This window comes from Zingiber officinale, chromosome 9B (genome assembly GCF_018446385.1).
Source record: "Zingiber officinale cultivar Zhangliang chromosome 9B, Zo_v1.1, whole genome shotgun sequence".
Lineage (NCBI taxonomy): Eukaryota > Viridiplantae > Streptophyta > Magnoliopsida > Zingiberales > Zingiberaceae > Zingiber > Zingiber officinale.
Genome location: NC_056003.1, coordinates 28,990,937 through 29,135,115, shown reverse-complemented (window position 1 = coordinate 29,135,115; position 144,179 = coordinate 28,990,937). Strand labels below are relative to the sequence as shown.

General features: G+C 37.0%; 2 protein-coding genes and 2 pseudogenes across 2 annotated transcripts; 2 read left to right on the top strand and 2 right to left on the bottom strand.

Annotated features, from left to right (window-relative positions):
- Positions 1-1,410, bottom strand: part of LOC122024808 — an 11,841-nt pseudogene extending 10,431 nt beyond the window's left edge.
- A 44,262-nt stretch (positions 1,411-45,672) lies between these two features.
- LOC122023801 lies at positions 45,673-98,716 on the top strand (annotated as a pseudogene).
- Positions 98,717-124,508: 25,792 nt separating this feature from the next.
- LOC122024194 (histone H2A-like) lies at positions 124,509-125,205 on the top strand. The gene has a single exon (XM_042582756.1). The coding sequence runs from the start codon at positions 124,582-124,584 to the stop codon at positions 125,038-125,040; it is 459 nt and encodes a 152-aa protein (XP_042438690.1). The 5' UTR covers positions 124,509-124,581; the 3' UTR covers positions 125,041-125,205.
- Positions 125,206-126,651: 1,446 nt separating this feature from the next.
- LOC122025511 (histone H1-like) lies at positions 126,652-127,643 on the bottom strand. Its single transcript, XM_042584323.1, has 2 exons — positions 127,502-127,643; positions 126,652-127,415 (listed from the first exon to the last, which is right to left on the bottom strand). Exons 1-2 carry the CDS (start codon positions 127,556-127,558, stop codon positions 126,771-126,773), a joined length of 702 nt encoding a protein of 233 aa, XP_042440257.1. The 5' UTR covers positions 127,559-127,643; the 3' UTR covers positions 126,652-126,770.
- Between the last annotated feature and the right edge of the window lie 16,536 nt (positions 127,644-144,179).

Genomic DNA, 144,179 nt, shown 5'->3' with positions numbered 1-144,179 from the left:
CATACCTGCATATAGGACAAATTTAAGCAAAAGGACTAATGCCGATTAGAATTTGGAAAACAAAAAGAAAACAAAAAACAAGCTCAACAACAGAGGTCAGCTTGCACCTCTCCTCTCAAAGCCATTGGCACTCCCCCATGAACCAAGCTTTCCAATTCTTCTATCCAGGGGAAATGAGATACTTCCTTCAAATCTAAATCAGCAATGTGTGGTGCTTCTTGCATTTTGAGCCTCTCGACATTATCAAACTCTTTGGTGGACCATTCTTCAGATGCCCCTCCTACTTGCCCGCAGACATCCCTGTTGTCATCCAGTTTGTGACAGCATCCACTTGTACAAGCAGCTTTTCTATTGCTAGTTGGTACACTCCACTTCTTCACCCGATGACTCATCAACTGCTCAATGGGAGTCAATGTTGACCTTAATGGACTCCATCTTTGGATTTTGTGAGTTGCCCCTTCTCTCTTGGTCTCTGTGGCAATTTCTGGTGAGGCACCCTCGTGATAACTATCATTTCTTCCTTCGACGTTTGACACTGAAGAAGAACACTCAACCTCTACCAAAGAATCATTAGATGACACTGCAATGACCTCAAGTTTGTCCAAGAAGTCCTTCCATCTCTTGATTCTCTCTTCCTCCTCCTCCTGCATGAACATCCAAATTCAAGTAATTGTTACTAAAACAATTAAATACCAGTACGTAATCCAATAAGGAGGATGAATCCATGCCTTGTATTTCTTGGCATAGTCACGGTGTATTTGCAAGTATTGAGGCCTCACTGGAAACCCGTACAAATCCCTGGCCGCACATCAGCACCATTTCAATCAATTTAAGAAAGGAACAAATCATCTTGCTGAAGATTCAACAAACAAGAAATTTAACAATTTTATATTCAAAAGTGGGAAAGTCATAGATGTTTTTACCTAGAATCTGCATCCATGAAGATAGACCATCAGAACATAAGGATAAACAATGAGGGTCTATATAAGAGCCGACGCAGGGACCAAAACCCTGGCAATCCAATGATCCAACCAACCACAGCGACAGAAAAGGCTAGATCGCAATGCCATTGACAGCCGAAGGAGACTTACGCGCCAGCATCTGCGAAATGACAGAGTGGAAAGGTTTCCACCGATGAAAACTACATCGGACGAATCAACGAACTTCTATTTTGAGCAAAACCATATGTTTGCGGGGAGGAAGGGGATGCCAGAATGAGGCATGGTGAGATGGAATCGATGACGACGACTGACCTCTTCGAGTCTACGGCGAGGACCCGGACGGCCGCTTCTTCTCCTTCGTGCCCCGCTTGGTCTGCCTCCCTCCCTCGTCCGGCGGGGGCACCTCGTAGCCACGCCAGGACGTGCGGCTCAGTTAACAAGCATGTAACTATGTATTAGTTGCGTTTGGGTTTGTCTCATCTGATTTCTCAAATTTTTGTTTGTTATTCTTAAATATTACAATAAATAATTAAATTTTCAAAAATGAAGAAAATTATTTTAATTTTAAATTTTTAATGTTTGTGTTAAGTGTTATCACGTTAATTATCACTTTACTATGATACTATCATCGTGTTTGAACGTTGATATATATTACGTATTCATTATATTAATATTTTTATTAATACACGTCTATATCTATTTTAATATTAATACTCATTATTTATATATTTCACTATCCACTCATTTTATCTTTATTCATTATATCAAAATTTATTTTCTTAATTATTTGGATTATTTTGGATTATTTTAAAAAGTGGGTGTTAATTATAATATAATTTGAGTGTTACAATACCTATGTATTCTAATTTAATAAAAAAAAACAAATATTACATCTCGATTGTAATAATATGGTATCTTAAATTGTAAGTCAATATTTATAATTTTAAATCATTTTTTTAACGCTCTTATAGCTACCCGGGTAAATCAAAAAGTATATATGAGTGTTAGCGAACGATTAACGTCACAAGTATAGGTCCCGATAGGCCGACTAGATGCGGTGAATAGCCCTATAATAAAAGTTAGAAGAATATCTTATTTTCCAACTTAGCAAGGATACAATATTAATTAAACACGATTAAGAAACAATAATATAAACAAATAAGTAAAAGAACAACAGATTCTACTTGGTTACAACTTAGATGGTTGTTAATCCAAGACAATTAAAAGTTCCACTAAAATTCTCCTTTATGAAGTAAAGTAGCCCCTTACAGTCTTCGAAAGCTCAGAAATAACTAGAAAGATAAATATAATCATTGATATTTAATTTCTAGCTCCGGAGACTTTTTATAGCCTCATAAAAAAAAGTTATCGTTGTTTGGGGACGCCTCCAAAAAGGATCCAAGGTACCTCTAAGTGGATAAACTTTTATTTGTTTGCAACGGTCGGCCAACGGCTCTGCCACATTGGAAGTGTCTCCATGGGCTTCGGAGGCACTTTCTTGTCTTGACCTAAGGTGCCTTAGAGCCTATGCTTAAGGTGCCTTCACGCCTATACTCGAGGCGCTTTCACGCCTGTACTCAAGGAGCCTTCGTGCCTGTACTTGAGGCGCCTTCACACTTGTGCTCGAGACACCTGTGCTCGAGGCGCTTTCGCACCTGTGCTTAAGGCACCTTCACACCTGTGTTCGAGGCACCTTCACGCCTGTGCTCGAGGTGCCTCCACACAGCTGAGGTACCTCAAGTCTTGCTAACTCCAATCACTTGGGTGATGCTCCATCCGTCTAGAGTTGAGCTCACTCACATCCAACTCCGATCTTCTTCTCGAACAGACTTCCTCCCGACTTCTCGTCCCTCAAATGTGTTGGATTAAAAGTGCTAGATAGGGGGGTGGATAGCGCTCATGACTTTTTCATAATTTCATAAAATAGACAGAGTAAACATAGAAGAAATAAAGATAATAGCAAAAGAAAACAAATGATAACACTTTTCTTTTACTTGGTTCGGAGCATTTGACGACTCCTACTCCAAGGCCCTCAATCGACAATCGCTTTCATTGGGCAATTCACTAATGGTTCGAAGAAATACAAATAAATATAATTGAAAGTACAAATGTAAATGAAAAACTATTATACCAACGACTTAGAAATTTAAGGCTTGCTCGTTGTCGTCAGGGTAACATTTCGGCGTTCTAGAGTGGATTCTGGAGCAGCATGGCGAGCATTTGAGCATAGAAGTTGTTATTTCTAATGTTTTTGAGATGTTGGTCAAACCCTCCTTTTATAGTCATGTTCGAGTGCTTGGACTGGTCCCCGAGCTCCCCCGTTAAGCTAACGTGGTTGCACCTCGTCGAAAGTTTATCTCTGAAACTTTATCCAACCCTGGGCGTTTGGATCCATCCGAGCGTCTGGACTGTGACATAGGCTAGCCAATTTACGTGTGCCACCTCAACGCTTGCTAGTCGCCCGCTCGACTCCTTCCCGGGTGCCTGGACCCAATCGGGTGCTTAGACGTCCGGGCACTTGGACCATATTTTTTTAGCCAGCTTTCAACTTCAGTATTCTGCATCACAGAGTTAGAAAATAACAGACAATATAATTTGGACAATCTTGGGACTGTCTGGTTCTAATTTTGGATTTCCTAGAAACCTTAAGTCGAACCGACGCCTACTGTTTCCTCTACGGGAAACTCGTTCTCACCTACTCCTCTTAAAAGTGTACCTGATGCCAAACCGATACTCTATACCGTTTAGACTTTTTCTCAGCATCCGAGACTTCAAGACTTTCCACTGGATGTCTGATCCTCAACCCGTCCAGTCTTCCGCCTGGTGTCTGCGACCTCCAGGACTTTCACCTAGTGTCCTTGACCCGTAGGATTTTCCGCCTGAAGTCCTCAACCTGCTAAAACTTTCCGCCCAGTCCCTCCAACCGGGACTTCCTTGATTAGCCGCAACTAGAACTTTCCACCTGCCTAGTATTCACTAGGACTTTTATCTTGCCTAAACTCATTTAGGACTTTCCTGCATACTTTGTCAAGCTTATTAGAACCACAATAAGACTTAACTTTGAACCATGTCATTATCAAAAATTGAGTTCGATCATCTAGTGATTCCTGCACCAACAGAATGTTCCGCTCACGTCCACCGATGCACTCTTCCATAACTTGACTTTCCCTGGATGCACCAAGCATGTCAACTCGTTTCTCATGCCACCCTTCTTGCTCGCCACATATTTTGCTCGACTTCTCGTATTCCTAAGTTTCTGCACACTTAGATATAAGACATCAAAATAACACAGGACCTAAATTTAACTCAATTGATCACATCAAAATCAACCTAGGGTACTTACAATCTCCCCCTTTTGATGTATATCAACCCAAGTTAAGGTTAGGGTTAAATAGACAAGTAAAAAAATAATTATAACTTAAATATAGCAATAAAATAGAACTATTTAAATTGCACCTAAATAAATATGATAATAAAACATCCCCTAAACTTAACATCTAGTTATTCTCTCCCTTTAATCACATAAAAAATTAAGGAAAAAAAACAGCAGCAAAATATGAGAAAAAAATTGAGGGTTTGGTTGTAAAATATCTAAACTTCTATATTTTTACCAAAATATTTTTGTCACATAAAATAATTTTTAAGAGATATCTTTTATTTTTACAAAAAAATTTAAAACTTATTTTTAAGTCATGAAAAATCCCAAAAATAATTGTCAATGTTAAATAGAGTCATTCGGACTAGAATAAATTTTTTTACAAAAAATATATTTTTAAGTCGATTAAAATAAATATTTTTAGTAAAAAGAATCATGAGATTAAAGGCTCAAAAATAATTTTATCATCTAAAATTGTTGTTAATTTTTTAAGTATATAAAATATAAAATTTATTTATAGAAAAATTAAATTTTTTATAAATAAATTTTAAAGAACTTTTAATTATAAAAATATGATTTTTGGTAAAAAAAAGTCAGAATAATTAATATAACAGTCGAAAATTTTTAAAATATTTTCTATCAATAGAAAATATAATAATTATCATAGAAAAATTAAGATTTTTAAAAAAAAAAATTTTGAAACATTTTTAATTTTAAAATTCATTTTTCAGAAAAAAAAAATTATAAAAAAATTTCAACAAATTTTCTATTAGCAAATATAATATCTTGAGTTTTCATAAAAAATCACCAAAAAATATAAAGAGAAGGTTTATGAAATAATTAATTTTACAAAAAAAAATTAAAACAATTTAAATTTTTAACTAACTATTTAACAATCTATCTACCATGTTAAGATAGATTTTGGAACCCAAAATAAATTTCTACTTCTAGATTTATCAAGTATTTCTAGGAATGGAATTTCTAAAAATGTTTGTAATTTAGCCCCTATGATTTTTTAAATACTTTTATAATTTCTAAAATTTCAAGTATAAGTAAAGTTTGAATTTCTGCATGCATAATTCTTTTCTCAACATTCTATTTTTTCTTTTAATTTTGTATTTTCAGTTTGAATTCTGTCAAAATGTTCTAATGGGCACGCATTAGCTAAGTTTACTTTTAATTCAATGTTATCCTTTTTAAATTAATATATTTGGTTCATAATTTACATAAAAATCTAGATAATATTTGTATTGTATCATACATTTGATTAGAAGATAAGAGTCGTACCTCACTTACCGTGTCAGACTCGTAGTTCAATGCTCCCCTTTCATCGATGCTCTTGATGCTCATATCGGATGAGTTTTCTTTGTCTTCATCTTCTTGATGGCTTGCCATAAGCGCAAGTTCGGCGTATAGGCCTCAATATCGAACTCTGACGACGACTCATCCCGCGTAGCTTTTAGATTCTTGTACTTCGTCCATCTTGGCCCTTTGTCTTTTTCTTTCTTCCTTTTCTTCTACTTCGGGCAGTTGTCCTTGATGTGTCCTTCTTCTTGGCAGTTGTAACACCAAATTTTTCTTTTACTCGGATTAGCTTCGTTGTTGTTTCTTATTAAATTTGTTAGTTTTTAAAAATTTACTAAACTTCCTTACCATGTAGGCTTCTTCGTTTTCATCAAGCGATGATTCTGAGTCTGGATCGATCTCCTTAGCTTTGAATCCTAGATTCTGGCTTGGCTCTTTTTTCTTTCTTAGACTAGCACATCAAGTTTTATGTAATTCTAAGGTTGGAGACAAATTTTCTAAGGTACTTATGTCAATATCCTTAGAAATATAATAAGAATTTATTATCAATGTCCAATCTGGGATCCTCGGGAATGCATTAGTGCATATCTTAATTAATGAGTCTTGATTTATTATCTTTTCTCTGAAGTTGTTGATTCTGATGATCAGGTCTTTGAGTTTGACATATATCTGAGCAATTGTTTCCCCTTTTTCAAGTCAGAGGTTACTGAGTTGGTTTCAGAGAATATCTCTCTTAGTTAGTTTTACTTTCAATGTTCTTTCGTGTAGCTATAGGATTTTTTTCTATAGTTCTTTAGCTAAGTTGTAGGCACCGATTCGATTGACTTCTTAAGGTGGTAGCATGCTTATAAGGTGGAATTTTACTTTTCCATTTGCTACAAAGTCAGTCTGCTCCTTTTTGCTCCAGAGATATTCTTCTTTTTCGTCGTTGTGCTAATCTCTAGGTACTACAAAATCATATTTGAAAGTTAATAAGATATCAAAATATATTTTAAAAAATACCTTCATTTTGTGCTTCCAAATCACGAATTCCCCCTCGAACTTTGATAAGTAAATGCTTAATCCGACCATTGTCTTCTTACTTTAGCAGACAGTTAGTCCTTCTAAAGATGTATGACTCTGATACCACTTGTAGGTCTTGGTAGGCATGCTAGAGGGGGTGAATACCCTGCAATAAAAGTTATAAGAATATCTTGCTTTCTAACTTAGCAAGGATATAATATTAATTAGACACAATTAAGAAACAATAACATAAACAAATAAGTAAGAGGACAAAAGATTTTACTTGGTTACAATTGGTTGTTAATACAAGGCAATTGAAAGCTCCACTAAAATTCTCCTTTGTGAAGGCGGAGTAGCCTCTTACATCCTTTGAAAGCTGAGAAATAGCTAGGAAGATGAATACAATGATTGATACTTAATTCCTAGCTCTATAGGGTTTTTTATAGCGACCTCCTCGAAAAAGTTATCATTACTTGGAAATGCCTAAAAGGATCTAGGGTGTCTCCAAGCGAATAAACTTTTATCCGCTTGGCATATCAAAATTAATTTAGGATACTTACAACAAGTTTTTCAATAGATAAGATTTAAACTCTCATTGCCTATCAGGAGTCCATCTCATCTCTTACCATCATACCATAATCTTGGGAATTGAAATTTATATATATATAGATGGTCATTTCCTTTTGAATATTTAGAATTACGTAAACTATATGTTGTGCATCGCCTCGTGCATGATGCGCAACACGATTGAGGGGGGATGCATAGTGGGGGTTACCTTTACTGCCACATCGATCGCCCCCTCAATCATGCAGTGTGTGTTAAATATGATAATTAAAAAATAATTAAACTATAGGTGTTAATTAAGAAATTACCTTGAAAAATTTTCTAGAAATTTTTTAGGATTTAAACTGAATTCAAATGATAGGTTTAGGGGGATAAATCTATTAGGCTTGGAGGAAGCATCTTTGGAATGTCTATTAGGCTTGGGGATTCCATTAAACCTAACCTAATTTCATTTTTCCTAATTCTTTTTCTTTTCTCCTCCCGATCTCACTGTTGACGCCTTCTCCCTTGCACCGTTGCCCACACCGACACCACTGCCCTCCAAGCGCCGCCCTTCCTTGGTGCAATTCTACAACCACCGTTGTCAGTCCACAACCGCGGCCGACATCATGGCTACTGAGTCGACCAGTCACCTGTTGCACACTTCCTCTCACCCTCAAAGTTGTGTCCACCCAACCACCAGCGCCATCCGGTTGTCGGCATAATCCCTCCAGCTTCGCGAGAAACCAACGCACCTGGAGAGCTTCTTGTGGGCTGGAGCATCACTTGATTCTGCCATGAACAACCTTAGCACCGTTGCACTCTAGTGGCACCATTGAGGGAATGGAACAAGTCGTTCTCCTCTGCCTCAGCCCTCTCATCAACAAGGAACAACTCCAGTCAATCATCGCTAGAGCATTAGCATCTAGCCATTGTTCATTTAGTGGTATATTTTTCCCTTTAATGTGTCACTCGTTGATTCCATCTTATGAGAGTTATCTTGTTTAAGTGTTCTTTTGGATTGTCGTTATGTACCATTGTGGTAGTCTATTACTTGATCAGAGTTGGATGTTGTTTCCAATATGACTTAGTTAATTTGGATTGGATACCCTAAGCTAGGATCAAGAAGCGAAGAAGTTGAAGCTAAGTTAGGTGAGACCAAATTTGGAAACCTTATTAATGTAAAGATTCTCCATGATTCTACTATGTTTAGAGTGTATATAATATCTTCAAGGATGTGATATTAGCATACCTAATCAGTTTTAAGATTAGTTTTGTGTGATCCAATATATTGTAGATCTAGGTTTGATTGTATTACTTGTTGTAGGTTTTTTATTCGAGACAAGAGCTCAAGTTGGAGGACATTCAGTACAAGCTACAATAAGGTGGGTATTTCTTCTGTTGCTCTCATTAGTATGTTGACCTTAGTGCATGACTTATTACTTTGGTTGGTAATTATATTTTCCTTGACTCTATTCATATTATTTCATGAGTTTGATACTTGTTTGCTTAAACATTAAGTTGATCAATTCATATCCATGCAATCTTGCTTTCTTTTCATATCTTGTAGTTGTACACACATGTGTGGTATGGACAATAGGAAGATTATCGTCTTTGTTATTCATCTCATGTAGTGTACACACGTATATGGTATGTACAATAAGATGATGCTTATGTTTAGTTATGTTTATATATCATGTAGTGTTCGCATGTATAGTGTGCACAATAGGATGATGCTTATGTAGTGTACGTACGTGTGTGGTATGTACAATAGGATGTTTGTCATTATAACTATGCATATCCTATTAGCGTAGGATCAATGTACGTGAGAGAGGGTGAATCACGTGTGTTTTAAAAACCTTTCTTTTTTAGTTCTATAAAAGTACGCAACGGAAAAGATAAATAAAAAGAAAGAAGAAAACATGTGAACACAAGCGGTTACTTGGTTCGGAGCCTTCGTCGACTCTTTCTCCAAGACCCATGATCCCTCGGATCATATCGATAGACAATCCACTAAAAATCTTTTTCGGAACCACTGGAAAAGGGAATCAAGTACAATGAATAAAAAAAGTATAACAATCCTACACTTTTTTGTTGCAAGTTTAAATAAAAGTTAGTAAAATAAATTGTTATTAACACTTAGAAGACGTGAACTTGATCGAACTCGTGTGTTGGTGTCGTTCTGCCGGCAGTGATAAGATGTCACGGAGGAGTAGCACAGTAGCAGTATAGCAGATTGTGCGTGGTTAGAGCAGTAGAAGAATCTTTGAAGCTTGAGAATGAATTGATGCATACTGCTGGTCGAATAGGACATTTATAAGTCATTGAGGGTGCCTCCAACCTCCACGGAGGTACCTCCAACCTCAAAACTTATCTCGTGGAAATCAAGCATCTTCTTCCACGAGTAGCAGGTAGAGGATTTATGGAATCATCTGGGGATCCTATCCGTCAGCCCCATGCATATCGAGCATCTTCTTCCATTATTACTTTCACTCACTTTATTAGTTTTGGACTTGCACATGTAATATGTATCTTCTGTGTGGATTTTTGGACTTGTAGCATCCTTTTGTTTTGGTTATGTAGTTGTTGTGTTTAAGCTGTGCAGACACATAGTTTGACATTTTGAATTGTGTGGCTTTTCTTTGTCTTTCGATGTGTTCTTGTTATAGCCGTGTGGACTATTTATTATTTTATTTTCTATTCCAGCTGTGTAGGCTGTGCATACAACTGCGTGGTTGTTGATCTAGCTGTGTGGGTTACATATTAAATTGTGTGGTTGTATTTTATTTTTAGTCGTGTGTGCTTTAGGTTAATATACTTGTATAGTTATATGACTATATATATATGTTTTATTTGTCACTGTTACAGGGGAGATATTGTTCATCTTCTGGGCGTGATAGTGTTAGACTCGTAATTTCGAAGCTCCCCCTTGATCTATGCTCTCGATGTTCATTTTGGATGAGCTTGCTTCGTCATTGAGTTCTTGATGATTTACCATAAGTGAAAGTCCGACGTAAGCCTCGATCTCAAACTCTGATGAAAACTCGTCCCACGTGGCTTTTAAATTTTTGTGTTTCATCCATCTTGGCCCTTTTCTTTTTTTTTTCTCCCTTTTCTTCAGCTTCGGGCAGTCGTCTTTTATGTGTCCTTCTTCTTGATAGTTATAACAATGAACCTTCCTTCTGCTTCAGATTAGCTTCGTTGCCTGTTTCTTACCAAAGTTATTAGACTTTTTTTTTTAATTTTCTTATCATAAAAGTTGTTTCATCTTCGTCGAGTGATGTGCTAGAATTCAGTTCGTCTTTCTGGTTAGCTTTCAATACTAGGTTTTGAGTTGACTTTTTCTTCTTTATTTCTTAAACTTGTACATCTTGACTTGTGAAGTTCAAAAGTTGAAAATAGATTCTCTAAGTACTTACCTCGAGGTCCAATCCTTAAAGATATAGAAAGAGTCTACTATAGACGTCCACTTGGGTATTCTTGGAAAGCATTTAGCGCATACCTTAGCGAGTCTCAATTTATTATATTTCTCTGAGATTTGTGAGTTCAATGATCAACTCCTTGATTTTTACATGTAGATGAGCTATCGATTCTTCCTTTTCTATTGGGAGGTTACTCAGTTGGTTTCAGAGTAGGTCACGTCTTGCGAGTTTGGCCTCTGAGGTTCTTTCGAGCAATTCTAGGAACTTCTCCCAGAGTTCTTTGACTGATCTGTAGGTGTCGATTTGTTGACTTCTTGAGGCGGTAACATACTTAGTAGGTGGAATTCCGCTTTGTCATTATCTGTGAAGTCATTTTACTCCTTCTTGGTCAAAAGATATTCTTCTTTTTCTTTTTCCTTGTTGATCTTTGTGTAGTACAAAATCATATTTAATTATTAAAAAAAATAAAATTGATTTTAAAAAATACCTCTATCAAGCATTTTCAGAGTGCGAACTTCCTCTCGAACTTTGACAGGTAGATGCTTGATTCACCCATCGTCTCCTTGCTTTAGCAGGTGGTTAATTCTTCTAGAGTGGTCTGACTCTGATACCAATTGTTGATCCCTAGTAGGCCGACAAGAGAGGATGAATTACCTTGAAAGAAAGTTAGCACTTCTCTCGTTTCTAGAACTTAGTAAGGAACACATGTTAGTTTAACAACAATTTAAAACATACAAACAATGTAAGAGACAAAAGAATTTACTTGGTTTACAACCGAGGGGTTGCTAATCTAAGGTAGTTGAAGTTCAACTAGAAGATCTCCTTCGGTGAAGGCAAAGTAGCCTCTTACAAACGTTAACGCTCGAACAGAAACAAAAAATGAATTCAGAAATGAAAGTACAGTGTGTTGTCTGAATGAAGAGGATTAAGGCTCTATTTATATCTCACTGGTCGAAATATACCCATTGATGATGTGGCAATTCCGAGTGCCTGGACCAGGTCCGGGTACCTCCACCGTGGCACCTTATTTGCTTCACAACATCTCTCAATGGCTTTGTGATAGTATTTTCTTGGTACCCGGGCGCCTGGATGCAGTCTGGGCCCCTGGAGTTTTACTAACGTGAACTCCGAATGTTATCCTTGTAGGAACGTCTCGACGAGGTGCCTGTTCTGGCCCAAGGTGGTCTGGGAGCCTGGACCTTGTTTGGACGCTTAGAGTCCGGGCACCTAGACAAGGATTTGTGCTAGACAAGTCATCTGTCTTGGCTCTTTGTTTCTTTCTTTCTCCCTTTTCTTCAGTTTCAGGTAGTTATCCTTGATGTGCCATTCTTCTTGACAGTTATAGTAACAAACCTTCATTTTGTTTTATAGTAACTTTGTTGCATATTTCTTATCAAAATTATTAGTTTTAAAAAACTTACTAAATTTTTTTACCATGTAAGCTTCTTGATTTTCGTCAAGCGATGATTCTGACTCTAGCTCAATCTTCTTGGCTTTAAGTGACAAGTTATGAGTTAACTTTTCTTCTTTATTTCTTAAACATTTACATCTCGACTCGTGTAATTCAAAAGTATAAAATAAATTTTCTAAAGTACTTACCTCAAAGTCCTTGGATATGTAAAATGAGTCTATTATAAATGTTCATTCGAGAGTTCTTAGAAAATCATTTAACGCATACCTTAGCGAATCTCGATTTGTTACCATTTCTTTGAGGTTCGTAGGCCTAATGGTCATCTCCTTGATTCTTGCGTGTAGATGAGCTATTGTCTCTTCCCTTTCCATCAGGAGGTTGTTGAGTTGGTTCCGGATCAAGCCTCGTCTTGCAAGTTTAGCCTCCGAGGTCGCTTCGTGCAGCTCTAGGAACTTCTCCCAAAATTCTTTAGTCAAGTCACAACTGTCAATCCGATTGACTTCTTAGAGCGGAAGAATGCTGAGTAGATGAAACTTTGTTTTTCCATTCACCACGAAGTCATTCTGCTCCTTTTTACTCTAAATATGTTTTTTTTCTCTCTATACTGATATTTGGGTGCTATAAAATCATATTTTATAGTAAAAAGGATTTCAAAGTTAGTTTTGAAGAATATCTTCATACAGTGCTTCCAAAGCACAAACTCCCCCCCCTTGAACTTTGGCGGGTGAATGCTTGATCCGTCCATCGTCTTTTTGCTTTAGTCAATAGTTAGTCCTTTTTGAGCAGTTTTGCTCTGATACTACTTGTAGGTTTAGGTAGGTCGGCTAGAGGGGGGTGAATAACTCTAAAAAGAAGTTAGAACCAATCTCTTACTTTTGCACTTAGCAATGACAACATATTAATTAAACATAAACAACTAAGTAAGAGGGTAAAAGATTTATTTGGTTACAACCTAAATGACTGTTAATCCAATACGGTTGAAAGCTCTACTAAAAAGACTCCTTCTTGAAGGTAGATCAACCTCTTACAGACTCTGAAAGCACAGAAATAGCTATGAACATAAATACAATGATTGATATTTAATTCCTAACTCCAGAAAGCTAATAGTCTCCTAGGAAAAGTTATCATTGAGTTGACGTGACTTGGAGGCGCCTCCAAAGGGATCCAGGGCGCCTCCAAGTAGATAACATTTTATCCATGTAGTAACGGTCAACCAACGATTTTGCTTTGTTAGAGCGCCACCAATGTGATTGGAGGTGTCTCGACACTATTCATCCGAGGGGCCTTCTCTCCATCAGAGATGTCTTCGCTCCATCAGAGGTGCCTCCAATCTGACGGTTGGCAGAAACAATTATGCTCATCCGAGGCACCTCCACATAGCCGAGGCGCCTCAAGTCTTGAAGACACCAAAAGTCAACTTTAGAGTTGACTTTTTTTGACTTTCTTCACTTGGGTGATGCTCCATCCATCCAGAGTTGAGCTCACCCGAATCTAACTCTAATCTTAACCTTGAGCAGACTTCTTCTTAGCTTCTCGCCCCTCGAACGCTCTATGCGCATCCTTCTCATTCATCGATGTACTCTTTTGTAGTTTTTCGTCCCTCGGATGCACCGAGCTTGTCGACTCGTTTCCCATGTCATTCTTTTCGCTCGCTGCATCTTCTACTTGACTTTTTGTGTTTCTAAGTTCCTGCACACTTAGACACAAGATATTAAAAGATACATGACCTAACTTAACTTGGTTGATCACATCAAAATCAACCTAAGGTACTTACAACTTATGTAGTAGATGCATACTTATGTCATCTTCAGATTGTGAGTATTTACCTTTGAGATGGTGTACTTTTACTCTCCTTATGCTTAGATCATGCACTATCTTATTTATTACCAGCGGATTCATCTAGACTCACTATCCTATTGTACTTTCTTTTTTCGGGTAGCAGGTAGATAATATATATAGAGTCGTTTGGAGGATCTTGTTTGTCAGTCCCACATCACATTTGCGATCGTGTTTCCACGCTATTTCCCATTGCTTTACTTGCACTTTGATTTTCGGACTTGATTGTGTAAAAATTATCTTAGTTATGGATTTTGATCTTATGGTGTACTTTTTATCCGATTTGGTATTTGTTATGTGTTAAGACATGTTGATATGCAGTAATCTTATGTTTTCATGTTTTGGGGTGAATTGAGTAAATCTCTTTATTGTGTAATTGATTGTCTTATATCTTCTACTATATATTTATTTCTTATTTGTGGACTTATATCATGTTATATTAAACATTGTCATAATGAGGTACTGTCCATTTAGTTGGATAAATATATCTCTGAAGCGTAATAACATATCACGGCGGTGTGCAAGATAACAACCTACTTTAGAATTAAAGTAATTGTGCTGGTCACATATTGTATTTTTTAGATAATTTATCTATATATATATATATCTTTAAAAAAAATTATCCCATTTAAAATTTGAATAGTATGAGTATTTTTTATTATATGTTTGGATGAGGTGTTATACTTGATTTGGACAAACTTAATTAAATTTTGAGCGTCATATTGATATACATTCAAACAATCCTATAAATAATATCTGTTGTGTTCTTAGTAAAAGACTTAATTTGGAGAATAATAAGACCGTCAATATTTGAATTAATGGATATTTTAAAAATCAACTTTCAAATATTATAAATTGTATTTTGAATTTATTTAATAGACGATTTAGGAGAGAAAATAATTTATTTTCAAAATCAATCGGACGAAGTCTGATTAATATATAAATAATTTCTCTTATTGTCTATATTAAAACATAATTTGACACTATAATAAATATAAAAAATACTTATAACACAACGAAAAATTATGGCTAACAACTATATATTTATATATTTAGGGGTGTATTAAATTAAGAGATTCAATTATTTTCATTGATTTTTTTTAATGATAAATTTTTATGAAATTGATAAATTTTTATTGATTTTTATAAAATCTCATATAGCTGTGAAAAAAGTTTCATGTAGTTCAATAGACTTTTACCGATTTTTATAAATTTCATAGAAAATTGTAGATTTATGGGAGAACCCTGCATTGTGTAGTTTTTTGGAGAGAAAAGAACGTCCTGTTTTGTAAGGCTGTAAATGAACCAAGCGTTCGTGAACAAGCTTGCACTACAAGAAAAACTCTCATAGACATCGGTGGAACAACAACGGTTTTAAGCAAAAACCGATGTCTTTGAGTATTTTACACCGATTTTTCCAAAAGCCGGTGTCTATGAGCGCAGATTTTCGCTCATAGACATTGGTTTTTTTAGCCGATGTCTATGAGCACCTTTTTTTCATTAATAGACATCAATTTTAACCGCGGTTTTTAAAACCCGGTGTTTATGAACCAAAATTCTGGCGGACTTTCTTAGCGCGCTTTCTTTTAGGCTTCTCCTCGCCCACCATAAATCGAAACTCTAATCCTCCGCATCCTCCTTTTAGGAGTTACCATTTGAAAGACGAGCAATGAATCTCTCGACGGCGATGTGGACGGCGGCAGTCGTCGGCGCTGTCGCGGTCTACTAGTTCATGTGGGTGATGGGCTCGGCGGAAGTGAAAGGCAAGCGGGCAGTGAACCTTAAGATGGGATCGATCATGCGGGATAAGGTGCAGGACAAGTACAAGCAGTACTGGTCCTTCTTTCTCCGCTCCAAGGTGTTGGGTCTTTCGGGTCACAAAAACAGCTTTTTGTGTTGTCGAAACCGCGAAATCTCATGCCACCGGATCCGTGCGAATATTAAAATTTTCATGTACGTGTTTTCTAATCCTAGATCTACTTTAGATCTACATGTTTAGGAGTTTATACCTTTGATGCGAAGCCCTTCGCTTATCCCGCTCGTCCAAGAAGATGCCGGATCTCAAGGGTGTCAAGTGAACACCCCTCTATGTGTATCCACACGAACAATTAGGTGGAGAGGAAACCTTAGAGTGTGCTAGCACTCTTTGAGGGTTTCGGCCAAGGAGGAGGAGAGGGAGAGAAGAAGAAGTAAGGAGGAATAATAATGATCGATTATGAAAATAAGAGTAAAAAATGGCTTAAGTATTTTCATCTAATGAAAATACTTAATGCTCATTAACACCATTAATGAGCCTCATTAATAAGCCTTAATGAATATTTAATGAATATTCATTCTTCATTAAATGGTCATTTTAAAACTCATTCAAAATTTGAATCTAAAATTCAAATTGAATTCCATTTATCATTGAATTCAAAATTCAATGAATATCATCATTAAGCCTCACTTGAGTCTAACTCAAGTCTAGCCTCACTTGAGTCTAACTCAAGTCTAGCCTCACTTGAGTCTAACTCAAGTCTAACTCAATCAAGTCTTACTCAATTAATCTAATTTGGATTACTCTTAATCCAATTTGGTTCATCACATGAATCTAATCCTCTTGGTTCATTATATGAACCGAATCTCCATCTAATTATCCTTTGTGTGTGACCCTATAGGTTCTTGTAACGTTGCCAATGCTCTTAAACTCATTTAGAAGCATAAGTAATGAGCGGTATCTAGCAACATATCATTACTACCCAAGTTACAAGAATGTTGAGATCCAACATCACCTTATGACTACTAATTGTGACTCTTCACAATATATGACAATGTCCTTCTATCATTGACATCTAGATTGATCAATGTGAGGTATAGACCGTGTCATCCTCTAATCAATCTAAATCTTGAACTCCAAGTAGACTCACTTTAATCAAATGAGCTCAATATCTCATATTGACTCATTTGGGCATGGTCATGCACTTAGTGGTCTCACTCTATCAAGAATAATGATGTCACTCCCGTCATATAGGAGGGATAGATCTCATCTATATCACTCACATCCCTCTGCATAATTCGTTACATACCCAGTAATCGCCTTTATAGTCCACCCAGTTACGGGTGACGTTTGACGAAGCCAAAGTATGAAACTCCTTATGTAGGGAACCATGGTGACTTCAGGTCCAATGACTAGTAGTTATACTAATAGTCACATGAGAAAGTATATGACACTCATATAACGATCTGTTAGTTAGAGCCCTAGAGCCAATCTTTTGATGATTGTATTATGGACTTGTTGTATCATATTCTTATATAAATAAAGACATTTTTTTTGTTATTATACTTACTTGTATTGGTGCCAAATAAACTAAGTATAATAGCGTCCTTGAGTAGAAGGTTCTCACCTATATCAATCGGTTAGTTGAACCGATAGTGAGATGATATAGGGAACACTACTCTTAATCATTCCTAGTCGAGTATTAACATTCAGGGACAATGTTAATGCAATAAGACTAGCATGTAGGTCAACTCGATGACTTGATCTCACAAGTCATGGATATAGAGATATCAAGTTGACACATGAGTATGCATTGGAGAATGTATACTGAATGACCCGCCATGAGAAAGTATCATGGATCGTTATATGAGTGTCATATACTTTATCATGTGGTTATTAGTATGACTACTAGTCCTTGGACCTGAAGTCACCATGGATCCCTACATAAGGAGTTATGTACTTTGGTTTCATCAAACGTCACCCGTAACTAGGTGGACTATAAAGGCGATTACTGGGTATGTAACGAATTATGCAGAGGTATGTGAGTGATGTAGATGGGATCTATCCCTCCTATATGACGGGAGCGACATCGATATTCTTGATAGAGTGAGATCACGAAGTGCATGGTCATGCCCAAATGAGTCAATATGAGATATTGAGCTCATTTGATTTAGTGAGTCTACTTGGAGATCAAGATTTAGATTGGTCAGAGGATGACACGGTCTATGCCTCACATTGATCAATCTAGATGTCTAGGATAGAAGGACGCTTGTCATATATTGTGAGGAGTCACAATTAGTAGTCACAAGGTGATGTTGGATCTCAATATTCTTGTAACTTGGGTAGTAATGATGTGTTGTTAGATACCGCTCATTACTTATGCTCTTAAATGGATTTAGGGGCATTGCCAACGTTACAAGAACCTATAGGGTCACACACTAAGGACAATTAGATGGAGATTAGGTTCATATGATGAACCAAGAGGATTAGATTCATGTGATGAATCAAATTGGATTAAGAGTAATCCTAATTGGGCTAATTGAGTTGGACTCAAGTTGATTCATGTGTTCAATGAGTCTAATTTAGATTATGACTCATTGAATCAATTTAATTAAATGAATTAGATTCATTATATTAAATTGGCTTAAATTAAATAGTTGGATTAGATCAACCATGAGAGAGATTAGGTTAAGTTTGACTTGACTTGAGAGGAAGAGGAAGAGTCAAGTTTGACTTGACTTTATGCCACATCATTTATGAATTGGCATTAAGTGGACAATGATGATGTGCCACATCATCATGGTTAGCACATGGGTATGTCACCTCATGGAGGTTACAAATCTCTTTAATGGTCACATTAAATGAGAATGGGGGTTACACTTCCCATGGTGGTCGGCTACTTTTCATTGTGAATGGAATTGATTTTTCCATTCAAGTGAATTCAACTCATCTTCTTCCTCAAGCTCTCCTTCTCCTCTCCCTCTTCTCCTTGGTCGAACCACCTAGGTGCTAGCACACCTATTGTTTGGTCTTCTCCACCTAATTAGTTCATGTGGATACGCATAGAGAGTTGTCTACCTTGACAACTTGAGATCCGACATCTCCTTAGACAAGCGGGACTCGCGAAGGGCATGCATCAAGGGTAAAAGGTTTTCTCCTTGTAAATCTAGTTTAGAACTAGCATAAAACTCGTACTCGTAATGTTTTTGAAAGTTGTATTCTTCACACGGATCCGGTAGCGGGGTTTCGGGGTTTCCGTGACGCGAAAAAGTGATTTTCACGGCCCGAAAAACCCAACACGATCCATGATACTTTCTCATGGCAGGTCATTCAGTATGCATTCTTCAATGCATACCCATGTGTCAACTTGATATCTCTATATCCATGACTTGTGAGATCAAGTCATCGAGTTGATCTACATGCTAGTCTCATCGCATTAACATTGTCCCTGAATGTTAATACTTGACTAGGAATGATTAAGAATAGCGTTTCCTATATCATCTCACTATCGATTCAACCAATCGATTGATATAGGTAAGAACCTTCTACTCAAGGACGCTATTATACTTAGTCATTTGACACCAATACAAGTAAGTATAATAACCAAAACAAAAGTCTTTATATATATAGGAATATGATACAATGAGTCCATACAATAATCATCATATGATTGGCTCTAGGGCTCTAACTAACAATCTCCCACTAGCACTAGTGTCAATCAGTGTAGGCTCTAAGGCCCAATGACCTAGTGTGACCATCATGCTTCCTCTGTGCCAAAGTCTTGGTCAAGGGATCTGCGATGTTAGCCTCTGTAGGTACTCTGCAAATCTTCACATCTCCTCTATCGATGATCTCTCAAATGAGATGGAAGCGCCGTAGTATGTGTTTGGTCCGCTGGTGTGAGCGAGGTTCCATAGCCTGTGCAATTGCTCCATTGTTGTCACAATAGAGATCTATCGGATCGGCTATGCTAGGAACCACCCCAAGCTCAGTAATGAACTTGCGGATCCAAACTGCCTCCTTTGCTGCTTCTGATGCAGCAATATACTCGACCTCTGTTGTAGAATCAGCGACTGTGTCCTGCTTCGAACTCTTCTATCTTACAATACCACTATTTATGCAAAACATGAACCCATACTGCGATCAATAATCATCCTGGTCAGTTTGGAAGCTAGCATCACTGTAACCCTTTACAGTTAGCTCGTCATCGTCTCCATATATCAAGAAATATTCTTTAGTCCTTCTCAAGTACTTAAGAATATTCTTGACCGCTATCCAGTGACTTTCACCTAGATCTTACTGGTATCTGCTCGTCATGCTCAAAGCATACGAGACATCAGGACGAGTACATAGCATGACGTACATAATAGATCTTATGGCAGAAGCATAAGGGATCTGATCCATGCGGTCTCTCTCCTCTCTAGAAGAGGGACCTTGAGTCTTCGAAAGACTCACACCATGTGACATCGGCAGAAATCCCTTCTTGGAGTTCTGTATGACAAACCGTAGTAATACCTTGTCAATATATATACTCTGACTTAGGCCAAACAATCTCCTAGATCTATCTCTATAGATCTTTATGCCTAGAATGCGGGATGCTTCACCTAAGTCCTTCATTGAGAAACAAGTCCCTAGCCAAGTCTTTACAGACTATTGCAAAGGGATGTCGTTCCCAATGAGTAGTATGTCATCTACATACAATACAAGGAAGACAACTGCGCTCCCTACAACATTCTTGTAGACACAAGGTTCATCTTCATTCTTGATGAAACCAAATTGTTTGATTGCATCATCAAATCGAAGATTCCAGCTCCGAGAAGCTTGCTTTAGTCCATAAATGGACCTGTGCAGCTTGCATACTCTGCCAATATGCTGTGGATCTACAAAACCCTCAGGTTGTATCATGTACACATCCTCGAACAGGTTTCCATTCAGAAACGTGATTTTGACATCCATCTGCCGGATCTCATAATCGTGGTACGCTGCAATAGCAAGTATGATCCGAATGGACTTAAACATTGCTACTGGAGAAAAGGTTTCATCATAGTCAATACCATGAATTTGCGTGAAACCTTTAGCTACCAGACGACTCTTATATATAAGTCCATCCATGTCAGTCTTTCTCTTAAAGACCCACTTACACCCAATAGGTTTCACCCCTTCAGGTGGATCAACCAAAGTCCATACTTGGTTGGTGTACATGGATTCCATTTCGGATCTCATGGCTTTTAGCCATGACTCAGAATCTGGTCTCATCATAGCTTCCTGATAAGAGGTAGTCTCATCCTCAATGAGCACAACATCATCATGGTTAGACAAGAGAAATGAATATCTCTCAGGCTGACGACGTACCCTATCAGACCTGCGAAGAGGTAGGTCTACTTGAACTGGTTGCTATTCCTCAACTCCTTGTGGGACAACATCATCCACAACACTTTGTGGTTCCAGTTCAACTTCCATCGAGGCTTCAGTGCTATGGTCAATATCTTGAACTTCTTCAAGATCTAACGTACTCCCACTAGTTTTTCTAGAAACAAAATCTCTTTCTAGAAATACCCCAGTTTTAGCCACAACTACTTTATGTTGACTGGGAATGTAGAAGTAATATCCCTTAGTTTCCTTGGGATATCCAATAAAATAGCACTTATCGGATTTGAGTCCCAGTTTGTCTGAGACTTGACGTCGAGCGTAAGCCTCAAAACCCTAAATCCTCATAAAAGACACCTGAGCATCTCTCCTAGTCCATATCATATATGGTGTCTTTATCACAGCCTTGGATGGAACTCGGTTGAGTATGAAGGTTGCTGTGTCTAGAGCATAGCCCCAAAGAGACATAAGAAGATCTGTGTGACTCATCATAGATCGCACCATATCTAATAGGATACGATTCCTCCTTTCGGATACACCATTCCACTGTGGTGTTCCAGGAGGAGTGAGTTGAGATAGAATCCCACACTCAGCTAGATAGTCACGAAACTCATGGTTACGGTTTTCACCACCTCGATCTGATATAAGTATCTTAATACTCTTGCCAAGCTGGTTTTGCACTTCATTCTTGAATTCTTTGAACTTTTCAAAGGATTCAGACTTATGTGTCATCTGATACACATAATCATATCTACTGAAGTCATCAGTAAATGTAATGAAGTACCTATAACCACCTCTAGCAGCGACATTGAAAGGTCCACATACATTACTATGTATAAGTCCTAACAAGTCAGTCGCTCTCTCTCTGTGTCCACTAAAGGGAGTCTTGTTCATCTTGCCCAGTAGGCATGACTCACATGCCTCATATGATTCAAAATCAAATGAGTCCAGCAAACCATTTTTATGGAGCTGGGATAAGCGTTTGTCATTTATATGACCTAAGCGACAGTGCTAGAGATAGGTTTGGTTCATTTCATTTGATTTGAACCTTTTGGTATTTATGTTATAGATGGGGTTCTCTAAGTCTAGAATATAGAGTCCATTAATCAAATGTGCACTACAATAGAACATATCATTTAAATAAATTGAACAACATTTGTTTTTTATTATAAATTAAAAGCCCTTCTTGTCCAAACAAGAAACTGATATAATGTTCTTAGTAAGAGCAGACACATAACAACAATCATCTAATTCTAGTACAAGCCTAGAGGGCAGAGATAGAGAATAAGTCCCTACAGCAACAACAGCAACCCGTGCTTCATTGCCTACGCGTAGGTCCACCTCGCCCTTCGTCAATGCTCTGCTATTTCTCAGCGCCTGCACATTAGTACAAATGTGAGAAGCACATCCGATATCTAATACCCCTGATGAAGAAATAGATAGATTGACTTCTATAACATATATACCTGAAGTGGAAGTCTCACTTCTCTACACTTTGCAGTTCCTCTTCCAGTACCCGGTCTGACCGCAGTGGAAGCAAGTAGCATCCTTGGCAACCCCTCCTTTGGGTTTCAATGCCTTTCCTTTGCCCTTGGCTTGGGACTTTCCCTTGCCTTTAGGCTTGCCCTTGTCTTTGTGCCTTTGTACCATCAGAATGGAGTTAGGCTTAACCTTCTTAAGGTTGAGCTCAGCAGTTCTCAACATGCTAAGCAGCTCGGGCAGTGGCTTATCAATTTCGTTCATGTTGTAATTCACGACAAATTGACTGTAGCTCTCTGGCAAGGACTGTAAGATCAAGTCAGTGGCCAGCTCTTGGCCAAGGGGAAATCTCAACCTTTGTAGGTTTTATATGTACCCAATCATCTTGAGTACATATGTACCTACGGGAGTCCCGTCTTGCATCTCGCACTGAAACAGTGCCTTAGAGATCTCGAATCTCTCGTGCCTTGCTTGTCCTTGATATAGTTGACGAAGATGTTCAACCATATCATAAGAACCCATCAACTCGTGTTGCTTCTGAAGCTCAGAGTTCATGGTCACGAACATGAGACAGGACACATCTAATGCGTCATCTTGATGCTTTTTGTAAGCATCTCGGTCAGCTCGCGTGGCAGTGACAGGAGGTGCCTCAGGAATGGGTTGCTCCAGGAAGTACAGTTTTCGTTCCCGTGTGAGAACTATTCTCAGATTCCTGTACCAGTTCAGGAAGTTAGCTCCATTGAGCTTGTCCTTATCGAGGACAGAACGCAGGGAGAAGGAGTTCGTGTTTTACGACATGACAATCTACAACAGAAAAATGCATAAAATAAATATCATATTCCAATTATCATTTAATTAGGCCTTTAATTAAACGATGCTCCCAATGAATTATAGAACTTTTGTAGAATCAAGTCAGAGATGTGGTCAAACCACACTTACTAGATTCTAACCAACTAGCTATAATTTTGTGGGACAAGATCCACATCATACTACGCATTGAGTTAGCTTTGGCTAAATCGCCCAAGACTTAGTATGATTGGTAGGTAACTAATTACCAATTACATCTCTATGCAACTCTTGTTTATAGGATCAAGATCCGCATGTATATTAAAATTTGAGTTAGCTTTGGCTAAATCGTCCAAGATTTAATATAAATGTGTTTTTGTCTTATCTTCCAACTATTGGATAATGCCTACAGTTAAATCTGATTTAACTAGTTATACTCAATCTAATTGAGTTTGTCGTCACCCATGCGTTGATAGGCGGGATCAAGATTGTCCCTCTGCACCCTACCAAGATAATATGTGTTGCTCTGCTTTGGCAGATTCAACAACAATATGTGATCGAGGTAGTGATGGGTATCACAACATGGTAGACATTTTGAGTTGACATGATTTAGATATAATCTAATCGTTAATGTGTATCATATACGCGATTTAGATCTAATCTAATCGTGGTGTATCATATACGCGATTTAGATCTAATCTAATCGTTAAGGCACTAATTAATTACTCTACTCTAGCATGCATCACATACACACACATAAGCAATTAATTAAATTGTGATTATTCATGGCCCTACTACGATCTTCTCAAGCCAATGAGAAGATCGGATGGTCAACCTAGGGTCAACAACTTCTCCAAGCTCCTCCCTTTGACCACAATGTGTTGCTCGCACCCTCCTCGTAACTCCTCCTCGAGTGGACCTTCCACCGCTTCAATTTTTGTACATTGTAAATTTGAAACTCGAGTTACATTCGAGTCTAAACTATTTACAACAGGAATATAAAATAAAGGAAGGCACGACGCGCAGGTCGCGATCATATACAACACGCACAAACACACAAAATGGCACGCAGACCATATTATGAATTACAACATATTTTGTCCAATCTTATTGGGTATTTGGGTCATGACCATCACAAAAATTATACATAATTTTAAATTATGTAATTTCCATAATTTCTGTAATTTTACTACTGATTTTTTAAGATTTGACGAGTGGCAACTTTCCGGCAGTCCCGTATAACGATTTTCGGGCGCGATCGCTGGACAATGCCCCTTGCGGGGTTAGGGGCAGCGCCCCTTCTCGCGATATGAGTTTCACGAGTGTCCTATGATGATCTTACAGCACCTTGACCCGCTGTCCCAAAATATTTTGGGCGAGACCTTGCCGTTTCGGAAGGTGTTTCTCGGTAGTCGAAGCCTACAAGTGTTCAAACACTTGTTGCTTCGCTTCTACGAGAAAAATACCCATAAAATACATAAAAATCATAAATTTACAAAAACTTACAGATATGTAATTTTTAATAAAAATTAAAATAAAAACAAGTACATGTTCGTACGTAGCTCTGATACCACTGTTTGGTCTTTCGGGCCGCAAAAATCACTTTTTACGTTGCGGAAACCCCAAAATCCCATGCCACCGGATCCATGCGAATATTAAAATTTTCATGTACGTGTTTTCTAATCCTAGATCTACTTTAGATCTATATTTTAGGAGTTTATACCTTTGATGCGAAGCCCTTCGTTTATCCCGCTTGTCCAAGAAGATGCCGGATCTCAAGGGTGTCAAGTGAACACCCCTCTATGTGTATCCACACGAACAATTAGGTGGAGAGGAAACCTTAGAGTGTGCTAGCACTCTTTGAGGGTTTCGGCCAAGGAGGAGGAGAGGGAGAGAAGAAGAAGCAAGGAGGAATAATAATGATCAATTATGAAAATAAGAGTAAAAAATGGCTTAAGTATTTTCATCTAATGAAAATACTTAATGCTCATTAACACCATTAATGAGCCTCATTAATAAGCCTTAATGAATATTTAATGAATATTCATTCTTCATTAAATGACCATTTTGAAACTCATTCGAAATTTGAATCTAAAATTCAAATTGAATTCCATTTATCATTGAATTCAAAATTCAATGAATATCATCATTAAGCCTCACTTGAGTTTAACTCAAGTCTAGCCTCACTTGAGTCTAACTCAAGTCTAACTCAATCAAGTCTTACTCAATTAATCTAATTTGGATTGCTCTTAATCCAATTCGGTTCATCACATGAACCTAATCTTCTTGGTTCATTATATGAACCGAATCTCCATCTAATTGTCCTTTGTGTGTGACCCTATAGGTTCTTGTAACGTTGGCAATGCTCTTAAACTCATTTAGAAGCATAAGTAATGAGCGGTATCTAGCAACACATCATTACTACCCAAGTTACAAGAATGTTGAGATCCAACATCACCTTGTGACTACTAATTGTGACTCTTCACAATATATGACAATGTCCTTCTATCCTTGACATCTTGATTAATCAATGTGAGACATAGACCGTGTCATCCTCTAATCAATCTAAATCTTAAACTCCAAGTAGACTCACTTTAATCAAATGAGCTCAATATCTCATATTGACTCATTTGGGCATCGTCATGCACTTAGTGGTCTCACTCTATCAAGAATAATGATGTCACTCCCGTCATATAGGAGGGATGTGTTGGTGCGGGTAGCACTAACGGTCTAACCCAGGTTTTGATGAATGACAAATAGGTTAAGTTAGTTGTGTTGTTGTCTGACACTTTGATCAAGTGTGCAGGAAAAGTCCAGCTAGGTCGACGGGCTGACCGGATAGCTGGCGAGAAGTCCAAGCGGGTCGACGGGCTGACCGGACGCTTGGCGAGAAGTCCAGCTAGGTCGACGGGCTGACCGGATAGCTGGCGAGAAGTCCAAGCGGGTCGACGGGCTGACCGGACGCTTGGCGAGAAGTCCAGCTAGGTCGACGGGCTGACCGGATAGCTGGGTAAGTCACTGGAGGGGAGTGACTGTGAGGACGCGTTCCCGGGAAGGGGACATTAGGCGTCGATCCGGCTTAGATCCATTTCGGATGTCTAAGTCGAGATCGTGACTAGATTCCGGTCTCGGAAAGACGGAATCTAAGTCATACTCTCTTTATCTATCTGTTGAACTTTAACTGTGCTAACCATTTGTTTTACAGGATATATATTTGCCTCGGACTAACCTTGTTTTGCAGGAAAAAGGAGTCTTTCTGGAACAAGGTGGTCCGGGCGCCCGGAGGGGATCCGGGCGCCCGGAGGTCCAGACACCCTCGTCGCTACGTGGAGCATCTTGATTTGAGCAGTTACGTCACACTCCAGGCGCCCGGAAGGGATCCAGGCGCCCGGAAGGGATCCAGGCGCCCGGAACAGCATATAAAAGAAGCCCCAGACAGGAGCTTCAGAATCAACTTTGACTGAGAACTCTTCTGCTGATCTTGCTGCTCGACGTTCAAGTGCGACGCCAACAACGCTCCGACAAAAGTGCTCTTCCGGTTTTTGTTTAATTTTCTTTTTGTCGGTATTGCTTTATTATTACTAGCATCTCCTGTACTTTTTCTGTAATCATATTTCGACTTGCTAGTGATTGCCCAACGAAAGTGGTCAAGGACCACGGGCCTTCGAGTAGGAGTCGTCACAGGCTCCGAACGAAGTAAAAATATTTGTGTCTACTTTATCTTTTTCCGCTGCGCTTAAACTCTTGTTTTGCGAATCGATATTCACCCCCCCTCTATCGAATCTAACGGTCCTACAGGATGGATCTCATCTACATCACTCACATCCCTCTGCATAATTCGTTACATACCCAGTAATCGCTTTTATAGTCCACCTAGTTACGGGTGACGTTTGACGAAACCAAAGTACATAACTCCTTATGTAGGGATCCATGGTGACTTCAGGTCCAAGGACTAGTAGTCATACTAATAACCACATGAGAAAGTATATGACACTCATATAACGATCCATGATACTTTCTCATGGCGGGTCATTCAGTATACATTCTCCAATGCATACTCATGTGTCAACTTGATATCTCTATATCCATGACTTGTGAGATCAAGTCATCGAGTTGACCTACATGCTAGTCTTATTGCATTAACATTGTCCCTGAATGTTAATACTCGACTAGGAATGATTAAGAGTAGTGTTCCCTATATCATCTCACTATCGATTCAACCAATCGATTGATATAGGTAAGAACCTTCTACTCAAGGACGCTATTATACTTAGTCATTTGGCACCAATACAAGTATGTATAATAACCAAAACAAAAGTCTTTATATATATAGGAATATGATTCAATGAGTCCATACAATAATTATCATATGATTGGCTCTAGGGATCTAACTAACACAAGGAGGGCCTAGCACCATTACTATATTAGTGAAGTGAGAGGTAGATCCCCTCGTTTCCCCATTCCGATCGCCATCCGAACTCCTAGGGTTCGACGTTCGGCGACCCCTTCTTGTTTCGGCGGCCTCTCCGGCCCTTCCTCTCCCCCTGCGTATCTTCCATTCTTGATGCAGGACAAGGCGACCGCAGAGGACGGCAAGAAGGAGACTTTTTCGAAGAAGCCGCGCCACTGCGAAGCCGAGATGGCCGAGATGCCCCTTACTGATTCCGAGGAAGACTCTTTCCTCTTTCCCGTGGAGGAGATCGTCCAGTACCCTCTTCTGAGATACGTCGCTCCCTCTTCCATCATCTTCAGCCCCGATGGGCGCTTGATCTCCTATCTCTTCAGCCCCGACGGTACCCTCCACCGTAAAGTCTTCTCCTTTGACGTTGCCTCACGGTCGCAGGAGCTTGTGTTTTACCCGCCTGATGGAGGCGGCCTCGATGAGAGTAATCTCTCAGCTGAAGAGAAGTTGAGGTGAGAGAGATCAAGGGAGAGGGGATTGGGAGTCAGGAGGTACGAGTGGAAATCGAGGTCGATGTCCTCTTCTTGCTCCGCTCCAAGGAAGCCCACTATCATGGTGCCATTGCCAAATGGGGTCTGTGCTCTGCTCTATTTCCTGATTTAATGAGCAAGTGTTGACATTCAGCTAATAGGTCAATTGAATTTGAAGCAATTTCTGTTTTGAATTGTTGGTTGCTACTCGGAAAACCTAGAGGTTCCACTGTACAAAAATTTTGTACAAAGGTCTGAACCTTTTCCTAGCTACCATGTGTTCTATTAAATTAAATTTTGGATCGCCTGCGGAACTTAACACGTTTGATCCAAAACTTAATCTATTTGTTCTTTTAGGTTTTGACTTGGATCTCCTGCGGAACTTAACACGTTCGACCCAAGTCACCTTAAGTTATTAATTCCATTAAATATTAATTTCCATAATTGGTTCCCAGTACTGACGTGGCGAGGCACATGACCTTCTTGGATATGGGAGCAACCACCACCGACTAGACAAAACCTTTTATGGAAAGCTAATATTTAATTTCCTAAAATAACTTTAGGTTAACCGAAAAGAACAATCAAATCACAAGGAAAAGAAAAACAAAAAAACACTATATCGAAAACAAATTCGAAACTCTAGAATCGTATGCCTCTTGTATTTAGTATTATTTCCAAAAAATAACTAGTATGATGCGGAAAGAAAAAATACTAGTTCTACCTTTTAGAAAAACCTCTTGATCTTCTACCGTATTCCTCTTCTAACCTCGGACGTTGTGTGGACAACGATCTTCCGAGATGAGAAACCACCAAAGCACCTTCTCCTTTCTTCAAATTTCGGCCAAGCACAAAGCTTCCAAAAGATGAAGATCTTTTCCACCAACCAAGCTCCAAGGGATGTAGGCTTTCTCTCCTTCTTCCTCAAGCTAGATCCGGCCACCAATTAAATCTCCATAAGCATGAAGAGGTTCGGCCACAAAGAGAAGAAGAAGAGAAGAAGGAAGGGCCGGCCACACCACCAAGGAAAAGAGGGAGAAAAATAGAATTGATTCGTTCGCCTTGAAGCCTCCTCTACCCCCTCTTTTATAATCCTTGATCTTGGCAAATAAGGAAATTATAATAAAAACTTCCTTAATTCTTTTTCCATTGAAAAGGAAAATTTATTTAATTAAAAATAATTTTCTTTCTCAATTTTATTTGGCTGGTCATATAAAAGCTACAAACAAGGATAGTTTTAATTAATTAAAACTTCCTAATTTGTCTCCAGAAATTTATAAAAATTTCTCCAATAATTTTAATCCCTTTATGATTGGTTTATAAAAAGGAAATTTAATAAATTTAAATCTTTCTTTTAAACATGTGGATAAAAAGAAAGTTATCTCTAAAAATTAAAATCTCTTTTAATCTACAAATAAGGAAAGATATCAAGTCTTTTCTTAATCTTTTGTAGAAACTAATAAAAGAGAATTATTAATTTTTAAACTTTCTTTTAAATCATGAACATGGTTAAAAAGGAAAGTTTTCTTAAAATTTAAAATCCTCCTTTAATCAACAAATAAGGAAAGATTTCAAATTTTAAACTCTCTTTTAAACATGTAGATGATTTACAAATAAGGAAAGTTTTTACCAAAAATTAAAACCATCCTTTTAAACTACAAATAAGGAAAGAGATTAATCTCTTCTCTTAATCTTTTGTAGAAAGCTATAAAAGGAAATTTTTAATTTTTAAACTCTCTTTTAAAATCATGATATCCACATAAGAAATAATTTTAATAAAAATCTTTTTTAATATTCTAGTGGTCGGCCACCTAAGCTTGGGACCCAAGCTTTGGTCGGCCACCTACATGACTCATCCACTTGATTTTGGCCGGCCCTAGCTTGGGTTCCAAGCTAGCTTGGCCGGCCCCATTGGATGGGTAAGAAGGTGGGTATAAATCTCTATATACTAGAGGCTACGATAGGGACCGAGAGGAGGAATTGGTTTTGGTCTCCCGATGAAATTAAGCATCCCGTGTTCGCCCTGAACACACAACTTAATTTCATCAATAATAATTCATTCCACTAAAGAACTATTATTGAACTACTGCACCAATCCCAAATTACATTTTGGGCTCCTTCTTATTATGAGTGTGTTAATCTCCCTGTGTTTAAGATAACAAATATCCACTAATTAAGTAAGTTACTAACAACTCACTTAATTAATATCTAGCTCCAAGAGTAGTACCACTCAACTTCATCATCATGTCGGACTAAGTCCACCTGCAGGGTTTAATATGACAATCCTTATGAGCTCCTCTTGGGGACATTCTCAACCTAGATTACTAGGACACAGTTTCCTTCTATAATCAACAACACACACTATAAGTTATATCATTTCCCAACTTATCGGGCTTATTGATTCATCGAACTAAATCTCACCCATTGATAAATTAAAGAAATAAATATCAAATATATGTGCTTGTTATTATATTAGGATTAAGAGCACACACTTCCATAATAACTGAGGTCTTTGTTCCTTCATAAAGTCAGTTTAAAAGGAACGACCTCAAATGGTCCTACTCAATACACTCTAAGTGTACTAGTGTAATTATATAGTTAAGATAAACTAATACCTAATTACACTACGACCTTCCAATGGTTTGTTCCTTTCCATCTTGGTCGTGAGCTACTGTTTATAATTTATAAGGAACCAATAACATGATCTTCTGTGTGTGACACCACACACCATGTTATCTACAATATAAATTAATTGAGCAACTACATTTATCATAAATGTAGACATTTGACCAATGTGATTCTTATTTCTAGATAAATATTTATACCCAAAGCTAGGCTTTTAGTATACACTCTATCATGAATATTAAAATGCTTCATCACAAATAGCTATTCTGCGTGCCTTTCTACATGTTGATCTTAAACTTTCTTCTTTGATTATGATATATTAAGTGATCGCTATCTGTTTCATCAGGTATATTTCCAGGAAATATCAGGCTTAGAGCCAGAGCTCAAACTTACATGTTGTACTGGCTCGCCAATTATTGACCCGCATCTGTCACCAGATGGAAGCATGCTTGCATATGTCAGGGATGATGAACTCCATATTTTAAACCCGTCTGGTGGGGAGCCTAAACAATTAACTTTTGAAGCAATTGCAAATAGAAAGGTGGGATTCGTTTCTTGTTTAATGTGTTGCAGATTGATTATAGTTTTTGTAACTTGGAAATTCTTTGTCATGTGCTAGTGGTATGTATCCTTTACTATCGTCTTTTTTGTTCTGATAACTTCCAATACTTGGAATTGTCTTCTAACTTGACATAATTGTTGGGACGAGTTACCGTCTCGTAAGCTAAATAATCAGTGGTAAAGGTTACTTGGAGAATATTATAATTTTATGTTGAGTCTTCAAGTTCTCTCCTGTTTATTATGTAGCTTGGTTGTCTCATCATAAAATGTAGTAGGTCACTGGAACCTGTTGGTATACTCAGGTATACCACAGCGCCGCCCCAGGCTGTTTGGGGAGTATCAGAGCAGCAACACAATAAGAAGGTTGAGGCGACCATAGAGGAGGTATGTGAACACATTGCACTCAGATGTGCTGGCTAGCTGTTGGCAATGAAATCTAAGCTATTTAAATCTATGTTTTAGATTGTTTTTCATACTAGCATGTTGTATCACTCTTTGCTTATTCCTTTGGTGTAGTATCAACTTGAAATATGAGAATAATATTTAAGCTCAATCACAATTCAAGATTTAGCAGCATTTTGAAGAAGATGGTGTTTCAACATTGCTCTAAAAGGTGATATTAGTAATTCTTAATTTAATATTCTCCTCTATTGTAATATTATTTTAATGGTGATTGTCTGAGCCTTTGGCTAGGTGTTGGGTTGTGGGTCAACCGCCTGCTATCTGGAACCATCTTTTAGTACCTTATATTTCGGCATATTGTTTCTATCAGGCATAATGTTCGTACCAAATAAATATTTAGGTTATGCTTGTTTATACAAGACGTGCATGCGAGTTTAGCTTGCTTTATGCTTTAAGCTTGAAAGCTTATCAGAAAAACTTTTTCTATTATGATGTTACTTATAAGCAATTCATTTTTACAAAGATTTCATGATGAAGATTACTTAAATGATTATTTGTATTATATGCAGTACTGGATAAACTTGAATTGGTTTGGACCTTTTGATGTGATTAACAATTCAATTTTAATTATTGTTCCTATTTTCCTGTGTTTGTAAGAATTCTATTGTAATGCTTATTCCTATTTTTCTGCATTTGGATCATCTGTATGAGTCTGTTTTCCTTCGTAAATCAGTAGTATTAACTCTTATCAGTTCACTTCTATTAATCTTTTGTTAATTCTTTGGTACTCTTTCATATTATCCCATTTTCTGAGAAGACAATAACAGTTTTGTTTTGTAAAAGAATATGACACATTGTTGGCAGATTGTTCTAATACAAGTTGCATAACACCTAGTTTTCTGTAAGTCTGATGCATGTCGCGTCTTAACCTCTTTGATAACAAGAAATTACTAATAGAATTTTTGTAAGTTTTAGATAGATTGTAGAGAGAACTTGAAATACTATACTTGATTACCTTACAAATTTCACTGATATTTTCTCTATATTTTGGTCATTCTCCCAGTATTCCTAATCTAAATCAGGTTGTATTTATACACTTTGCTATTACACTTTGCTATTTGTCATCAAAATCATCATTCTTCGATTTAATTAACGTCACAGGTAGGTTTGTCAACACTGAGAGCACTGCTCTCTGTGGCTCGACCATCCACTTGCAGGCTCGGAAACATAGCAGGAACTGAAATGTACTGTGACGGGCAGCAATACCCAAACTCAATCTCTTACCCTGACATTTTGATATTGAAATTGGGTTCCCCAATCTATTTTGCCAACTTTGGCTACCTTAGAGAAAGGTACATATAACCGCAGTGATTAGCAAAGTCTCACTATTGTCTATTGCTGATGGAGTATTAAACCACATCGCTTTACTATAAAATTAACCGACAGAATCATGAGGTGGATAGAGGAGGAAGAAACACTGCAATATCTGATTCTGGAGATGGGCGGTAAGCCTTCTTTCTTGTTGAAAATAATTATTATCAGGTTTAGATGATATCAAATTAAGGAAAATAGTAAAATAAAAATAACCAGTTTCTGCACTTTTGAGCACAGGAGTGACTTCCATTGACAGTGATGGGATTGGCATGCTAGTAGAACTCCGCAAACATGTGGAAAGAAGAGGCATCAAGGTATAGTAAGGAATCAAATTAAAGAATATAGAATCATGTTGTTTGTTCCCTTTCCTACGTGCGGAAACTTTTAGTATATATACATGCACTTTGACATGAATCAGGTTTAAGAATGAAGGAAGAATCTTTCATTTTGTTCTTTTGAAAATTTATTATGTTAATATAAGTAGAATCTTTTTGAAGATAGTGTGAATAAATTATTTTATATATTCCAAGAAAAATCATAATAATCTACTATACACCATGTATCACTATATTTAGCTTCTTTCAAATCAGTTGGCTTATAACAGATTATTTCAAATGTGCAGATCAAAGAAGCTGAGCAAACAAGTAAAAATTACCAGCAAAAGGTTACTTATCTCATTTTCAATCTCTATTTGAGTAAAATTTACAGCATCTTTAATTTCCCTTATGTAAGCAACAAACTGCTTTATATCCATATTGACTATTTTATTCTATTCAGTAAGAGAACTGGAGAATCAATTAAATGGTGAGAGGACAACCAAGAAGGATGTTGCAAAGTTCCCAAAGCCTCTAGTGACTCCTTTAAAATGGAGGCCTCCTTTAAAACTACTGGGATAAAGATAAAGAGAATTGTCACCAATCAGTTGTCACCTTCAGGACATCAAACAAGCAGAGGTGCCCATCCAGTAATAGATAAAGAGAATTGTCTATTAACAAATAAAACTACTGGGGAAGATTTAGGTAAATCTCTGCACAGAGCAAGAAGGATAACGTTGGCACTAGTAAGAAGAATATTTGTGTACTATCTATTATCTTTTGATGTTGTAAGAAGAATAGTTATATGTAATTTGTGGATACTGACTTGATGTGCACAATATCTATTATCTTTTTATGTTGTAAGAAGAATATTTATGTGTTGGTTATATAGATATTGACTTGGTGTGTTTAGATACATCAGTGCATTTTATTTGTGATTTTCTTAGGCTGCGTTTGGTAGGGTGTAATCTGCCTTGTAATGTAATCCAAATTACATTACAAGGCTGATTATTTTGTTTGATTTCATTTTTAACTTGTAATGTAATGTAATCTGGATTACAAAATGTAATGAAGTTTTGTAATCTGGATTACAAAACAAACACATTGTAATCCGATTACATTACAAGGTCATCTTTTAACAAAAATTTGAATGTCAAATATACTCCTAGCCTGTCGCCGCCTATCTTCACTCGCCGCCACTGCCACCACCCACCACCACCCCCGGCGGCTGACGATCGGTGGTCGACGGTCGGCGACCGCCGGCGGCCAGCGACCGGCGACGACCGGCGAACGTCGGCGACGGTCGCCGACCGGCGGCCGACGACCGTCGGCGACGGGCGGCAGCGGCCACCGCAACCTCCGACAAAGATGTAGCGCCCGCCAGTAGAAGTCGTAGGATATTTTTGTCATTTTATAATAATACGAATTACATTCTTTATAAAAATAATGGACACCAAACAAAAGAATGTAATCACCTTTGTAATCAAAGATTACATACATTTCATTACCAAACGTAGTAATGTAATCAAAATTACATTACATTACATTACAAATTTGATTACATTACAAGCTCAATTACATTACGCCCAACCAAACGTAGCTTTAGTGAATTAATAATATTAACTTAATTTTATGATTTGCTTGGTGATAATATTGGTTTTCACTATTTTGGAAATCAAATTTGTGTCGTTAAACAATATTGATATTACATCGGTTTTCCATCGCTGTAAAATCGGTGTCATTAACTAATATTACATCGGTCGTATATTGCTGCCAAAACTGGTGTTATTAACATATAATATTACATCGATTTTACACCCGATGTCGTTAAGTGATACTACATCGGTTATAACCCAATGTCTAAAATGGCAGACCTTTTACATCGCCTTCATAGACATCGGTCGAAAATGTAATAGACAGCGTTGGAAAATCGATGTCTATGAGGGTGTTTCTTATAGTGTTGGTGTTCGACTTGGTAAGAGCTTGTTTATGTTCATTCAATATACATAAAATTAATTAAATAAACAAGCTTGAACAGCTCGTTAAGCTAAACAAACAAGCTTGAACACATATGTGTTTAGCTCGTTAACGTTCGTGAACAACGTTCATGAACAATGTTCATGAACAACGTTCGTGAACAACGTTTATGAACAATGTTCATGAACCATATTTATTAATAAAACTTTTTTCAATATGCTAAATAAATAATAAATATCAATCTTAAGAACCAATCAAATAATTAAAAGTTTTAAACAATCAAACAAGCTTGAATTAAGAGCTTGATAACATCTAAACGAACCAAGCTCAAGTCAAGCTTCAAACAAGCTCAAACTCATAAAAAATAAACCAAGCCAAGCTTGAACACTTATTTTAAAAGCTTGGTTCATTTTAAGCTCGGCTCGGCTCGGCTCGGCTCGGCTCGGTTATCTTATCAAATAAGCTTGAACACCTCAAAACTCTGCTCGGCTCGGCTCATTTATAACCCTATCGTTTTGTGAGAGAAACAAAGAGAGAAACGTGTAGAGTTAAGAGGGTGTATTTAATCTTGGAAAAGCGTAGATGATCATGGTCTCGCGTGATATATATCTTCAAACAAAACCTAAAATACCTAATTAAATTATTTTTTTATTAAAATAATAAATAGCATACTTGTTCATAAAAACATTTTTTCAACATTTTATACTTTTATCTTGTTTCGGCTAAAAAGTAAGAGAGGATAACGTCTTACGTTGTAATTAAAAAAAAAACTTTAATAATATAATTTTAAATCTAATAATATTATAATAATTTTAAATATTTTTATTTATAAATTTGATTCAAATTATCATGAGATGTTGGTCAACCCTTTAATTTGGTCAAACTTTTAATAAAGTGTTAGAATTGATAAATTTGATTAGTAATAAAATTAATAATAATACTATTAATTTGATTAGTAATAGTATTATTAAAATAAATAAATATAAATATATAAAATTTATTTAGGACTTTTTAAAATTTAAATAAATTTTATAGACTATTTTTAGGGTCTAATTTCATTGGACTTTATTAAATTATCTGTTAATTAAGTTGAAGATTAATTTGATTTATTAATATATTTTATATTAAAATCTAATGTCTTAAGTTTCTCTTCCCTGTATGCACAATGCTGCCGTCCAAATCGACTTCGACCTGCTCGTGAGTAGCCGATGGAAGCATCACCGGCCGTCTCAAAAATCACAAGCTTCACCTGATGACACTCCTCATTCTTTCCCATCATGAGCAACCAAAGAAATATCTCTACTGGTAGCTTGCTGCCGTGAGTTGCGGCAGGAGAAAAGGCTGCAAGTGGCTACCGTTCCGTTCTGACCGTTCCGGTCGGTTGTTTTGCCGTTATAACGTCGGAAAATGGTGTTTCAAAGCAAGCCACGTTATTTATCGGAACTTAGAACGACGTGAGATGTTCTTGTGCCGAAATGGCCGTTCCGACTATTCCACTTCCGTTCCAACAAACCATGGCGAGAGCACTCGACAAAATGCTTCAGACTACTCTCATCTTTGCATGAAACGCATGCTGAGAGGTTGGTACAGGCGGTCAAGAGGTTAAACAAGGACAAAGTCTTTATTAAAGAAATAATCAAAATAAAGGAGCGAAAAAAGAAAGACTTATTTGTAAAAAATCAAGGCGATTTGAAATCTATAGAAATCTAAGGATGATGAGAAGACTTTTTATTTTATTTGTAGAAGTTGTATTAAGTGCTTATTGATTAAAATTTGTATCCAAAGAATTCTAAAAGAATACATGAAATTCTATTGAAACTTTGGATAACAGAAGATTTTTATAGAATTTTAAAAAGTCAAATTTGAATACCACATGACTTTTTAAAACTCTATAAAAATTTAATTTGGATACCACTATATTTCTATAAAATTTATAAAAATCTAGATTAAATACACTAAACTTTTGAAATTCAAAAAAATCATTTAAAACAATTAAAAGTTCAACAACATTGAATACACCCCCTATCATTAAAATAATAGCTATACAAATAATATTAAGGATATTATAATAATATTTCTTTTAAAAAATCAAGAATATTTTATAAGTAATTTCATATTCACAACTATACTTTTATTTATCTCATGAAATATTTTTATTTGATCTCCAATTTTAAAAATATTAAAACAATGTTTCATACCTTTGTTTTCAACATACTTTTATTTTTAATTTTTAGTTAACACTAAATATGTAAAATTTTACCCGATTAATCAGTGACTGATTAGGCTTGAAATTTTCCACATATATATATATATGCAAATTGCTTCCCCCGTCAATGCACACCCCCTCCACCTCCCCTCTCTCTCCCGCCAAAAAGACGCATGTAATATTCTTTTTGTTTTTTTGTTTTTTTTTAATTTTTTTTAACTCATACTTATATATTTTTAATTTTTAATTTTTAATTAATTTTAATTTTTTATTTTTAATTAATTTTATTTTTAATTTTTTTTATTCATACTTATATATTTTAAAATTTTTATTTAGTTTTATTTTTAAAATTAATTTTATTTTTAATTTTTTTTATTCATATTTATATATTTTAAAATTTTTATTTAGTTTTATTTTTAAAATTAATTTTATTTTTAATTTTTTTCAATCATACTTATATATTTTAAAATTTTTATTTAGTTTATATATTTTAAAATTTTTATTTAGTTTAAATTTTTAATCAATTTTATTTATTATTTTTCATTAATACTTATATATATTTTTAATTTTATTTAATTTTATTTAGTTTTATTTTTTAATTAATTTTGTTTATTATTTTTTCATTAATACTTATATTTTTTTAATTTTATTTAATTTTTATTTAGTTTTATTTTTAATTAATTTTTTTTAATTTTTAAATATTTATTTAGTTTTATTTCTTTAATCAATTTTGTTTATTATTTTTTTATCAAATTTTTTAATTTTTTTATTTTATATAATTTTTAAATTACTCCCTTCCTTTAAATTACATTCCTAATTTGACACTTAAATTACCCGCATCCAACTATTAACACATATCATAATCTTCTCTCCCTTTAAATCATCCCTCCCTCCAACCATTGACATATAACACATGTCAGAATCTCTCACCCTCTTTAAATTACCCATCATCCAACCATAGACACCTGTCAAAACACTCCCTCCATTTAAATTCGTCATTCTTCAACCATTGACACCTGTCAAAACACCCCCTCCCTTTAAATTACCCCTCTTCAATGCTTGACATATGTCAGAACCTCCCATCCCTTTAAATTACCCCACTTCTAACCCTTGACACATGTCAAAATCTTTTATCCCTTTAAATGACCCCCCTTCCAACCCTTGACACATGTCAAAATCTATCATCACTTTAAATGGTTCCCCTTTCAACACTTGACATATGTTAAAATCTCTCATCCCTTTAAATTACCCCCACTTCCAACTCTTGACACATGTCAGAACTTCTCACTTTCTTTAAATTATCCATCATTCAATCCTTGACACATGTCAGAACCTCCCCTCCCTTTAAATTACCCACCCTTCAACTCTTGACACATGTCAGAACCTCTCCTCCCCTTAAATTACCCACCCTTAAACTCTTGACACATGTCAGAACCTCTCATCCCCTTAAATTACCCACCCTTCAACTTTTGACACGTGTCAAAACATCTCCCTTTAAATCCTCCTCTCACACTTCATTTTTAGTCACTCTTCATTCACACCTCCCTTCACTGATATCTCCCTCTCAGCTTCTCCTTCTCTCTTCCTGAAAATATGGATGACTATTTGGGCTTATTTTCAGATAGCTGGTCAATTGAGAATGATGTTCCTAGTCAAGATATCTCCAACAACAATCGCGATTATACAATCGAATTTACCACAGATCAGGTTAGTTATTATCATTGTTTTATGTATATTCATTATTTATTTTATAAGTAGAGAAATTATATTAAGATTGATAATGTCATACTTATGCATCTTTGTTATATTTTTTTATATAGATATTTAAAAGTATAGAAGATATGATAAATTGGGTAAAGACAGTTGGTTTGAAGAATGATATTGTAGTGGTTATTAAAAATTCTGCTAATTTAAAAGGTGGCAAGCTACCAAAGTGTCATCTTATGTGTGAAAGAGGTGGAAAGTATAAACCGCCACGATATCTAGTTGATGGGCAATCCTTAAAAAGAAATACTGGGACTAAAAAATATGAATGCCCATTTGAGCTGCGAGGTATACCAATACCTCCAGATGGTGTGATGTGGGGTTTAAGGGTTGTTTGTGGTTTTTATAATCATCAATTAGCAGAATATATTGATGGACATGAGTACCCGAGTAGGTTAAAACCAAAAGAAAAAGAATTTGTGCTTTACATGGCCAACAGCACCACACCTCGTGAAATTCTTAGTATTTTGAAGGAAAGAGACCCATCAAACACTACGGGGATCAAAAGCATTTATAATGCTATTTTCACAAATAAATCCGCTAAACGGGGTGGTCTAAATTCTATTCAGTATGTCTTGGACCAATTAATCAAGAAAGAATACCTCCATAAATACCGTACAAATCCATACACCAACGAAATCACAGATATTATTTGGGTTCATCCAAAAAGTCTAGAGTTGTCTGTCAACTTTTCATCTATGTTGATCATTGATGCCACATACAAGACCAATGAGTATCAGATACCACTATTGGAGGTTGTGGGTATCACATCCACAATGCGAACTTACTCACTTATGTTTGCATATCTTAGTAATGAGAAGACAGAGCAACTGACATGGGCATTAGGTACATTAAAGAAGTGGATGGTTGAAAAGAAGGCATTGTTGTCATTGATATTTGTTTCAGATCGGGATTTATCGCTTATTAATGCAATTGAAACATGTTTTCCCAATGCACGTCACATCCTTTGTATTTGGCACATAAACCAGTGCGTAATGAAGAAATGCGCCCCTATGCTTGGTTTGGAGTGGCAACATTTTTATGCATCATGGCACTCACTCATTAATTCATCGACACAATGGTCTTATCAGCATAAGTGGGATGTCATGCGCAAAGAGTATCAACGATTCGAGGGTGCTCTAAATTATCTTTGGGATACATGGTTACACCCTTACAAAGAGCGGTTTATTTCAGCATGGGTTGATACATGTATGCACCTCGGGAACAATTCAAATCAAAGGTATAGTCATTTTATAGTTTTATTATTTAAATTTTGTTCATTATTGTAGTATTTCAATTATTTTCAGTATTTAAACACAATGTATTTTTTTTATTACAGGGCAGAATCTGCACATGCGAGATTGAAGTTATATTTGGGAGATACCATGTCATCCCTACAGACATCTTTTGAAAAAATACATAAGATGTTGAGAATTCAGTTCAGGGATAATAAGAAGTCGTTCGAAAAATCTCTAAACATTCCACGCCATCAACATTTACATGATGATATTTTCAGTCAAATAAGGTGTCGAATTTCATTAGAGGCAATGGAGTTGATTTCTGGTCAGCTAAAATGTATTGAGGAAACATCTCACCAGCTATCCGGCAGATGCAACTGTTCTATCAAAATTGTATACGGATTGCCATGCGAGCATGATCTTGCACATTACCAGTACTTTTCCATTCCAATTCCGCTTCAGAGTATCAACGCTCATTGGAGGAGATTGTCGATGCACGCACATCAATTTAATGATGAGAGAGCAGAACCTAATAGGACATCCCACGTTGTTGAGATATTAGATGGGATGGATCCATATATGCGAGAGCATATGATAAACAAGTTTCTTGATATGATTGATCCATCTCAAAGTACATTGCGAGCTCCTTCATACAACACAGAACATAGAGGTCGACCTACGGGTAGAGATGAGCAAAGTTGACGCCGCATATCTTCTTTCGGAGAAGCATCCACTTCAGGATCTAGGGTCTCTCAACCGATTGCAACATCTCAAGGGAGAGGAAGACGTGGAAGAGGGTCGAAGGTTCGCAATACTCAAACGACCCATGATCACTCTCCAGTTCCACCCATCCGTGATACTTATATTGAGAAATTACCCGTGCCTCTGCAGCATTATATTTCTCACACTGTTGATGTTCAACCTGATGGTCATTGTGGATTCAGGGCAATAGCTACACTAATTGGGTATGGTGAAAAAGGTTGGGTTCAAGTATGATTTGAGCTTATAGAAGAGATTCAACAAAATAAGGATCTATATGATCAACTTTATCCAGATCCAAATTTGGTAACCAATCTATTATTCTCATTGAATTATTTCGAGCAGTGGGCACCAGAAATATATTGGATGGACGCTATGCCTTTGGGAATTGTCATCGCATCAAGGTACAATCTTGTACTTCATACATTTGGTGAGAATATTGGGAGTTGTTTTACTCACTTGCCATTAAGAACTCCTCCAGTTCCAAACCAAGAGCGTCGAGAAATAACTATTGCTCATATTGGCAATCACTTCGTACAAGTTTTTTTATATCCTCATTATCCTGTACCACCCATTCCAACTTGGTGGTGGCAACATTCATCGTATGAAGCTAAAGGATGAGTCACTCGTTACAGGACACGCGCTCATTTGTGGTACGAAGTAATAGGTGCACCACCACCAAATGCATCGGGAGCAGAATTTGGAGGTAATATTGATTAAGATTTCTATTTTTATATGTTTTTATGTTTTTTTTTGTATTATTACATGTACTCTTCATTTAGAAAAAAAATATGTTTGTTCCTAAGTTATGAATGTGTTCATTATTAATTGGTAGTATTTTTTTTAGTTTTAAATATAAACTAAAAATAAATAAAAGATTATAAATATATAAAAAAATTATTGAAAAAAATAAAACTGATAAAAAATTAATAAAGAAATTGATTAAAAAAATAAAATTTAAAAAAATCAATTGAAAAATATAAGTATTATGAAAAAAATAATAAATTAAATTAATTAAAAAATAAAAATTAAATAAAATTTATATAAAATTGAAAAATAAAGCATTGATAAAAAATAATAAATTAAATTAATTTAAAAATAAAATTAAATAAAATTAAAAATATAATTGTATGTGAGTTATTTTTAAATAAAATGAATTAAAAAAATTAAAACTAAATGAGAATTAAATGAAATTAAAAAAATAACAAGGACATTAAACGTATAATGGATCTTTCAAATCCATATTAATTTTGAAATTAAACGTATAATGGTTTAATTGGCACATAAACCAGGACATTTTTGGTAGGGTGTAATCTGCCTTGTAATGTAATCCTGATTACATTACAAGGTAGATTATTTTGTTTGTTTCACTTTTAAACTTGTAATGTAATGTAATATGGATTACAAAATATAGTGAAGTTTTGTAATCTGGATTACAAAGTAAATGTTATGTAATCCGATTACATTACGAGGTCATCGTCCCACCAAAATTTAAATACCGAATATACCTTTAGTCCACCGTCGGCCCCTGCCCCCCACCGCCGACCGCCGCCGCCGCCGCCGACCGCCGCCGCCGCCGCCGACCGCCGCCGCCGCTGCCGACCGCCGTATTTGTGCATTGGTAAACAAGGTACAAAGATGCTCCAACGACAAGAGCGTTCTGGTGACCACCTACGAGGGCATCCACAAACACCCTCTCCCTCCAGCGGCCACCGTAATGGCGAACACCACCACCGCCGCCGCCGCCATGCTCCTCTCTGGCTCCACCACCGGCAACACCCACCACTCGTCCAGTTCTCTTATGGCATCTGCCTCCGGCAGAAGTGCGGCGACCGTCAGTAGAGGTCGTAGGACATTTTTATCATTTTGTAATAATATAAATTACATTTCTGATAAAAAATAATAGATACCAAACAAAAGAATGTAATCATCCTTGTAATCAAATATTACATACATTACATTTCCAAACGTAGTAATGTAATCAAGATTACATTACATTACATTACAAATTTGATTACATTACAAGCTAGATTATATTACACCCAACCAAACGTAGCCTAAATGTATTTGGCACATCTTTGTATTTTGAAATTTCAAATCCACATTAAATGAAATAAAAAAAATAAAATAACCAAAGAAGGCTACATACGTCTTTTGACAGGGAGAGAGAAGGGAGTTGGAGGGGTATGCGTTGACCGGGAGGGAAAAAGCAGATATATATATATATATATATATAGAAATAATATGCTGCGGACAAAATCGAACGACCGCTACAGACATGCCTCCAGACCGATCAGAAAACCTATCATTTCTATACAGTCCATCCCGTCCGGTAAAAAACAAAAGCTTTTATTTAGTATTATAGTACTAGACTCTGCCAATATTATTAGAGTAATAATTGTTTGATACGATGCCGGTTTAAACTTTTAATTAATATTGAACCGAAATAGAAATAATTGTTTTACTAATTCAAGAACAGAGATGCCTTCTTCGTAAAAGCAGTCGCATATGCAGCAGCTCGCATCGGGGGACGGAGGAGGGAGACAGACAGCGGCAGTGATGTCGTGCGGGAAAGGAGAATGATACGCGAAGAGAGACATGTCACGTCGCCTGCGTGCCCTGCTTCGACCTTCCACTCCTCTCCTCTCCTCTCCCCTGGCCAAACCATGCACCAAACGTCCAACCGAAGCTACCCAGTTGACTTCTCTCGTCGTTGCCAGCGAGCGAGCTCAGTTAACGAGAGATTTGAAAGCTGGCAGGCGAACGTTTGTATGTACGTGCAGTTATCGCTGCCCAACAAGCGTTTGATCTATCAGCTCGATCGATCCCTGACACCATGCATGGCAGCCGGCCCGGTGAATGGCCGGCCGGCGACGAGCCGACTCAAACCATCTCGTCCACGGTGATACGCCGGCCGCTCGGTGCGCGCTAGCTCTTCCAACTAATTCGAGTGAATCTTGCGATTAAGTTCTGGCTGTGATGCGTGACTTCTCATGCGTACAGACATAAAGCTTGCTCTGTTCTGATGCCTCTGATCGAGCATTTATGTATCTCGTACTGCACAGTCGATGAAGGAATATTAAAAATCTCGGCTGATAATCAATTAAACGGCATGCCTTAATTAGTTTATATATAGTTAGACATTCTTTCGATCGATTGATCGACTGACGTTATGTGTACAATTCCTTCTCTCACCCACTTCTCATGCACGAAGGTGAATTGCTGCTACGTCCGTTTCAAGCAACTGCCTCGTTCCTTTTTCCTCCCTCTGTTTTTTTCCCTATAAATAGCTTGTAGCCCAGAATATCCGAACCTGTGGGAGCCGGAAAGGGACAAACCAGTCATGTCTCAGACTTGGTCGCGTTCTTCGTCTGCAAGGTGGTGCCCGACGCCAGAGCAGCTGATGATATTGGAGGAGATGTACAGGAACGGGGCGAGGACGCCGAACGCGGGGCAGATCCAGCAGATGACAGCCCACCTCTCCCGCTTCGGCCGGATCGAGGGCAAGAACGTCTTCTACTGGTTCCAAAACCACAAGGCCAGGGAGCGGCAGAGACTCCGCCGGCGACTCATCGGCCGCCACTACCAGCTCCTCTACTCTGCTCCTCCTCCTCCGCCGCCTCAGGTCAAATATTTCACATTTCATCCTTTACTCGAATAAGTCGCAAAATTAGCTTCATCATCCGACGCTAGTTCATCACAGGAAGCGGAATGGATGGCCATGTCAGAGGCAGACGACGAGAGTTCACCGCCGGCGTGTCATGGGTCTCTCAGGACTCTCGAGCTCTTCCCTACGACGAGCACCGGCGGCGGGCTGAAGGATGAAAGCACCCCCTCGTCCTCCTGCTCTGCAAACTAGTTAATTAAGTAAAATTTTGATGTTAAATCTCAGTGTATGTTATTGAGATCTAGTTAATGACTCGTATTATCTGATAATGTTAGATAATGATCCAAATTAGTATTAGATAAGAACTCATACATTCAATTAAACGACATTAATATAACAACAGTGAGCACAACTATTTGAGTATAAAATAAAGATTATGATAAAAGTAATTCTCCCTAATTACATACATTAATACAATATGTAAATTTAATTTTATGTTAATGTCGCACTAACTAATAGAAGTGGCTGGTAAACTGTCGGGTAATCGCGGAGTAGTGACGAGTTACGGGGAGTCACTGGGCTCCGTTGACAGTTGTAATCCTTAATTGAGTGTCGTCTTCTTGCCAAAGAAAAAATGGATTATTCTTATCTGCACCTGAAATGATTAACCCACAACGAGACCCGGACACTCGACGCCGTCGCTGATCTCTGTTCGCCCATTAAAACTAGGAATCGAGAGAGCTCCTGTTCTTTCCTCGCACGCTCTCCCGATCCCTCGAACTCTGGACCTTGATCTCCTCCGTCCTCTACATTCCCACCTTGCGGAGGCGTCCAATGTGGAGAAAGAGGCGGAAGTGTTGGGTGGAGATGGTGGTATGGCGAAGGCGAGGCGGATAGGGAGTGATCTCTTCGTGGGTTGAAGTGTTTGGGGAGAAGGGGAGGGACATAGAGAGCGGAAGATGCCAGCGGAGGAGTCGATGCCGGGGTCGTCGAAGCGGGTGCTGAGCTATAGCCCTTCTCAGACGCCCGCCATGACGAGGATCTACAGGGTGACCTCTCAGAGGTCGCATAGGTCGCAGGTGCCGGCCAAGAAGCTACCCGAGCCGTTGTCTAGGGCCGTCGCGGATTGTCTCTCGCCCGCCGCGACCCAGCATGGGAACTCCTCGGTACAGACTTCCGAGGCCGCGAGGATCCTCCGGGTCAGTCGCCTTCAGTTGGAGATCTCTTTGGCATTTTAGGGGATAATTTTCGTTTTGTTCGAAAATTGATATTTTGTTTTAATTTTGCCTTTTTGTATTCATTCTCTCGATTACAATTAGGGCTTGAACTCGTTTCGTTTCGACTTGGCATTTTGTCGCAACGGTATTAATACTCCGGTTCGTTGAGGATGATTTGTACTTTGCTGCCAAAGAAGTGGGGCATTTTGAATCAAAATATTGCCTTTAGTTGTAGCTTAGTGTACTTGTGCGTTTCTTCCCACAGTGAAATTAGCAAAAAAATTATATCTAGGACGACTGTCCTATCCAACAATATGTTAATAAATTCCCATTAATCTGTGAACTTTCTGAACTGATGAACGCAATTTCTGGAGCATAATCTCTCTTGTTTATCTTTTCTTAAAATACATTTTGTTGACGTTCAAGTCCAAGATCTTATACACAAAGCACCAGGGCTATTGCTAGAAGTTATTACACTGACGGTATAATAGTATACCTTTTGAATGAATGTTTGATTCAATTGATCAATATCGCACTACTAATTTTATGTATTGTTTCCAACTGTTTAGATACCTGTAATTTTGTTTTGTTTTTTATTGTTTCTGACTTTCAGATTATTGCATGCTGACAGGACTTCATGGCCAACTCATCAACCACTGACATGGCTTATATCATGCTTCTAGAGCATGCACTAGCAGAAAGAGATCGGAGGTATTACTAGTGTATGTTCTGATATTAATTTTTTAAAATAATCATAGATCTACATGCCCTAGAACTAGTTGTTTTATGTTTAAATTCTACTTGACAAATATATTTCATTAGCTGGAAAGCTCATTTGGAAAAGAAAAAGTGATTGGTTTTGCTTCAATTTTAAAATATGCCAAATCTTACTACTAGTTGTTTGCCTGATAATACTCTGCAAAAGGTGACCCTGACGGCCCCCATGACTACCCCACACCATTTGGAGGGAGTAAATCAGGAAATCGAAGCTAGCTATCACATGGGAGGGTAATTCCTCAGTCTTTGTCGGATTTGACTCTTGCTCAATTCTGCAAACCTGCCATGTGACAACCAACTTAGCTATACCCTGGGGCGTTGTTTGTCTGATAATAGAAGTATGGTTTTGTTGGCCATGAGTTCATTCATTATTGTACTTCACATATATTCCTTTTTTCTTTGTTCATTCTCCATGAAATGGTTATGATTTTGGTAATCTAACGTATGCAATAAGAGAATATTACCTCGTGATGCATGGCATAAACATGTATGATGTATAGATACTTAGAATTTATCATCTAATTAAAGTCTTTTAAGACCTTGAATTTGTTGAATGTTGACTGATAAATAAGATGTCAAGCCAAGCATGTTTTTACCGGATACTGATTTACTTCGAATTTAGTCTTTTGTTTTTCATATTACAAAATTGATGTGCACTTGAGAGGCATTTTCACAATTATTTGATCTACTGAGGTTGCACTTGCAAGACCATTTTGTAAACTGTGATTGATGGTGTCATATTAAATTGACCCAAAAAAAGAAAACTTACATTGCCTAGTATGGTGCATGATAATTAGAAACATCAGTACATACTTATTCCTAAACACTGCATACTTCATTTGTTGAGTTGGATATTTATTTACTTCGAATTAGCCTTTTTTATACATTAAACTTGAACAGCACTTGGGAGGTACTTTTACAATTTTTTGAGCTATAGAGGTTGCATTAGCAGGCCATTTTATAAACGGTTACTGATTGTATCATATTAATTGACCCAAATAAAGATAACTTTAATCACCAAATACGGGTGCATCATAATTACAAACACCTATACATACTTGTTCCTAAATATTGTACCGCTAGGGCATAGCTGAGTTGGTTATCACATGGTAGGTTTGCAGAATTAAGCAAGGGCCAGAATCCCGGCAAAGACCGAAGAATTACCCTCCCATGTGATGACTAGCTTCGGTTTCCTGATTTACTCCCTCCCAATGGTGTGGGACATTCGTGTGTGCGTTTTGGGGGGTGGGGGTGACGGATTTCACCTGTTGCAGAATTATTTCTAAATAGTGCATGTTTTCTTGTTAGCTTTTTTTAGAGGCTTGCATTATTGTTATTTTAAACTGTGGACTATTGAAAATTCTCTTTTGCATCTGTTGAGTTTTGTGCACATTTCTAAATATTCTTTGGGAAGCTCAATAAATTGTTTATCACAGTTTCCATCTTGCATGGCAATTTTTTCCTTAACAGGATGATTTTTTTTAATTTTATTTTGTGAAATTACATCCGTGCCTTCTGTGAATTTGTATGAAGTTAATCATTATCCTATAGAAGTATCTTCTACTTTGCATAACATAGGCGCTAACTGTTCCCAATTGTTGAAGTGATAAATAAAACAATGCTAAAGTGCTGTTCCATGCGAGACACAACTCACAACACACTAATTGACATGGATGATTTCTGTATGATTTGGATAGTCATTAGTAATTATTATTATTATTTTTGGGAATTTGACTATTTCCTTCATAAAATAGGATGAAGAGATATTTTTTAGAAAATTAAACTTAAAGTCCATTATAATTGTGAATATCAAAATAAACTATGAACTATTCTATGAAATATGAACTTAGAACATGATTGTGAGCGTCACCCATGGCTCTACAAAAGATTACGTGTCTCTAATCTAAATATTTGGTGCTGATGTTCAAATTTCAGTTGATTTGTTATAAATATACGAGTTGAGGCAGAGTTAAATGCATATGGGTAGAGGGAGATAAGTGATACTTGAAAATTAAAAAAGAGATATTGGTTTAATGTTGCAGATATGGCCTTATACAAATCTCACTTGTGATAAAAATAATGCTCGACCACGAACAATTGGAACATACACTTCCATCTTCTTGATCTTATACAAAGAGATATTTTCGAATTAGGTTAAATTGATTTAAGTCATTAGGACTACAGATTGTTTTGTATTGATATCAATGGTGAAAATTTTCTACTATCTTTCTAGTTATGGTTGTCACTAACCAGTCCAACAAAGTATCATTATAGATTGTATGTATTATGCCAAACCCGCCAAAACTAGTCCCAAGCCCGGTCGAAAAAGGGCGAGGGTTGCACGTTAGGCTAAGTAAATGTTCAATGAATAAATTCATCAAACTATTGTGCTAATGTTAGGATGTTGCATGGAAGGAACATGTTGCAGCGACTGTAACGTTTCGGCAATGACTCTACATGTCCATGAGAACTCGGGCGAAGCGTTAAATATGTAAGAGTTTACGTTGCAGGATTCGATTGTAGTGTATTGGCAAAGACCGCTACATCTCCATGAAAACTTGGGTGTAGTGTTAAATATGTAAGAGTTCTCACACCATAGGTTAGATAAGAACAAATATTATAGGAACATTAATAGTCTAAGGTTTGGAACATAGGAACACTCACTGTTAAAGCAATTGAGCTAGTTGATACGATGGTTATCAGAAAAATTAATATTTAGTATGTACAAGAGACAAAATGGGTAGGAGAGACGACAAAGATGATAGAGAATTCGGATTTTAAGTTATGATACATAAGGAGTAAAATAAGAAATGGAGTAGGTATTGTTATCGATAATTTGCTAAAGGACGAAGTACTATGAGTAGTTAGAAAGGGAGATAGGATTATGACTCTCAAGATAATAGTGGTGAAAGAAACTATTAATATAATTAGCATATATGCACTTCAAGTAGGATTTGATGAAAACACAAAATGTAGATTTTGGGATGATCTAGATGAGGTATTCCAAAATGTTCTGCAAATGATTTTAATAGGAGGAGATTTACATAAGCATGTAGAGTGAAAAATGAGGAATATGATAGGGTACATAGGGTTATGGGTTTAAAACAAGAAATGAAGAAGGGAAAACTATATTGGATTTTGCGATAGTATATGACCTTATACTAGTTAATACATTTTTTAAGAAAAGAGAAGAACATTTGGTCACCTTCAAAAGTGGGAATAATAAATTGCAAATTGACTTTCTTATAGTTAGGAAGAAAGATAGAAAAATTTGTAAAGATTGCAAGTCATTCTCGTAGAAAATTTAACTATCCAATATAGGTTAGTAGTATTTGATATACACCTTAAGTATAATATTAATAGAAAGAAAATATGCACGACTTTTAGAATTAGATGGTGGAAAATGAAGGACGAAAAGCAAAAACATATTTAAGGACAGGGTAGGAATATAAATATTAGAATAAATAAACGACAACTCGAATACGATATGAGATAAGATGGTATCAAAGTTGAAAATAGTAGCCAAGATGTACTCGGTGAGTCAAAGGGATATGCACTATCTTGGTGGTGGAATGAGAAAGCCTATAAGTAATTATATACTTATAAGAACGAGAAAAACTTAAAAAAATATACAATAACCAAGAAAGTAATGAATGAAGCTAAAAATGAAACTTTTTAACACTTATATCGAAAATTAGATACAAAAGAAGAGAAAAGAGACATTTATAGAATAGCTAAAGTGAGAGAGAGAAAGATAAGATATGTATTAAAGATGAATGTAATAAGGTTCTAGTAAATGATGAGGAAATATAGGAGCGATGATAGAGGTATTTTCATTAACTTTTTAATGAAGATTTAGATGATTAACTTAATTTATGTTTTTAAGTAGGTCTAATGAGTATAGAAATTTAAATTTTTATTGTGGAATTCAAACTTCACATGTAGAGCAAACTTTAAATGAGATACAAAATAGAAAAGTGGTTGAATCAGATGATATTCTGATAAAGGTATGAAAGTGTCTTGGGAAATTAAATAGATATTTAATGACTCAAAGTTATTTAACCTGATATTGAAAATTGATCAATGGAGGGTAAGTACTCTAGTTCCCTTTATAAGAATAAAGGAAAGATACAAAATTGTACAAACTATAGGGGTATTAAACTAATGAGTCATACTATAAAACTTTGGGAAAGAGTAATAGAAAAAAGACAAAGGAAGGAGATTACGGTGACTAAAAATCAATTTGGATTTATACCTGGAAGGTCGACAATAGAAGTTATACATCTTCTCAGGCAACTAATTGAAAAGTGTTATAACATAAACAAGACTTACATATGATATTCGTCGACCTAGAAAAATCTTATAATTGAGTCTATATAGACTCTGGAAAAGAGATATGTTTGCATACCGTATAGTGAACTAATTAAGAATATGTATGAGGATGAAATAATAAAAGTGAAAACTTCAAGCGGATTAACCGAAACATTTCCTATAAAGATAGGGTTGCATCAAGGATCAGCTCTAAGTCTATTTTTTTACACTAATCATGGACAGTGTTTTCAATAACGACGAATAGCGCGCTACGATCAGCGAACGCTTTGCAGCGTTTGCTGATTAGCAATTGTCCCAAATAACCCACGCTATTCGAGACAATAGCGTCGATAGTGCACATAGCGTGCGCTATCGTGACCTAGCGGCCCATAGCGGGCACTATTGTTGATTACAAAACATGAGGTGAGTAGGCAGAGTGAGCGGAATCACCTTCGAGAAGGTAGGGCAGAGGCGATTGGCGATTGCCAGCGACGAGCGGCGGCGAGGGATGGTTATTGGAGGTCAGGTTTTCTCCTTCCTTTTCGATTTTCTTCGTTTGCTTTTTCTTTTTCGTTTTTTGTTTCTCAAAAAAGAGAAAAAGCAATCGCGATTTTGTTTTTCGTTTTTGAAGTCGGGCATTTGGATCGATCTAGTGATCAATCTAGATGCCCTGGATCAATCCACTGAATCGATCTAGATGCCCTAGATTGATTCTGATTTTTTTTAATAATTAATTAATTATTTGTTCTAATTTTTTTTCTTTTGTTTTTCTAGGATTTTGATTGTATATTTGGAATTTGCAATGTCTATGAATTTGTAAAAAAAAAGATAAAAAAAATATTAGTTGGAAGTATTATTATCAAATGGCGGGGGAAAATCTGTTTGGTGCAAATTTTCTCATCATATATCAAATGTAGGGATTATTCGCTTAAAGGAACATTTAGCTTAAACTCATAAAGGAGTTACACCTTGTGTTAGTGTTCAGGATGAAATTAAGTAAAAAATTAGAGAATCACTTGACAAAATTAGAGCATCTAAAAGCAAACAAATCGAATTGTTACGAGAGATTGGTGAGGGTCCCAGAGTATGAGTACGCAATCATCAAAAGTTGGAAGTGTAGGGGAAATTCAATTGGATGTTCTTCTGGTAGTGGTGAATCAAAAGATAAAGGTACTCTTCATGGGTTTGTTAGTTTGGAACCTAGACAAACAACCCTAAATTCAACATAAAAAAAAGATTTGCTGCTTGATGTGAAGTGTAGAGTTGGTCGTTTTATTTACTTTGCCGCACTTCCGTTTAATGTTGTGAATGATCCTTATTAGTTGCCTATGATTGAGGGTATTGCGGAATATGGAAGAGGGTCAAACCTCCTTTAATGCATGAGTTAAGAACTTGGATACTTAAGGTTGAGATTGATGACATCAACCTAATATATGAGGAGCATAAAAAGACATGGAAAAAATATGGATGCACTATTATGTTCGATGGTTAGACGGATGAGAAGAATAGAAGTTTGATCAATTTTTTGATGAATAGTCTCGCCGACACTTTCTTTTTGAAATCTATTGATGCATCAACTTCTATTAAAAATGGGCAATTGATCTTTAAATATCTTGATGATGTTGTTGATGAGGTGAGAGAGGAAAATGTTGGTGCAATCATGTCCTGGAAGTTTCAATGTGTTGACAATTATTTAAGTTTAGGTTAATACATTGAATCTAACATGTATTGTGAGTTTGCAGAGCAGGTCGGAAGGTCGGAAGGTCGGAAGACCGAATGTAAGGCAAGAGAAGTCCAAGAAAGTCGAGGGTCAGATTCTTGGCAAAAGAAGTCCTTGCAGGTCAGAAGATCGGATGTAATGCAAGAGAAGTCCAAGAAGGTCGAGGACCGGATTCTTGGCAAGAAAAGCCCTTGCAGGTCAGAAGGTTGGATGCAAGGCGAGAAAGTCTAGGGGAACAGGCGTTCATCTGGCACGAGGTATTTACTAAAATTATGTATAAATTCACTTGCTATTAATCGGAAACCAGCAATCGATTGAGGCGCACGACTATGAAATAGAACGCTCCTGGATCGATCAGCCGATCGATTGGAGTAAACCAATCGATCGGCCGATCGATTGGTGAAGCTTCTGCACGAAGCACAGAACGCTCCTGAATCGATCAGTCGATCGATTGGAGTAAACCAATCGATCGGCCGATCAATTGGTGAAGCTTCTGCGCGAAGCACAGAACGCTATTGGATCGATCAGCCGATCGATTCACAGAGGTTCTGTGTTTCTGCGCTCGAGCATAGCGCGTCTGAATCGATTCATTGATCGATTGATAAATTCAATCGATTGAGAATAATGTCGCAATCGATTGAGATTCGAATAAAATGATCTACACCGTTGATCTTGATATGATGACGCTCAACGGATACTTTTGAATCGATTGGAAGACAAACCCAATGGATTCACGGCGACGATCATGTGAGAAACGGTTATATTTGAAGACATTTAACAAGCTGGAAGAAGGACAACGAAAGTCTTACCAAAAAATATACTGTTCCATTGCTCTCAAGTGCTCAAGTTCAAGCTCCCTTCTCCACATTTTCAAGTTGTACTAAGGAAAGAAGAAGGTATTCTAAGTTTGTGATCATTCTCTTCTTCTTCCTTGTAGTGGTTGTGATTTTTTTCTTTTGGAGAGAGAGTTGTAAGTCTTGTAAGGTTTCTCCACCTTCGGTGTAATTCCGAGAAGGAGAAGTTCTATAGTGGAAGAGTGACGGTGGTGTGGATCCTTGGACTAGTCACCTTCTTGAGGAGGTGGATACCAAGTAAATACAAGAGTTAGCATTATTGCTTCTAAGTTTCCGCTGTGCACAATCAAGTCAACAAAGAAAACGAAGTGAGCCATTCACCCCCCCTCTAGCTCAACCGGTCCTAACAAGTGGTATCAGAGCGCCGATTTGCTTTTGAGGATTCACCACCAAGAAAGCACAAGTTAAGAGCTACAAGATGTCATTGAAAGAGGGACACAGTACTTTACGACCATCGTTCTATGAAGGCAGCAACTTTGCTTACTGGAAGAGCCGCATGGAGCATTATCTCATGACCGAAATTGATATGTGGTTCTCAATCACGGAGGGATTCACGACGCTAACTGAGAATGGAAAAATGCTTGAATCATCAAGGTGGACCATTGAACAAAAGATGAAGGCTCAAGCAAATGCTAAGGCAATTGTGACTCTTCAATGTGGGTTGAGCTCGGAGCAACTCAACAAGGTTGGACCTTTCAAGAGTGCCAAGGATTTATGGGATAAGCTCATTGAGCTAAATGAAGACACCAATGATTTAAGAATTGCAAAGAGAGATCTCTTAATAAACCAACTTCAGAATTTCACAATGAACGATGGAGAAACGGTAAGTTCACTACATGGGAGATTCAAGGAACTCTTAAATGGTCTCCATTCAGTTGGAGAGAGTGTGGAGAACCGGGTTCTCATAAGGTATGCTCTAAAATCCTTCCCAAAAATTTATTATGGTCATCTATGATGGATGCCTATAAGGTTTCAAGGGATTTGTCAATAGTAAAATTAGATGAATTATTTTGTAAACTTGAATTGCATGAGCAAGCTAACACAAGCCACAAAGAGAAAGGTATAGCGTTGGTTGCAGGTGAAAAGGGTAAAAAGAAGCACAAGGAAAAGAAGAAGGAGAAGGAGTCATCTTTAGAATCTGAGCAAGACAGTGATAGTGATAGTGCTGAAGAGCTATCATCAAGTGAAATGGTAAACTTTGTTCGAAGAATGATGAGATGTTCAAGGAAGTTTGACAAGAAGGATGTCAAGAAGATCTTCAATGACGACAAGAGAAAAGGTAAATCTCTTGTGAATTGAAAGACTAAGACTGATATAATTTGCTATGAATGCAAGAAAAAGGGGCACTACAAAATGGAGTGTCCGAAATTGAAGAAGCAAGAAGAAAAGATTAAAAAAAAGAAGAAGGCCTTGAACGCCACATGGGATGACTTATCCTCAAGCTCATCGGAAGAAGATGAGAGGAAGAGCTCAAGGCACATGACACTCATGGCCTTAAGCCATGTAGAAGATAGTGAAGATGAAGATAGTCATGGGGAGGATGTGGAATCTTCAAGTGAGTCATCATCTAGTGAAGATGAGGTAATTTCTCCCAAGCTTGATAAGATGTATGCCACCATTGCATGCTTAACTAATGCACTAACTAAATCAAAAGGTAAGGTTAAAAGGTTGCAAAATGAATTGAAATCACTTAAGAATGAAATTGTGTCATGTGAAACTTGCATGCCTCATGAAAATGACATGGATGAATTTGATGATCTTAAAAAGGAAAATGCATCTTTGAAGTTACAAGTTGATGATTTTAGAGGTGTTTTAGAAAAGTTTACTTCAAGCTCTAAATATTTGGACATGATTCTAGGAGCTCAAAGGGGTGTGTACAACAAAGCAAGATTAGGGTTTAAATCACAACATAAGGAAATCAAATTCATGTCTCTAATTAGTAGAAATCAAGCTTCAAGGGTTAAGGTTGTTCAAGCTTGGGTACCCAAGCAATTTGTTGTTAATGCTATCGGACCCAAGGTTTGGGTACTAAAACATTTGGTTTATCGTGTTTAAACAGGCATGCGCTGAGGGGGAGCATCCAACCACATGGTTCGTAGATAGTGGATGCTCTAGGCACATGACGGGATATTCTTCAAAATTCTCATCATTAAGACACAAAAGTAAAGGTACCGTTTCCTTTGGTAATAGTGGTAAATTAAAAGTTATGGGAATAGGAGATATTAGAATTTCTGAAAATTTTGTGTATAAAAAATATGTTATTAGTGAAAGACATGGTCTTTAATCTTTTAAGTGTTAGTCAACTATGTGATTCGGGGTATGGAGTTGAGTTTAACTCATCTCAATGCCTAATCAAACATAGTGAACTAAATACCATTATCTTCATAGGCCATAGAAGAGAAAACATTTATCAAGTTGAGTTATTTGGTGCTACTAATGTATTTGCTAAGTGCCTCATGTCTAAAGAAGAGGAGACTTTATTTGGCACTGGAGACTTGCTCACACCAACATGAGGAATATTAAAAGACTTTCGAAGAAAGAGTTGGTGCACGGATTGCCAAAGTTGAAGTTTCAAAAAGACAAAATGTGTGATGCATGTCAAATGGGTAAGCAAACCAAAGCTACCTATAAAGGTAAAAACGTTGTAAGTACCTCAAATGCTTTGGAGCTCATTCACATGGCTTTGTTTGATAGTAGTAGATATATTTCTTTAAATGGTAGTAGGTATTGCTTTGTGATTGTGGATGATTACACAAGATATACATGAGTGTTCTTCTTGAAACATAAGGATCAAACTCTAGATATTTTGATTGTTTTTTGTAAAAGGGTAGAAAATGAAAAGAATCATAAGATAAACAAAATAAGAAGTGATCATGGAGGTGAATTTGAAAATGATAGATTCACAAGTTTTTGTATGGAAAAAGGCAATGTTCTAAATTTCGCCCTAGGCGGTCGCCTAGGCGTTGTGTGGCGGCAGGCCGCGCCGGAAACCAGCCAGGCGGAAGACCTAGGCGGCCCTTGGCGGTCCTCGGCGGGCTTCGGCGGCCAACGCGGGCTTCGGCGGGCTTAGGTATTTTAGGTACGTTTTTAATCACTAAATCATATTTGCGGAGAGGCTGGCGCTTCGTTTTCTTTCTTTCATCGCCGACTTGTGTCTTCTCTCATCGCGGCCTGCAACTTCCGGTGAGTTTTTATTGTTTTCTTGTTCTGTTTATTGTTTTTTTTTTGTTTCTTCGTCGTCGCGGCAACTCTCTGGCAACACCGGATGCGCCAAAAGCTTTCCGCGACGCTATCGGCGCCGCTGGAAGCAACGCCGGACTTCGCCGGACCACCGGACTCGTCCGGCGACGCTTCCGGCGGCGCCGGAGGCCTCCCGCGAGGCGCCGGTGGCGTTCGACGTCGCGGCATCGCGGCGTTTTTTTCTTCGATATTTTGTATTTATTTTATTTAATAATTAATAAATTAAAACAATTCCTAACGGGGATAATTTCAATAATAGGGTAGGATTTAGGGTTCGGTTCATAAAGCCTAATAGGAATATAGGATTCAATAATAATACAGTTAATACTAATAGATTTAATTTTTTTAATAAATATTATTAAATATTAATTTATATAACAGATTTAAAAAAAATAAAAATCATTATAAATATTTTCAATTATCATTTATCAGATTTAAAAATATAAAAATAAATAAAATTAAAAAAATCATAATACATATTATTAATTTATATAAATCGTATTTATAAATTTTATATATTATTAATTTATATTAATCAGATTTATTAATATTAAAATTTTAAAAATTCTAATAAATATTATTAATTTATATAAATCAGTTTTAAAAATATGAAAATTAAATTAAACTTTTAAAAATTCCAATAAATATTGTTAATTTATATATAAAAGTATAAAACAGATTTAAAAATATAATTTTTTTTTTAAAAAAATCATAATACATATTAATATATTATTAATTTATATAAATCGTATTTATAAATTTTATATATTATTAATTTATATTAATCAGATTTATAAATATTAAAATTATATTAAAATTTTAAAAATTCTAATAAATATTATTAATTTATATAAATCAGTTTTAAAAATATGAAAATTAAATTAAATTTTTAAAAATTCCAATAAATATTATTAATTTATATATAAAAGTATAAAACAGATTTAAAAATATAAAAAATATATTTTAAATTTAATTTTTTTAAACAACTATCTATTATCTAATAAATTTTATTAGTTAGATACTTAGATTAAGATATAATGATATATAAAAAATATTCTTAAACTTGTTAATGTTATATTTCATTATTTTGTATCGTTTGGTATGGTAAAAATGTATAATTAAATTTTATTATCATGTTATGTTGTTAACTTGTTAAGTTGTTATATATAATTTTTTCAGGTTATCTGTTAACATAATGGCAAGCAATCCATCTTCGACAGCATCTGTCATTCAACCCGAATCTGGAATGCTTAGAAGAAAGTCAAACGATATCGGATGGGAGTTTGGGATATTGATTGATCCTAAAAATCTCGACAAAATTAAATGCAAGCTATGTGGAAAAACCATGTCAGGAGGAGTGTATAGGATAAAGGAGCACATTGGAAATATACCTGGAAATATATCTGGTTGTCGAAAAGCATCTCAAGAAGATAAAAATAAGTGCAAACAGGCTATTTTAGAAGGGAGGAACAGAAAGAAGAACAAAATAATGGAAGAACAAAGTTGTAGAGCAGAGGTGACTATTTCTCTAGATGAAGAAGAAGGTCTTGAAATTGAAGGGATGGATGGAATTAAGAAACCTCTTCCACTTGGCCCCATGGATAGATATGCATCGGCAATTGCTACAGAAAATGCAGGCTCCAGTGGAAGTAAAGTGCTTCGCCAAAAAAATATAAATGAGGCACTTTTCAAAGAGAGAACTCAACAAGTTCAACAATATGTTGGGAGATGGGTTTATGAAAATGGAATCTCATTCAATGCTGTTGATAATGATAGCTTCAAGCAACTAATGGAGGCAGTGGGTCAATTTGGACCAAGATTCAAGCCTCCAACTCAATATCAACTTAGGGAGCCACTATTGAAAGCCGAAGTTGAAAGAACAAAACAATTGCTGAAGAAACATGAAGAAGAATGGGCAAAGAATGGATGCTCGATCATGACAGATGCATGGAGTGATAGAAAAAGAAGAAGTATCTTAAATTTGTGTGTTAATTGCAAGGAGGGTACTACATTTTGAGTCTAAGGAGTCTTCAAAGAGGCGCATACAACTGAACTTATTTTTGAGTATGTTGACAAGTGTGTTGAATAAGTAGGAGCTCATAATATTGTTCAGATTGTAACAGACAATGCCACCAACAATATGGCTGCAGCTAAATTGATGAGAGAAAAACGACCCGGGATCTTTTAGAGTTCATGTGCAACTCACACTATTAATCTCATGCTTGAAAGTATTGGCAAACTTCCACGATATAAAAAGGTGATTGAGCAATCCAAGGCTTTTACCATTTTCATCTATGCTCACCATAAGACTTTATCATTGATGAGAAGTTTCACGAAGAAGAGAGACATAGTTCGACCAGGAGTTACCAGGTTTGCATCAAATTTCCTCACATTGCAAAGTTTGATTGAAAAAATCTAGTTTAAGGGCCATGTTTACAAGTGATATTTGGTAGAAATGTTTATTGTCTAAAACAAACAAAGGAAAATTGGCTTACTCTACAGTGATGAGCATGAGTTTTTGGAATGGTGTGACACTTTGTTTGAAAATATTTACTCCTTTGGTAAGAGTTCTTCGATTGGTAGATGGAGATAGAAAGCCATCGATGGGGTTTCTATATGGGGAGCTTCTTCAAGCTAAAGAAGATATCAAGGTGGCTCTGAATAACGTGGAATCAAATTATCAGCCTATCATAGTCATTATTGAGTCAAAAATGAAGGATAGACTTGATACATCATTGCATACCACTGCATTTTTGTTGAATCCTTATTTTTACTACAAAGATAGTTCTATTGCTCTTTATGAGGAGGTCGCGATGGGGATTTTTGAATGCATAGAAACTTTGCATGCCAATGAGTTAGATCTACAAGATACAATTATTAACAAGGAATTTTCAAAATATAGAAATAAGACTGGGTTATTTAGAAAAACATTGGCAGCAAAAGCATGTGAAAAAAATGATGATACATTTGATCCATGTGCATGGTGGAGTACATACGGTGCTCACACACCTAACTTGCTAAGGGTGACATTGAGGATACTTTCATTAACTACAAGTTCATCTGGGTGTGAAAGAAATTGGAGTACATTTGAAGGAGTAAGTTTTAAACTTTCAGTCTACTCTTTAATTAAATTAGTTATAATTTTTAACGTCTATACTCTATATTCAGGTACTAATTGTAGTATTTACTTTCTCTGTTTTTTTTAGATTCATACAAAGAAAAGAAATAGGTTGGATGCCAACAGGTTGAACAATCTAGTATTTATCCAATTTAATGCTAGATTGTTGAACAAACAAAAAAGAGAAAAAGAAAGAAATGTTGATGTCCTTCTTGCAAAAGATGCACAAGGTTGGATTGTGGATGGTGGGGAAGATGATGAAGTTGAACTAGGTTCCGGGCTCACTTGGCAAATGGTTGATGAAGCAAGTGGAGCAGATGAAAATCTACAACCCCGAAGAAGCTCTAGAGTGAGAGAACTTCATGAAGATGATTTTGAATCCGAAGAAGAAGACGAGGATCACAATAATGATATTGAGTTTGTGTCCGATGAAGAACAAGTTATTGAAAATTATGGAGAAGAAGAAGCAGAATAAATACGAGTCTATTAGTTGTGTAATTTTGAACTCATTTTGTTAAGACATGATTTATGTTATTTAACAATTATATTTTGCTTAGTGGTTACTAGTTCACAATGCATTGTAATCTTGAATTGAACTATTGCTACTATTTTCCAATGTTCTACTGTTTACTATATGATTATGATAACTTACTGTCTATTGTTTAACTATTTCTTTTATAGTTTTTCATTTTTTGGTATTGGAAAGTATGAATTTATTTTAGCATACATAGTTAGATTTTCATTGCTATGAAATTGTTTAAGAAAACATTTAGATTTGCATATGACATTGTCCACAGTCCACATGAAACAAGGGATACCGAGGAATCCGCCTAACGGCGCCTAGTCCCCGCCTAGGCGCTAGGCGCTGGTCTGCCGCCCGACTAGCGCCTAACGAATTTTAGAACCTTGGAAAAAGGTTATAAACATGTATTTTCCATCCCTAGGACTCCTCAACAAAATGGAGTTGTTGAGAGGAAAGATAGGGTTTTGCAAGAGGCCGCTAGGAGCATGTTAAATGAATATTCACTTCATAGTTTCCTATGGGCCGAAGCAATTAATACGGCTTGTTATGTACAAAATCGAACTTTAATACATAGGTTTCTAGGAAAAACACCTCATGAGTTGTGGTTTGATAAACCACCTACAATTAAGCATCTTAGAATATTTGGATGAAAGGTTTATATTCTAAACACCAAAGATCATTTGGGAAAATTCTTTGCTAAGACGGATGAGGGCATTCTTGTAGGTTACTCAAGTCATAGCAAGACATATCGAATTTACAACAAAAGATCTAAAGTAGTTGAAGAATCATTAAATGTTGTATTTGAAGAAAATCCTTCTTTGAACTCTATAAGAACAAACGATGAAGAATTACAATTTGAGTTAGAGAAATTAACACTAAACGAAGGAAATGATCAAGGGGGAGAAATCCAAGAGAGTGATGGTGAGAAAATTGAAACTGTCACTTGAACTCGAAATTGTAACAAATCAAGAATCAAGACCTGCTAGGATTCATGTAAATCATTGCTTAGATCAAGTAGTAGGTGACATCACTCAAGGAGTGAGAACTCGATCTTACTTTAAAAATGAAGGAAGTCAAGTAGCCCTAATATCTCAAATAGAGCCAAAAATCATTGATGATGCCTTGTTTGATCCAGATTGGATTTTAGCAATGCAAGATGAACTATCTCAATTTGAGAGAAGTCAAGTTTGGGATTTAGTTCCTAGGCCTACCAACAAATCAATTATTGATACAAAATGGGTCTTTAGAAACAAATTTGATGATAAGGGGATGGTTGTGAGAAACAAAGCTAGATTAGTTGCTAGGGGTTTCAATCAAGTAGAAGGGTTAGATTATGATGAAACTTATGCACCCGTAGCAAGATTGAAATCTATCAGAATGATGTTAGCCTTTGTCGTTCACAAGGGGTTCAAATTGTACCAAATGGATGTAAAATCAGTATTTTTAAATGATGTTATAAAAGAAGAGGTGTATGTTGAGCAACCGCCGGGGTTTGAAAATTTAGAGTGTCCAAATCATGTATATAAACTTAAAAAGGCCTTATATGGGCTAAAATAAGCTCCCCAGACTTGGTATGAACGATTGTCAATATTTCTAGTATCAAAAGGGTTTCATAGAGGGAAAATTGATCCCACATTATTCTTGAAAAATAGTGGTAATGATATGTTTATGGCCCAAGTATATGTAGATGACATTATTTGTGGTTCCACAAATAAAGATTTTTTAAATGAGTTCATTAATCACATGGAGAGTGTGTTTGTAATGAGTTTGATTGACGAGTTGACATTTTTCCTAGGTTTACAAATTAAGCAAACCAAAGAGGGAATTTACATTCATCAATCTAAATATGCCAAAGAGCTATTTAAGAAATTTGGAATGGAAAATGCAAAAGCTATATTTACTCCCATGGCCACTAGTACTAAATTAGATAAAGATCTTGAGGGGAAAGAGGTTGACTCTAAGGTGTATCATAATGCTATAGGAAGTCTTCTTTATCTCACGGCTAGTAGACCTGATATACTTTTTGCCGTGGGTATATGTGCAAGGTATCAATCTTGTGCCAAGGAGTCCCATTTGAGTGTCATTAAGCGAATTCTCTGATATCTCAAGGGAACTCAAAATGTTGGCTTTTGGTATCCTCGAACCGAAACTTTTGACTTAGTGGAATATACCGATTCCGATTATGTCGGATGCAAATTGGATCGCAAAAGCACTAGTGGTGGTTGTCAATTTTTAGGATCCTCTCTAGTAAGTTGATCAAGTAGAAAACAACATTGTGTAGCTCTCTCCACAATCGAAGCAGAATATATTGCCATGGGAGAGTGTGTCTCACAATTATTGTGGATGACCCATACTCTAGAGGACTATAAACTTACCTACAACAATGTTCAAGTTCTTTGTGATAATGTGAGTGCAATCAACTTGACCAAAAATCTCGTCCATCATTCAAAAACAAAACACATAGAGGTTAAACATCATTTTATCCGTGATCATGTAACTCGAGGTGACATTGTTCTAAATTATATTGAGTCAAAATCAAACTTAGCCGATATCTTTACTAAACCTCTTCCCGAAGTTGAATTTAGTTTTCTTAGGAGGGAATTGTGAATGTGTTGTATTGATTAAATCACATCCTCCATGATCACTTCATAGGTAAAGTTTTGAAGTTCTCTGAACCTTAATTTTGCCTCTCACAAAAACATAGGATTGTTCTCTTGATAATGTTTAGATGGGGGTGAGAGGTTAGGGGCATTTCTCTTGGTCATAATGCTTGTTATGATGCATTATTTTGGTCAAGAAAGGTGGATTTCATATGAAACATTCATTTGTCCAATCATAAGGAAAGCAGGTGTACAAATCATGTGCATTTAGCCCAATGATTATGATCGAAAATTTCTATTTTGAAATACATATCAAACTCATTTTTGAAAAATCCTGTTGAAGGTTGTGTTTGGATAAGAGTTTCTATTGCGTCGTTAGATATGAACTTACGATCAATTATTAAAGTTTTAGATGATTTCCAATTACGTGTCAATCTTCGGACACAAAGCTCATTATCGTGAACACTTATTTTTCCCAGATCCTAGAAGACATATGTAGTGTCTACCCAACATTTTGTGATTTTTTTATTAGCATATAATTATTGGTGCATTTACGACACTCGGCTCTGAAAATAAATCAGAACTGCAGCATAATCAGAAATCCCAATCAATTGGTCGATCGATTGAGAAGCTCGCGCCTCACCCACAGAATGTCGCTGGATCGATCACTGGATCGATTCAGCAAGTCTCAATCTATCGGGCGATCGATTGGGAAATTTGAAATTCCACTTAAAGTGCTGTTGACCTAAATCTCCTCTCACTTCAACCCTTTCTCTCTCTCGACTCGCCCTGTGCCCTAATTTGGGACGATTTCTCCGGCGATACTTCCTCCCTCGTCGGCCGTCTTCTCCGATGGTCTTCTCTGGCACCGAGTGCCCTTTTTTTCTTCTCTCCCATTAACGCTCTCCTTTTCTCGGCGAACGGGGCTCGCGGACACTGTCTTCCTCGTCTCCTCGTCGCAAAACTCACAATGCTTCCCCAAACCCTAAGTAACTCCTATACCTTTTCCTTTACTTTCTCTCTAAACTTTGCTCCTATAATCTGAATGTTGCTAATCTTACTGTGTTTTTGGTGCATTTCATACATGGTGGCGCATTTCATACATGCATCATATGCACGACATTGCATTCTTTACATTGGTTTATGGCCTTGGACATTTCGTTTTCCTCATATTTTAGGAAGAAACAAAAGGTTGGTGAGTCGGGTGAGGGTTCGTCTCGGATGCAGTCCTGCCCTCAGCCTCCCATTGATCAGCATTTTCCGAATGCTGCCTTGCAACAAGCCTTTAACCGAAACACCTTCAAACTGATCACTCCTCGGTCCATCGATCGTAAATTTTATCATGATTCCTGCTTTGAAGTGTTTTCCCTAATCGAACATTATCAACTTTCCTCCATTGTCTACTGTGTAGTGTCAATCCTGGGCTTGTATCCGAGTTTTATAATAACTTGCATACATCGGATGGCGTTCTTTACCGTACTCGTGTCGCCAAGCGTAGCTTGGATTTTTCTTATCTGATTCTTCAACAATTTTTGGGGTGTCGACCGTCGACGAATGAGTTCGTGTTTTACCCTACCCTACCTGAACTCTTGCCTCCGCCATTCGAGCATATCACCATTGATTCCATGCATCAGAGTCTTTTTTGGCCGTCCCCGTCCAGATGGTTCAAATGTGCATATCACCACTTTCTCCTCCCTTAAATTATCTGCCAGGGACAACGCCTTATTCAAAATCGTCATTAACTGTCTTTTGTCTATCGTCTCCCGTGCCTTAGCCCTCCTCAGACCCTCTCAAATGTTTTTATTGTATGTCATGCGACACTGCCTTGATGTCAACATTCCTTTGAACATCTTTCATTGCATCATCCATTTCACTCAGCCTGTGCAGCAGACCGTTCATATGCCTTTTGGCAACATCATTACCGACTAGTTAGAATCCATGCATATAGATGTCTCCTGAGGGAAGCTAGAGCATATGACAGTTTCGTATTCCCGAATCTCTGCACGATAATTCACTAAGACTGGTATTGAGGCTGGGTCGGATGACGCACGATGGATTGACCGACGTGCCCTTGGTGAGGGACCGCAAGATCGACCTCAGGGAGTCGGACAGGCGCCAGCTCCGAAGGCTGCTAATCCTGAGGTGGATATTGAGGCACCTACTTCTCCAGATCCTGTTGTGGTTGCTCAGATTCAAGCACTTGAGGAGACTGTGGACACTCGCTTTGAGGAACTGTCCATGGCTATTGCTGAGATGCGCGCCGAGGTTGCCACTTTGCGGATGAGCGTTGAGTCTCTGACCGAGTTAGTGCGATCTTGGATATCCGGTCACTCTCCTCCGCCTCCCCCTCCAACAGGTGATGTGCCACCTGTTTTTGATGCTTCCAGGAGTTCTGCTGATGTTGCTGCTGCTGATGCTGCTGAGGACGACAGGATTGAGTTTACCTTTTAATTATGACTCATCGTTTCTCTTCTTGTATGGATAGTTGTTTTTTGTTTGACTTTTAGTCTATGGTGTGTCTCTTAGACACTCTTTCGTGTGTTGTATATGTGATATGACTTCTTATTGGACATATATTTTGTGGCACTAGTGTTTTTAGTCATGTTATCTTAGTGTTTGGTTTGCATAATACGTGGGGGGCATACCCTCTTGTCTTTTAGTCTAAGGGGAGTATCCCTGATGTTATATTGTGTTTGCTTAATGCACCCATTGAGGGGGAGTGTTTCTAGTTTCTTTTTGATATTTGGGGGGGAGATATAAGTTGAAGTTTATGCTTAATTATATATGTATTGTTATTACTGTTTATGCTTATGCTTAATTTCGATGAATTTCATGCGTAGTTCATGACAATATGTGGTTTGCTATTACTACTTACCATTTCATTATTATTATGGTGTGTTGGAAATTAGCCTAAACTTAAATAGATTGTCAAACATCAAAAAGGAGGAGATTGTTGGTGCAATCATGTCCTGGAAGTTTCAATGTATTGACAATTATTTAAGTTTAGGTTAATACGTTGAATCTAACATGTATTGTGAGTTTGCAGAAGAAGTCCTTGCAGGTCGGAAGGTCGGAAGACCGAATGTAAGGCAAGAGAAGTCCAAGAAGGTCGAAGGCTAGATTCTTGGCAAAAGAAGTCCTTGTAGGTCAGAAGATCGAATGTAAGGCAAGAGAAGTCCAAGAAGGTCGAGGACCGGATTCTTGACAAGAGAAGCCCTTGCAGGTCAGAAGGTTGGATGCAAGGCGAGAAAGTCCAGGGGAACAGGCGTTCATCTGACACGAGGTATTTATTAAAATTATGTATAAATTCACTTGCTATTAATCGGGAAACCAGCAATAGATTGAGGCGCACAGCTGTGAAACAGAATGCTCCTGGATCGATCAGCCGATTGATTGGAGTAAACTAATCGATCGGTCGATCGATTGGTGAAGCTTCTGCGCGAGGCACAGAACGCTCCTGAATCGATCAGCCGATCGATTGGAGTAACCAATCGATCGGCCGATCGATTGGTGAAGCTTCTGCGCGAAGCACAGAACGCTCCTGGATCGATCAGCCGATCGATTGAAGGCATCCAATCGATCGGCCAATCGATTCACAGAGGTTCTGTGTTTCTGCGCTCGAGCATAGCGCGTCTGAATCGATTCATTGATCGATTGATAAATTCAATCGATTGAGAAGAATGTCCCAATCGTTTGAGATTCAAATAAAATGATCTACACCGTTGATCTTGACGTGATGGCGCTCAACGGATACTTTTGAATCGATTGGAAGACAAACCCAATGGATTCATGACGACGATCATGTGAGAAACGGCTATATTTGAAGACATTTAAAAAGCTGGAAAAAGGACAATGAAAGTCTTATCGAAAAATATACTGTTCCATTGCTCTCAAGTGCTCAAGATCTCTCAAGTGCTCAAGTTCAAGCTCTCTTCTCCACATTTTCAAGTTGCACTAAGGAAAGAAGAAAGTATTCTAAGTTTGTGATCATTCTCTTCTTCTTCCTTGTAATGGTTGTGATCTTTTTCTTTTGGAGAGAGAGAGTTGTAAATCTTGTAAGGTTTCTCCACCTTCGGTGTAATTCCGAGAAGGAGAAGTTCTATAGTGGAAGAGTGACGGTGGTGTGGATCCTTGGACTAGTCACCTCATTGAGGAGGTGGATACCAAGTAAATATAAGAGTTATCATTGCTTCCAAGTTTCCGCTGTGCACAGTCAAGTCAACAAAGAAAACGAAGTGAGTCATTCACCCCCCTCTAGCTCAACCGGTCCTAACAGAAAATGTGATTCAAATTATCACGGATAATGCTTCTAATTGCATTAAGGCGGGGAAAAAAATTATGGAGACTAAACATGGAATTTGGTGGACACCTTGTGCGGCGCATTGTATTGATCTAATGTTGGAGGATATTGCAAAGTTGAAGATTATTTTTTGACACAATTGAGCATGTTAAGATGGTTGTGAAGTTCCTTTATGGTCATGTGACTATACTTTCTTTGATGAGAAAGTATACAAATGGTAAAGAAATTCTCCGTCCTGCTGTTACTCGCTTTGTTACTTCATTTCTCACTCTTCAGAGTATGTATAAGGTTAAAATACTACTTGAACAAATGTTTGCTTCCGAAGATTGGGTTAGTTCACCACTATCTCAAACAACTCAAGGTAAGGTCGTGAAAAGAATTGTTGTTAATGATCCCAACTTTTGGCCACATGTTGCATTTTGTGTTAAGAGTGTTGTTCCTCTTGTAAGTGTGTTAAGGGAAGTTGATTCGGAGGAGAGATTGGCCATGGATATATTTATGAACTTATGGATAAGGCAAAAGGGACAATACAATTTAATTGTGGGGGAGTTGATAGAAAATACAAGCCCAGTTAGAAAAAAATTGATTCGTGATGGACTCTACAACTTCATTATCCTCTACACGTGGCCAGGTACTATTTGAACCCGCAATTGCGTTATGAAGCAAGATTTTCTGATTGTAATGAAGTTAGAGATGGATTGTATGTTTGCATGGATAAGATGTTGTCTTCTGATGATCGTCTTAAAGCGGACATCCAATTGGATTTGTATAACAAAGCTGAAAGAGAATTTGGAACTCCGATAGCAAAACGAACAAGAATGTTGTGGACTCCGGGTAAAATTTACTTCTTGTAACCGTTCTTGTAAAATTATACAAGCATTCGTATTTTAAAATTATATATATATATATTCTTGTAATTTTTTTATGTTATTAGCCTCGTGGTGGGAATGTTTTGGGAGTAAGACACTTGAGCTTATTATGTTTGCAATTCGAGTGCTTGGTCTCACTTGTAGTGCTTCGGGATGAGAAAGAAATTGGAGCACTTTTGAATTAGTGAATATTCTAAGTTTATAACTCTACTTGAATTTTAATTGTTTTATAATTTTCATATCATTATTTAAATTTTTATATATGTTTTCTTCTTTGTAATATTAGATTCATAGAAAAAAGAGAAATAGATTTGAACATGCGAAGTTGAATGCATTGGTGTTTGTGAAATATAACTTCAAACTTAGGGAGAGAAGCATTAGGAGGAGAGACAAGATTGATCCTATTGTAGTTGATGAAATTGATTCAGATGACGAATGAATAATTGAGAAAGAAGGTCCTGTCCTTCCCGTAACTATTAAATGACTTGAAGATGATGAATTATTTGAAAGTGATCTACTGTGAGTGTACCGTCGACTATCTTTGAAAGTCTTTTCGACTTAGATAAGCGAGTCGAAGATGTTGAGGATATAGTTGGAGTTTCTCCTGCAAATTCAAAAAAAAAAAGAGTTATTGAAAATTCAAGTAAGCATATGCAAATTATTTACTTATATCTACTTCACCTATAATTGATTCTTAAATGTTGTATCTTTTATATAATAGGTGGAAGTAAAGATAAACATGCAAGGTTGAGTCTTCTGGAAGATAATCATCTTGATGCTGACAATTATGGTGGAGTAATTTCAACAACTTTTAATAGTGGAAAATTTCCAACCATAGACACTATTGATGATGACAGTGATATAGAGTTGGATGATACTGATTATTTTTAGGTTATGTTGTTTTAATTATAAGACTTTTTAAATTGTTGTTCTGGGATATTTTGACATGTAATGAATTATTATGATTAATTTTAGGTTATGTTATTTTTATTTTACTTATATAAGTATATTTTGTTTTTTTTTTTAATTTAAAAATTGATGTGCACGAAAAGCTTACGTTATGCGCTTCGCTATTTACGTTACGCGATGACAAGACAAAAACGCAACGCTACGCAATTTAAAACACTGATCATGGATGAACTCGCTAGACATATTCAAGATACAGTACCGCGGAGCATGTTGTTTGCAGATGATATTGTTTTAGTAGATGAGATACGTGAAGGAGTAACTGCTAAACTTTAATCTTGGCGGAAAACATTAGAAGTGAAAGATTTTAGGCTTAATAGAGTAAAGATAGCATATATAAAATTTAAATTTAGTAATATTAAACATAATGAGATAATTGTTAAGATAGTAGATGACGAATTGTCTGTAAATGAGAGTTTTAAGTATTTAAGATCATTTTCAAGAGACTGAAAGAGATGTTTTACATAGAATACAAGCAGGATGGTTGAAATAGAGGAGAACATAATGTGTTCTTTGTGATCATAAAGTATTTACTTAAAGGAAAGATTTACAAAACAATGGTTAGACTTGCTATGTCATATGGGAGCTGAATGTTGGGCTATGATGCTAGCATATGAGCAGAAGATGAGAGAGATGAGGATGTTAATATGGATATGCGGACATACACGGATGACAAGATAAGAAATGTAAATATTAGAGAGAGTCGGGTTGCATCTATTGAAGGAAAACTCCGGAGATACATTTAAGATGGTATGGACATGTACTTAGACAATCAATAAATGCTTTTAGGCAATGTGAAATGTGAAACTATGACACATGTCCATATCATACGAGGAAAATTAAAAAAAGACTCGGTTAATAATAATAAAATAAGATAATTTTTTTAAAATATAAATGATGATATAGTAAGGGATAAAGCCCAATGACATAGAAGGATTCGACCCCACCTAGTAAAATAAGACTTAATTATTGTTGTTGTATTCATGCTATGTCTCATACACTGCTCAATATAGTTGAAATGTCATTGATGCCAAGGAATAATAATTTTTGAAAAGAAAATTAATTTACATGTAAAAGTAAAGAAAGAAATGAGATATATGAGATGGATTTTAAAAGCAGGAGATCCAATTGTGTAATACTAGTCTTTGTTACTCTCAGACGTCATGTTATAGTAAATTTGTAATTAACTAGACTATCGAAAGCTTTTGTATTTGGACTTTTACCCAATTTGTTATAATTCAGGAAAGAGATGTTTTTTTAGTTGATTTGAAGCTATGGCATAGTAGCTTTACAAAATAAAGTTTAAACTGGGGATCCTCTTGAAATTTCTGGAGTATTCTATGTGCTCTCCAAATTCATAGAACTCATCATATTGTTGTGCTCTATAAAGAGGATGGCAATTAAGTTGATAAAATATGGTATTTCTTTAGAATTCATATTATAATTTGAACAAACAATTTCATTCACTCACGAATACAAAGAATTTTTTTATTTGTATTTTTTTTTCAATTTCACATTTAAGTTTTTCATATGGAATTAAAAAATGGACTAAAGGAGTGCTAAACTCAAGGAAATTGATGTGATTATCCTAAAATTAGATTTGATATTTTACCTAATTGCTTGTGGGAGAAGAGGATATTATTCAATTTGTTTTACTTGGTTTGTCATAATCGTAGGATGAGCATGCTTTAACTATTCTACATTACTATGGATTCCTTTTATCAAAATTTTGAGTTGGTAGCCTTGTGAAAATAGGGCAGCTGAAATTTGTCTACCTTTCTTTGATAAAAATATATGTTGTTTCTTTAGAATAATTATCGCTTTCCTTCACTGTAAAAGTAGTCAAGCATAAATGTAGAAACAAACCATTGATTCTTGTTTTCCGAGTTTTGTAGGGGAATAGGATTTAGTGGATCTAGTTTTACAGAGTGTAAGCGATACGCAATTGAGCCATTTCATAACTCATACGGGGCATACAGACATATATAGGTTCATACAGTCCTAATTGTTTTAAAAAACTTAATTAGTTATATTGACAATAATGTATAACATAAATTGCCAAAAATTTAAGAAAGTTTACTTCTACTGTATAATAACATCAATTTAGTCAACCTAAGCAATTATGGAAGTTTCATCTATTGCTTAATAATTAAATTAATCATTCTAGCTAATCCACAATTTTACATAAGTATTTCGTATATGAATATAACAAAACACAAAAACATCACATACAACAACAATTGTGAACCAACATCATAATTTATATATGGAATAATTTACCCAGTGAGCTAAGCCATACATATATTTTACTTGTTTGTTTGTTTGTCAAAATTGACATAATCTAATTAACACCAACTTGACTTGACTTGAACTTGAATAAGCTAGGGATTGAGTTTGCCTGCACAATCTTTTAGTGGCAATAAGCAGATTTCATGTGTTTCTTCATTCCAAGGTTTAAAATTTCGACCCGTGCCGAGGTTTCGGTCCTGGACCGGAACGATACGGTTTCGGTACCGTATCGTGCCGTGTTGATATAGTTTTGGTAATTTTTAAATATAAAATATATTAATTAAAAACTAAAATATTTAACATAAATATTTAAAAATTAAATAATATAAAAATAATCTTTAAAAAAAGGAAAAGATATGAAAATAGACAAATAAATAAATAAAAATTTTATTATAATTTTTAAATTAAAATAAATAAAATATAAAATTAATTAGATAATTTTATTAGGGTTTAATAAAGTCTCTTTAGATTATCTCCATCATAGTTAGGAGTTGATTAAAATAATTAACTTAAGTTTAATTAAAAAAAAAAAAATGAAATCCGACACCACTCGTGAGCCCGCACGACTTTGGCTCTGTGGCGGGGTTGCGCGACCAGCCATGGCCGCGAGGATTGCGTGACTCCTTCGGCACAACCGCGTTGGCTGTGCGACCCCTCTGCAGCGATCGCAGGGTCGCACAATGCCTCCGCGGCAGCAGCAGAAGGGTTATGCGACCCCTTCGCTGTTGTTGTAGGGTCGATCGACCCTCTGCTATGACCACAGGGTCGCGCAACACATCGCACCTATTGCGGGGCTAGTGCCGGGGTCGTGCCGGTGTCGGTCGCCGAACGGAACGAGATGTTTCGCCCGTTTCGACCGTCTCGGCATGACACTTTAAACCATACTTCATTCAATAACTTTTGCAGTTGTTAAACCAGCTTAGGTGGAGACCTTTTAATGGTTTAATAATAATCTTGCGAAAGCTACATTTAGAACCACACTGGTTCAATTCTTGATTTTAAACTTTAGATTGTTCAGGATGAGTTGCTCCTTTACTCTACATACCATTTCAATTATTGTCTATCAAATGCTACTTTTCTCTTGTAAATGATTTGATTCTTTATGCAGTGTTGATCTTTCATTGTGAATCTTAATTTGTGAACCATACTTTTAAGTTTGACAAGTATATTATTCTTCCTCTTTTTTGGACCAGTCCAGCAGTACTTCCAAGGTGTGTGGCCTACCTGAAATTTTATCTGCTCAGGTGATTTGTTGTGTGTTGTCATTTCGCTGATTGCCATCATTGTAAATGCTACAGCAGAGGGATTTTTTTTTTTGTCTTTTTATGGTGGTTTGTTGTCCTTGCAGATATATACCAAAGCTTTCAATCCTGCGGCAGATTGATCTTTTTTGTGTGAATTCAATTGCTGAATGTGAATCTGTAAATAATCGAAGAGAGCCAGAATTGTCCGAGGCATTGACACACCATACTAAAACAGCATCCAAGGTCTCAAATGTTTATGTTCCTTCACTAGCACCTTCCAACTTTGCTTCTTCTTCACTTATTAAGTCCTTGAACTATGTTCGTTCCCTTGTGGCACGACATATACCAAAATTGTCTTTCCAACCAATTGCACAATCTATGGTTTCAGCTGCTTCGAAACAAACACTTCCCAGTTTGTCATCTTTGCTGAGTAGATCTTTTAATTCTCATTTAAGTCCTGATGTTGTTAGCAGTAAAGATTCCATTGGGATCAAAGAAACTACTGCTTTGTCTCCTGGACTTTCAAATCTTCAAGAAGTTTATGGAGAAGGAAATAAGTATATATTTTCTGATATATTAAAATGGAGATGGTCTGGGGAAAGAGAATTCCAAATGTCATATTCAACAAAAGAAAGGTATTCTACCTATATCTTCAGCTGACATTTTCTATACAACATTTCCAACTAAAGAAGTATTCATAGTATACATGAATCTAACCAGATGTTCTTTACAATCCAGCAATGGTTTTGTGAAGCCTCAAGACATTCATACATATGGTTTCTTAGAAGTTGGTGCAGCAGGTCTTTTAATTGGAGACATAGAGACCCAAATCAAGGATCATACTTGGAAATATTTTGTTAATCACAACTTTACAGATGTTGACATGTCACGGCCTTCAACAGCTATAATACCTACCAACTTTGTTTCATCAAATAGCGATTTGAAAGTAATAACAGCCTTCAAACGCATGAAAGCAGGCCCTAATCAAGTTCGGCACGTCTTTTTCAGCAGCTTTTTTTTTGTGTTTTACCCTAATATTTCATCATGTTTCTAGATTTGCATCCTTTAGTTCAGTTTATATTACTTTCAACAACTTTATTGCTCTATGTATTTGGAGATTTATTTCCATTCTGTTTTTTTTTCTCTTTAGTTTTGATGAAGTTTTGTTATTAGTTTGCTTATATAGTATATTCAATTGTTTCTAAATCCGCCTCTTAGAAATTAAGGGTGTGTTTCACATAAAAAATATTCCATTTTTTTCCAGGGAAAAGAAAATCCCCTAAAACAAAAATACTCATGTCATAATTTTTTTTTTTAAGAAATTGATTCTGTTTCTTGGAATGGCTATCTATCATTCTCCAGAAACAATAAAGCATAACCTTATTTTTTTCATCATCAATTCATTGTAAAATTTCTATCAAACATGTTATTCAATATTTTTCTTTAAGAAAAAATTTGAAAAAACCGTCAACACTACCAAACATGGTCAAAATGTTTTTGTTATGTCCTTTTAATTGCTCTTGATTGTTGTATCTGTTGGTGCAAGTAACAAATTAGTTCTGAGGCTTAGGAAGAATTTTTCTAAACATTATCATTGATAGCCAGTTCTTTGGGAGATAGTCTTTTCACTTATGTATGGTATATCTCAAAATTGTAGATTTTTAAGATCTGCAGTAGGTTAAATGTTTAGTCATGTTAAAGTTGTGTGCATGCTTAATTGTTTCCTTTTTCAGGGATAATGTAACAGTGAGCTCATTTAATCCAAGAGTTCGGCCACTTTTTCAGTATAAACATTACAGGTTCAATTGAAGCTCTTATTTTCTGCATTGTTTCTTCATTTGTCTGGAGATAATATTAACATGTTATATTTGGGTATGATTTATGTTCTTGCTTGTGCATTTGATTTACTGTTCTGCTAAAAGAAAAAAGACAAAATAACAGAACTGAGATTCAATAGCAGGAAACAAAAGAACATGGGCAATGGTGGGGTACTAAAATCTGGGATTTTTTTTTTAATTGGGATAGGCTGATATGCAAGGATGAGTATGCCTAGACAATACATGATGTCAGGGAGGAGGCATCTTGGAAAGTACACCTGTTTCTGATGCCAACCAGAGCCACATCTTTCCTGGCAGATGGATCCTGTGCTGTTGGGGTAATAAGTATCTCATCTCCAAGCATTGATGGGATACGAACAAAATTATTGAACAAAAAAACATTTTGTTATCAAACGCCATCCATAGTCATCCTCAGTATTGCAAGTAACATGTACTTGGTTTTTTTCCTTGTGTTATTGGTCTTTGTTGGGAGTTTATACGAGGAAGGCAATGCCTTTAATGGTGTTTAATGCTCCAATGTTTCATGACACTGCCATTTAATCTTAGATTCATTTAGAGTCTGAAAAGGGCTTTGTATGCAAAATTACCATTATTTGTTAAGTGCCAGGTTATTCAGTGTCAGCAAACATGAGGATGAACGTAAGATCCTCCAAGTTTTTGCATTAGCTATAATTGTCCTGGAAGTAGTGGAGTATGCAATTCAGATTTCAGGTAACCAGAACTGATTGGTTATATTACTGATTGATCCTCTTGATTGTTTGCTAAATTCTACTGATCTGGATAAGCATGGGAATTATGCCACATAATGCCACTGGCCAGAACCTGAAACAAGTATCCTTCCTGTTTGATAACACCAAGCTAACCAAAAGCTACAAGCTTGACATAGTGAATCCTTTCCAAGACTGATGGGAGAAACTGCTGCATTCTATCCAACGATGCCTTCACTAATAGCTAGCTCTTACCACTACCGGTGTTCTTTGATAAAAAAAGCCAGCTCTAACCACTGTCATCCAATATTTGCTATCTGTGACTAAGTATGATCATCAGAACCAAGTCTTTTCAAATTGTTGGAGGGATTGATGAAACCAGATCAAGAGCAAGCTGTGAACCAATACAGACAGTTTTCAAACCATTAATTTTTTTTGCTCACAGCTGCAAAAGATGCATACTAATAAAAAAATTTGCACGTTCAGATCATATAGAGGAGAATTTAAATGTTGTGCCTTGATGTCGAACCAAAATGTGTCTTGATTCTTGTATTGGAAGTTTAGGGACTGACTTTAAGGATTATGAGTAGTTTTAAATTTTGAGATATTATGGATATTACACAAATCAACACTTGGATCAGACTTGTACTGGGCTATGTTGTAGATGGGTTACAATGAAAATTTCAAATTATTGGTAATGGAAACTCCTTTGACATTTAAGTCTGTCTTAAGATTTCCACTTGTTGCATTTGCAAGTGTAAATGATAATTTTGTCCCCATGGAATGGGCAAATGGTCATTGCATGGGGTGTTGCCATCAAGAGGTCTAGAGGTCAATTCCTTATAGCAAAATGCTTACCAGGTTCCTCCTGCCCTCCCCCATGCAATGATCACGGTTCAAAAAGGCAAAAAAAGAGCCACTCGTGATTTACCTCTCTACAAATGTATGTGAGACCGGTCGTGTGGGGGTGACTGGGGTGAGTGTATGACTTTTTGACACCAAGTATAAATGATAATTTTTCACTTGCATGAGTTTTATTTTGGGCAATGATGAAATGTTCTTAAATAGCAAGTTTTTGCTGTTTCATTGTTTAGCTGGTTTGTTAAAAGGAATTTCCAACCTATCTTTAGCATTTAACTGATCTGAGAACAAAGACAATTTCTAAGTCGATAGAAAACAACACGTCGAGATATTTCCTCTTTCTTGTAATCTAATTTAGGTTGGATGCAGTATAGCTTTGTCAAATGTTTATACATGTAATGTGTCTCTTACGGTCATACCAATTTTGATAGCTTTGTTTGGGAATGATGGCCGTGAATGTACTAAAATCTACTTTACATTAGCAACAATATTAAGATTGTTAAAGGTAACAAATATTTGCAAACAATAAATCTGAATGAGAGTGCCTTTTGGGAAATGTTGAACAATCCTTCTTGGTCCTTTTTAATGCTTTTGTTCATTGTGATGTGTTTCAATCTAGCATCCATGATCTGTCTGACTATCATCTTAACATGTGCTAGTGAACAGCAACCTTTAAGGTTAAGTTTTGCTGAGATTCATGAAGTCATAGCTGAAGTTTGCAGAGAGTCCAGTGCCCCAAACCCAAATACAAATAATGCAACATCACAATCTAACCATGCTGGACAACCTGCTACTGATGTTGCAATCAGTGTTCTCATCAAGCTTGTTATTGACATGTATGTTTTAATTTCTCCTATTGCTTTGTATTTGATATGAAAGCCATCTTGACTTGTTTATATGTATGACTCTTGTGTCATCATTATGCTATTACAACTGAAAATTCCAGGTGCTACCTATTCTCCTAAGTAGTATCCTGAGTGATACTCATGGCCAGCGGCATAGCAGGCTGGTGTTAGTATGAATGTCTCGTGCATTTATTTAGTGTAGATTCCACTATCGGACACTAGTTCACTTGTGTGTTGTATTAATACTTTTTTAAGTGAAGGGTATGGTTTTTATCTGAACATATGGTTGGGCTGTGCTTTCAGGATACTGAGAAGTATATGAGCTGTATTATCTAGTGTTGTTTATATATATTGGTAAATTCTGGCTGCATGGTTTGATTTCAGCCCCCTGTCTCACAAAATGGTGCTTACATTTCTGACCAGAACCCTTATCCTTGCTTGATCGTACTTCATATGAGTCCACAAGAGATTATTTACATTTTTTTTGGTGCCACATTCTTTTTGCCCTGAAATATTAGTGACCCAAGATATTCCTAATTCTCAACATCAATGTTGAAAGTTATTATAACTTTAATTAAGCTGTAAATTGGTGTTTCAAACAAGACATTTGGTGTCAATTGTCTTCTGTTTTCCTCTTAACCTTCTGCTGTGATTTTATACACTCCTTTCAAGTGAAATTGCATTTTACCTGAATGCATATGCATGAAATGTTGACCCTGTAAGTGGAGATAGGATTTAATTTATAACAACAGGCAGTTAAAATACTTGTCTGGGTTGTGATTGTGGCCTAATTTCTTTCTTGAATGAGGCTTGTTTTATTTATAAATATACACCTCATATGCCACTGATGATGAAGAGATTGCATTGCATCTAAATATGGTGCCTTAAGGATCACACAGGCTAAAACCGATCTCTAGTTTGTTAAAGTCATGTCCAGGATAATATTGATATGATTTGGTCAAAACAAGTAACATGCTCTTTGTATAATATAGGTCAGCTGGTAGATTTTTCTAACGATTGCTGTTGGTTGGTTAACATGGTTTCTCATATGTAATGCAGTTTTTTACTATATGTATTGCTTAAATTCACAAGTAAAATTTATATGTAGTTATGAATTCTTGGGATGATTAATTTAATCATTTGGTGATAGGTGAAAATTATGTCGATATCACTTTCATAGGTTGATCAATTTGATATATTAAATAGATGGTAAACCAAGTTTTGACACACCCTACTATACATTATTTAGCTCTTTTTTGTTTGGAAAATATGGGGTGCCTATGGACCCTTATAGGATATATGTATTGCACGACTCGGTTGCATGCTGTCCACAGATACCTTTAAAATTTTGATTGATCCAATATTGTGGCTTGACTAAAGTACCTCATAGTCGGAACTGCTCAATTCTGGAGTGATGTCTATGAGTGCCTTCTTGTTTTAGAATTTTTAGACATAAGTTTCCTATATCTTTTTCACATGGATGACAGTTGAGGTTGTTGCTGCCATTTTGATATTTGAACCAAATGCTGGTTTAATATGACTGGAAGCCAATCATATTCATGGAAGAGTCTGGATGATAAGAACCAAATCTATATATCTTGACCTCCTGGACCCCAAAACAGATATTCTCAATATCCACTCTGTCAATAGAAGCTTGACGATATGCTTTTTTGCTTTAGAAGACATGTTAAAGTAGTACAAATAATTATCAGTTAATCTATATATCCCAGAAGACTATGGAAGGGAAACCTGTTCTTTTATTTGTCACTTCTGTCTATATCGTTCTTTTTTTATTGAGCTATTTGAATATTATATTCTTTTAACATCTTTAAGTCAAATGTGCTAGAATAGGATCCTCAGTGTCCTCATCTTTGAATGATTTTTGTTTTTGGTAATTGTTTTATATATTTCTACTTATTGCTTTAATTTATTAAACTAATTTAATAATTGGAATTTTGAACCAAAGTTGATTCGGTGTTTAACAAAAAATTCATATTCCATTCTTCTGATTTCCTGTATGATCAAATTTGGTAGGTTCATGATGGATGCTGGAACTGCTACTCCTCTCACTCTTTATATGCTGGAGGTGCTGCAATTGCTCAGCAATCTAATAGACTAAGAATTCAGCGTTTCTCATTATTTTATTTTATTTTCATTTTGACGACTTTAGGGTATGCTTAGCTCTCCAAAAGTGGGATCCAGGGTTCGTGCATTTGATTTCATTTTAAACCTTGGAGTTCATGCACAATTGCTGGAGCCTATTCTTCTTGAAGATCCTACCTCATCTGAGGCAGTTAAGCCTTTGCAAGAACCTTGTTCAAATGATGAAGAACAACCTAGAACTCCAGGAAAGATGAATAATGAGTCTGACATGCAGATGAGAATTTTTACAGCTATTGATAACTTTGAGTCCTGGCTTTTGGTCATACTATTTGAAGTTCTCCGTCTTCTTGTACAGGTAATTTTGTATAGCAGTTACAATTGCCAGTTTGCATCATTTTAAATTACCCCTTTTGCCTGCATCTTTGTTATTGAGATAAAAAGTGCAACATTTGTCCTATTTATTTGAGGAGAGATTCAAGCATCATATATATAAAAAAAAAAGGTAGCTCGATGCACGAAGCTTTCGCCATGCGGAGTCCGGGGAAGGATCCATTGTATGCAGTCTTATCCTGCTTTTTGCAAGAGGTTGTTTCCAGGATTCGAACCCATGGCAACAACTTTACCGTTGCGGAATCTTAAAAACGTATCGAGTTAAAGCAACGGAAAGATAAAAGGAATAAGAACAAACACACAGAAGATAGAGGACACCAAGAATTTACTTGGTTCGGAGCCTAGGGCGACTCCTACTCCAAGGCCCGCGATCGTTGATCGCTTTCGGTGGGCAACAACTATAATATCGAAAAAGATGATTACAATTTGAATTACAGTTAAGTGCAATAAGAAAAACTATACCAACGAAATGAGAACAAATAACTTTGGAGCTTTAATTCGTTGGAGTAGCAGAGCCTTGTTGGAGCGTTAGTAGCAGCGCACGGAAGAGCACAGATTGTTCTGTTCGAAGTGTTTTTTCGGCTGCTTCCGAGGCTCCTTTTTATAGCTTCTGTGAAGCTGATCCAGATCCCCAAGCTTCGGGATCAGGCTTGACCCGAGGCGGATCGGTCGATCAATCCCTGCGTTCGGTCGACCGATCAGACGGTCTTCTCCCATCCGATCCGCTCGCTCCGCTTCGATCTGGTCAAGTCTTATCCTCGGTTCGGTCGACCAATCCCCTTGTTCGGTCGACCGATCAGCTTCTCTGACCCGATCAACCTAGCCTGATCCAGCTGACGCTGATCCTTGGTTCGGTCGACCGATCCTCTGATCGAGCCTGGTTCAATCTCTGGAAGTTTGATTTGCTAGCTTGGGGGTTCGGTCGACCGATCCTAATGTTCGGTCGACCGATCCCGGTCCGACCTAACTCTGCATAAAAGTATTAGTTTCCTGCAAAACAGAGTTAGTACACAAACGATAATATGTAGAAATAAATTTGACAGTCTCAAGACTGTCCGGGTCTGACTTCGGATTTCCGACCGGAAAATCTTAGGTCGACCCGACGCCTACTGTCCCTCTGCAGGGAACGCGTCCTCACCTACTCCTCTCAGGAGAGTTACCTGATGCCAGCTCGATCCTCTAGATCGACTGGACTTTCGCTCGGCACTCGATGCTTCCGGACTTTCTGTTGGACTTCCGCTTCCCGGCTCGCCCAGTCTTCCACCTGGTTCGCGACACCAGGACTTTTCACTTAGGGTTACCACCCCCTAAGACTTTTACCTGAAGCCCTCAACCCGCTAAGACTTTCCGCATAGGGTTATCGCCTCCTATGACCTAGGGTTATCACCCCCTAGGGTTTTCCACTTGCCTAACTGCAGCTAGGACTTTCCTGCAAGCTCCATGAACCTTGTTAGATAACAACATAACCTTAACTCTGAGTTCCTTTGCCATTATCAAAACAACGGTTTGATCGTCGGATGCTTTCCGCACCAACAATCTCCCCCTTTTTGATTATGGCAACTGAAATTCAGAGTCAAGTAAAATAGATAAGTATTTTTCAAAGTTTAAGTAAGTTAAAAAGGAATGCAAGCATAGTTGAGCTAAAACTAACTTAAACTTGGTAAGGCTTTGTAAGGCTCCCCCTTAATAAAGGCTCTTTGAATTTCCCTATTCTCCCCCTTTGCCATTTATAAAAAATGAGCAAGTTTGAATAATACCAACTTTTCAAACCGATTTTATAGTTAAAAAATAGAGATTTAAATAAACATTAGGCTTTAAAGAGGGATAACGATACTTTGATAACACTTAGCTTGTTGAAATTTATTGTAGAGCTCTTAGCTAAGTGAAATAAGGGTCTAAAGAGATATATTTCTTCAACTGAGTTTAAAAACTAATAATACGTTGATTTTGAAGGATGGATAATGTTAGCCAATTTTTGAAACTGAGTTGAGCTCTTTGAAAAATATGTTGTAAAATTCGAAAAACATACTGAAGCATACTTTAAGTAAGTTGAAATACTTGGAAAGTCGTAGCTAAATTTAGAAAATCTGTTAGAAAAATTACTTAGCTAAATTTTCAAAATAAATTTGAAAGGTTTTGTTTGGTTAATATTTGCTTAATTTTGAAAAAGCTTTTGTTTGGTAAATATTTTCTTAAATTTGAAAAGAGAGAGAATATTTAACCGAATAAAGTGTTCAAAGATACTTAAGGGCAAAGGAGGATAAGTTTAAAACCTTAATGTCCAAGCATGAGCTGAGTTATATATATATATATATATATATTTTTTTTTTTTTGATAAGGTATCAGAGCCCTAATGTCTAAGCATAAGAAAATTGAAAATCAAGCACTTAAGTTCTTGGCCACATGTCTAACCATCTAGCTACTTACCTAGAGGGCAACAACTTTCACTTGGTTAGTCAAGTTAAGTTAGTGATCCAGTTAGATTTGTCTAAGACAGGATTACTTAACTTGATTGATATAGTTTTGGTATTTAACGCCCAGACTTATGTCGATGCACTGACATAAGCATTCTTAAGTCTAGGCAGTACCCTATGCATCTCAGACCGTTCTAAGTATTTTCAAACACAAGCAAGGTAGTCCTAGTGTGTTTGTGAGATGCTCTGGCTGAAACTAGGGGTACAAGATTTCTAGGGGGGAAAATCCTATGCTAAACCATATTTTGAAAAACTAACAAAATTTGGAACTTTGAAAATCATTTTTCCTAAGATTTTAAAGCCAAAGTGATTTAAAGAAAAAAAATAAGTCCTATTCTACTAAGCACATCCCTATTTGCCTTCTAAGTGAGCTGAACTCAAGTTCAAGTAAGGGCTTTGTGAAGATGTCAGTTAGGTTTGATTTTGACTCAACATAGTTGAGTACAATATCACCCTTAGCTACGTGATCCCTTACAAAATGGTGCTTCACTTCTATATGTTTAGTCCTTGAGTGATGAATTGAGTTTTTTGTTAGATTTATTGAACTTATATTATCAATTGAGATTTTTATTTTCTGATATTCCAGTTGATAGTCTTTAAAGGTATGCATCATCCATAGCAACTGAGATGCGCATTCACCTAAGGCTATATATTCAGCTTCAGTGGTAGATAAAGCAACACAATATTGCTTTCTACTTGACCAACTTATTAGGCATTGTCCTAGAAATTGACAGCTACCGCTTGTGCTTTTTCTATCTAGCTTGCATCCGGCATAGTCTGAGTCAGAGTAGTCGGTTAGGTCAAGGGTGCCAGATCTAGGGTACCATAGTACTACATTTAGGGTTCCCTTAACATACCTAAGGATTCTTTTGACAAGGGTTAAGTGAGATTCTTTTGCACAAGATTGGTATCGTGCACACATACCTACTGCGAAAATAATGTCTGGTCGGCTCGTAGTTAGGTACAGTAGACTTCCTATCGCACTTCGATAGTATTTCAAGTCTACTGGTTTACCTTCTAAGTTTGAGTCAATTTTAGCATTAGTAGCCATTGATGTATTAATAATTTTTGAGTTCTCCATTCCAAATTTTCTAATTAATTCCTTAGCATATTTAGTTTGATAAATATAAATTCCATCTTTGGTTTGCTTAATTTGTAAACTTAAGAAGAAATTAAGTTCACCTACCAGACTCATTTCAAATTCATTTTCCATTAGTTTGGTGAATTATTTTAGAAATTTAGAGTTGGTTGATCCAAAAATAATATCGTCGACGTAAATTTGGGCTATAAAAATGTCGTTTTCTAAGGTTTTTACGAAAAGGGTTGGATCTATTTGACCTTGGTTGAAACCTTTTGATATTAGATAATTGGACAGACGTTCATTCCAAGCCCTAGGTGCTTGTTTTAGTCCGTATAGGGTCTTTTTTAGTCTAAAGACATAATTTGGTTGTTCGAAGTCCTCAAATCCTGGGGGTTGACCTACATATACTTCTTCTTTAATGAATCCATTTAAAAATGCGGATTTTACGTCCATTTGAAATAGCTTGAATCCTTTGTGTGCTGCATAGGCCAGCAACATCCTAATGGATTCAAGTCTTGCTATAGGGGCATAGGTCTCATCATAGTCTAACCCTTCTACTTGATTGAACCCTTTTGCCACTAACCTAGCTTTGTTTCTTACTATTTCACCTTGATCATTTAATTTGTTTCTAAAAACCCATTTAGTGTCAATTATGGTCTTGTTAACGGGTTTAGGCACTAATTCCAGACTTGATTTCTCTCAAATTGGGCCAGTTCTTCTTGCATTGCTAGGGTCCAATCTGGGTCTGGTAGGGCTTCTTCTATAGTTTTGGGTTCAATTTTTGAGATCAGGGCTATTTGGCTTTGATTCCTATAAGATGACCTAGTTCTGACTCCTAAAGTTGGATCACCCAAAATTTGGTCAGATGGGTGATTTGTGCTTATCCTTGTTGGTCGTATACCATTTGAGTTAGTGATTTGTTCTTCAGATTCAATAGATTCAGGTTGAATTTCGTCATCTTCTCTATTTATTGAGTTAGCATTTTCTGTATTTTCATTTTCATTTATTGTGTTGGGTAATTTATTTTCTTCATCAAATATTATATTTATTGTTTCTTCTACTTTTAGGGTATTTTTGTTATACACTCTATATGTCCTACTGGTTGTTGAATACCCTAAAAATATTCCTGGGGTTGTTTTTGATGTAAATTTCCCTAAGTAGTCTTTAGTGTTCAAAATGAAGACTTTATACCCAAATACATTTAAATAGTTTAAGTTGAGAATTTTATTATAATAAATTTCATAGGATGTTTTATTTTGAAATTTGTTAATTAAAATTCTATTTTGAATGCAACAGGCTGTATTAACTGCTTCAGCCCATAATTGATTAGATAGTTTATATTCGTTTAACATGGTCCTAGCAGTTTCTTGTAGGGTTCTGTTTTTACGTTCTACTAAACCATTTTGTTGAGGGGTCCTAGGGCAGGAGTATTCATGTTTGTACCCATTTATTTCACAAAATTCAGTGAAGTTGTGATTCTCAAATTCTCCCCCATGGTCGCTTCTGATTCTTTTTATTTGAGTGTCTTTTTCATTTTCTATTAATTTGCAAAAGATTTTAAATGTTTCAAAGGTTTCATCTTTAGTTTTTAAAAATTTTACCCAAGTATATCTTGAGTAGTCATCGATTATTACTAAGTAGTATTGGTTTTTGCTTTGTGACTTGGCTCCATGCGAATCAAACAAGTCTAGGTGAAGGAGCTCAAGTATTGAAGTTGTTCTATTTAAGTTGGTTAATTTATGAGTTGATTTGGTTTGTTTACCCTGTTGACAAGCATTGTAAATTGTATTTTCAACAAATTTTAATTTGGGCAGACCTTTAACTAGACCATTTTGACTTATTTTTGAAATAAGTCTGGTGTGAGTGTGACACAATCTTCTGTGCTACAGCTCAGTCTCCTCTTGTTGTGTCAGGAGACACTTTGTTGAGAATGTTGGTTGGTTAATTGTGTATACATTATTTCTTCTAATTCCTTTAAGTATAATTTCAGGGTTATAAGCACTTTTAATTGTACACCCAGATTTGGTAAAGTTAACTAAGTACCCACTATCACATAATTGGCTAATGCTGAGTAAATTAAAGTTAAAGTTTTCAACTAATAAGACTTTTCGAATAATAAAGTCTGAGTTGAGTTCGATGTTACCTCTTCCGATTACCTTAAGTTTACCGTCGTTGCTGAATGCAACTAAGCCTAGATTCTTTAACTTGAGCCTTGTGAACTTCAATCTGTCTCCAGTGTCTGGAGCATCCACTATCCAACATCCATTGATCCAATTCCTACACATAAAGTATCTGAATTGGAATCATTTTGATGAAAAGATAGTTCGATTGAAGTTAACTCCAGTTAAAGTGAGATGATTGGTTTAACCTAATTGGATTTAAGTAGGTGTTGGTTAGGTTAATTAAATTGGTTAAGGTAATGTTAAATAAGTTTTTAAAAGAATTTAAATAAGTTTTAAAAGAATTTTTAAATAAGTTTTTTTTAAAAAGAATTTAAGTAAGTTTTTAAAAGAATTTTTAAATTGGTTTTTTAAAAGAATTTTAAATAAGTTTTTTTTTATAAAGAATTTAAATGAGTTTTTAAAAGATTTTAAATAAGTTTTTAAAAGAATTTTAGATAAGTTTTTTTTTTAAAAAAAGAATTTTAAATAAGTTTTTAAAAGAATTTATATGAGTTTTTAAAAGAATTTAAATAAGTTTTTTTAAAAGAATTTTAAATGAGTTTTTAAAAAAATTTAAATATTTTTTTTTTAAAAGAATTTTAAATAAGTTTTATTCAATTAATTTAATTTTAATTTGATTAATTTGATTTTAATTTGATTAATTTAATTTAATTTTAATTTGATTTGAATTTGATTAATTTGAGTTTTGTCTTTAGTCATTTTACCCGATTTAGATTTTTCAATCAGGGATCCTACAATTTTGTGAGATAAATTAGGTTCAATTATAGGGTTTGATTTTAACTTGTGTTAGATTCAGGTTTAGTTTTGGGTTCAATAGATAGACATTCTCTGGATAAACTTCTGGGCTATGGTGAGGCACTTAGACATCATTAAAGTAACTATGTCTTCAAAGTTTTCCAAATAGTCCTATCCATTGAACTTAGTACAAAACCTTGGTCTAACTGGTTAGGATCCATAAAGGGTAGCTTCGGTCAGTTCCACTTAGCCAAATGCACCAGGTCGAAGCCATATCTTCCTAGACATGCATTCCAATACTTCACCAGTACCGTGGGTCATGTTAAACTTAGCCCTTCTTATTCTAGTCCTAATTACCCTGCCGGGTAGGTTACGCTCGATTACCCTGTCGGGTAAATTCCTTTTGGAGGTGTCAGCTATTCTGGAGCCTCCATTATTGATTTTTCCTTTAATTATGTTCCTCTAAGATACTTTTTATTAAAATAATTTTAATTTACTTAATTATTAAAATAATTTAATTTGATTGTTTGTTTATTAAGATAATTTAATTAATAAATTATTTGTTTGTTAAGATAATTTTTCTTTTTGCTCCCCTTGGATCATAGCCTCGATAAGGTCTATCAAGGTAATTGACTTGATCCTTGGGGACCCAATATTGACCAAGTCCAACTTGATTGACCATGTTGGACTTAGGTACCCATGCTTGGACTACCTTTTTATTTGATCTATTGACTAAGGTTAGATAGGATCGATATTTCTTTTTGGTCTTAAAACCTAATCCAGATTTGTTGTAAACGGCTCTTTGTGACCCAAGAATTAGGTCAAGATTCTTGGAGTCTAAAGAAAACCGTTCCAACATTTTCTTCAAATCCTTAACCTGAGTTTTCATACTGGAGTTTTCTTCCTCAAGCTTTTGGACTCGAGTTGAGTTTCCAGTCTGAACTGGGTCAGGCAAGGATTCGAAGTTGGTCACTTCTTTGAGGGTTGTTACCTCCTTTAGAAGTGACTTGATCCTAATGTTCGATTTTGCTAATTTTCGAATTAAATAATTTACTAGATTATGTAAATGCGGGATACTTACAGCGGAGTCAGGTCCTTCGGAAACGGATACGGATCCGTGACTTCTCTCGGATTCGGCTTCCAATTCGTCCTCGCTTCCGGATTCGTTGGTGTAGTCCCGGGCCGTTAACGCGAGAAAACTTGTCTGTTCGAGCTCTTCGTCGTCGGACTCCTCTGAAGAAGACTTGTCCCATGTCGCCTTCAGGGCCTTCTTCCTCCTTGGTTTCTTTAGATCTTTCTGGTTTGGGCAGTTCGCCTTGATGTGCCCCTTCTGATTGCATCCGTAGCACGTTACCTCGAACTTCGCCTTTAGTTGTGCTTCCTTAGTTTGAATCGCCTTCTTCAGGTCTTTCTTGTTGAACCCTTTCTTTTTCTTGTACAGTTTCTTTACCAGGTTGGCGAGTTCCGTTGTTAGCTCGTCATCTTCATCGTCTGAGTCTGGTTCTTCTTCTGACTCCGGTATGATTCTTCGCCGTGATCTACCTTTCTCGGTTGGCCGTGCATTAGTCTGCTCATGTAATTCAAATTCAGAAAAAAAACTCATTTAATTTAATTGAGGATAAGTCCTTGGATACCTTGTACGCATCTACCATGGATGCCCACAAGGTATTCCTCGGGAAGACGTTGAGTGCATACCTTATTACATCTCTGTTCTCCACTTTCTGTCCTATTGCGTGAAGTCCATTCAGCAGATCTTGAATTCTGGCGTGGAGCTAGCTTGCTGTCTCTCCTTCCTGCATTTTGATGTTATATAGTTTATTGAAAAGCATATCTCGCTTACTTACTTTGGTTTCTGATGTGCCCTCATGTAGTTCGATTAGCTTTTCCCATAGCTCCTTTGCACTTGAGAATGGTCCTACTCGAGTTCCTCCTTTGTCAGACCACACTGGAGTATGCAGGTTGTCTTTGCGTTCGCCTCTACTTTCTTTATTAAAGATGCGTCATAGTTCTGGTATGATACTAATTTGCCCGCGCCGTCAAGTGGGAGTTCGAGGCCTGTCTTGGTGATCATCCAGACTTCGAACTGGGTTTGCAAATATGCCTCCATCCGGCCCTTCCAGTATCCGAAATCATCTCCGGTGAAGAGCGGTGCTATAACCTTCTTGAAGCGCCATTTTAACACCTGCACCCAAAGAGAGAAAAAAAAACTCTGTTCCAAGACTTGGTCTTAGATTAGCAGTGCGGGATGTATAATAAAGATGAACTCGAGTGGTGTTGCACCAACTTCGAGCGAAAGTCGATTCGAACGAGAAAACAGATTGGAATATAGCAATTATGCTAATTGCAATCGACTCCGAAAAATTAAAAAAAAAAATACCACGAAAAATTGCTTGATTGGTGGTTGCACCAAATCGAAGCTACCCCGCTCTGATACCAATTGTTGGATCGAAAGCGCTAGAGGGGGGTTGAATAACGCTCGTGGCTATTTCACACGTTTCGAAATCTTAAAAACGTATCGAGTTAAAGCAGCGGAAAGATAAAAGGAATAAGCACAAACACACAGAAGACAAAGGACACCAAGAATTTACTTGGTTCGGAGCCTAGGGCGACTCCTATTCCAAGGCCCGCGATCGTTGATCGCTTTCGGTGGGCAACAACTATAATATCGAAGAAAATGATTACAATTTGAATTACAGTTAAGTGCAATAAGAAAAACTATACCAACGAAATGAGAACAAAGAACTTTGGAGCTTTAATTAGTTGGAGTAGCAGAGCGTTGTTGGAGCGTTAGTATCAACGCACGGAAGAGCACAGATTGTTCTGTTCGAAGTGTTTTTTCGGCTGCTTCCGAGACTCCTTTTTATAGCTTCTGTGAAGCTGATCCAGATCCCCAAGCTTCGGGATCAGGCTTGACCCGAGGCGGATCGGTCGATCGATCCCTGCGTTCGGTCGACCGATCAGACGGTCTTCTCCCATCCGATCCGCTCGCTCCGCTTCGATCTGGTCAAGTCTTATCCTCGGTTCGGTCGACCGATCCCCTTGTTCGGTCGACCGATCAGCTTCTCTGACCCAATCAACTTAGCCTGATCCAGCCGACGTTGATCCTTGGTTCGGTCGACCGATCCTCTGGTCGAGCCTAGTTCAATCTCTTGAAGTTTGATCTGCTAGCTTGGGGGTTCGGTCGACGGATCCTAATGTTCGGTCGATTGATCCCGGTCCGACCTAACCCTGCATAAAAGTATTAGTTTCCTGCAAAACAGAGTTAGTACACAAACGATAATATGTAGAAATAAATTTGGCAGTCTCAAGACTGTCCGGGTCTGACTTCGGATTTCCGATCGGAAAACTCTAGGTCGACCCGACGCCTACTGTTCCCTCTGCAGGGAACGCGTCCTCACCTACTCCTCTCAGGAGAGTTACCTGATGCCAGCTCGATCCTCCAGATCGACTGGACTTTCGCTCGGTACTCGATGTTTCCGGACTTTCTGTTGGACTCCCGCTTCCTGGCTCGTCCAGTCTTCCACGTTCGCGACACCCGGACTTTTCACCTAGGGTTACCACCCCCTAGGACTTTTGCCTGAAGCCCTCGACCCGCCAAGACTTTCCGCATAGGGTTATCGCCTCCTATGACCTAGGGTTACCACCCCCTAGGATTTTCCACCTGCCTAACCGTAGCTAGGACTTTCCTGCAAGCTCCATGAACCTTGTTAGATAATTACATAACCTTAACTCTGAGTTCCTTTGCCATTATCAAAACAACGATTTTATCGTCGGATGCTTCCCGCACCAACAACAGCTTCTTTGACAAAACATGGTTGATGCAGAGACAATAATTAGTATTCTTCTTCCTCCTCTTCTAACCTCCGCTGACCTGCATCACATGTTGGATTATATTGTCACCCATAAAAATCCTTCAGATAAATAACAAAATTAGCAGTTTAAACCTACATTATGTATTATCTAAATTATTATATACATGAGCATAGTTGCTCTTGTTTTTCAAAATAATATTATTATGTTCCACTCAACTTGGAATTAGAGTTGTAAATCTAGGCTTAGTTTTTTTTTTCTCATTTCTGAATCTTTGTATTCAGAGGCTGCAGGTTTAAATGTGGTGGTGCAGCACATCCACACTTCGCACTCCTCTCTCCTCTCTCCTCTCTCCTCTCTCATTCTCCCTATTTTCCTTTGCCCCCGTCTCTTACCTCCCAGAAACTTTTCTAAGTTCTCATTTTTGCATCTCTATTGCATTATTTTGCAGAATTTTTTTGTTCTGTTGCTGTTTTCCTGTGTATGATAAGACTTCTCTTTGTTGCAGATGGAAGAAAGAGAAGAAATTGTATGGGCATCCGCACTTAGTTGTTTATTATATTTTGTTTGTGATAAAGGAAAAATATTAAGGAGCAGACTTGCTGGTCTTGACATAAGGGTGAGAACACTTGATCATGAGGTTTTTATTGATTATGGATATTACATTGAAGTTAAATCATTCTCATCTTTGGTTTTTTGCTGTAGGTTATTAAGACCTTTGTGGAGATCAGTAATGAATATTCATGGGCAGAGGTAGTTCATCGCAAACTTATCTGCATGTTGAGTAACATGTTATATCAAACTTCAAATGATCCTCCAAAGGATGCTCCACACATTCCCTTAGTTTTTGTTGAACAAGAGGATCTTCTTGGAGGGATTGACTTTATTTATTTGGAGGTGTGGTTTTAATCCATCATTATCACGTTAAATATTGTTTCTACTACATTATTAATTAAGAATTTCCTTTGAGTTCAATTTGATAGTGTGTTGGTGGTTTTTTTTTTCCACAAATGATCCCTTCCAAGATAGGATATAGCAGCTATACTTTGTTATATAACCCTTTCTTATTCTTAATATATCTCCAATAATTTATCTGAAAATTTGAAGTTGAATATTGGAGTATTCATAAAATAATTTTGTACTGGGTACATGTCTGATTGTCTCTAAGAGTTTTAGTATTTATTTTCTTTTTGATTATAACTTCTCTAATTGTTTTTTGTGACTACAAGTGTTTTTTTATTGAATCCATTATACCAACTTCATACATACTTTAAACAATGATTATCTTATTGATGCCAATCTTTTGGTCATTTCCTATTGACTGTTTAATTTTCTCACCTTGTGGCAAACTACCAATCAAGAAGTGGTCTACCTCTCATATTACAGATAGTATTCCTAAAGTTATATCATGTCATGCCAACTTTCACAAAGTTGCTAACATATGGGTGCTCTATATTTTGATGTGTTCCCGTTCACACTATGCTGTGCCAACTTGCATTTCATCAAACCATGTGATGCTAAGAATTTCTCAATGCCCTGCCACAAAATGCCAATTTTTGCTTTTGATTATTTTACCACCTTCTCTTGGAAGGCATAAGATTGTCACATTGCTCATTAAATCCCTCTTTTCACTGTAGTATCTTGTCAAACTCTATGATATATCTTCTAATGCTATTTGTTTAACAGTACATCTAAGATTTCTTATAAATAGAGCTTCATGTTTTCTCTGATTTACCTAAGCTTACCCTGTTACGCGATTGTCTTTGTCGAAATTTTTTGGCTAAGATGCATAGTTCATTAATGTAAATCAATGTTACAACTTGTTTTAACTTTGCCTTATTGCTATATTTGAATGAGTTGGAGTAGATTAGACTAATCAATCTTCTCTATGCAGTATTCACAGGCAAGCTCGAAGGAAGAAAAGGATAATCTATTTCTCGTTCTATTTGATTATGTTGTACATCAGATAAATGAAGTTTGCTTGGCTAATGGAGCATCAGTATATGTGTATGATGACATTCAACCTCTTGTGTCCATGCTCATGCTCGCTAATGCTCCTGAAGCTTTTCATATCGCAGTTAAGCATGGTGTAGATGGTATTGGGGAGATCTTGAAAAGATCCATCTCTGCAGCTTTGTTAAGATCGTCAAACTATGAGCGACAGAATATGGTATGCTCTTATTGAAATCTTCTTTTTTTTTAAAAAAATAAAAATTGTGCAGAACACTAGACATATTGCTAACCAATATCTTATGATAAATAGTCACTCATACAGCAAATTTACCTGAAATTGGCTAGTTTGCTGATTTGATTAATGATCTTGAAAAGACCCATCTCTGCAGCCTTGTTGAGATGGTTATGGTTGTATTTGCGGAAGATTAGATAGATAACTACTAAACTACTTTTTGACAAATCATTGCACATTCTGGTCAAAATATTGAAGTGGATGCCATGCTGAGTTGCTAATTCTGCTCCAACATGCTGCCTTTGGTCATCTTTCACACTACTGATTTCCCCTTGGAGAATGTTCCTTGAGCGTGCACTGAATGATAAATAAAATCACTTTCTGACTTTACTCTAGTCACTTACTGAATGCTTCTTGTTGCTCACTAGTCACAAATTTGCAATTTTTTTCCCTTTGTTGTTCCTATTCTATTTGCAACATGGTCTAGTTTTACCTATGCATTTTTGTATATGAACAGTTGAACACTATAGTTTACCAATGTTACTCTAGACATTGGATTTCCATAAATTGTACCTTTTCTTCAAAAATCTTCAGTAAGCTATTATATCTTATCTGGATATGTTATTTTCACAGATATTGTATATAAAAATGCATAACCAAAATAACGATACCAATAATTTGTACTAGTTAACAAAATAAATAATACCTATATCAAATGACCACTTTTCAAGTCAATGTAGCTAATTTAACATGGACACTTGAAACTAGGCATAGTTAGGTGTTTAAAAGGGATTTGAGTGGGAACATGACAAGAATGACAAAACATATAAAGCAACTATCACTGAAAGAGCAATAACATTATAGCACAATCACTATAGCATCTTACTCAACAACACTATCAGCAATGTTTTGTTTGACCACATATATGTAGCATACTATGGCTACTGACTGTACACCAGCAACCAATGAATGCAAGAACAGCTCTGTCGACAAATACAACCACATGTGCACAACTGCTCCAACAACATTAGCAGTTAAATACATATCAACTTGTAGATGAGAATGTTGTGGCATTGGTTGTACTTCCCCGCACAGCCACTGGCGAAGTGGGACTGTAGCATGAGTAAAATCGATTGTTTGGAATAGTTCTGCCCAATGGTTCACTCAATTGTCACTCATCGAATTTATAATCAAATCAAGAATTTACAAACCATTATATGAATCAAATCACTATTTGAACCATATAAAAATGCAACATAATTCAAAATGAGAAATGAATTGACTCCTGAAATGAGATTGATTTTGTTTACAATCTACAGTGTTACAAATCTTGTAATTAATAAAAATTGTGATTAATTTTGCTAAAATGTTAGAAACTTACTTGAGTTAGAACAAGTCAACAACATTATTAAGGTCCCTGGGCATTCAGATATGGAATTGCTTTATTGTTGTGGAATCTAAAAGTAAAGCATGCCCCACATTAGAGGGGATTAGGGTAGCTCTCTTTTTCTCATTGCTTATTCCAGCATTCTACCTGCAAAATTGAGCAAATTATAAGTGCAAATCACTATCTTAACGAAAGAAGTATACAACTTATAAATGACTAAAAGTCTAAAACTAAAATTCAAAACTTAGTCGGGCTCTACCTTTTAAACTTTGAGGTCTAAGGCAATCAAATTAATTGACAACTATAAACAAAAGAATAAAAATGTATTAGCAATATAATTAACAGTGTTCTAAATGTCGGCCGCCTAGGCACCGCCTAGGTGGGAGACGGGCATCAACCGCACCACCTTTGCCCTAAGAGGTGCTTTAGGTGGTCGCAGTCGAGGCGAGGCGAGGCGAGGCTGGCGAGGCGGGCGAGGCAGTGGGTTTGGATGTGTCGCCCGAGCTTGACAATAGGCCTGGATGTGTCACTCGAGTCCGGCGACAAGCACGAACGCGTAGCATGGGCTCGATGAGGAGCCTGAATGCATCACTCGGGCCCGACAACGAGCTCAGAGGCATCGCCTGGCCTGGCGATGAGCTCGGATGCGTCGCTCGGGTCCAGCGATGAGCTCGGACGCGTCGCCCGGGCCCGACGACAATCTCGGATGCTTCTCCCAAGCCTAACTACGAGCTCAGACGTGTTGCCCGGGCTCGACGACGAGTTTGGAAGCTTCTCCTGGGCTTGACTACAAGCTCGGACGCGTTGCCCAGCCTTGCGACGCGTCCGGACTCATCGTGCGAGTTGGAACAGTGGTAAGAGGAGTTAAGTTAGGATTTGATTAAATAATTTTATGTTAATAATTTTAATCAACTACCTATGTATGATTGGGATAATTTAAATAAGTTAATTAAAGCCTAAGAAAATTATCCGATTATATATATACAAGCACTTCCTAGGTAGCTGAGGCGGTAGGCGATTGATCCGCCCGACTACCGACTACTGCCATTTACAACACTAAAAATTAATTATTAATTGTATAATTAATTACAATAAAATAGTTAATTAAAAGTTATAACTTTTGATAAGTAAAATTAATTGTGTTATCATTCATAATTCAATTAAATAAGTGTTGAAACCATGCCAACACAACATGATAAATCATAACATTTTGATCAAAGACCAAACTGGGATGACTTGAGATTTGAAAACTTGAAACCTTGATTCAAACACTAACAACAGAAACATACTCAATTGCTAACTCATCCAACTGCACTGTGACTAAATCAAATAAGCCATCAGTAAATCTAACGAATAACCACTGATCATCAATTTGCATCCAGAGTCGAAGCCAAAATCTGGTCTGATGACATAAAAAACTGAGGATTTATTCATCATCGCCTGGAATGTAATACATACAAATTGGACAAGGTAGCCAACTATAAAACTCAACAATGATTGTAGAAATCAGCTCCATCATAAGAGAGATGAGAATCCTACAACACAATGAATTAATTTGAATAGTTGCTTACCTATTAACATTAGGTCTCACACAAGATTTGGATCTTGGAGCCCTCTGATCATTGTTTGAAATGACTGATCTGAAGTTCTTTAACAAAGAGGCCATCTGGTCCAAATTGACAATCAACCATGGAATCCAGAGGGGTCGTAGATCCTATATTGAATAACAATTCTCCCATTGTGGAGTTATACTAGTCAAAACTTGATGCAAGTTGTTGGCCCATCCCACCACCACCCACTAGCCCTTAAGTCCACTTCAACTTAATCGGATTCCGTAACTAGTTAATCTACAACACAATTGAATCATCGGTCAATTGTATGGAAAAGGAAACTTTTGCTCACTTGACTATCATTATTGCTGATCATGATAGTTGGAAGAACAAAGCTCAATTCCACGGTTTATTGCTCCTGTTTGGTCACTGAAAATGTCCCTTAAATCTTTGGATTTACTCGTCCTTACATTGCGTAGAGGAAGAAGGCAAAGGAGCAGTGTAACCACAAACATGGAACCTTCTTCTCTCTCAATATAGTCAGTCATACCTGGACAGAGGAATCAATTAAATCAAATTTAGGTGAAAATTAAATTTCAGATAAGTCCATGATTATTTTGCAATCAATTATCGAGTCAAATTTTTTTCATGTTTGAAAATTTAGTAGTTTCTCTATTACTGTGTTATTATTTATCTCTACGTTGGCTGCTTTTGCTTCTTAATTGTTCATTTGGCTTCTGGTTGTGCCTTGATGATTCTAAACAATTTTATAACAAACTGGTTGCATTATTTATCCAATCTGATCAGGCTTTTTTTTTTTTTTTTTTTTTTTTTTTTTCAATTTTGTAGCTTTTGGACAAGATAATAAGAAAACTTGATACAACCTTGAGTACCTTCACAAGGTTGGATAGTGAGTTTTCATACATGATCCGTCTTACAAAGACATGCAAGTCTTTTATGAGCATAAAAGATGTCCTTTCCAAAACTGATATTGGTGAGAAAGCTAAAGTTTCATGGGCTACGTTGCATTCTCTTCTTCACTCAGACAGGTCTGCTTACCGACACCATGGGGTACATCTGGCTTGTTGAATTGCTGCTTATAGAAATCAGTGAGAGTAGAAGCGGAAATATCTTTTCAAATGTTAAGAACCTTCAACAGCAAATTGCTGTTGCTTTTGGTCAAGATTCAGCTTATTCAGAAGTTCCGTTAGCAATTAGTATCTTCTGTGGGCTTTTGAAATCAAAGCACAATTTTGTCAGATGGGGCTTTCTTTTTGTTCTGGAAGAACTTCTCACACGTTGCAAATTATTACTTGGTGAAACTGAGCTGCAAGATACTAGTGCTGAAAGTAGTGCTTCCAATCATACTGAAACTTGTCTAAACAAAGCAAATGCAGTCATAGATATAATGAGTAGTGCCTTATCACTGGTGGTTCAGATAAACGAGACTGATCACATCAGCATTTTAAAGGTAGTACGAAATGTTTACAAATTTCTTTTACTGTTCTTTCAATGAGAGATTGATTTGGTACATGAGTCTGCCCAGAATTTTTTTTTAAGTAATTTTTCATTTTTGCTCTATTGTATCTCATAGAGACTTGTAAGGATAGACATCTACAATCATGTAATCTTGACCTTTTGCGTGAAGAGGTTCATTATTTATTGTAGCACTTCAGCCAGGTCATCAAGCAAGAATGCTTTAAGCACCACACATGGTCTTTGTGTCCAAATTGTTTTCTTTTTCTAAAGCCTTTTCAAGTTCTATCTCTATTTGACCATGCATGTCTTGACTTAAAACTTATTCTGACTTAGTTGTGGTTTCTGCAGATGTGTGATATGTTATTTGCTCAATTATGCCTTAGGCTTCACTCTGCCACACGTGCTCCTTTTGTTGATTTCAATGGTCTGAATCATCTGTTTGGTTGCACAACTCATACTCGTGAAAGTGGCTCAGAAACTCATGTTTCTTTTGAAGGACCAAGGCCTAAGCAATCACAAGATAAGCTTCCACAGACAGCTGTCTCTCTTAATGATCTTGATCAAGATAGCTTAATTTGTGAGACAACTTCTATGGCAGCATTGCTTCTTCGAGGGCATGCAATTGCTCCTATGCAGCTAGTAGCCCGTGTTCCTGCTTCCTTGTTCTATTGGCCGCTGATACAGCTTGCTGGGGCAGCAGCTGATGATGTTGCATTAGGTGTCGCCGTGGGCAGTAATGGAGGAGGGAACATACAAGGTGCTACATCAGACATAAGAGCTACCCTCCTCTTACTTTTAATTGGTAAATGTACTGCTGATCAGGGAGCACTTTTGGAGATAGAAGGAAAAGAATTTTTCAGGTACGCCATCACCTCAAATTCATCATGGATGCTACATAATTGTGTTGTTTTTTGTTTGATGATACAAGTTCAAACTTTTACAGAGGCCTGTTAGATGACATGGATTCACGAGTAGCATATTATTCTGCTGCTTTTCTCTTGAAGGTATAGCATACATTTGTCATTTACAACTCACCACCTATTCTATTTCATGCTATTAACAAATTCACAATCCAATCAGAGAATGATGACAGAAGAACCAGAAACCTATCAGCGCATGCTTCACAGTCTTATTTTCAAAGCACAACAGGTACACCTTCTGAGTTGATGGGTTGCAGCCTTGACATGAATCGTTTCCGTATAGTTCGAGTAATATCAACGTGTTGATTAATCAGTTTCTGCTTTTGTACTTGGTAGAGTAACAATGAAAAACTTCTAGAGAACCCTTACCTGCAAATACGTGGTATCCAGCTGCTGTCAAATGACCTTGGCACCCTCTTGTGACATCTAACGGTATGTTCCACTGTCAAGTGGAATCCATACCAAGTTCATTTTTCATGTTGCTAGAAGATGCAACTGACAGACAATCTGAATCAAAGTTTCTTCTGTCTAGTAAAGGTGACTGTTTCTTAATGACAGGCAGGGAATTTCTTGGCTGCATATCCTCTTAGTTTTGTCAGTGCATGATGCTTATTCTTCCTCTTCGCCTTATTATTAAAGATTTGGTTACCTCGCAGGTCTTTCGTGACAATGTATAGTAGCACTTCAAGATAAATGATGTGTACAGAAATTTAGCTCATCCTCCAATTGATCTTCGATTATTTATGCCATCAAGCCAGATAAAAGACAACCTTTTCAAAGTTTAGGTGTTCAACTCCGTGTGAATCACTCTCGAAGCACATTCTATGCTGATTCTCGCAGAAGCATTGCTGTTGATATACTTAGAAGCGTAATTGTTTTGATTGCAGACAATCTCTTTGAAATTTCAAGTACCGAGGTTTATGCAGTTTTTTAGAGGCATCCTCGGTTAGTAATTATTGCTCTGAAGCTGTCTAATAACCAGGTGTTTCTTTTTTGTTTCATATCGGAACTTCGAACTTATGGTCGTCAGTATCCAAACTCCATCAGTCAACTTCCATTCTTGAGCCCAATTTGTATATATCATCCATGTAATGCAATTTTGTTTATAGTCTTGTTATCATCAGATGATTTTGTTGTGAAATACAATTATTTTTGTTTTCGCCGATTCTGTTTTAAGTGTATTCATGCCACTTCTTAAAGGCTTCCATCTAGCTAAAGGGATGATAATTTCATCCAAGTTTAATTCGGGATCTGATATTAGACTTGAATGGAGGAGAGTATGGAGGGATTTTTTTTTAGGTCCGATTAAATATTTGAATAAGATAAAGGTAATTGGGTATGGAGGAGGGTTTAATAAAATTCTATTCATAACTGATTATATATATATATATATATATATATATATAGAGAGAGAGAGAAATGTTCTCCTCGGTGCATTTCTTACGATTTTGGTGCGGTTACCTTCCTGATCGGTCTGGTGACCGATCAGGGAACCTCCTGATCGGTCTGTAGATCGATCAGGAGGTTCCCTGACCGATCAGGAGGTTCCCTGATCGGTCCAGAGACCGATCAGGAAGACAACCGCACCAAAACCGCACGAAATGCACCGCAGGCTAGCATTCTCGTATATATATAGGCTAGCATTCTCATATATATATATATATATATATATATAGTGTAATGACCATCCTTCTTACTATTCTCTAAAGGTGTTCGTTACGTAACTATTATAGATTTTTACTTAACTAATATAATAATCTGTACTTATTTTTTTTCCAGAAAATTTAAAATTTTGGCAGAGTATATGCAGCTCAACATGACTAAAATACAATACAATACTCTAAAAATGAACATGCACATATATTTCATAATAACAGAAACATATAAAAATATATCTCCATGCAAACACCAAAGGTACATACTTACTAAACTAAGTTCATCTTAGCATGCAATCTAAAACAAACATAATCTCAAATAACATGGAACTTAAAGTACAATCTCCAAAAGTTTCTTAATCACTAAAACACGGAAACATAATAACGCCCAAGTCTCTTCCATAGTCCAAGCATCACACATATCATCAAACACCTCCTTGTCGCCTTCCTTTGCTATAGCTTTTCCTTTCCTTTATCTGCAGTAAGAGGAAATGCAAACTATAAGCAAAATTTCTTAGTAAGTGCTATCTAACTCACAAAAACTTGAGTATGCATGTAAGCTGAAAGAAATCTGGAAACTGAAGGCTCAAAAGAAGATACTACTCATGCTCATCTAATAGCAAAAGAAACATACTGAAATGCTAAACATGTAAGGTAAATCTAAACAATCATGCTAGCATAAAGAACTACACTTGCTGAATTTTAAACACTTTCTGAATCTTATTTCACTTGTTTAAAAACTTATACTTTAATACTTTAAAATAATAATCAACTTCTCTTGGGCCCAGGCGTAGTACCAAAGCGCGCTCCCTAATAGAGACTGTGGTAGCTAGTCACAAGTCCTACGAGGGTAAAGACCTTGGTCTTACTAGGGCTAAGACCTTGGAATTGGTCACCTGGATTTGTTTAACGACAACCTTGGAAGTCGGGTACTAGCCTCTTCAAAGTAAAATATCTTAATTACTTCTTTAAATGTCTTGACATTTTAACAAGTACCTTGTATGCTAAAATCCCTAAAGTCTTGACTTTGGGATCTACTTAAGGCCTTGGCCTTTTTCTTTCTTTTCTTTATCTTTCTTATACTTGTTAATACCTCTAATAAAAGGATGTCTCATACCAAAACTGCACTAAAATGCTTATTAACATTGCACTGAAATGCTTAACAGAATTGCATGAAAATACTTAATAAAACTGTATTGAAATGCTTAACAGAATTACATGAAAATACTTAATAAAACTGTACTGAAATGCTCAATAAAACTACATACTATGCTAATCAAAATTCTGCATATTTAGCTAACAGAAATATGCATACTGTGCTAACAAAACTGCACTATAAGCTTAACGATGTTTGTTAACAACAAAGGAAATACACATGCTTAACTGATAGCACATGAGAAACTACTCATGTTCACAAACAGCAAAGCAAAGAGGAACTGCTCATGCTCGCAAACAGCAGAAAGGGGAATTAAACATCAAAGGAAATAAGGAAAAATTTGCTCGTGCAGATTCATAGCATATGAAGGTCTAAACAGCAGAGAAAAAGAACTACTCGTGCACTGCTATAAAAATATGAAAACTGTACAACAAAACTAACAGTAAGCTCCTCTATTCATGCCCCTTTTTTGGCACAAATCAAGCTAAAACCTGCTGCTACACAAGCGAAAAATCTGCACTACTACAAAATCTATTCACTCCCTTTCATGCACGTATATAACAAAAGAAATCCGGACTGGAACAAGCTCCAAGAGGGGTTGTTCTAAGCTCCAATAGAGCTGTTCGTGCTTGCTGCAAACACAAGGAAATCTAAGTTTGATATGTTAACTTCAAGGGCTGTTCTTTTTAGGTTTAACAGAAAACCTATAGCAGAAATGCTATAATCCATACGGTAAGATCAAACCACATGTATAAGGAACTATTAGCGGAAGACAACTACATATCAAACCTAATATCAAACCTAAACAATTCCCCTCTTGTATCCTTAATGAAACTCACAACAGAGACTTTTAAAAACCATTCATCTACACGGCATACTAAAAAAAAATACAAGGAAACACCAAATCAAGTTCGGAACTACTCTTACCGCAGGTGAGTAGCAACTTACCTTGCTTCTTGGACTCACAGCTGAACTAGGAGGGCTTCTAGGGTTCGGATAACTCGAGTTTTCCGACCTCTTCTTGCGCCTACGTGTTCTCCTTGCCGAGAGGATTGTGAGGATGAAGAAATCTCTCGGAAAACCCCCTCGACCGACCGCCGGAGTGAAGCCCTAGCCTCCTTTGTGTTTCCGCCCGAGCAAAGAACGGCGTCGCGCACGCGAGAGGAAGAAGGGGAAAAAAGTTTAGGTCATGGTCAAATTTCCTAAGTTCCTCTCTTTATAACTAGGTATTCTATTAACTATCTACCACTTAAATATATTTCGTTACCTATCTGATCAGCATCGTCCGCTTGGACACTTGGTCAGCTGGATTCGCTTAAGACTTGGTTCAGCCGAAGGTTGCGGGTTCGAATCTCGGCTTGGACTTTATTTTTGTCGAAACTTCTTTCGTTTAGTAAAAATACCAAACGACCTCCAAAAATTACATAAAAATACTCAAAATTTTTTTAAAAATCTCTAGAATATTTCTATAGTATTTCTAAATATTTTTAAATACTATTAAGACTCGAAATGAGGAAATTTGGGTTGTTACATATAGTTAGACATCTAATATGTTATTTTACATATCTTAGAAATTGATCCCAAAATTTATTGGAGTAACTATCCATATGATTACCATGTCAATCCGTGAGGCTCTCTCTGTATATATATATAAGGATGTTACTGTTGGTGCGGTTAGCACTAACGGTCTAACCCAGGTTTTGATGAATGACAAAATAGGTTAAGTTAATTTTGTTATTGATCTAACACTCTGACTGAGTGTGCAGGAGAAGTCCAGACAGGTCGACGGACTGACCGGATGTCTGGCACGAAGCCTAGCTAGGTCGACGGGCCGACCGGATTGCTACCACGAAGTCCAAACATGTCGACGGGCTGACTGGATGTTTGGCACGAAGTCCAGCTAGGTCGACGGGCTGACCGGATAGCTGACACAAAGTCCAGACGGGTTGAAGGGATGACCGGACGTCTGACAGGTAAGTGGAGGTAAGTCACTAGAGGGGAGTGACTGTGAGGACGCGTTCCCGGGAAGGGAACTTAGGCGCCGATCTGACTTAGAACCATCTCGGAACTCTAAGTCGAGATCTTGACTAGATTCCGGTCTCGGAGAGACGGAATCTAATTACTATTTTTCTTATCTATAAAACTATGCTAACAATCTGTGTTGCAGGGTATAATTACCTCGGACTAAAGTTTTTCTTGCAAGAAGGAGTCTGCTGGAAAACTTGGGTCCGAGCGCCCGGGAGGTACCCAGGTGCCCGGAGGTCCGGGCGCCCGGGAGGTACTCGGGCGCCTGGAGGCAAATTTTATCATCTTCGCGTCCTCGTCACATGGAGCCTCTTGGTTGGGTCGGCTACGTCATGGTCGAGGCGCCCTGAAGGTTCCAGGCGCCCCGAGCCTCTTATATAAGGAGGGTCAAAGGCGGAGCTCCAACAACAACAAAAGATTCGATCTCTGGTGCTCCTGTGACGCTGCTGACAACACTCTACTTTTTAGTCGTACTTTTCTTGTCAGTATTGCTTATTTTCATTAGCTTTCTTGTACTTTAAATTGTAAACAAATACTTCGAATTGCTAGTGAATTGCCCATCGAAAGCACCCTCGTGTGTGGACCTTGGAGTAGGAGTCGACACAGGCTCCGAACCAAGTAAAAGGTTCTCGTGTTAGCATTGTTTCATTTTCATACTTTCCACTGCGTACTCTTTTGAAAAAGTTTTAATTCGATATTCACCCCCCCCTTCTATCGATTTTTCACGATCCAACAAGTGGTATCAGAATAGGTACCGCTCTGAATTGGTGCAACCACCAATCAGACAAAGGGGGTATTTTTTTAGGAAATTAGACATCGTTTGTCTTTAAAATAAAATCTTACGCCTTTCGTTTTTTCCCTCCAAAACTGTTTTTGAAAAATACATCGTCATCTTTTCACCATTGTTTAGTATTGACAAAATATTATATTTTCAAAAATTTGAAATAATATATTTTTTTAATATTTTAATAATATTTTTTTTTTTTCAAAAATAGTGAAATACTATATTTTTTTCTCCAACACTGTTAATCCAAGACCAAGTCTTGGGACTTTTTTCGTTGTTTCCTTGTGTGCAAGACCAATGTCTCTTCAAGAAGGACGGAATCCCCACGAACCACCACCATACGATCAAGATTTCAACTACTGGAGGCGGTTAATGGAATGCTTCTTAGAAAACTTAGATTTCGATAATGTGCTAATATTGAGAAAACCTTCTCAGGACTCGGAACTGAACAAAAATGTAAGTAAAATTATTTGTAATGTTTTACCTAATAATGTTTTATGTAGACTAAAAAAGTACAAGAATGCATATAAGCTTTGGACTCAGTTGATCAAACTTCACGAGGAGCCGTTGGAGTTAGACGATCAAGTCGAAATCGAATCCAAACTTGAGTCAGATCCAACAAAAAAGCCTACTGAATTAGGGGTTGTGCTCAAGGTTTGTAATTACCAAAATACCCCTGCTAATAGTAGTTTAAAGAATATGTATGTTAATTTGGATATTTCTGAAAATATCTGTGCAAATAGTGTAGCTGACAATACTTGTAAAAATACCCCTATGATATTTTCTGATAAAACAAATCTAATTAATTTAGAAAATTCAGAAAATCTGAAAATAATTAATAACCCTAAAAATCTAAATTTAAACCTAAACAAATCTGAAAATTCAAATAACAATGATGATAAGGTCAATATTGATCTGGATAAAATTAATAAATTATTTAATAATCTAGACAATATCAATCTGAAAAATCCTATCTAAATCCAAGATAATTTAATTAACAAAAAATTAAGTTTTAAAGATAAGACTTATCTAATGAATTCAACTAATCATATCAACTTAAAAGACAAAGAAAATATAAGGATAAAATCAAAGCTAAATTTAACCGACTTAAAACTAAATGTTAAAGATAACATATTAAACAAAGATAATCTAGAAATTTCAAAATTAACAATTAATAAATGGATAAAAGATAAACCTTTAAGGAAATATAAATCAAATAATTTAATTAATTCAAATTAAAAAATTAATAAAAATTTAAACATTAACAATAATCTATTAAACAAAGATAATTCAATTAACTTAATAAAATTAAAATTGAAAGAAAATTTAAATATTAAATATACTCGTTTAAAGAAAGATAATTTGACTAATTTAATTAATTCAAAATTAAAAACTTAAATTTAAATTACAAATTAAACATCAAATCTTAACTGAAACTAACTTCAATCATACGAAAATCTTAAAAGGAAAGCCAATAATTCAGGGGGAGGCTCCAGAATAGCTGACACCTCCAAAACTAACCTACCCGACAGGGTAATCCAAATAAACCTACCCGGCAGGGTAATTAGGACTAGTTAAAAAGTAACCGAGTTTAACTTGACCCACGGTACTGGTGAAGTTTTGGATGATAGTACGTTACGGAAGCTTAGTCTATGCATGTCTAAGAAGATATGACTTCGACCTGGTACATTTGGCTAAGTGGAACTAGCCGAAGTTATCCCTTACAGATCTTAACTAGTTAGACCAAGGTTTGTACTAAGTTCCATGGATAGGACTATTTGGAAAACCTCGAAGACATGATTACTCTAATAATGTCCAAGTGACTCACCATAGCCCAGAAGTTTATCCGAAAATGCCTATTTGTTGAGCTCAAAGTTAAACCTGAATCTAACAAAAAGTTAAACCAAAACTAATAATTGAATCAAATTCATCTCACAAAATCATAGGATTCCCTGATTGATAATTTAGATCGGTTGCGATAATTAAAGGATCAAATTAAAAATCAAATCAAATTAAATTAAATTTTGAATTAAAATTAAATTTATTTTTTAATTAAACTTATATCTTTTTTTATCATAAAATATTAACTTTAAAAATTAATGTAAAAAAAATCTATTAAAAAATCCTTTTAAAAATTATTTTAAAAACCTTTAATAATCATTTTAAAAATCTTTTCAAAACTATTAAAAATTATTTAAAAATCATTTTAAAAATCCTTTAAAACTTCTTTTAAAAATTATTTAAAAAATCATTTTAAAAAAATCTTTTAAAACTTCTTTTAAAATTTTTTTAAAAATCATTTATAAAATCGGTTAAAAATTATTTAAAAAATTATTTTAAAATTTTTTTAAAAATTATTTTAAAAATTATTCAAAAATCATTTTAAAAAATATTTTAAAACTTATTTTAAAAATATTTTAAAAATCATTTTAATTTTTTTTTATAAAATCTGTTAAAAATCATTTAAAAAACTCTTTTATAAAATATGTTAAAAATTATTTTAAAAATCTTTTAAAAAATCCTTTTAAAAATTATTTTAAAAACTTTAAAAAATTGTTTTAAAAATTGTTTTAAAAATTATTTTAAAAATTATTTTAAAAACTATTTAAAAATCATTTTAAAAATATTTTAAAATATTCTTTTATTTTTTTTTAAATATCATTTTAAAAATCTTTTAAAAAATCCTTTTAAAATATATTTTAAAAGATTTTAAAAATCATTTTAAAAAATCTTTTAAAACTTCTTTTAAAAATTATTTTAAAATAAATTTAAAAATCCCTTAAAACTTATTTTAAAAATTATTTAAAAAATAATTTTAAAAATTCTTTTAAAAATTATTCAAAAATCATTTTAAAAATATTTTAATTTTTTTTTAAAATTATTTAAAAATCACTTTAAAAAATATTTTAAAACTTCTTTTAAAAATTATTTAAAATCATTTTAAAAATCTTTTAAAACTTCTTTTAAAAATTGTTTAAAAATCATTTTAAAAATCTTTTAAAATTTATTTAAAAATCATTTTAAAAATATTTTAAAAAACATTTTAAAAATCTTTTAAAAATCAATTTAAAAATCATTTTAAAAATCCTTTAAAACTTCTTTTAAAAATTATTTAAAAAATCATTTTAAAAAATCTTTTAATACTTCTTTTAAAAAAATTTTAGAAATCATTTTCAAAAATATTTTATAAAATCTGTTAAAAATTATTTAAAAATCATTTTAAAATTCTTTTTGAAAACTTTTAAAAATCATTTTAAAAATTATTTGAAAATCTTTTAAAAAATCATTTTAAAAATTCTTTTAAAAACTTTTCAAAATCATTTTAAATATTCTTTTAAAAATCATTGAAAAATTATTTTAAAAATTATTTTAAAAATCATTTAAAAAAATCCTTTTAAAAATTATTTTTAAAATTTTAAAATAATCATTTTAAAAATTCTTTTAAAACTTTTCAAAATCATTTTAAAATTTCTTTTAAAAATAATTTTAAAAATCCTCTTAGAAATTCTTTTAAATATCATTTAAAAAAATTCTTTTAAAACTTTTCAAAATCATTTTAAAAAAATTATTTTTTTTTAAAAAAGAAACTTTTAAAAATAATTTAGAAAATTCTTTGAAAAGATTATTTTAAAAAAAAAATTAAAATAATTTTAAAAATTCTTTTAAAAAGTTTTAAAAATCATTTTCAAAATTCTTTTAAAAATTATTTTAAACTTTTTAAAATCATTTTAAAATTTCTTTTAAAAATTAATTTAAAATTTTTTTAAAATTATTTTTAAATATTCTTTTGAAAATAATTTTAAAAGTTTAAAAACTACTTTAAAAAATTTTTCTTTTAAAAAATCATTTATAAAAAAAAACTTCAGAAATCTTGTTATTTTAAAAAAAAACTATGACATTTAAGTTAAGTAAAAAAAAAGTTTAAAATTAAATTTAAAATATAAGTTAAAACTTAACATTAAAATTTTAAAGTTAGTTTAAGTTTAAGACTTAAAATTTAAACTCAAGTTAAAATTTACAATTAAAATTAAACTTAAATCGTCTTCAAAAATTATATGAAAAATCCTTTTTAACTTAAAAAAAAAAATATTTTTAACTTAAATTATTTTTTTAAAAAAATTAATTTTAAAAAAAAAACATTTCAAGTAAACTTAAAGTTAAATAAAATAAAATTAAATAATTAAATTCAAATTACATTAAAATATGTTAACTAAACCTTAATTTAACTTAATAAATCTTGATTTTAACATTAATCAAAATCTTAATTTCACTATAATTAAATCATAATTTATCATTATTAATGATTGATTCAAATTGAACCTTAACTATGTTTAAGAACTTTAATAAATTTAACTTCGAATTAATGCTAACTTTAAACTAAATTAATCCTACTTAAAAGGAAGTAAATGAATAGTTAAAATTATAAGTAGCACTTTCATTAAATCAATTCAATCAATTAATATGAAATTTAAATTATTTGAATCAAGTAAAATTTAATCGATAAATTATTGATAATGATTAATTGTTATTGAATTAATAAAATCCTATCTTATTTAACTTTAAACTGAAGTTAAGCACCTGAATCTAAAATTAATTATTGATTAATTAAACTCAAATAAACAATTATACCAAGGATACAGAGATAATTATGTAAATGTTACAAAATCCCCTAGAACACTTAGGTAGAAAAATATGTTAGAGCTTTGAAATTAAACACACCCAAACCTTAGCATTATATTAAGGGGGAGTAATAAAATAAGGAGGATTAATAAATTAAGGGAGAGTATTAAATTAAAAGAGTATCAAATTCAGGGGAGGTGTATTTTTTAATTATCTCCTTAAGTATTATTTTTTTAAATTTTCTCTTTAAAATCTCTTTAAAAATTCTACCTCAATTTATTAAAAAAAAATTACTTTGAAAATATTATATTAAATATTCTTAGCAAATATTTTCACATCTATTTTTTATTAAAAGTATTTTTGAAATTTGGTTTTGGAAAATATTCTTTTAAAAATGTTTTGGAAATGTGTCTATGAAACATAACCTTTGAAAAACTAAGTTTTATGTTAATTTTTTTTTTAACTTGGATTTGAAAATTATATGTTATAAACTTGGTTTGAAAACTTGGATTTGAAAATTATATGTTATAAACTTGGTTTGAAAACTGGTTTTGAAAATCGAATGTTACAAACCCAGTTTGAAATTACAATTTTTCAAACTTAATGTTGAAAATTAACTTAAGAAAATAAAAACTTAATTTTGTAAATTAGATTTCACAAACTTAACTTTGAAGAATTAGATTTTGAACATTAAATCTGACCTATTTTTTTAAAATCTTACTTTTATAAAATTACTTTTATAAAACTCATGATTGAAAAATGTTTCAAGTTCAAGTTTATTTTGAAAATTTTGGAACATATAAACTTATGTTTGGAAGTTTGGATTTTTTTTTTTGGTTAACTTTAAACTTATACTTGAAAAATTAGCTTTTATAAATTTATGGTTGTTTAAATTATCTGTTGAAAATCTACAAACCTATTACTAAATTATTTTTCTAAAATTAGTTATTTTTGATAACTTAGCTATTTTGAAAATTTTAACAGATACTCTTTAATAGCAAAATCTTTAATTATTTTAACTCCCCCAAGTCAATCTGACTTGTTTTTTATAATTGTCCATATTCTTTATTGCAATTTTTCGATATTTATAATATGTTTGTGTTTGATGAATGCCAAAGGGGGAGGGTTAGGTGGTTAAGTTAGCTAAAACAAAATTGAAAATAAAAACTAACTTAAAAACCAGTTAATGCTTGTTTTACTTGCATTTTACACTAACTTAACCAAGTTGTCATTCCATCAAAAAGGGGGAGATTGTTGGTGCAGTTAGCACTAACGGTCGAACCTAGGTTTTGATGAATGACAAAATAGGTTAAGTTAGTTTTGCTGTTGATCTAACACTCTGACCGAGTGTGCAGGAGAAGTCCAGACAGGTCGACGGGCTGACGGATGTCTGACATGAAGCCCAGCTAGGTCGACGGGCCCACCGGATAGCTGGCACGAAGTCCAAACGGGTCGATGGGCTGACCGGACGTTTGGCATGAAGTCCAGCTAGGTCGACGGGCTGACCGAATAGCTGACACGAAGTTCAGACGAGTCGAAGGGCTGACCGGACGTTTGGCAGGTAAGTGGAGGTAAGTCACTGGAGGGGAGTGACTATGAGGACGCATTTCCGGGAAGGGAACTTAGGCGCCGATCCGACTTAGAACCATCTCGGAACTCTAAGTCGAGATCTTGACTAGATTCCGGTCTCGGAGAGATGGAATCTAATTACTATTTTTCTTATCTATAAAACTATGCTAACAATCTGTGTTGCAGGGTATAATTGTCTCGGACTAAAGTTTTTCTTGCAGGAAGGAGTCTGCTGGAAAACTTGGGTCCGGGCGCCCGGAGGTAAATTTTATCGTCTTCGTGTCGTCGCCACATGGAGCCTCCTGGTTGGGTCGGCTACGTCGTGATCGAGGCGCCCTGAAGGTTTCAGGCGCCCCGAGCCTCCTATATAAGGAGGGTCAAAGGCGGAGCTCCAACAACAACAAAAGATTCGATCTCTGGTGCTCCTGCGACGCTACTGATAACGCTCTACTTTTTAGTCATACTTTTCTTGTCAGTATTGCTTATTTTCATTAGCTTTCTTATACTTTAAATTGTAAACAAATACTTCGAATTGCTAGTGAATTGCCCATCGAAAGCACTCTCGTGTGCGGGCCTTGGAGTAGGAGTCGACACTGGCTCCGAACCAAGTAAAAGGTTCTCGCGTTAGCATTGTTTCATTTTCATACTTTCCGCTGCATACTCTTTTGAAAAAGTTTTAATTCGATATTCACCCCTCCCCTCTATCGATTCTTCACGATCCAACAGTTACGTCTCACATTCCGTGAGTACCTAATATAATTATTTTAAAGATTTCATACTATACGTTAACCCCTACCTAAAGTTTAAATCCTAATTGTCTAAACCTAAGTTTGAAAAAATGTTGCACTGCTGCACGATGCGGAGGATAACATCAACTATATATTAAAGATTTTTTTTTTTCCAAAAAGCACTCACTATTTTTTTGTTGATGGTTAATCTGTTTTTATTGAATATGATTAAATTAAGAGTAGATATTTTTTTAATTATAAATTTTTTAGATAGGATGTTAATTCTAATATTTTTTTTTAATGATGGTACATGGATAGAATAAAAAAAATTATTAGTAAAGATGATATCCAATCCTCTTATGGGTATGAGTATGGGGATAGAAATTTGATCCTGATGGGTATGAGTGTGTAGCCAGGAGTTGAAAATGAACTTAAATTCAAAAATTTTAACCTTAGCCCTTGATTCTAGTTGAAACAACGATTCATCAATCCTTAAAGCGTATCTATCACTTAAAGTCGAATCATTTGTGATCTTATTTCTTCATAATATTTAACATTCCTACATATAAGAGCTCCATTTCGATTTAAATAATCATCCTAACTATTAATCTAATAAAATAAAATTTATATTTTACAATTTTCTTTCAATTAATAAAATATGAAAGAAGAAAGGAACAACTTACTCCTTTTATTGTAAAGGATTGTTCATTGGAAAAAATAAAAAGAAGATCATTGCTTTTGAGAAAAAAAAATAAAAGAGAAGACAGGGAGGAAGAAATAAAAAAAAAGACGAGCTTTACCTTTTTCGTTAGCAACTTCGACTAGCTTTGGTGAGCTCGGCAACAACACAAAGAGAGCAAAACAAGATAAAACAAGGCTATTCTTACAATGCCAACAAAACCCTAGAAAATACGAGAAGAGAAAAAAGATATGAGGGCTGAGAGCTGCTCTTGTTATTGAAAGAGGGTAACAACTGATGCTGCGTTTCTTGCTTGTTGGAGAAGAGAAAGGAGAAGAAAAAAAAAGCTCTTGTGCTTGAGAAGAGAAGGAAAAAAATGTAGGTTTACTGTCGTTAGAAAAGAGAAAGAGAAGAAGAAATGGGGAAGAAGAGGAAGAGAAAAATAAAAAAGAGGGATGAGTGAAGGCATAGTGGCGGCTTATGGCATAACAGCGGTTGCAATATGTATAGGGAGGAAAAAAATGAAAGAGAAAGTTTCTTTAAAAACACTAATTCATTTTAAACTGATCAAACTTGTTTAAACCTTAAACCCAAATCAATCTTGATTTGAACCAACATAATCATTATCTTCGTGTCTAACCGTTGGAATTGTTAGTGCACTCAACATTAATAATCAAACCCAAGTTTTAATATACGACAAAAGGTTAAAGTTAGATTTTATGTAATCTAATTTGTTTACCAAGTGTGCAAGCTAAAAGACTTGATAGGTCTAGAGGGTCAAACACTAGGCTAAAATCTAGTTTGTTGGACCCCGTGGTTGTTTTGATGTGATCAACCAAGTTAGTTAGGTCATGTTTGTTTTTGATCCCTGTGTCCAAGTGTGCAGGAGTTTAGGAGCGCAGGAAGTCGAGCAGAAGATGCAGCTATCGAGAAGGACGACACGGGAAGGGAGCCGACGAGCTCGGTGCGTCCGAATGATGAGAGAGCTGCGGAAGAGTACATCGATGGGCGAGAAGAACGTGTGCGACGTTCGAGGGACGTAAAGCCGGGAAGGAAGATTGCTCGAGGAGAAGGCCGGGAATTGGGTTTGGGTGAGCCTTATTCTGGTTGGCCGCAATCACCCAAGCGAGCAAAACCAGAACAAGTCAACCGGGAAGTTGACTTTGTAAAATACCGGAAAATAGGCGAATCTTAATAAAGGAATTTTTCAGAATTTTTGGAGATTTTTCGGGAATTTTTCGGAGCTCGTACGGACGAGTTGACGGGGATAAAAATGGGGTCCGGAAAAGCCTGTTTAGGCTACCCGATTTAAGCGAGGAAAAGATTATATTTATATATATCCTTCCCGCATTTTTTTTCATTTTCTTTATTTCTTTCATTTTCTTTTGTCGCCGAACCCGAGCCATTTCCCGCATCTCTTCCCTATTTCCCCGACGCCGCCGCACCCTCTCGAGCCCTAACCGACGCCGCACGGTTTCGCCGCCGCACACGATCCGCCGGCCGCCGTTGAGCCCTGCCGAAGCCGCTGTGCCCTCTTGCGCCGCTGCCCTCTCTGGATCGAAGCAACGCCGGCCCCGCGACTCCCTCTTTTCTTCTTCCCGATACCTCGCCGGCCACTAGGTTTAACCTAGCGCCATCGCCCCTCTCCGATTCTCTGTGCCGGCGACCGAGCCTCCCTTCCTCCCCACGGCAGAGCACCATTTCTTCCTTTATTGTGCCGTGTCTGGTTTAAATTTGGCCGAGCCTTCCCTCTGTGCCCTAGCATCTCCGCCGACGCCGAGCAGTGCCGACCTTCTCTCCACTGCCTTCATCCCGAATTTCCCCAGCCGATTCCTTGCTTCTGCCCTAGCCTCCAGCCGCGTGCCTTATTGATCTTGGAGGTCACAGATTGGTGAGGTTTTTACGTTTTGTGGGGTGTTTCTGATTCCGACAGTAACAACTCTAATTTGGGCAGCAATTTTGTGATTCCAGCAGTAGGAACTTGCTGTGGGGTTGTGCTGTGGTTGGAATCAGTGGCTATTGGTTCTTGTAACGACTGTGAATTGGAGGTAAGGGTTTAAGGATTGGTTTTTGTGATTGTTGATTTGGGTTATTGCCCTAATCTAGTGTAGGAGGTTTTTATTTAGCTATTTATAGGAGTGTAGCTAAATAAAAAGATTTATTTGTTTGTCACAGGACCTTGACGCGAGACGATATCTCGACGTCAGATTTGGACCGGATACGATCCTTTCTATTTTCGGAGGCGGGTACTTTGACTTATGCCTTTTGATATGCATGATAATATGTTTAACATATAACAGTAATTGTGTCACCTGTTTATTTCGGTTGGTCACTACATGATTAGTACATGTTGTTTGTTTATTTATTCTGCACTACATATTATCTACCTGATCACATATGCCTTAGGTAGTGACCTAACCACATGCTCTGTTATATTCTGGATCTAGGGTTTATTTGATACCCTCTTCGATTTGTGTGCCTTCTATTTGATACGTCTTCTTGTGGTACACACTTTGTATCTATTTATATGGATCATGCCATGTTATTCATGAGATTGCCATGTTCAGTATCATGCATCATGATTGCATGCTGTGCGATTGTCGGCTCTACTTTGGTTGAGCTCATCGCCAGTTACATGTACTGCACACATCACCCATGGATTTGTATATCTGGCTGGTGTGTGGCGGTTCTGCTGTTTGGCTCCGTTGGTCAGGTGACTCAGCGTGGTAGCCGGCAGTCAGTTCCGCTCTGTTTGGCTCCGTTGGCATTTAGGGTAGCAGCGTGGTAGCCGGCAGATGGTGGACTTTGTTTGGCTCCGTTGGTCAGGAGACTCAGCGTGGTAGCCGGCAGAGATATCCTCCCCGTCATCGTGTACCGGGAGATGAGAGCATTGAGCTCCCCCATTTATGATTTGGGGTCACAGGACAGGAGTACTCCGACAGCATCCCGTTTACTCTGTCATTGCACAGGAGCATTGATTTCAGAGTATGGGGTTGACATATGCATTTATTGCATTTTTTTATTTGCTTGTGATTGCTGCACTTATATGCTGCATTTGTTTGGATGCATTGGTTGACATGCATACAGGATTATGACTCACTCGGTCTGACGACCTGTTACCTTTATACTTTGATCCGGTCAGTACAGTTATCTTCTGATTTCATTTCAGTTGCATTTACCCTCCTCATATTCAGGAGACTGTACGCATGATTAGTGTTGTCTGTTATTTGTTTTATTATGCATATCAGTTGTACCTGCTGAGTGTTGGACTCACCCCGCCTCCATTGTTGATATATTTTCAGGTTGAGGCTGTCCGGAGCAGTTCCAGTCGCTGGCCCCCCATCTGCAAGTAGAGCTAGTTCCCTACTAGGTTGTTATTTGCTTTATTTTGGTTTTTCTTCCATCAGACTATGTTTTAGTTTGGTTTTGGGATTTTATTTATGGATATTGTACGGATGGTTACCGTTTGATGGACTTTTGGATGGTTTGGTTTTTTTTATTCTACTATATGCCTGCCTGGACGGCAGAAGAGGTGAGTTCGTTGGATTTGAGTTTTACGAGTGTAGTGGAGTAGGGTGGATTTTGAGTCCGAGTCCTATGGTTATTGATTACTATATTAACTGCGTGGTGTTTGTTTTTATTTTTGTTATCATTCCAGCCGCCTGTGGCTGATGTATATGTGATATGTAGAAAGTTTCATATTGTCCGCCGTACAGGGGAGATGCTGCCGAAATTTCTTCGGACAGAGACTCCTCTGGGGCGTGACAATTTAGTGGTATCAGAGCAGGTATACGATACTTGCTGTGTGTTCTGGATTTTTACGATCTTTGTTTTCGTATTATGGATACTTTGAATAATCTGATATCAGTTTATTGGGTATCAGCGCGCCAAAGTTTGGCGATATTTATTTGATTTCCGTGTGTTGGATTTTCGGGATTTATCTGATACCAATTCATTGGTATCAGAGCAGGGTGTGATACCTGCGTTTGGTATTTTGGACATTTTTATACTAGCCCTAGTTGTGAGACAGATTAGTCTGGGCAGTTATTTTCGGTTGCACGGATTTGTCCGTTTCGATTATGTTATGGACTTCCGTTTTGGATTTATATGGATTTCCGGTGTTTGTTTTTCTCGTACGGAATTCCGAGGTCAATTTTGGGGGCTGGGCAGCGATGGAACATCTCCAGACGGCATATAGGTATGATGTTTAATTTGATAGTTATGACATGTATTAGCACTTTATCTTTAGTACTTGTCTGGATGTTGTAGCAAATATTATATGTGATGGGTTATCCATTGAGCATGATTGACCTTAATAGATATCAAGGATTATTATCTCTAGTGATTTTCTTATCATAGCATCAGTAGTTTTATCTTCTGTTACTACTAGTAGGAGATGGAGGCACATACCAGTCTCTGCTATTGTTAGTTGGGTAGTGGATGACACTTACCTATTCCTGTTGACTTAGTCAGTTGAGTTTTTATACTCATATCTTTTGGATATTAGGGTACCCGATACGATGAAAATTGTTTATTGGGGAGTTACCATGTTTGATCATTGTTGAGAATGGTTTGAGGTTGAGGGATATTGTGAGATCAGATATTTTGATGTGTTGATTTCTAATGATTTAAGAGAGTAAATGTTATGTGGTTGTTGATGATCTTTTAGTGGATAACTATTTTGATGATCTTTTATTTGGGTTGTCATTGATGGTGATATAGTGAGTATCATGTATGGTGTTCACAGGTTGATGTTTATAGTTGGTGATCAGATTATAAATTGGAAGCTAGAGAGTTTATGTGCCTATGAGATTTTTGATTTTAATAAATCTGGTTAATTGTGGTTAGTTAACAGGATGATAAAATTGATATTTGTTTCATCTGATATTAAACTATGTGGATAAATAATGATTTGATGTTTTGAATGCTAACTTACCCTCATGGAAAGTAGAGACTTATTCATCTGATATTAGTGGACTGATATTTTTGAGGATAAAAAAAAAAATGAGGGTGTCTTGATGATATTGAATTCTAGCTTTTTCTTTTGGGTCGTACACATTTATTCATATGATATTATGTGGATTGACATTCTCTAGTTTGAGATGATGTATTAGTGTTGAATTGACCCATGAACTGATATAGTTATTTGATAATGTAGTATACCATTTGATCGTGGTTTGATATACCTTAGTTGCTTGTGGAGGATTAAGGTATTCTTGATTAGTTAGTAGATGAATGATTTAGTTTTGTTGGTTGATTAGTAGAGGATTGTCATACTCTATTTTTAGAGGTTTGAACCTTTAGGTTGTTTGTGCTTAGTTATGTATCTAGAGCACATTTGAGTACATGCTTTGTACTAACGTGGAAAGGACGGATTCAGCCGTATATCATTGTCGGCTTGGATAGGTTATAGAGGATCGATGTATTCTATTCCATGAAAACTTTGACCATGGATTGTATATACCTGGTGGGATAACTTAGAGGGTGCTTTGGGATATGTGACCCCGCTGATGTAAGAAAGTGTAGAGCTAATTGCTTAACATTTATGGGATACAATAGTTACTAGTGTATACTGGGAGAGTACATTTGAATTTATGATGATAAAATTTTCCCTATTAGATATAGTCTTGGTGGTGTATGACATTGACTGACAATGTTATACCACGGTGTGTATATTTTTCTTGTCCGGTACCAGTTCCTTTGAACCTAGAGCAGGGTTGTTACTTTATGATTAGGCTGCTTTATTTTGGGTTGCTTTTGATTGATGTATTCATGCTTGATACATATGCATGAATTTTGTTTAGATATACCGGTAACCCATGAGTGTTGGTAGCATAAGGTTGGTCTCTTTGATTGAGCTAGTGTGCTGATTTTGCATGTCTATGTTACATGTAATTATGATTGTTATGTGTTGTAGGAGTCATGTGGTAGATTGCCCATTTGCAAGTAGTATGTATCCATGTTCTGATATGATTGAAGGTTTCTTGTGGATCATAGATATGTAGTTCGATGTATCTATCTGAATGTATTATTGAAGATATCTTGTCGATTAAATCTGAGTTGTAGTATAAGTACATCGGTGGTGTTTTGATGGAGGTATTTTATCGATTTAATCTGAGTTATGAAATGTACATATGTATTGGTGTGGTATTTGAGGTATCTTTTTGATTATGTTTGATTTGTGAGCACACCTGGATTTAGTATGCTTTATTGGAAGTATATGTGTATATATGTCATATGAGTGTTGTTCGAGGTGTATTGTTGATTTTACCTATGTTGATTTTGTACATGGGTTTGGTATGCATTGTTGGAGGTATCAAGATGATTTATACCTATGTTGTGAGTATGTTTGGTGTATATTAATTGGAGGAATATGTCGATCATACATATATTGTGTGAGTACGTGTGCCAGGTATATATTGGTAGCAGCATGATGATTTTACTTATGCTGAATGCAGAATGTGGAGTGACTGCATTATGTCATTTGTTGGATTTACCCATCAACTAATTTTCCTATCAGTGGATGACCCACTAGGATGCTGATAGAGTTGATGATGGATTTGATTAGTTTACTAGGTTGTTATAGCCTAGGTTAACCACAGTGGGTTGTGGTAGAGAGATCTTGTACAATCTCTAGCTGGATAGTTAGGTGCCTTGGGACACTTATGTATTGTTTTGTGGTGGAGCTTTGCTCCCACATATTACGGATTGCTAGTAGTGGAGCATTACTCCTATATTTATTGCAGATACATATTTCAGATTATTTGTGGTGGAGCGTTGCTCCCACATGTTGAGGATTTCTTGTGATGGAGCGTTGCTCTCACTCTGGAGGATTTATTCTTTGGTGATATATGTTATGGATGATCAGATTTTTGACTTATTATCAGAGATCTTATGGATAGGAATGTCTGTGATACGGATATTTTGTGTCTTAGGTTTTGCCATATAGGCTTACAGTGCCTTAGATGTATTTAGTAACTTGATGATCCTGGTATGTCGAGGATGTTTGGATCGGATTCCATTGTCTTTGTAGACGATGATGTGATATATTACGAATCAGCGGTATGTCACGCATTTCATCTTTGCATAGTTCTAGAGATGTTACAATGGAAACGTCTAGATGTGAAGATCAGTATGCATATTTTGATTGTCTTCTGTGAGATGTTTGAGACACGGTCACCAGTAGGAGTATACCGTGGTTCCACAGGAGATCGAGGTTGTTGCCATTGGAAGTAGACGGAGTCTATAGAAGAGGCTCGCAACTTCCTTAGTTTGGCTCGATATTTCCGGAGATATGTTGAGGGTTTCCTTGGATAGCTATGTCACTGACACGCCTGACCTGGAAAGGCGTGAAGTTCACTTGGACTGAGGATGACAAGACCAGCTTTTAGGAGCTGAAGCGGAGACTAGTGTCGGCTCCGATTTTGGTTTTACCTTCTGGAGAGGACGGATATGTCCTCTACACCAACGCATCTATTCAGGATTTAAGCGCTGTTCTGATGCAGCACGATATGGTAGTCTCTTTATGCTTCTCGTCGGTTGAAGGAGCATAAGAAGATCTACCCTGTACATGATCTGAAGTTAGCCACTATTATTTTTGCCCCGAAGATTTGGCGGCAGTACCTGTATAATATTACATTGAGATTTTCACTGACCATCGGAGACTCAAATATCTGTTCACTTAGAAGGAACTTAATCTCCGACAGAAGAGATGGTTGGAGTTTCTGAAAGATTATGATTTGTACCATTAGCTATCACCGGGGAAAAGCTAATGTGGTTGTCGATGCACTTAGCCAGAAGTCTAGAGGGACTTTAGTTTGCCACCGAGTAGTGGTAACAAACTTGATTCGGGGTTTCTCCGAGTTAGACCTTGAGGAGCAGGGATAGACCGAGTAGGGTAGTCTTGTTACCATAGTTGCTCAGTCGTTAATCAGGACGAGAATCCGAGAGGCCCAGTTGTTGGGACCTCATAGAGCTCAACGTGAGGCAAAGTGGTCCATACTATCGGACAGAAGATGTCAGAGGCATATGACTGCTAGAAGAGTTACGCTGACCGGAGTGGGAGACTCTTAGAGTTCTCCATTTGTGACCAGGTATTTTTGCGAGTTTCACCCAAGAAAGGGGTGAAGAGATTGACCTCAGAGGTAAGCTAGCTCTGTGATACATTGGACCTTTCTAGATCTTAGAAAGGATTGGAGCAGTAGCTTACTAGTTGGCACTATCGCCGTCCCTGGCAGGCGTCCACGATGTATTCTGCGTATCCATGCTGAGGAGATACGTACCCGATCCGACGCATGTGCTGACAGATATTCCAGTTCCCCTTCAGCCTGACATTACCTATGAGGAGGTTCCGGTACGGATTCTCGACCGGAAAGAGCGTCAGTTGCGGAATAAGACTATCCGGCTGGTTAAAGTCGGATGGCAGCATCACTCGGACGAGGAGGCTACTTGGGAGCTCGAGGATACTATCCGAGCTCGATACCCCATCTTTTCACTTGAGGTATGTGATTTAATTTACCATTCAGCATTTATACTTTATATCTGTTGTTAGTGCTTGCTGATGGTAGATAACGAAATTTGGGGACCAAATTTTTATTAGTGGGGGAGAATGTAAAATACCGGAAAATAGGCGAATCTTAATAAAGGAATTTTTCAGAATTTTTGGAGATTTTTCGGGAATTTTTCGGAGCTCGTACGGACGAGTTGACGGGGATAAAAATGGGGTCCGGAAAAGCCTGTTTAGGCTACCCGATTTAAGCGAGGAAAAGATTATATTTATATATATCCTTCCCGCATTTTTTTTCATTTTCTTTATTTCTTTCATTTTCTTTTGTCGCCGAACCCGAGCCATTTCCCGCATCTCTTCCCTATTTCCCCGACGCCGCCGCACCCTCTCGAGCCCTAACCGACGCCGCACGGTTTCGCCGCCGCACACGATCCGCCGGCCGCCGTTGAGCCCTGCGGAAGCCGCTGTGCCCTCTTGCGCCGCTGCCCTCTCTGGATCGAAGCAACGCCGGCTCCCGCGACTCCCTCTTTTCTTCTTCCCGATACCTCGCCGGCCACTAGGTTTAACCTAGCGCCATCGCCCTCTCCGATTCTCTGTGCCGGCGACCGAGCCTCCCTTCCTCCCCACGGCAGAGCACCATTTCTTCCTTTATTGTGCCGTGTCTGGTTTAAATTTGGCCGAGCCTTCCCTCTGTGCCCTAGCATCTCCGCCGACGCCGAGCAGTGTCGACCTTCTCTCCACTGCCTTCATCCCGAATTTCCCCAGCCGATTCCTTGCTTCTGCCCTAGCCTCCAGCCGCGTGCCTTATTGATCTTGGAGGTCACAGATTGGTGAGGTTTTTACGTTTTGTGGGGTGTTTCTGATTCCGGCAGTAACAACTCTAATTTGGGCAGCAATTTTGTGATTCCAGCAGTAGGAACTTGCTGTGGGGTTGTGCTGTGGTTGGAATCAGTGGCTATTGGTTCTTGTAACGACTGTGAATTGGAGGTAAGGGTTTAAGGATTGGTTTTTGTGATTGTTGATTTGGGTTATTGCCCTAATCTAGTGTAGGAGGTTTTTATTTAGCTATTTATAGGAGTGTAGCTAAATAAAAAGATTTATTTGTTTGTCACAGGACCTTGACGCGAGACGATATCTCGACGTCAGATTTGGACCGGATACGATCCTTTCTATTTTCGGAGGCGGGTACTTTGACTTATGCCTTTTGATATGCATGATAATATGTTTAACATATAACAGTAATTGTGTTACCTGTTTATTTCGGTTGGTCACTACATGATTAGTACATGTTGTTTGTTTATTTATTCTGCACTACATATTATCTACCTGATCACATATGCCTTAGGTAGTGACCTAACCACATGCTCTGTTATATTCTGGATCTAGGGTTTATTTGATACCCTCTTCGATTTGTGTGCCTTCTATTTGATACGTCTTCTTGTGGTACACACTTTGTATCTATTTATATGGATCATGCCATGTTATTCATGAGATTGCCATGTTCAGTATCATGCATCATGATTTCATGCTGTGCGATTGTCGGCTCTACTTTGGTTGAGCTCATCGCCAGTTACATGTACTGCACACATCACCCATGGATTTGTATATCCGGTGGTGTGTGGCGGTTCTTGCTTGGCTCCGTTGGTCGGTGACTCGGCGTGGTGGCCCGCCTGTTTGGCTCCGTTGGCATTTAGGGTAGCAGTGGTAGCCGGCAGATGGTGGACTTTGTTTGGCTCCGTTGGTCGGGAGACTCAGCGTAGCCGGCAGAGATATCCTCCCGCCATCGTGTACCGGAGATGAGAGCATTGAGCTCCCCATTTATGATTTGGGGTCACGGGACTGAGTACTCCGAAGATCCCGTTTACTGTCATTGCAGGAGCATTGATTTCGAGTATGGGGTTGATATATGCATTTATTGCATTTTTATTTGCTTGTGATTGCTACATATGCTGCATTTGTTTGGATGCATTGGTTGACATGCATACAGGATTACTCAGTCTGACGACTGCTACCTTTATACTTTGATTCGGTCAATACATTATCTTGATTTCATTTCAGTTGCATTTACCCTCCTCATATTCGAGGACTATACGCATGATTAGTGTTGTCTATTATTTGTTTTATTATGCATATCGGTTGTACTGCCGAGTGTTGGACTCACCCGCCTCCATTGTTGATATATTTTCAGGTTGAGGTTGTCCGGAGCTGGCCCCCCATCTGCAAGTAGAGCTAGTTCCCTACTAGGTTGTTATTTGCTTTATTTTGGTTTTTCTTCCATCAGACTATGTTTTAGTTTGGCTTTGGGATTTTATTTATGGATATTGTACGGATGGTTACCGTTTGATGGACTTTTGGATGGTTTGTTTTTTTTTATTCTACTATATGCCTGCCTGGACGGCAGAAGAGGTGAGTTCGTTGGATTTGAGCTTTACGAGTGTAGTGGAGTAGGGTGGATTTTGAGTCCGAGTCCTATGGTTATTGATTACTATATTAACTGCGTGGTGTTTGTTTTTATTTTTGTTATCATTCCAGCCGCTTGTGGCTGATGTATATGTGATATGTAGAAAGTTTCATATTGTCCGCCGTACAGGGGAGATGCTGCCGAAATTTCTTCGGACAGAGACTCCTCTGGGGCGTGACAGACTTGACAAGTGTTCGGTCAACCGAACGTCTTTATCAGTCGACCGAACCCCAATCATCAGAGACCAGCTGTTGGTGACACGTCAGCAACCAGCAGTTGGTGAAACGTACGATCGACCAAACCTTCTGATCGGTCGGCCGAACCGAAGATAAATCAGAGACCTGGTCGAGCGATTTGATCGGGCCAAATCAGGTGGAGACCATTGGCTGATCGGTCGACCGAACGCAGGCTCTATCCAGAGAGGCTGCATTTGGATGGAAGGCTGGGCAGGTTCAGCAGGTTCGATCGACCGAACCTAAGGATCGGTCGACCGATTCCTCTCGAGTCAAATCCTAATCCCGAACATCAGGTGATTTGATAAGTTCTGGAACCCCTATATAAAGGGGCCTCGAACAGCTATTCAAGGAACAACTGTGATTTTCATTTCCAAGCAACTTGTAAGAGCTCTTAGTGTAAAAGACTTCTCCGCCTTCAGAGAAGGAGACGTTCCTAGTGCACTTTCCTACTGCCTTGGATTAACAATCGTCTTGGTTGTAACCAAGTTAAACGCTGAGTCTGTTTTTCTCTGTTTTTATTTTATCTCTATTTAATTTTATAATTGTTGCAGGCAATTCACCCTCCGCTTGCCGGTCCCGCTGCACCAACATAGTTAGGTCAGGAGGACCAGATAACTAGAAGAAAGCATAGATAGGTCAGAGAGGACCTGGATATCTAGTAAAAAGTCTAATTATGTCAGCAGGACTTGATAGCTGGCTGAATATAGATCGAGCATCTGGCAGGAAGACGCGGTGGGTTAGACGTCGAGTCAAGTGATTCTCTAAATGGTAAGGTAAGCACTGTAGGAGAGATCTAGTGAGGACGAGTTCAATGGAATTATAGGCACTGATCCAACTTAGCTTTATTTTGGAAATGTAAGTTGAGATCAGGACTAGATCCGAGTCATGTTAGACATGATCTAATTCATAATTTTTATTATCTGTGCTAGCTCTGTTTATAGGTATTTTTATTAGGATTAACTTTATTTTGCAAGTGTTCAAAGTAAAAAATCAAGTTAGAATGAACAATGTTCAGTGCGCCTCAGTTGATTAGAGGCGCCCCGAGGCAAGCTTGGAGGTGCCCTGGATGGCTAGAGATGTCCCAGAGCAGATAAGATGCGAAAATAAATCTTTAGCGTTGGAGGTGTCTCAGATTAATGGAGGCGCCTCAGGTTGAGGCATTGGAGGTACCCTCAGCCAGTTAGAGGTGACCTCAAGAGGTTAAACAACGACATTCTCAAATCGGATCATATACCAAAGTTGATGGAGGCACCTCGGATGAACCGAAGTGCCCTTAATGTAGAGAAATGCTCGACCAGTGCTTTTCTTATCAACTTCTTTCACGCTTCCTAAATCGTTCTGTTGCACCGTCTCTCTGTAACCATCATGTTGCGACTCTACTATGGCTAACTACTGTAGAAAAATGACACTGACATCAAGCTTCAAAACTTCAGCTGCAATCATTATCGATAAACTAGTTTTTTTATTTCAATTTTTGAACTTGTATATGAAAGTGTAGTGTGTTACACTTTCATTCTCTTTGTATTCAATCTCTTTGTCCGAAGGTTTTTGGAGGAGATTTTAGTGGATTGATCAATCAAAATAATTCAAGGGATTGTAAACTTTGGAGTAGTAGTCGCGGGGCTACAAACCAAGTAAAAAATAAAATTGTTCTTACTTTTCGCTGTGTTTTATTTTTTCTATTGTGTACTCGAGTTCTTGAAAAGGTTTTAAAAGATAAAAAGAAAAGTTTTAAAAATGAGATTCAGCCCCCTCTTTTCTCATTTGTTTCGATCCTATAAAATTTAGTTTAAATCCGATCTAATTTTAATTTAATGCTCTCATTTTATATTTTATGATTTAATTTATTATTTTTAAAATTCAATACTTAATGTTTTAAGTCACGATATTTCCTTATAAAAGTAATATCAATGGATAGCTTGGGTCGATCATTTTCTAAATATATGATTAATTTTAATTTTCTAATGACGAATGATGATGAATCAACAAGTCAAAAGTTTATAGTATTATTCTTTTTTTTTAAAAATGTTAAGGGCGATTGCCCCCATTCCCATGTGGCCATGGGAATGGAGATGGGAAGGGAATTTGAAAATTGGATAGAGAGAAGGATGATACATAAGATAGAATAGAAGGATAAGAAATCGATTCAAATCTGATCCTTTGTCCTCCCTAACAATCTATAAGATTTGAACCATAACTTCTTACAGAAATTTAAATATTGTGCTCATATTTTTAAATTTCTTGTCTCTTATATCGATATAAATTTATATAAAGTGATGTTAGGTTATTAATTATGTATTGTATAAAATAATTTTACATGATTCGAGGTTAGTGCAACATCAATGAGAAAAGCCTTAAAGCGTGAGGGCTGTTTCATTGGCGCACGCGGAGTCCCACGGATCGTGACTTGAATAATCTTCAACCGTTAATTTTGAAGCTATCCAACGGCTGAGGGAAGCGATTCGAGGGCCTACGGCGAACAAGCAAAGAGGCGTGGGCTATAAATTGATGATTCCCTTGGAATTTTAAATCGCATCGAAAACAACCGCGATCGTTTTCAAAACCTAAACGAGATCCCGCCCAAGTACCACGTTCGATCGATCGAGATGGAGGCGGGCGGAGCAGTCGCCGGCAAGGTGAAGAAGGGCGCCGCCGGGAGGAAGGTTGGTGGTCCGAAGAAGAAGTCCGTGTCGCGTTCCATCAAGGCCGGCCTCCAGTTCCCCGTCGGCCGCATCGGCCGCTTCCTGAAGAAGGGCCGCTACGCGCAGCGCGTCGGCAGCGGCGCGCCGGTGTACCTGGCGGCCGTGCTGGAGTACCTGGCGGCGGAGGTGTTGGAGCTGGCCGGGAACGCGGCGCGCGACAACAAGAGGAACCGCATCATCCCCCGCCATGTCCTGCTCGCCATCCGCAACGACGAGGAACTGGGCAAGCTCCTCGGCGGCGTCACCATTGCTCACGGCGGCGTGCTTCCCAACATCAACCCGGTTCTGCTGCCGAAGAAGGACGCCGCCAAGGAACCCAAGTCGCCGTCGAAGGCCACCAAGTCCCCAAAGAAAGCAGCGTAACAAGAACAGAAAAAAGAAAAATCAGACTCCGGTTTTTGGCTCCATTTTGTGGAGATGATTGCACAGTAGTGTATGGTTTGATCCTGCGTGTTCATCTGAAATTTAGCATGGTGTTTGGTGCTTTTGAATCTTTTTCTAGGTTAAAATCACTTCTACTTTAGCGTATTTTTATATTAGAAACCTTCAAAATTGCATTTTGGGCAAAAAGATTACTAGTATCTGGAATATAGCATTTTATTAATTAGCAATCTAGATAATGTATTTCAATACTTTAAACCAAAAGACTTAATTAGTACGTAGCTCGTTTCATTGGCATACTACTATTACTACTACTACTAATAATAATAATAATAGCTGTTAATTTTTTTATTATCCACTTAAATTTATTTTTCATCTGCTAATATCTACTTCTACTCAATGATGATTTGCCAAGTATTTTGACTTTACTCGGACTTTGATGCATGGTATGTGTTTTGTAATAATTACACGGTTGAATTTACTATTTTATATGAAATTGAATATTGAATTATAACTTAGAAGTCATAATATTGAAAGATGTTAAGATATCCAATGACAAAATGAATTAATATAATTGAGAATAAAAATTAATTATTATAATTATGGTATCGAACATTTTAAAATAATCAAATTCAACGGTTTATATGAATTGGAGGTCGTCAGTGGCAATAAGATATTTCAATAGAGTGGATAAGGATTTTGTGAAAGTCGTGAGCGGGCAACATTAAAAAAAATGGGGCATCTTCTATGTAAGATTTATAAACAAATTTTAAAATAAAAAAGTTAAATAAAAAATCTTAAATCATTATAGAAATGAGATTTGAAATTTATCTTTTCTTACCTATTGAAATAGATGTAATACGAATCATACAACTATATATTATAAATTAGATTATAAAAAAACCCACTGCAAGCTTTAACCATTGGTTAACTTACATTGAAATGTTTTAATAAGTTTTTATAAGGTTGATATGACATTCGAATCATTAAAAAAAAAATCATTTAGAATTTTAACGATTAGAAATGTCCTTAAAAACAAATGAAGATTCAAAACCCTCGAACACAAATCACTTCTTACCTAAACATGCGACCCAACCCAAACAAGTTAAACTCGATCCCCGGGAAAATTTAACTCAACAAACTGCTGTATTATTTGTACTAATCATTGACTAATCAACCTTCGGGGTAATAATGATGCAGCGGTCACTAATCGTCGACTAACCAAACCCCAGAGTATGATGCAACAGTAGGGTTTTCATGTAATCTCTTCAACACCATACAAATACTTTTAAATTTACTTTGATGATCCATAAAAAAAAACTTGCATAAAATCAATTGGTTAGTGATAACCAAAAAAAACAAAAAACAAAAATCTCTTGCTCTTGCTGCACACACACGCGAGCAGCGAGAGTCACATGCAGCAGCAACGTGCAAACAATTGGCGACGCAGTCACATGCGCCAACAAACGGTGAACAATCACAACTGGCGATGGCAAACGCTGCCGAAACGATAACCTCACCCTTCGTCTCGTTCCATGAAACCCAGGACAAGTCAGGTGGAGTAATCACACTGCCATAATCAACCCCTTCCAATTATACAAAGCGTTGTTAGACCCATTGAAAGTAAACACAACAATTGTCTTCAGAAGATGCCCTAAATTTATGGAACACAAAACTAAAAACAAACAAACATAATTATCGAGTCGAATCATCTACTTCTTTGCCTTCTTCGGCGTCGCCTTTTTCCCCGTCGCTGTGCCCTTTGCTGGAGCAGCAGGTCTCTTCGTCGGCGTGTCTTTCTTTCCTGTCTTCGCAGCCTTTGACGGCCGAGCAGCTGCCTTCGGTTTTGGTTTCGAGGCAGGCTTCCTCTTCTCGCCCGATTTTTTAGCCGGAGCGGCCTTCTTCACCACCTTCTCCGCCGCCTTGGGCTTTGGCTTTAGTGCCACCTTGGGCTTCGCCGGAACCTTTGCCGCCGTCTTAGGCTTTGGCTTTAACGCCACTTTGGGCTTCGCTGGAGTGGCCTTGGGCTTCGGCTTGACGGACGGCTTGGCCTTCGCCTTCGGTTTGGGGGCCGCAGCAACAGCGGCTTTGGGTTTAGATTTGGCGGCAGAAGGAGCAGATTTAGCCTTCGGCTTGGGCTTCGCAGGAGCCAGGCGAGCGGCGGGGCTGGAAAGCTTGAAGGAGCTCTTAACTCTGGTCAGCTTCCCCTCGGCGGTGAGCTTCTTAACCTGAACGAGGAGAAACTTGCGGAAATTGGGCGGCAAGTGCGCCTTATGCTTGTCCTCGACGAATTTCCCGATCGCATACGTGCTCGACCCGCCCTTCTCCTTCAGCGTCACGATCGCCTCCTTGATCATCTAAAGATCCAAAGCCACTCCGCCATCAGAACCCCCAAAATCCACAAAACCAAATCCAATCAAACCCTAATCCCAAGAACACTAACCTCTGCATAGGGAGGATGCACCGCCGCCTTCTTCGCCTTCGATCCCTTGGACGCCATGGCTCCGATTTCACGAGCTCAAAGTAACCGAATCGAACAGTCGACGCAAAGCGAGAGCGTGGGATGAGAGGCTGCAGGAGAGAGGGTGGAGTTTAAATACAGATAGGAAGTCAGGTCGACGAGCGCCGATTGGTCCCCAGAGGCAACACACGGATCGACTGCTCCCCCCGCTTCAAATTTGGATCGTCGGATCGCGCAGCTCGGACGGATCAGATTGGGCAAGATGTTCAGGTCAGGATGATGCTTGGAGCCTTGAGATGGCTATGCTAATTGATGAGGGTTTTGGTGTGCTTCTCTCCTCACTTTGGATGGGAATGAATCCTGTTGCGATGGTTGGTTTTGACCAAGGTCTAGAGGAGATTGTAGCTTTGAACCTTAGCTTTCCAACGAGTATAATCTCGACTCAATTGGTTTAGGGGTCGAGGAGAAATTTGATTTTGAAGATTTAGTGGTCCGATGTATGTTTTTGTGTGAGTTAGTCGAAGATTTGGAATTCTCGTTCGAAATTCATAAGACTTTTATGAAAGATCATGATTTAGGATGATAGTAGCTTGTGAAAGAAACACATGGAACTCAAAATTTTAAAAATTGATTAAGAATTGGATGGATTAAACTCTCTTTAATCCTTTGCAACTCACACACTCTAACATAGCTAATTTCACATGACTAGTATGAACTAAGTGCTAAGATCGTATTCTAAAATCTTAGTAAAATAACTTGCTATGCTGATTCTAATATCGAATTAAGTCGGTGTGCGAGCTTTTAGTTTCGAATGTGTTTCTTTTTCATTGCTTCGATAATTGATAATGTCTTAAAATGTTAGGATAATATTCTTCTTTAAATGTACTAAATTGTGTTGATTTATAGGAGCTATTTAAGATACTTCTTTAGGCAACAGATAGAAGATGCAAACGATTGGATGGCCAAATTAAATTAAGAAAGAAATTTAGAATTTAGCTTTAAAATAATTTGTAGAATTGTTGGATAAATAGTGTCATTACTCCTTTACTAAAAATCTTGCTCCACTTGAATTTTGATAGTAGTTATCATCTTCTCTAACAACTATTTCAACAGAATATAATAATATTTAATGTACAAATACTGAAAAATCCTACTTTACTAATATTAGTAAAAATCTTCATTTGCTGATCTCTTAAACCCATTCAATCTCTTGTGTAGAAATATAGAAGATCCGATTTTAATAATAATTAGTAAAGAGTGATAAATAAGAAAATATTTTTTCTATAAATGAAAAATCAATGATCTATATTCAATCTCAAAAGTAGTAAACACTCTTTATTTACTAATCTCTCGAGCATTTTCAATCTCACTTAGCTTCTCTTGTATTGGTCTACACTTATCAACTTTGTGAGAATAAGTTAGAGTTTTCATACATAAGGATGCCACCAAGGAATTAATACCCAAGAAACGCCTAATTACTCAATCGGTTTCAACTTATTTTGTATACCAAAATCTATTGTTTGAGTTTTCTAGATGGGTTCGAGTGCACTAATTAATGAGAGAGATTGTTAATTCCTTGTGAGTTGGTGTGACCGAGAGGTTGAAATGGAGGATGACATAGATGTCTTTATGATTGTAAAATATTTTTAATATTTAAATAGAAGTTTTATAAAATAATAATTAGATTTGATACATTATATACAGTTGAATGTTAAACTAGGAAGTAAACACACGAGTAAAAGATGAAAGTCACATAGATGAGGATGATAAGATGTATGTATGGATATATATGAATGGATAAAATAAGAAACAAAAATATTAATAAGAAAGTTAGGGTTGCCCCTATTGATTGAAAACTCCGAGAGACATATTTAAGATGATATGAGTATATACTTAAGCATCCAACAAATATTCCAGTTAGGCGATATGAGACTATGACAAATACATACATTAATAGGGAAAGAGGGAGACCAAAAAGACTTAGTTTGCGATAATAAAATATAATAAAATTATTTAGATAATGAGACAATAAGGGGTCAAGCCTAATGACACCAAAAAATTCATACAGACAATAGGGGTTAAGCCTAGGGGGATGAAGATTTGATTGTTGTTGTCGTCGTCTTTAGTTACTTGAATTGAATATTTATATGATTTGGTTTATTATAATGGTTCATCATCTTAAATAATGTTTTCGTATTTCATGATTGATATTTGATTCTATTTGAGATCGTCGATGGACAACCACCGATGAGCTGTATTCTTTGCTGATTAAGTCTTCGAATATCGAGGGAAGAAGGGATCGTCAAAGATGTCCGCCGATCTTAAAAAGGAGAGGAAATAAAAGAAAGAGGGAGAGTTAGAATGGAGGCAAAGAGGTACCTTGACTCATCTACTTCGACGCTCAAGTCAAATTATGGCAATAGGAATGAAGAAGAATAGTAATAGTAGAAGTCTTGTATGCGTGCGTGAATGAGCGTACCTTGGCCCATGGTTGTGGGCTCCTTTTATAACATCACTAAAATGATATTCTCTCCTCCTTAATTAGATATTGCGTCATAGTAAAGAAAATGCCCCATCACAATATCTTTGCTGTATGATATCTATATCTGATATAATCATACCACTCCATGTGCTCTAACAACCTACATGTCATAGCATTTATGGTGCCAACCCACAAGATTGGGGTTCATTGGGCCTAAGGGTTAGGCCCATTAAGTAACGAAAGCTTGAGCAAGTCATTGCAGGTTGTTAGGGAAGCTGAACCCCTTAGAGTCAGGCAAATCAGCTGGGAGTGAACAAATCACTGGGTCGGGGAGCTGAACTCCTAGAGTTGGGCGGATTGACTTGGAATGAGTAGAGCACTAGGTCGGGAGCTGAGCCCCTGAAGTCGGACAAACCGACTGGGAGTGAGAAAAGCACTAGGTCAGGGAGCTGAGCCCCCGAAGTGAAGCAAACTAACTAAGAGTGAGTATAGCACTGGGTCAGGGAGCTGAACCCCTGGAGTTGGGCGAACTGACTGGGAGAATTAGAAAATTGAGCTGACTAAGTGGAATGATAACATTAAATTGAAGAATAATGGATGATCAAGTTGAAGGAGATGGTACAGAATGTCGGATGAGCAGTGGGCAAATCTGACTATTGGGCCAGGGTGTTGAACTGAGTGGAGTATTCCTTGAGCTATCTAGATGGTCGAGTCAAGGGTCATTGATGTTGGGTGTTTCTATGTGCTTTTTAAATTTTATTTTCATAAAATATGTAGTGGTAGCATAATAATTTTCTAAATTATTACAACACATATCACAGACACCATAAGAACAAACTTGTGTAAACATAATCGTAGAATAAAACTTCATTTAGAGGTTATACTTGACGGATGGTGTTTAACGAAAACAACATCAATGAGAAACCCTCACAAGGATTGTCTCTATTCATATCCTTGCCGATACCTTCAAGATGACTTCTCTAAGTTACAACTTATGTCTTCGCTTTGGTATTAGCCAAAGCGAGGAGACGACATGATCCGAGAGAGAACCCTGGCTCGATTTTGTGCCCGATGGTAAGGGAAACTTGGCGGCACAAATAGAGAAGAAGCCAACAACCTTTTACTATTGTCTGACGACCTAAGTAGAAACTTCTGATGGCTTTTGGGCCTAAGGCAGAGGGTAACTACCTGGGGGAAAATCGGTAACAGGTGGGGATGGCAGGTTGGGAGGCAACGAGACCAATCAGGACAACAACCTTTTGGGATGTTGTTCGGATAACGATGACAAGGGTCGGTGACTAAAGGAAACAAACGATAGCAAAGGAGTCCGACAACAGTAAAAGTGACCGATGGTGGGTGGTTTGCGGTGGCACATAGGGGGTAGTGACCCTCTTTTGTTCAGCAATGCAAGAGAGGGAGAGGGAGAGGAAGAGAAACCCTAAAACAATTTTAGATTTTTCTTGACACTTTTTTTCTCTCATGGATGGGTATTTATACGCCTCCATAGGGTTTGATAAGCAAGATCAAACTCGTACCCATTAAGTCAACCAAATCTATTAGTATTAAGTTTGGTTCAAACATGAAGCCAACTTGGCTACAACCAAACCAATTTTAGCTCATAATTAAATCAAACTAATTTGGTTTATTATTAAACCTTAATGAATTCAAGTTGCTTACAATAGGCGTGGTCCACCATCTCTTCCGACCCTCAAATACTTTTCATATTTGCCTCTTTTGTCTGATCCTACTAGACTTAATCTCTCTTAATCTAAAAATCTAATTTCCAAACTTGTTTTATGTCTTTTGAATATATTCATAGTGCAAATGAAAAGAGGCAAACATGTTTTTGGTTATGTTGGTCATTTATAATTGACCATTAATTATGAATTGATTATGAGTGACACCTATTAGTACATCATGATCCCTAATTGACAAAAAAATTATAATTGATCTCAGAATAATTTTGAACCCTTCAACAGCTATAATTATCAGTGTGCTTGTTCTTTCACTCATCTTATACACACTTAGTTCATGACATGTTCTATGTGTCAATCCTCACTAGGTTGATTACGTCACACCTAGGTCAAATAATAGTTCCTTCTCCCATGGATTCAAATTACTCAAATACATGTTTAAGAAAATCATTCTTTTGATGTGTAATGGTTTAGCCAAAGACTTATGAATATCATGACAATATTCCTTAGGGTATACATCTACTTTATCAAAGGACTAGTGAAACCTCTGTGGGCTATTCAAATACCTTATAGTATATTGACTTATACCTCCTAGGTAATGTTTGCTAAAATGTCAAAGTATAAGTCTCCATAACCAAGATGACTTAAATACTTCAAGTTTAAGGAAACTTACACTTGAACTACAATAAGATATTCATTAACATGTATAGAACCACATGAAATCTCATAACAGGTTATATCCAATGAACTTGTTACCCTTAACCAATATCTATATATTAATTCTCAACATCCCAATGTTTCTAGCTAGTGAGGACCGACTGCTTAGATAAACCAAGGAGCATAACATATGATAGTCTTAAAGAATTGATAATGTCTAATCTCATCAATTTATCGACTAGAAAATATTTCAATACGTACATAATCACATATAGAGAGATACCACTAATTGTGATCCAATCACAATATCTCTTATGCTATACATTGTATTGTGAACTCCATTAATTGAGTTTAAGATCAATATCATATACATATAGAATGTACACTCAAATAAAAAATTTTATTTATCAAATAAATAATACAATATCTATGGTGATTATCTTAGGACACTCTAAAATATAACAGTTGAGTCAACAACGATCCTCTCATCTTGGATATTTACTTAGTGAGATTGCTAACCTTCTCTTTGACTCCCTTGGTACACATGGACATCCCTTATTATTTTTTCCAGATTATAAGCCTTCTCTCGAGTCTAACTGAAGGATCTATGAGTTTAGCTAATTAACTGTTATGTTGTGGAAAAATGAAGTCATTGAGTTAGTAATGGTTGTATCCGAGTTATCAAGGTTGGTTAAAGAAGCCAAGTGATGGATCCAAAAAAGGGATTTGGACGCTGCCTCACATTAAATATCGCCATGAGTATTAAATGTGGGTCATACATGATCAACTTTGGTTTTCGAGTTGAGTGTACCTTGATGGTACTTTTTTGAGGTCACGCCCATTGATGTGATGTGATTAGCTAAGGAAATCGAAGCATCGGTCGGATCTGTAATGATTACTAGGATTGTGTTATTGAGCATGCTTGATCTGATGATCAAGGGTTAATCTCGCCTTTTTGATTCTTAGAGCCAATGACTATTGTCAAATTTTTGAAGGTATATTAGGCTGAAAGAAGAGGTGCTGCTGTTATCGTTTTTGTTAGTTAGAGCCCTACAACCAATCATTTGATGATTGTATTAAGGACTTGTTGTATCATATTCTATATAAATAAAGGCATTTAGTTTTTGGTTATTATACTTACTTGTATTGGTGCCAAATAAACTAAGTATAATAACGTCCATGAGTAGAAGGTTCTTACCTATATCAATCGGTTAGCTGAACCGATAGTGAGATGATATAGGGAACACTACTCTTAATCATTCCTAGTCGAGTATTAACATTTAGGGACAATGTTAATGCAATAAGACTAGCATGTAGGTCAACTCGATGACTTGATCTCACAAGTCATGGATATAGAGATATCAAGTTGACACATGGGTATACATTAGAGAATGTATACTGAATGACCCGCCATGAGAAAGTATCATGGATCGTTATATGAGTGTCATATACTTTCTCATGTGGCTATTAGTATGACTACTAGTCCTTAGACCTGAAGTCACCATGGATCCCTACATAAGGAGTTATGTACTTTGGTTTCGTCAAACGTCACCCGTAACTGGGTGGACTATAAAGGCGATTACTGGGTATGTAACGAATTATGCAGAGGGATATGAGTGATGTAGATGAGATCTATCCCTCCTATATGACGGGAGTGACATCGATATTTTTGATAGAGTGAGACCACGAAGTGCATGGCCATGCCCAAATGAGTCAATATAGGATATTGAGCTCATTTGATTTAGTGAGTCTGCTTGGAGTTCAAGATTTAGATTGATTAGAGGATGACACGGTCTATGCCTCATATTGATTAATCTAGATGTCTAGGATAGAAGGACACTTGTCATATTTTGTGAGGAGTCACAATTAGTAGTCACAAGGTGATGTTGGATCTCAACATTCTTGTAACTTGGGTAGTAATGATGTGTTGTTAGATACCGCTCATTACTTATGCTCCTAAATAGGTTTAGGGGCATTGCCAACGTTACAAGAACCTATAGGGTCACACACTAAGGACAATTAGATGGAGATTAGGTTCATATGATGAACCAAGAGGATTAGATTCATTTGATGAATCAAATTGGATTAAGAGTAATCCTAATTGGGCTAACTTGAGTTGGACTCAAGTTGATTCATGTGTTCAATGAGTTTAATTTAGATTATGACTCATTGAATCAATTTAATTAAATGAATTAGATTCATTATATTAAATTGGCTTGAATTAAATGGTTGGATTAGATCAACCATGAGAGAGATTAAGTCAAGTTTGACTTGACTTGAGAGGAAGAGAAAGAGTCAAGTTTGACTTGACTTTTTGCCACATCATTAATGAGTTGGCAAGATGTGAACCAATGATGATGCTCCACATCATCATGATTAATTAAGTGAGATGCCACCTCATGGAGGTTACAATTCTTCACTTTAATGGCTACACATTAATTGCACTTAATGCAAATTGGGAGTTACATTCTTTTGAATGTGGCCGACCACTATGGTGTGGTGTGGAATGAATTTTTCATTCATGTGTGCATTCACTCTCTCTTCTTCCTCTCAAGCTCTCCCTCTCCCTCTTCTCCTCTCTTGCCGTGACCTATCAAGGTGCTAGCACACATTCGTTTAGGTCTTCTCCACCTAATTAGTTCGTGTGGATACTTCTAGAGGAGTATCTATTTTGATACTCTTGAGATCCGACACCGTTTGGACAAACGGGAACGCGAAGGGCTTCGCTTCAAAGGTATAGCCCTTTTTTCATGTAGATCTAGGAGTAGATCTAAGTAGAAACTCGTACATGTAAAATTTTGAAATCTATCCTTCACACGAGATCTAGTGGCATGGGTGATTCGGGGTTTCCACGACGCGAAAATGAGGTTTTCGCGGCCCGAAAAACTCAACAGTGGTATCAGAGCCACGTGCGAAGGCATGTACGAGTTTGTTTTTGATTTTATGAAAAAAATAGCTTTTGTGATTTTCTGTAAATTTAGGTTTTTGATAGTTTTTATGGGTAATTTTCTCGTAGAAGCAAAGCACAAGTGTTTCGGCACTTGTAGACTTCCGCTACCGGGAAGATTTTTCCAAAATGTCTTGGTTTTGCCCCAAATCTTTTTGGGACAGTGGGCTAAGGCGCTGTTAGATCGCAAAGGAACCCTCGCGATGGTTAGATCGCGGGTAGGGGCGCTCCCCCTGGCCCCGCAAGGGGATTCGTTCCGCGATTGCGTCCGAAAACCGCTAAACGGAACCGCCGGGAAATTGTACCCGTAAAAATTGTAAAATTATAAAATAAATTACAAAAAATTATAGAAATATATAATTTTGAATTATATATTAATTTTGTGATAGTCATGGCCCAAACGACCCAAATTGGATTTAGAAATGTGTTGTAATTCATAATACGGCCTGCGTGCCATTATGTGATGTGCGTGCTGTATTTATTCTTTTATTTATTTTATTTTCACGACCTGCGCGTCGTGCCTTTCTCTTATATTCTGGTTGTAAATTAGATTTAGACTCGAATGTAACTCTAGTTTCAAAATTGTAATGTAATTTTGAAGCGATGGAAGGTCCACACGAGACGTAGTTACGAGGAGGGCGCGAGCAACACAAGGTGGTCAAAGGAAGAAGCTTGAGAAGCTGTTGACCTTGGGTTGACCATTCGATCTTCTCATTGGCTTGAGAAGATCGTAGTAGGGCCATGACACAATCACAAAATAATTTAATTAATTGCTTATATGTATGTGATGCATGTTTAATTAAGTAGTTAATTAGTGCCTAGCGATTAGTTTAGATCTAAATCGTGCACATGATGCACCCCACGATTAGATTAGATCTAAATCAAGTATTTGATACTCATCATCATTTAGATTAGATCTAAATCACGTCAACTCGTAATGCCTACCTTGCCGTGATACCTACCACTACCTCGATCGCATGTTGTTGTTGAATCTGCCAAAGCAGAGCAACACATACTATCTTGGTAGGGTACGGAGGGACAATTTTGGTCCCTCCTATCAACGCATGGGTGAGTACAACTCAATTAGATTGAGTAACTAGTTAACTCAATTGGATCGAGTTTAACTATAGGCATTATCCAATGGTTGGTAGATAGGTCAAAATCACGTTTATATTAACTCTTGGGCGTATTAGCCAAAGCTAACTCGAGTTTTAATATAAATACGGATTTTGATCATATAAACAAGAGTTGCATAGAGATGTAATTGGTAATCGTTACCTACCGATCATACTAAGTCTTGGGCGTATTAGCCAAAGCTAACTCAAGGGTTAGTATGATGTGGATCTTGTCCCACATGAATTATAGAATTCAGTGGGAGCATCATTTAGTTAAAGGCCTAATTAAATGATTAAGAATATGATATTTATTTATGCTTTTATTCTGTTGTAGATTACCATGACGTCGAATACGAACACCTTCTCCCTGCGATCTGTCCTCGAGAAGGACAAGCTCAACGGAGCAAACTTCCTGGACTGGTACAGGAACCTGAGAATTATTCTCACCCAAGAACGTAAACTGTACGTTCTGGAGCAGCCCATTCCAGAGGCTCCTCCTGCCACTGCCCCGCGAGCTGACCGAGATGCTTTCAAGAAGCATCAAGATGACGCATTAGATGTGTCTTGTCTAATGCTCGCGATCATGAACTCTGAGCTTCAGAAGCAACACGAGTTAATGGGCGCTTACGATATGGTTGAACATCTTCGTCAACTGTATCAAGGTCAAGCGAGGCATGAGAGATTTGAGATCTCAAGGGCACTGTTTCAGTGCAAGATGTCAGACGGGGCTCCTGTAGGCTCATATGTACTCAAAATGATTGGGTACATAGAGAACCTACAAAGGTTGGGGTTCCCACTTGGCCAAGAGCTGGCCACTGACCTGATCTTGCAATCCTTGCCGGATAGTTACAGTCAATTCGTTCTAAACTACAATATGAACGAGATTGACAAGCCATTGCCTGAGCTGCTTAGCATGTTAAGAACTGCTGAGCTGAACCTTAAGAAGGCTAAGCCCAACACTGTTCTGATGGTTCAGAAACATAAGGGCAAGGGCAAGCCCAAAGGCAAGGGAAAGTCCCAAGCCAAGGGCAAAGGCAAGGCACCACTACAACAAAAGGCTTCATGACATCTACCACTGCGGTCAGACCAGGCACTGGAAGAGGAACTGCAAGGTATACTTGGAGGATCTTAAGAAGAAGTGAAGTGAGACTTCCACTTCAAGTATATATATTATAGAAGTCAATCTATCTATTTCTACATCATGGGTATTAGATACTGGATGTGCTTCTCACATTTATACTGATGTGCAGGTGCTGAGAAATAGCAGGGCATTGACAAAGGGCGAGGTGGACCTACGAGTAGGCAATGGAGCACGGGTTGCTGCTGTTGCTGTAGGGACTTACTTTCTATCTCTGCCCTCTGGGCTTGTACTAGAGTTAGTCGATTGTTGTTATGTGTCTGCATTAACTAAGAACATTATATCAGTTTCTTGTTTGGACAAGAAAAGTTTTTCATTTACAATAAAGAACAAATGTTGTTCTGTCTTTTTAAACGATATGTTCTATTGTAGTGCACCTATGATAAACGGACTCTATATTCTAGACCTTGAGAGCCCTATCTATAACATAAATACCAAGAGGTTCAAGTCAAACGACATGAACCAAACCTACCTCTGGCATTGTCGCTTAGGTCATATAATTGACAAGTGCTTATCCCAGCTCCATAAGGATGGTATGCTGGACTCATTTGATTTTGAATCATATGAGGTATGCGAGTCATGCCTATGAGGCAAGATGACCAAGACTCCCTTTAGTGGGCACAGCGAGAGAGCGACTGATTTGTTAGGACTCATACATAGTGATGTATGTGGCCCTTTCAATGTCGCTGCTAAAGGCGGTTATAGGTACTTCATCACATTGACTGATGACTTCAGTAGATATGGTTATGTGTACTTGATGACACATAAGTCTGAATCCTTTGAAAAGTTCAAAGAATTCAAGAATGAAGTACAGAACCAGCTTGACAAGAGTATTAAGATACTTCGATCTGATCGAGGTGGAAAATACCTTAGCCATGAGTTCCATGACTATCTAGCTGAGTGTGGGATTCTATCCCAACTCACTCCTCCTGGAACACCACAGTGGAATGGTGTATCCGAAAGGAGGAATCGTACCCTATTAGATATGGTACGATCGATGATGAGTCACACATATCTTCCGACATACCTTTGGGGCTATGCTCTAGACACGACAGCTTTTATACTCAACCGAGTTCCATCCAAGGCCGTGATAAAGACACCATATAGGATATGGACTGGGAGAGATGCCCAGGTGTCTTTCATGAGGATTTGGGGTTGTGAGGCTTACGTTCGACATCAAGTCTCAGACAAGTTAGGACCCAAATCCGACAAGTGCTACTTTATTGGATATCCCAAGGAAACTAAGGGATATTGCTTCTACATTCCCAGTCAGCACAAGGTAGTTGTGTCAAAGACTGGGGTCTTTCTAGAAAGGAACTTTGTTTCTAGAAAGACTAGTGGGAGCACGTTCGATCTTGAAGAAGTTCAAGATGCGAACAATAGCACTGAAGCCTCGATGGAAGTTGAACTGGAACCACAAAGTGTTGTAGATGATGTTGTTCCACAAAGAGTTGAGGAACAACAACCAGTTCAAGTAGACATACCTCTTCGCAGGTCTAATAGGGTACGTCGTCAGCCTGAGAAATACTCATTTCTCTTGTCTGACCATGATGACGTTATGCTCATAGAGGATGAGCCTACCACCTATCAGGAAGCTGTGATGAGACCAGATTCTGAGAAATGGCTAGAGGCCATGAGATCCGAAATGGAATCCATGTACACCAACCAAGTATGGACTTTGGTTGATCCACCTGAAGGGGTAAAACCCATTGGGTGTAAGTGGGTCTTTAAGAGAAAGACTGACATGGATGGACTTATCTATAAGGGTCGCTTGGTAGCTAAAGGTTTCAAGCAGATTCATGGTATTGACTATGATGAAACCTTTTCTCCAGTAGCGATGTTTAAGTCCATTCGGATCATGCTTGCTATTGCAGCCTACCATGACTATGAGATATGACAGATGGATGTCAAAACCGCGTTTCTGAATGGAAACCTACTCGAGGATGTGTACATGACACAACCTGAGGGTTTTGTAGATCCACATCATACTAGCAGAGTATGCAAGCTGCATAGGTCCATTTATGGACTAAAGCAAGCTTCTCGGAGCTGGAATCTTTGATTCGATGATGCAATCAACAGTTTGGTTTCATCAAGAACGAAGATGAGCCTTGTGTCTACAAGAAGGTTGTAGGAGACATAGTTGTCTTCCTCATATTGTATGTGGATGACATACTACTCATTGGGAAGGACATCCCTTTACTTTAGTCTGTCAAGACCTGGCTAGGGAGTTGCTTCTCAATGAAGGACTTAGGTGAGGCATCCCACATTCTAGGGATACAGATCTATAGAGATAGATCTAAGAGATTGCTTGGCCTAAGTCAGAGTACATACATTGACAAGGTACTTCTTCGGTTTGCCATACAAAGGGATTGCCGATGTCACATGGCGTGAGTCTTTCAAGACTCAAGGTCCCTCTTCTAGAGAGAGAGAGACCGCATGGATCAGATCCCTTATGCCTCACCCATAGGATGGATCATACGCCATGCTATGTACTCGACCGATGTCTCGTATGCTTTGAGCATGACGAGCGGATACCATCGATCTGTGAAAGTCACTGGATAGCGGTCAAGAATATTCTTAAATACTTAAGAAGGACTAAAGAATATTTCTTGATATATGGAGGCAATGATGAGCTAGCCGTAAAGCGTTACAGTGATGCTAGCTTCAAACCAGGATGACTATAGATCACAGTCGTGGTTCATGTTTTGCATTAATGGTGGTCTTGTGAGATGGAAGAGTAAGCAGGACATGTGTCGATTCTACAACAGAGGCCGAGTACATTGCTGCATCAGAGGCAGCAAAGGAGGCAGTTTGGATCCGCAAGTTCATCACTGAAGTTGGGGTGGTTCCTAGCATTGCTGACCCCATTGAGCTCTATTGTGACAACAATGGAGCTATAGCACAGGCAAAGGAACCTCGCTCACACTAGCGGACCAAACACATACTACGGCGCTTCCATCTCATTCGAGAGATTATCGAGAGAGGAGATGTGAAGATATGCAGAGTACCTACAGAAGCTAACATCGCAGATCCCTTGACCAAGGCTTTGGCACAGAGGAAGCATGATGGTCACACTAGGTCATTGGGGCTTAGAGCCTACACTGATTGACACTAGTGCTAGTGGGAGATTGTTAGTTAGAGCCCTAGAGCCAATCATTTGATAATTGTATTAAGGACTTGTTGTATCATTTTATATATAAATAAAGGCATTTGATTTTTGGTTATTATACTTACTTGTATTGGTACCAAATAAACTAAGTATAATAACATCTTTGAGTAGAAGGTTCTTACCTATATCAATCGGTTAGCTAAACCGATAGTGAGATGATATAGGGAACACTACTCTTAATCATTCCTAGTCGAGTATTAACATTCAGGGACAATATTAATGCAATAAGACTAGCATGTAGGTCAACTCGATGACTTGATCTCACAAGTCATGGATATAGAGATATCAAGTTGACACATGGGTATACATTAGAGAATGTATACTGAATGACCCGCCATGAGAAAGTATCATGGATCGTTATATGAGTGTCATATACTTTCTCATGTGGCTATTAGTATGACTACTAGTCCTTAGACCTGAAGTCACCATGGATCCCTACATAAGGAGTTATGTACTTTGGTTTCGTCAAACGTCACCCGTAACTGGGTGGACTATAAAGGCGATTACTAGGTATGTAACGAATTATGCAGAGGGATGTGAGTGATGTAGATGGGATCTATCCCTCCTATATGACGGGAGTGACATCGATATTCTTGATAGAGTGAGACCACGAAGTGCATGGCCATGCCCAAATGAGTCAATATAGGATATTGAGCTCATTTGATTTAGTGAGTCTGCTTGGAGTTCAAGATTTAGATTGATTAGAGGATGACACGGTCTATGCCTCATATTGATTAATCTAGATGTCTAGGATAGAAGGACACTTGTCATATTTTGTGAGGAGTCACAATTAGTAGTCACAAGGTGATGTTGGATCTCAACATTCTTGTAACTTGGGTAGTAATGATGTGTTGTTAGATACCGCTCATTACTTATGCTCCTAAATAGGTTTAGGGGCATTGCCAACGTTACAAGAACCTATAGGGTCACACACTAAGGATAATTAGATGGAGATTAGGTTCATATGATGAACCAAGAGGATTAGATTCATTTGATGAATCAAATTGGATTAAGAGTAATCCTAATTGGGCTAACTTGAGTTGGACTCAAGTTGATTCATGTGTTCAATAAGTCTAATTTAGATTATGACTCATTGAATCAATTTAATTAAATGAATTAGATTCATTATATTAAATTGGCTTGAATTAAATGGTTGGATTAGATCAACCATGAGAGAGATTAAGTCAAATTTGACTTGACTTGAGAGGAAGAGAAAGAGTCAAGTTTGACTTGACTTTTTTTCACATCATTAGTGAGTTGGCAAGATGTGAACCAATGATGATGCTCCACATCATCATGATTAATTAAGTGAGATGCCACCTCATGGAGGTTACAATTCTTCACTTTAATGGCTACACATTAATTGCACTTAATGCAAAATGGGAGTTACATTCTTTTGAATGTGGCCGACCACTATGGTGTGGTGTGGAATGAATTTTTCATTCATGTGTGCATTCACTCTCTCTTCTTCCTCTCAAGCTCTCCCTCTCCCTCTTCTCCTCTCTTGCCGTGACCTATCAAGGTGCTAGCACACCTTCGTTTAGGTCTTCTCCACCTAATTAGTTCGTGTGGATACTTCTAGAGGAGTATCTATTTTGATACTCTTGAGATCTGACACCGTTTGGATGAGCTGGAACGCGAAGGGCTTCGCTTCAAAGGTATAACCCTTTTTTCATGTAGATCTAGGAGTAGATCTAAGTAGAAACTCATACATGTAAAATTTTGAAATCTATCTTTCGCACTAGATCCAGTGGCATGGGTGATTCGGGGTTTCGCGACCCGAAAAACCCAACAGTTTTCATTTGCTCCTACCTTCGTGTTTCTCTTCTGCTTCTCTTCTAAGATTTTTGCATTCAACCCCCAATAAGTTTACTTTTTCTTAGCGGAGTTCTTCTTTCTAGTTTCTTTTGGTCAGTCGTTGACCTTCTTAGACTTAGGATCTAGATATACCTTTCCCCACCCATTGTTTCCAATGGCCAAAGAGTCCCCTTCTATCCTCTGGCATACTTCCCTTGAATAACACTTTAATGGAGGGGACTTAGACCAAGTACGAATATTGTACAAGGTTCCCGTTGACCACCACATTGTGATTTCGAGTGTAGAAGACCGCCCCATCATCCCCCTTGAGTTTTATTACCTTTTTTCAGGTCACATGATAAATGGATTTTGATTCCCAATCCTGAACTTTTTCTCTGACGTCTCTTGTTCCTTCTGCATCCCCTATCCCAGTTAGCCTCGCACTCTTTCCGATAATTATACAGGGTGGTTATGGTATTTTGCTTATGTCGAATCCCCTTGACCCCCCTTCCTGAGTCTTCAATTATTTTTTTTTTGAAGGAAATGGAAGATGGTGTATTCTACTTCTCTTCTCAAGAGGGGTACAATTTTTTGAAAAAAATTATCATCTTCTCACAAGGGGTGGAAGTTCCAATTCTTTTTTTTTTGTTAAGCCTCCTATTCCTATGCCTTGGCATATCGAGTGGCAAGTGAAGTTATCTTGACCTCCTCCTATCAATAACTATAAGCTGGAGCCTACTTATTTAGAGTCCTTCCAAAAAGTAACGAGCCTCGAGTTCAGTAGCAATAAACTAATCAAGGAGGGACTGCTCTTCAGCTGTAGGCTGAGCTCGATTGCAGCTTAGCTTGAAACTTTCTTTGGTGAGAATTTCATTATTCCTTGCTCTGTGATTTCTAACTAAAAACTTTCTTACTTGCATAGCTTGGATCGTACTAAAGACTACTCTCAACAACTTTCTGAAGTTGTCTGAGCTGGAGGTGAATGCGCGTGGCGAAGAGATCATTTACATAATTGCAAATGTGATTTTCCCCTGGGGGGGGGGGGGAGGGTACTACTAGAGCCATGGTAATATTGATAGAGTCCGTCCTTTCGACGCCACCAACCTAGTCTACCCCCACAACAGAGTCGAGAGCTCTTTTGAGAATAAGTAGAAAAAGGTGCCACTCCCCGAGGATCCCAATTGGACAAGTTTTGCTAGCTACGCTCCCAACTCCGGTCCTCTCTGCCAAGTCGGAGGGTCTTCGAGCGAAAGAAGCAGCTTCACATCCATTTCCTGGCATAGGCTTCCCCGCGTCTCCTTAAGGTGGGTATCATCTCGAGTCTCCTCAACCAAGGGTAGATGGGAGCTCACCGCATGATGATCTGGGTGTGCCTTAAGAATTAAGGGCCCCTGAATCTTTCTGTGTTGAGATCACTCTACTCAATGATTTGATTAAAATATGGTCAAAGACAAAGAAGGAGGCAGAATGAAAATCCTTTAGGTCCATGGTTGATTTAATGGTGGTGGATTTCACTAGGATAAGGACTTCACTATACATGCAAGTTTACCCCTTTCATCTTTTGTATTAATATATGACCTATGTTGTAGGTATGGTCCTAGATGATGTTGTTTGCTAGATAATTTACCGACTTCTATTGATCCCATCGAACCATGCAGGTC

Coding starts and splice junctions, on each gene's coding strand:
- LOC122024194 (XM_042582756.1), top strand. CDS start 124,582: ATGGAGGCGGGCGGAGCAGTCGCCGGCAAGGTGAAGAAGGGCGCCGCC.
- LOC122025511 (XM_042584323.1), bottom strand. CDS start 127,558: ATGGCGTCCAAGGGATCGAAGGCGAAGAAGGCGGCGGTGCATCCTCCC. Junction 127,416..127,501: donor TGCATCCTCCCTATGCAGAG/GTTAGTGTTCTT, acceptor TTGGATCTTTAG/ATGATCAAGGAGGCGATCGT.